Raw genomic sequence first — 110,861 nt, forward strand, 5'->3', positions numbered from 1 at the left:
TGTTGGTGGCACATTAGTCCCAAAGCAAGTTTCCTGGAGAGGAAGACCACAAAGCCCTGCATTCCCTTCAAATGAAGATTTAGGTTGCCCCGTAATCTGTGTTCCTTGAGGTATTTCGCCCTTGAGTTGGTTGTGAGACACATTTATGTACCCCAAAAATGAGAGGCTGGCTAATCCATTAGGAATAGTCCCTGAGAGTTGGTTGCTTGATAGGTCTAATGACTCGAGATTGCTCAAACTGTAGAAAGACATAGGAATATGACCTGTGAAGGCGTTGTTTGAGAAGTTGAGTGCAATCAATGCTTTCAGAAGACCAATGGATTCAGGAATCTGTCCTTCAATTTTATTCCCAGAAAAATCAATGGTGGCGTAGGAGGTAAGGACATTCTCTTGCTCCATAGATAGACCTTTGTATTTCAAATCTATAGTTTCTACGTTGAAATAGGATAGTCTCCCGGAAGTACTTTTAATGTATACCATATATAGACCACCATCTTCATTCATTGTAAGTGATGATGCTTTCCAATTGACAAAGTATGTTGGTGGCAAGCTTCCAGTAAATTCATTATCAGATATTTCAAATATACGCAGCTCCGGAAACCCGAGGGGACCTTGACCAGGAGGAGATATAGAGCCATAGAGTTTGTTAGAACTGAGGATAAGGACTTGCAAATTCGGTAAAGCCTTGAGCCAAAAAGGAAACTTGTCTTTGATTCTGTTGTGGTCCACAACTAGAAACTCTAGAGATGAGCAGTTTTGAAGAGATCTTGGAAGCTTCCCCGTGAGTTGATTGTGTCCAACATCAAGTGATCGTAGAGAAGAACTGAGATAAAAGGCGTCAGGAATACTTCCTTCCAAGTTGTTCTTCCGGAGATTCACAAGCGTCAAGTTACTCAAGCATTGAGGAATTGGACCCGTGAGGTTGTTGAAACCTATCCTCAAATCCGTGAGAGACCTATAGTTGCAAACTGAAAGAGGTATGCTCCCTGTGAATCTGTTGTGTGATGCAGAGAAGACGTTGATCGAGAGTGGTAGAACTGGAATTGCTCCTTCAAAACTGTTTTGATCCATAAATAAATTCTTCACCGATGAATTTACCAAAACATCCACTGGACCTTCGAAACCATCAAACAAATTATTTGAAACCAACACTGTGTTTAGACGAGGAAGGTTCCACAACCACTCAGGGACTTTTCCTTTGATTCTGTTGTCGGACAATCCTATAAACTCCAACCTCTCAAGGTTCTTTACCACATTTGGGAACTCGCTGATACTGCATCCAGTTAACCACAAATTCTCCAAGTTGGTTGGGATGTCTGAATTTGAACCTAGACTGTCCGGAGATATACTGTTACCAGAAAGATCAAGGAGCAACAAAGATTTGAGAGGGGAGAAGAGACTTATGTCTATTGGATAGCTTGTGTTAAGGAAAGAAAGTTCAAGAACCTTGAGGCTGATGAGCTTTGAGATAGGCTCTATGATTTTTCCTTCAAAATGGTTATTCCCAAGGTACATGGACTCGAGCCTAGATGAGTTAGGAAATTTAAGAGATCCGGTGAGATCGTTTCTACGCAGATCTATAATTGATAAGAAAGGCATATTGACTAGAGAAGGAATGGTTCCAGAGAAGTGATTATAACTGAAATCTACAAATGAGAGTTTGGTTAGATTTTGTACAAGTGGGAAACTACCGGTGAGCTGGTTGTGGTCAAGGTACAATTCCATTAACGAGGTTAGGTTACTAATAGTGAGAGGAGCTTGCCCGAAAAAGTCACTGGAGCAAAGAGACAAGACCTCTAGTCTGTTGAGATTTCCAAATTCAGAAGGCATTGATGAACTGAAGTTGTTGACACATAGATCAAGGTGACGAAGGTGGTGCAACTCAAATAGGCTACTGTTGGGATTTAAAGTTCCAGAGAAATGATTATAAGAAAGGTCTAAAACCGAGAGCTTTACTAGGTTTCGTACAGGTGGGAAACTACCGGTGAGTGTATTTTGGGAAAGGTCTAGAACGGAAAGAAGGCTTAGGCTATTAAATGAGGAAGGAACTTGTCCAACGAAGCCATTTTTCTTAAGAGATAAGACCTCTAACCTTTTGAGATTGCCAAATTCCGAAGGAAGTGAAGATGAGATGAAGTTGTTTTGACTGAGGACAAGGTAACGAAGATGGTGTAACCTGAAGAGACTACTATTGCGCTTTAGAGTTCCACTGAGGCAGGCCCTGAGTCGTAGCTTTGTGACCGCACTGGTCGAGTTATCGCACCAGACTCCATTATATGGATCGGTGAGGTTGCAGTGGCTGCTATCAAACTCATTCATGAACTCAGTGAGAGCTTGAGTCTGATGGGGACCACAAGCAACGTAACTACTATTGTCGATGTTTATAGTGAAGGAGCTTGAAGGGAGGACACAACAGAGCAAGATTAGCTTGAGAAAATACAAACGCACACGGGATTCAAGCATTGTCTTTATGAAAACTGTTGAAGAATATTTATTTTGGTATAAGAAAAATGAGAGAGAAGATTGGTGGTATAAATAAAAAAAATACATGGGCTTCAACTTGAGCGACGCACCTAGACAACTTGATATATTTTGGTATAAGAAAAATGAGAGAGATGGTTGGTGGCATACAAAATACGTGGGTTTCAACTTTAGCTAAGCACCCAGGAAACTTGATATATTTTTTTTATAAGAAAAATGAGAGAGAAGGTTGGTGGTTTAAAGAAAAATACGTGGGCTTCAACTTGAGCTATGTCTCCCAGGCAACTTGACCTAGAAGAAGTAGAGCTAAGCTAAGTGAAGTCTTTGTATTCTAGCTTGGAAAAAAAAAGTAGGCTAAGTGGAGCTAATTGCCACTCAAATCATGAAGTGAAATCAACGTTACTTGATTTTTCTAGCGTATAACTTTGACTGGTTTAGCTAACAGAAGACCTTACATGTATGATGTATCAAACACAAAAACCGGTCATCAGCTAATGGAATTAGAATCTTCAATTGGTCTGGTAAATTAGCGGAGGTGTTTTCTGAGAACAACCCGAATGGGGTCCTCATCAAATATTTCTTAATATATATATACTAGGTGATTTTTCCATATTCATGTACGGATATAAATATTTCTAAAGTAAATATACTTTAATAATTGATTGCTATTTACTCTAATTTTAAATTAATTTATACTCCCTCCATTCCATAATATAAGATGTTTTGAAAAAGTTTTGATGTTTTATGTTTTGATATTTTTAAAGTACTTTATTTATGATTGGTTAACTTATTTTCCTTTTATATTATTAATGACATTATCTTTTTAAAAAGTAAGTTTCTTAATTCTTGTGCATTCATGTAAAAAATTTTATATTATGGAACATAAGGAGAAATTTATATGCATCATTATTATTAATAATATTATATTACTTTAATTATTTATATGATTTTATATATGTTATATCTAATCAGTTTTATATGTCTTAGATATGTAATATATTTTATGAAAATTGTGTATAACTTAAGATATATTGTGCTTAAAATGAAATAAAAAAAATAAACTAAAGGGTCTGATTCCAAATTACATAAATTAATATAACAATAATATTTTGAAGTCTCATGCATATATAAATTTTACAAAAGAACTAAATTGTAACAATTGGTTTTATTTTATTTTTAATATATTTTGAGTTGTCTTATGATTTATATTTATAAAATAAATTACTATTCTTATAAAATTATATATTCTTATCGTAGTTAAATCTATGATTTTAGATATAAATTGGATAGTCGAGTCACTCATGTGTGTGACTATATTGAGTTACATATATTCTTCAAATTCAAAATGAAGTATAGTTAATTTTTATTATAATTAGGTCAAATCAAATCAATTTTGTTTATCATTGAAATGTTCATGTATTTTCATAATATTTATCAAATTATATGTTGATGTTTTTTTTTAAAAAATATTAGAAAGATAAACCAATGATCAGTAAGAAGTTACATGCATAAGTAGCTAATACATTTTTGAAAACTCATGAACACATATCAATATTACAATAATTAGAATATTTTATAAATTCTAAATAACTTTTATGTCTTTGATTTATTGAATTGAAACTGAAATATATTTTAAATAATCTAAAAAATGAGAATTCAGATTTATTAAGTTCCACAAACATAAAAACATAAAATTTTAAAGCAAATTTACTATTAAAAAAAACAAATTACTTAAATAATGATAAAATATAAATATCTACCTCATTAAACTATTTTGTAACTATTTGATCAAACGATGTTTAGTTTTAAAAAAAGTTAGTTTTTTAATATCTCTTAAAAATAAACAGTAAAGAAAAATGTGATTGTATTTGAAAATAATATTATATAAGCAAAATATAATTTATCGATATTTTTTGCTGTAATTGAAAGATATTATACTCAACTAAATATATAAAAAATAAATAAAACATTTCAATAATACTAATTATGAACTATTTTTAGTCAATTAAACATATATCAGTTTATGTTACATAATTATTTTACGCAATCATCTAAGAAAATAGATAGATATATAAAAATATTTCTATTACTTTGATTTTTTGGTATTTTTTAAAAGAAATTATATTTCTTTTTCTAGAATCATGATTATCTGTGTAAATTCTTTTTACTAAAATCACATTATATAAAAATTAGAATTTTTCATCTAAGAAAAATAATATATAAAAATATTATTTTATTACTTCAAAATAATATTTTATTCTATTTAAAAATATTTTAAATGTAATATTACTATTTTGTGAACTTTTGTTTATGAAATCATATAATATATACATATATTTTTCCTTTTTCAATTCGTTTTTTTTAACTTTATAAATATTCTCCTTTCTTATTATATGTATATGTTTTTTTGGAAAATTTTTAAAAGGAAGCTAAATTAAAAAAATAAATAATAGTATTTTAAATATAATATTTTTAATTCATTAAGGGTATCAGTGTAATCAACCATCATGAAAGTTAACGTGAGAGCGACACATATGAAGCTGACTTCTCAAATAATATTATATATATATATATATATATATATATATGCATGTATATATAAATATTAGTATTTAATTGCAGATTTCTAAAAACTATAGAAAATTCAACCGAAAATATCTATATGTGTATGTATATATAAATATTAGTATTGATTTACACATTTCTAAAAACTACGGAGAACCCAACTGAAAGTATTTAAATACTAATATTTACGTGTATACGTATATTAAAAAACTTTTGATTGAGAATCCCCCATTGGAGGGGAGGTGTTCTGAGATTTTTGGCGGTTTTGTGAGCTAAGTAGTATAGGCCTTAAATACAAGAAGACTAGGTATTTATTTGCACTACTAGTATTGACTACATGCTACGCATGGGAATTTGTTTTGTTAAAAAAAAAAACAAATTTCAGTAACCAAACTTGAGAAATTCCAAAATTAATTACAGAAAACAATTAGACAATTAATTTCTTTAAATTGTAAAGACTAAATAGTAAACAAAACTATTGTTTACCTGAATTTTGAATAGTCAAACGTTTTGCAGTTCTCTCTACTACATTCGTCATATCTTCTTTTCTTCTTGTACCTTTGATTTCTCATACACGTCTGCAGCAAATAAAATAGTTTCAAAAACTGAATAATACAAAGATGGATCTCTTAATGTTTTTCTTTACTCAGATTTTGCCATTTCGTAAAAACCTGTCGTACAAATGAATCTATGCAATGAATTATAAAAGTTTCACAGAAAACGAAAGATGATATGAAGAAACCATCAGAACGGAGTGTAAAAGAAAATATTTGTTGAAATGATTTTAAAGTTCCATGCACAAAAAAAAATAAATTATTTATGTGGAAACTATTGGGATCGTGGCTTTGATCAAGGAACGGTTTAGACTTTAACAATGCAACTTCATTCTTCATCGAAGAAATCTTAACTGTATTACTGATGCATTTATTTTTTATTTTAAAATTATATTGAAGCACAAGCCATGTGTCAGAATTTGATTATTGATCATGTGACTTGTGCTTTAGTATATAAGGGATGTGCATAAATAAAAAAAATTAATATTTAAATAAAAAATTATCTAAACTACCACATTTCTAATACAATTTTGCTTGTTTACTTTAACCAAATCTACCTTCATTTTTAAAGAGGTAAACTAGATTTTGACCCGCGCTTGAAAAGCGCGGGTATTTTTAGATTATATTATAATACAAAGTCCTATTATAACGAAAAATATAATTTTTTAACAATTATATAATCTACGAATTAGTTTATTTGAAATTTTATATGTACACTTTTACGTAAGTTTCTTTTAGGCATGAGAATTAGATCCGGATCAAAAAAAATAAACCAAACCGATCCGAAAATATAGGTTTAGTTCAGGCCCAGAGAAGATAACCTATTGGGTTTTTTTCGATCCGCATTTCTTTGTTTGAGTCTGGGTCCTACCCTAGACCTCTTAATAAATATGTTGTGTTTATTAGGTATATTTATATATTTCGAATATGTTTCCGGTATTATGGATATTTTTTTAAAAGTTTTTGGTTTACGATTATAGTTTTCGATTTCAGGTAAATTTTCAAAAAAAGAAATTGGGAATTTTTCAGTTCATCATGTCAGTCAGATTTTAATTTTTTTAGGTATTTGAATTTTTTGCGTATTTGTTTAGAGTTTCAAATAATTTTTAGATTTTTTAGATATTTCAAAATTTTTAAGATCCTAAATATCAGAACATAATTGGACCCATTACGTCCATATCAGCTCCAACAACCTTTTGATATAGAGTTTTAACGTTATTGTACAAAAACATGGTTGATGAAATATTTTTCTGAGTAAAAGTATCATAAGGAATAATATTAGGATCTGTTAAAAATATTTAAAATATTGTGTGGTTAGAATGATTAATGGTAATACCAAAAAAATAGTTATACATGACTCCAACAACTTTTTTATATTAGATTTTTTAAGACTCTTTCTCTTTTAATAGTGTTGATTCGTTTTTAAGTGAAAAGTATATAAAAGTATAATATCTAAACCAATAATTTTCAAAATCGTGAATAATCAATACTAATATCGTGAAGTCGGGTTAGCTTTAACAAAACCAATGAATTTCTACATTTTTGTAAAGGTAACATGAATATTCAGAAAACTCATTTTTAAATATGAAAATATCTATCAAACTATAGACGGTTGAAATTTTAGTATATGATATGAGATTTTAGTGAAAAAGTTTATATATGATATGATTACTTTATTATAAAGGAAAGATAAAGTTAAAATGTACACATATATGTCGCATAACTTCTATTGCTTTAAATCATATATTATATGATAAAAGTAATAATATAAAACATTAGTTTCAATGCTTTTACGATTAAAAATCAAAATGGTAAATATAGTAATAGTAATGATTATGATTTAGGAGTGAGAATTGAATAAATAAAAGAATTGAATAAATTATTGTTAGAGAAATATATGGTAACATATTGTTAGTCTAAATTTAAGGTAATACCAAAAAATAATGAATTAAATGAAAAGGTCCAAACAACTTTTATAGGTAGATTTTTTAAGACTTCTTCCCTTTTAATAGTATTGATAGAAACTTAACTTTAGGGTTAACTAATTTAAACTCACGGTTTAGAATTGAGGAGTGGGATTTCAGATTTTAGTAAATATATAAATAAATATCCAATTTTTTATAAAACTCTAAAAAATAGTTCAAAAAGCATTTTCGAACTTAAAAAGGAATATTTAAAAAAGTTTGAATATGAAAACTTTATCGATTTTTTTCTATTTTTATAAATTAATCATAATAATAAATACTATTATTATTTTGAATTTAATAAATGATTTCTATAATTTCACTTTTCGGTCTCCCAAAATAATACTAAATTTGGCCATCATTTGGAACTATTCTCAAGTCTCATTTTTATATATGCATATAAACTTATTTTAAAAAATGATTTTTATAATTTCACTTTTCAGTCTCCCAAAATAATAATAAAAATATTTTTTATGATTTATTATTACTTAGCGAGCGATTACCTAGAGGAAAAAAATGAGAATTTAATTTGATTTTAATAACATTGGTTGCCGTTTGATTTTATCATATCCGGAACTTAATTTTTATTATTATTTTGAGATAATTTAATAATAAATAATTGATTAAAAATACTTGGGAAATTAATATGCATTTCCCAAAATTAATGACTATTTTTAATAAAAACTAAATGATTTATTTTAAAATTACTGTAATATAATATAAAATATAATATTTGGAAAATGTGTGTATAAAATTTATAAAAGGTATCTAAGTTATTTTCATTTTTACTATCGATTCTATTATTAATTAGCGTATATTGAAAAACAAGAGAAGCAATTTAGCTTTGGAGTTGCCTTCTTGGCAACCCGACTGACCATTCATAACGCGCCACCTCACTAAAAGTACACGTGTAATATTATTATTTGCTACGCGAACGTAAGCGAGCGTGTGTGTCTCGTAAACGAACTTGTAGAAGACGTCCGAGACGCGCTCATAAACAGAGAATCCAACAGATTCAGCGACCTTCCCTTCCACTGTCTCCGGCGAGATCTCACTCTGATCCTTCACGGTGGCGTCAACGTCAGGGCAACAACAAGCTCTCTCAAGAAGGAAGCCTCCGCCCTCATCATCTCCTCCTCCTTCCTCCGATTCGCCTCTACGAACTCCCTCGGCGAGGAAACCGATCCCCGAATTTCCCTTTTATCAGCGGAACTGGTTCATCGCTCTCCTCTTCCTGATGGCTCTGGGATTCTTCTGCCTCGCTCTCTTCCTCTACCTGAGCCTTGATCCCGATTCAGGCTACACCTCCGCTTCCGCCGCAGCTTCCGGTAAAGAAGGCGTCGAGGTATTGCTTTTCGAATTCTCTAATCGAATACGAATTGAGTTTGATCAGATATAGAAGATGTGTAACTCCATGTTGTGATGTGGCAACAGATAACTTATGGGAGTGCGATTAAGCTGATGCACGAGAAGACTAAGTTTCGTCTGCATTCGCACGATGTGCCTTATGGATCCGGCAGTGGTCAACAGTCTGTTACTGGCTTCCCTGGCGTCACTGATTCCAACAGCTACTGGGTACACAGCATCATATAGTTTTATTCAGATTGGAGTAATGTTATCTTGTGATGGAGAGTAATAGAGCTTTTGGTTAGCGTATAGATTACTACTTTGTGAGAAGACGATGCTTTTTGTTACATCTAGACATTTCTTAACCATAGAATATGTTACACAATCTGTTTATTTTTAGCTCTGGTTTAAATAATGATTTCTTTAGGAACCCATTTGTGCACTCTGATTTATAAAAATGGTTTATGACTTATGGTGGAGCAATGGAGCTGATTGCATTATCTTGTAACAGATTGTTAAACCTGTGCCTGGGACAACATTCAAGCAAGGTGATACCATCAAGAATGGAGCAACTATTAGATTGCAGCACATGAAGACCCGAAAATGGCTCCACAGTCACTTGCATGCATCCCCTATTTCAGGCAACTTAGAGGTTTGTATTCCCTCATCTGCTGAGGATGGATGTAAAAGATCTGTCTTAAGAGTTTTTTTTAAGAACAATTGGACTCTAGAGAGAGCTACTACTTCCAGGATATTGATCTAGGGAGCTAGTAGTATGTGGATTCTGAAGTTCTGTGCCGGTTTCAATATGTAGTTGCATTCTCTTTATTGCTAACACATCTTATTTGTTCAGGTTAGCTGCTTTGGGGATGATTCAAATTCCGATACTGGGGATCACTGGAAGTAATAATCCTAATAGCTATTTCATATTTGATCTAATTTATTTAGTCTATCCGCATCCACTTAAAACTAACATAACTTACCGTTTGCTCATAGGCTTACAATCGAAGGTAGTGGAAAGATATGGAAACAAGACCAAAGAGTCCGTCTTCAACACATTGACACTAGTGGCTACCTCCATAGCCACGACAAGAAGTACCAACGCATAGCCGGTGGTCAGCAAGAGGTATAGCTAAATCCCGATGTTTTCTTGTTAAGTCTTCAAAGATTATGGCAATTGTCTTGGAAGTTTAAACTCATGCTTGGATATAATATTAAACAATATCTAACCCATGATATTTGTTTTTGGTTGGGTAAACAGGTCTGTGGAATCCGGGAGAAGCGGGCTGATAATGTTTGGTTGGCAGCAGAAGGAGTCTACCTTCCCGTTAATGAGAGTAGCAAGTAAGGTGAAGGAGTTGTGTTAACTTCTCTGGACGACTTTGAATCTCATCTTTTACTCTCAAAAACAAAAAAAGTAGAAATATATATATGTATGTTGCTAATCTGCGATTGATGATGATCTCTAGTCGCACGAATTTACATATTGTTTTGGTAGGTATTTCGCATTGATATTTTTTTTCCTTATTTAAGAGTTTAATTATTATGTGTTTGTGATTGGAAACTTCGATTTCTCTCATCAAAGAAACATCACCGAGAGTCGATTGACAAGTCCACAACTCAACAGTGACCATACAACTCATAATTTTGTTTTAAATACATGAAACTCAAATTAATCAAGCATCATAAAAGATTACACTAAAAACACAGGGAAATGCTTCAATACAAGAATTTTCGCAACTAGACAGACAATGAAGGGATCAAAATCAAAACCGAAACACTCATAAAGGTTTCTACGCTTATTTAAACAAATTTTCTTGGCCACCGTCTTCTGCTTGTATGAAGCAACTGACTTGTGCTATTACTCATAACTACATTCCAAGGCCTTGCATATTCTATCGCCCGTTCTTTCACATTCATCACTTGTCTGGTTCTTCTTTGTTTGCTTGTTTCTGGTGGTGTATTGAAGGTTTCTTTTCTTTTGAATGAATGTTAAATTTATTTGAATCAAAGAATTGTGAAACCAGTCATCTAGTAGCAAACCAAACCCCCCATAGCTTTATCATATTTTCCCGTCACACTTTCTCTAAGACTGTCAATGCGGTTGCGGATCTCTTATCAATATCGTTTCTGAGCTTGTTCCCCATGACGTCTATCGTTTCATTCTCTCCATATGGCGTGGATCGCAACTTGGAAAGCGTACGTCAGAAGAAACATAGTTGTTTTATTGAAGGTTTCACTAGCCTCAAATACAACTTTTTTGATAAAAAAACTGTTTGAACTATATTTTTGACAAAATGCAGAGGGTGATTGTTCCGGAAGCTGTTTGGGCTAAACTGGTGGTCTTCATGGCCAGACTAAAAACCCATTGTGCAAAAGATCTGTTGAAAACAAGAGATTACAGTGAGGGTGAAGATGATATATAACATAACGATGAAGCACCCAGGGGCGTCCCTGCAGTACATGAGATGATGAGACCATAGGCAAGAAAAAAAAATGGGGGCCTACACAATATTATAGAACATAAAAGAAAAAAGCTAAAGAGAATTCTCAAAAAAAAAAAACTTAAAAGTAATGGGGAAAGAGGAAGAGAGACGGAGTTAAAAGTCGATGGAAAAAGTTAAAAAACAAATACATTTTATTTTAATATTAATTGTAGGTCCCATTATAATTTTGTAATGTTGTTATCTTTTTGAGAAAATTGTCAAAACGTAACAAAAAAAACATAATTGTCCTTATGGTATAAAACATCACTAAGTTATAATATAATATTTTTTATAATCCCAAAACTAACATTTCCTTAATCAAATTAAACATAAATTAAAACCATTTTTAAAAAGTTTAATGGAAAAAGATAAAAAAATAAAGTAATCCCATAATGTTTTAGAAAGGAAAAAAAATGTAAAAACAATTTAAAAAAAGAACACACGACATAGATTAAAAATATCTCGTAACCTAATTGCATTTGGTTTCTAAAATCCTCCAAAACTATTCTTTTAAAATCCTCTAAGGTAAAATTTGATTCCAATAACAGTAGCCTACCTCCTTTATCATCAGCCAAGAAAACTCATCATGTGCTTACACTAAATTCCCAAACACCACATATTGTATAGATATGCATCATAGAACAAGAGTTTTTGAAAATCACAAGACAAACTATGGAGAAATCATAGATTGATGAAGAAGAAAAGCCAAAATTATATTTTTTTTGATATTTTGACAAAGAAAATCGACCAGGACACGTTTTAGGAAATTATAATATTTTTAGAATATTTTCTTAACTGAAACTTCCTTAATTTTTGGAAAAAACTGTTTTTTTTATCCGTAGAAGACACCTTCTACACTGTGTAGAACCATGACAAAAATTCTAAATACAATTTCTACTTTTTGTAGACGTTCGTGTTAAGTTTAGATTTTGCATACCCGGAATTTTAGAATACTTCATAAAAGTAGAAACTACATTCAAATGAAAAGTAGCGATCTTTACAATTAGTAGAATTCGCATTCTTCATATTTAGAATTTTAATCATTTTTAGGTTGTTTGTTCTAAAAAAAGTAGATGGACTTGTTTATTCTTGAATTCGTTTTCTACTAACCCATTTTCCGTAGAATACTTTTATAGAAGCATAATTTAAAATTTTTGTTTATCAAGCTTTTTAACCAAAAAAATATGTGTTTGTGTATATAGGTGTTTTATTAATTGTTTATATTTTTAATATTTTTAAGATTCATAAAACTATTTATTTCATTAAATTTCAGAAGTGGAAAAGGTAAAAGGAAGAATAAATGGACACATATGGTTTTATACCATAGGGACAACTATGTTATTTTTTGTTCCGTTTTGGTAACTTTCCCTTATCTTTTTTCTATTCTCCATTCGTACATTTCCCGTGTATATGAAACTGTAAATTGTGATAAAAAAACATTAACTACATATTTTTTTCAATGGGGCCTTTAGAAAATGGGGGCCCAAGACCTAGGTTTCATTTTACTCTGTCAAGGAACGCCCCTGGAAGCACCAGCGGACACGGTAGGCCAGTTGGTTTAAGGTAGGCATTGGTGTTGTTGTGATCCTCGTTTGAAACCCGGTGTGAAGAGTGATTTACACCATTAATTAATGATATCATCAAAGTTTTGTTCTGGATCATGTGGAAGACTGGGGTCCAAGGCTCAAACTCCTTGTAGTTAACAAAAAAACATATTGAAGAAAGAAATGTTAAAAGCATATGAAAATCTATATAAAACATCTACATCAAGATGTTTTTCAATTTACTTTCTGTATTAAATAAAAAAAATCATGTGAGTTGAAAGATTATGAGCAAATTTAGAGTAAAGATCCTACTATAAACTACATATTGCCTATTACGAATCTCTGTTTTTGGGGTTCTATTTTGTTTGATCCAAAGATGATAAACCTCGGTGTAGGTGCTCGGGAAAGTTTTGACAGGCAGTCGTCTATAATTCCTCGATGGCTTCTTTGGTGTTTCTGCACTACGGACCTCCTCTTCACGGACTTCTTTCCCCTTAGATTTAGTCTATGGTTCGCAGCGCTTACATGTCTCCGTTGACATACCGAGGTGGGTTCTTTCAGCTTAGTATTTCGCTCTTCGGCTCTTGAAGGCGACAAATACCGAGGCGGTACTCTGGTGTTGTCATTGATCATCTCAGTGTCAGCATTTTGTCATTGCTCACATACCGGCGCCACTTGATCTTATGTGGTGGTGTCTTTGACTTTGCAGGTTTAGAGACATACATGACAAGAAAAAACAGTGATTCAGCCCGATCTTTGCTTGATTCTTAGCGACGAAGGCGGTGTATAGTGTGGTTCGGGATACTCTTTTGGTAAGAGCGATTTTGGACCTTCCCACTTTTTGTTCACTTGGGCTTTCAAAGACAGTTAAGATTGCAAGCTTAGATAACACCATCAGACACCAACTACTCTGTAGGCAATATGGAAAGTCTCGACATCTGAAGAAACAATGTGAATCTCACTTTTGTGTGGCTATTGTCTATGGTTGAGTACGGCTACTGATACTCGATGATTAGGAATCCGATCTACTAAAACACATCGGAGTGATGGGCGAACGATGCTAGTTAGGATTTTTTAAATTGAGTAATTTTGTTCGAGTCGGCTTGTAATCAAAACCATATCCCTTTTCTCGGGTTGTTTTAATATAAATTTAATTATTAAAAAATATGATAAACCTTAAGTCACTTACATGATTATAATCTCCTTAATTTGCTACAACCAAACGAAAATTCAAAAACTGAAAGTGCATACTTTTGGCATGAGCAGAAGTTTTAATCAATTCCATGTTGATAGGTCTTTCCGTCTTGGCTTCTAAATCAAACATACTATGATAGTATGTGTAGATTTTACTGATTTAAATAAGAAGAATAATTCAATAAGTCAATTGGTGTGAGACTAGGTTAGCCCAGGACAATTCCAAAAGTCAATTGGTGTGAGAGACTAGGTTAGCCCACGGCGATCCCAAAAGTCACCCGGTGCTAAAACGATAGAATACATGTTAAATTTAATGCTTCTAACGCTGAAGCTGACTCTACGTCTTAAATTTCCTGAATACGATCAGCACAAGAAATGGGACCTAGAGAGGTAGATGCATTTTTCTTAGTGGTGAATATCGACAAAATGCACCTATTGTTGAAAATTGGTTCTTCAGCAAATTCTCCTATTAAAAACTCAATAAATATTGTTGAAAAAACAAAAAATAATTGTCCTATAAAAAAACTTTTTCCTGGGTCTAAAAATTCACATTCATCTAGATTAGGACCCACCCTAAGCAAAGCCAAGCTGCCATGCATGTAGTCCACATTTCTTTCATGCATTTTTTAAACATGGATTGAAATTCACTCCGTAATATATAGTTAAGGTTCTTTCTCACATAACCAAAATAGTTAAGGTTTTTCTTTCATGCATCTTTTAAAAATGGATTGAAATTCACTACGTAATATAGTTAAGGTTTTTCTTTCACATTCATATGGATTAGGACCCACCCCAAGCAAAGCCAAGCTGCGTGCATGTAGTCCACATTTCTTTCATGCATATTTTAAACATGGATTGAAATTACTCCGTTATATAGTTAAGGTTTTTCTTTCTCACATAACCAAAATGGAAGCAGGCTTCCATTTTGTTGTTTAGTTAATCAGAGTTTGACTATAATCTTTCCAAACTTTTCACTTTTATATACATTTCCCATTCATTTTTTAAGTTTACTTTTGGAAAATAAATGCGCTATCTTATAATCCTCATTACCAGTGACTAAAATGTAATCATTTAGGTGACATACTTCACCAAAAAAGTCGCCGGAAAGTTAGCATAACCCATTTTGTCAAAATTCAAGTTCCAACAAATCAACAATACGATGGTTTTTGTGATGGCCTATCGCTTTTTCCTTCTTCTCAAAATGTTAACAAAAAATGAAATAAAAAAGCAACCAAGTTTAAAATAGTTAGGCAAGTTAAAAAACCTAAAGTATCTTTTGAAAAAATTAAATGTTTACTTCAAGTAAGTGAAAATTATATTTTAATCAGCTAACATAATTTAAAATACATTGATTTATTTGTTTTGTTGTATAAGTCAATCAAACAATATAATTAGTAATCCTGATGATTGGGTTCATTTTAGTCAACTCTTTAAAAAAACTTTAATGTTAAACTGATCAAATACAGAAAAAACTGTGTACAGTTATGTGCATCTGAGTTTGAAATTGAATTTAAAACTTGAAAATTGAGAACACAAAATAGAGTCCTTTTGACCCCCTCCCAAAAGACAGAGCATGCCAGTTTCTTCTTTTAGCTTATGTATTTTTAACGCTTTTAGTTTATGTTTGAGCGTGTGCCAAACCACAAAATAAGTCATGTCGCTTCACCTCACGAAGAGATGCTATCAGGTTTCTAAGATTCTTGTTGATCATTTTAGCTTTTCTTGCCCAAAGGGGATGGTGTACATGTCTATAAATGGTAGATACTTACTTGGAAGGTGTGCCAAATTAAGAACAGTTGCAGTCGGTTGGCAGATTTTGATCGTGGAGAAGCAATAAGAGCTGATCTCAACCTGTCCAGCTGCTAAACTTATTACAATATCGTTTAAGTCAACTCTTCCTCTTTCGTCCATTATTTTCTTTGTTATCTTTTTTCCTCAAATGTTTTTAATATCATCGTAATACAGCTTTTACTACTACTAGGCAAAGGGATATTCTATTTTATTTAATTACGATTAGAGAAAACAACAGTTATTGCAAGACGTGATGGTGGGTCCTATTGATACAGAAAGCAGGCACATTTTCTTGAAAATCAAGGGATACAAGGTCAGAGATGGCATACCCAATATTAACACGTACTCTGCCTCTTATACAGAAACCTGCAGAGAAAAGAACAGTCCTGGAGAGAAAAGAACAGTCCTGAGAAAGAGAGAGAGAGAGAGAGAGAGAGAGAGAGAGAGAGAGAGAGAGAGAGAGAGGATCGGTCAAGAAAGAGAGAGATCGGTGAAGAAGAAAGAAAAGCATGGGGAGTCTCAGGAGTAGAGGGAGACACGAGATAGATGAGATCGAACAGCTTTCGAGAGAGAGTAGTCATTTCAGTCTTTCTACTGGAATCTTACCATCACTTGGAGCTAGAAGCAACCGACGAATTAAGCTAAAGAGATTCGTCGTGTCTCCTTACAATCATAAATACAGGTCTCTCTGTCTTTTTTCCACTTCTTGTTTGTTCTTCATAAGTACAGTTGACTTGATTCTTCTTTTATTCATTGATTTCCGAGGATCGGACATACCAAAGTTCAATTTTCTTCGCTAAGAACAATTTTTTTTGTTGGAGTTGTAATTCTTTTGATAATTAGATTAGATGGGAATAAAAGTAATATTAATTAAGAAAAGTAATCATACACCCACGTAATACTCTTTTTGGACGGCCGACCAAAAAGTATAAAATAACAACGATACAAAACAAATTTAGTATAAGATAACAACAATACAACCACATTAGAGCTATAATTACTAAAATAATCATAATAGTGGGATGGTTAGAATATAGTGTGTAATATATATTAACATTTGGTGATATACGGTTGAGCATCTGAAATCATTTTTACTTCTTTCTATATGTGTATTTTCTTTTTAAAATATATCTATTATTAAATTTATTCTCTCTTCATTTTAATTACTTTCCATCTCTTAAAATATGATAATTTAATCTGTAATTTCGTTGACAAATAAAAAATCTGTAATTTCATTTTAGAATTTAGACTTTTCTATATCTAACATGTTTAAAATTAAAAAAAAAACGAATATATTTTTTGTAAATATATTAACATTTTATGATGAAGTAAGAAATTTTCATTCTATTTAGAACATAAATTCCGTCTAATCTATATATTAATATACTAATTAGAATGACACATAGTTATTTTTATACATTTATATGATTTATAAAGTTATATGTATTTCATATTAGCTATGCTACGAAATTAATACATACTATTTAGTTGTTTCAAGTTAGTAATATATAATTTATAGTAACAAAAATATGTGATGTAAACATAAAAATAGTATACATAATAAATTTAATGATGTGTAATAATATACATGTATTTTCTTCCCAAAAGTACTGATTTGCTGAGTGAATTAAATTGTTAAATAATATGGCTATAGCCTATAAGCTTTATTCTAAAGCTTGATAGAACTAATTAAACCTAAATTCTATCAAGGGTAACTATTCTTTAAGTGGGAACTACGGCTGCTCCACTACAATATGATTACAAATAATTTTTTTTTGACAACAATAACTATAATTAGGTAACTAAACCACCCGATTCAGAGAGTCAAATCGGTGGGGTAGAATCAACATAAAAAATAGCTGAAGGAGAACTTATCGCACCACGTGCGTAGCTGATTACAAATAAATATATTTGAAAGATTTCAATAAATAACACAATAACATTTTACTTTTTCGTAAATTATAATATATCGTACAGATGTTACTTTATGTCAAAATATATCTATTTGCTTAACTTTGTCAAGTTGCACAGCTTTTTGGATTATTTTCTCCTTATTATTTTTTATTGTATCTCTTAGAAAAGAGATTATAGTATAATCATTTTTTGTTATTTGATTTACCAGACAATTGTAGCTCCTTTTTATTCAATATTTAGAATATTCAAATCCTAGTTCCCTATCGTTTTCATTTGACAGTCAACAAACAAGATCTTATAAATGCGAAGGCAAATGTAGAAAATTCAGAGCGTTCTTTATCACATTAGTTGGTTGGATAATTGGCTTAAAGCCCCTTTGCTTTTGACCATAACATGTAAATGAACACGTGAATGTGGGGAAAAATAATAAATGATATGTTGAATGTGCAGAATTCAATGCATTGATTTCAACAACGGATGCAAACTGAGCAAATAAGATACGTAATAAAAAGTAGAAATACTTCTAATTCATGTTTCATATTCATAGCATCATCAAACAATAACACTTTGAGGCTACCAAGTACCAAACAATAACAAAAACTATGGAATGATGATTATTGATTAATACTGAAAATGGACGTGTTGAATGCAGGATATGGGAGGCTTTCCTAGTGGTTCTTGTGGTTTATACTGCATGGGTTTCCCCTTTTGAGTTTGGGTTCTTGAGAAAGCCAAGGCCACCACTCTCTATCACCGATAACATTGTGAATGGATTCTTTGCGATAGATATCATCATGACGTTCTTTGTTGGTTACCTTGATAAATCAACTTACCTTCTTGTCGATGATCGTAAAATGATTGCCTTCAAGTACTTGCGTTCTTGGTTCGTCCTCGACCTCATATCAACTATCCCCTCAGAGGTGGCTATGAAAATCTCATCCCAGTCTTACGGATTATTTAACATGCTTCGGCTTTGGCGTGTTCGCAGAGTCGGTGCCTTGTTTGCAAGGTGACGTATCAATAACATTTTATTATTTCCTTCTATTATCAGAATCTTGACATTGTCTTTAAACAGGCTTGAAAAAGATCGCAACTTCAACTATTTTTGGGTCCGGTGTGCAAAACTCGTTTGTGTAAGATCATCAAAACATAACATGTTCATTTACTTAAACCACACTACTCTCGAGTAACTCATTAGTTGGAGAATCTTGCAGGTTACAATTTTTGCGGTTCATTGTGCTGCATGTTTCTATTACCTTATCGCCGCACGGCACCATGACCCAGCAAAGACCTGGATTGGAGCATCTAACGCGAACTTCCATGACGAAAGCTTGTGGATGCGATATGTGACTTCCATGTACTGGTCCATCACTACTCTAACCACTGTTGGCTATGGTGATTTACATCCAGTGAACACAAAGGAAATGATATTTGACATTTTCTATATGCTCTTCAACCTCGGGTTAACAGCATACTTGATTGGTAACATGACCAATTTGGTAGTCCATGGAACAAGTCGGACAAGAAACTTTGTAAGTTATCATTTATGTCACCTAACTATATGTATAATAATTACACGAGGCTATAATCACAAAATTGGTTCTCCTTTTGTGTAGAGAGATACAATACAAGCTGCTTCAAACTTCGCTCGTAGGAACCATTTACCACCTCGTTTGCAAGATCAGATGCTTGCACATTTATGTTTGAAGTATCGGACAGACTCTGAGGGGCTGCAACAGCAAGAGACTCTTGATGCACTCCCAAAAGCAATTAGATCGAGCATTTCACACTTCCTTTTCTACTCTCTTATGGATAAAGTCTACCTCTTTCGCGGAGTATCCAACGACTTGCTTTTCCAGCTGGTAAACTATTTAAAAAGCATATTCCTATCCCATTTACTGGATTCATTCATTCATTCATCTCATTTCTTACATGTAGGTCTCAGAAATGAAAGCAGAGTACTTCCCACCAAAAGAAGATGTAATCTTGCAGAACGAAGCGCCAACAGACTTCTACATCCTTGTGAACGGTACTGCGGTAATAATCTTTTACAAAACTCTCTACGGTTTGTTGAATACAAATATATATTATAAGAATGCAAGATGATTTTACCTCTTTGCACACTTTTGTTATGGTACAGGACTTGGTTGTTCAAGATGGTGGAACAGAAAATGTAAGTCAGCATTTTATGTTTATTACTTTTTTTTATTTATAAAGTGTGGAGTTGAGAATTCATATAGAGTGGTTATGTGGAGAATTTCAGGCTGTGAAAGAGGTTAAAGCTGGAGACATTATAGGGGAGATAGGTGTGTTGTGTTACAAACCACAACTGTTTACTGTGAGAACAAAACGGCTGTGCCAACTATTGCGTATGAACCGTACAACTTTCTTGAATATCATTCAGGCAAATGTTGGAGATGGTACCATAATCATGAATAACTTACTTCAAGTGAGAGCAAACATATATTTTACAACTGTTAAGTATTTTTCAAAAATTTTGCACAATTTTTTAACTCTTTTATTCTCTTTGAGAGTAGCATTTAAAAGAGATGAATGATCCCGTGATGGCGAGTGTTCTATTGGAGACAGAGAACATGCTTGCAAAGGGTAAACTGGATCTTCCTATCAACTTATTCTTCGCTGCTATGAGAGAAGATGATTTGCTTTTACATCAGTTACTAAAGAGAGGACAAGATCCAAATGAATCGGATAACAATGGCAGAACGCCTCTGGTCAGTGAACTTCATGACTTTTAATTTTTTTCCACATCTAAGCTTTCTAGAATCTATAACTTAGATTATTTTTCTTGTCTTGAAACAGCATATAGCAGCATCAAAAGGAAGTCTCAACTGTGTGCTTCATTTGTTGGAGTACCATGCAGACCCTAACTGTAGAGGTACTTGCTGAAAAATATTTTTCAAGATACTTGTATATTGATTATATTGCTGAAACCATAATGTAAATGCAGACGCGGAAGGGAATATACCACTATGGGAAGCAATGGTGGAAGGACATGAGAAAATTGTAAAAGTATTGTTGGAACATGGTGCTACCATAGAGGCAGGGGATGTGGGTCATTTTGCATGCACCGCGGCTGAACAAGGCAACTTGAAGCTACTAAAAGAAATAGTTCGACATGGTGGAGATGTTACCCGTCCAAGAGCCACAGGGACCTCTGCACTCCATGCTGCTGTATGTGAAGGGAATATCGAAATGGTTAAGTATCTCCTCGAGCAAGGTGCGGACGTTAACAAACAAGATATGCATAACTGGACGGCCAAGGATCTCGCTGACCAACAAGGGCATGAGGAGATTAAAACATTATTCAGAGAAAAGAACAATGAGAGGACGCATATTGAGTCGAGTGCCTCGGTTCCTATACTCAAAACCGCGAGACGATTCCTAGGAAGAGGTACTAGTGAACCCAACATCCGCCCTCCATCAAGAGAGGTGTCCTTTAGGATCACTGAAACAAGGCCAAGGCGGAAAACGAACAACTTCGACAACTCGTTGTTTGGGATATTAGCTAGTCAAAACGTGCAAAAGAATGGGCTAGCCACGGTGGATGAAAGCAGAGTCGTGAACCAGGTGCGGGTGACGATTAGTTGTAAGGAGAAAGATGAGGTAGCAGTGAAGCTGGTGCTGCTTCCAGGGAGTTTCAAGGAGTTGCTAGAATTGGGTTCCAGCAAGTTTGGTATTGTTGCTGCCAGAGTTATGAGCAAAGATCAGAACATGGCAGAGATTGATGATGTAGATGTTATAAGAGATGGAGATCATCTCATCTTTGCAACTGATTCTAGCCAGTCCTAGATGACATCCAAGTTCTGTATGGCTAGTAATGAGCAAATTGATAACGTTTGCCGTAAAAGCATTGTCAGAAAAAAAAAATATGAATGAGCCTTGAAAAAGATTGCGTAAATGTGGATCGACCATTGACCATTGACATCTTGTTTCTATGAATGTGAATGTGAATGTGAAGAGAGCCCTTTGTATTTTCCTCTTCCTGCAAAGCCTCGAGTTTGTCGGTGCATCTAAATCCCAAAACAAGAAGATAAATAAATAAATAAATTTCACATACATCAAACAAAATATATTACAGGAAAACAGCGGAGAGTAAACTAGTGTCAAGAGCATGTGACAAAAGAAGCTGCTGAGAGCACCAGCAGTGGCTCAATTGTGGAAGAGTCTCTACAGATAAATATTAAGAGCACCTCTAACAGGAAAAACTTAAAATATATGTTATATATATTATATATGTATAAGTATTTGTGGGGTTCCACAAAAATAGATAAAGATTTTTAAAATGGGATTTTAAAAATCTTTACATGTGTTAAAAAAAAAAACCTTTGTCACAGGAGTTCTACAAAAATTATGGACTCCAAAAATATTTATACATATATAATATATATACATAATACATATTTTTAAGGCTTCAATGGAAAAAAATTTCATTGGAGGTGGTCTAATATAATAGTTAAAAGTAAGAAAGAGAGTAACAAGAAGCAAAGAAACTATTCTTTAAGAGGAGATGTTCCTCCTTTTAATTCTACATTAGATTTTGATCCGCACGTCCGTGCGGGTGTATTTTAAAAAAAAATATAATGCTATTTGTTTTTTATCTCACTATTTAGGGTTGGGCAAAAAAACTTGAACTCAAAGAATTGAACCGATCCCAATCCGAATAATTAGTACTAAATCCGAATAAGTAGCAAAAAAACTCGAACTCGAAGAATTACTGCTATACATGTTTTCAAACAGCACTATTTTCTTAATTATTATTCATATTGCCAAACAATCTCAATGTGTACTTCAACTTTAATAATATAGATGTGTTTGTCTGCAAAATTTTAACAGTTTAAAAAAAAATTAACAGTTTTAATTTTAATTATAAATCTGTTTTTACGTTGAAATATTAATAAATTAATGGTGAGAGACATAATAGGAAAAACTTATCACTAATGATGCTCTGAATTTATTTCTGTTGATCAGTTACGAAGAAAAGGAGAAAACCAATGATGTAAAGACAAATGGCAGAAGATGAGTTCAGTTCGTCATGTTAAACAATATAAATTTCCAGAGAGAGATTCAACCAAGAAAACAGTTAACTAAAATTTGTATTTCTTTTTCTTTTCCATGTTGTTTCACTGAGAAAATAAAAAGAACATACAAACTCAAGTTAACTGTTTTCTTTCGGCCAAAAAAAGAAAATAGTTAACGTGTGTCTGTAACTTCTTTTTCTTTTCTCTGTTATTTCACTAAGATTTTTCTGAGAATTTTTCTTCACCAATGTCTTAGAGCAAATTTAAGGGGTAATATCTTCAAATAGGTATTTCAAATACAAAATAATATTATCTTAATACATTTGTAGAATATAATTTTTTACTTTATTTAAAAGGATGAATTTAATTATATGTTGACATATGACTCAAAATTTTTAGAAAATATCTCAAAAGTTCTTCTTTGATATATTCTACAAAAAAATCATTCCTTTTATATACCTTTTCATTTTTATTATTTATTTTTAGATATTCTATTGAAAACTTTATCACTAGAATTATTAAATTTATAAAAAAATAGCAACAATTTTTATAATAAAATTTTAATTAACATAAATTTATAATAATATTATTTACTAATTAATAAATTAATTAATGCATTATTTAATAATAAAAAATCCAACATTTTAGTTTGATATTGTTAAATGTTTTCTCAACAAATTTTTTTATAACTAAAAATAAAATTCAAATTTATAGTTAAAATTTATTTATTGTTAATATTTTTATTGATTATAAAGATTTTATAGAAACATTATATGTGTAATTAATTAATATAAATAATCAAATATGTCATATTAAGAGATAAAAAAAATTTGTAACAATTAAGAGATTAATTAAATGATCGTATTAACCGTAGATAAAAATGTAACTCTATTTTAATAGAATGTATAAACTCTAATATAATATATGGATTATAACAAAAAAGATTTACAAAAAAAACTAGCAATAGTTTTTTATATAATAAAATTTTAATTAACATAAATTTATAATAATAATAATAATATATTATTAGTTACAAAATTAATTAATATATTATCTTGTTGCAAATATATTTAAAATTTTAGTAGGATTTTAGCAGATTTTCTCCGCAAATTTTGTTATAACTAAAATAAAGTTAAAATTTATTTATTTATTTTTAGTATTTTATTGATTATTGAAATTTTCTATAAATATTAAATATTAAATATTTTATTAATTAGTGTAAATACTTAAATATGTCATATTAAGTAATTAATAGATAAAATAATAATTATTCTATTTAATATAATGTAGATTCTGAAACGTTTCTTTAACTTTATTATGAGCTCTGTTGACCAACTTCACAGTTAAAATTTATGTTAATGGAAAACTCATTACATGATACAAATTACTTGCATAGTATGAAATAACTTTAAGATATATATATATATATATAAAAAAATATATAACACCATAATAATTTATTTGTAACTACCGCAAAGACATAAGGTAAATAAATAATTAAATTTGTGTATTATGTTGAAGCTTTTCTGTTGAAAAGACAACATATGCTCATCTTATACTAGACGTTGTTAATTCTAATTTTCCATTTGGATCTTTACCTTTTAATTGGTTTTATATAATTGAAGGATTTACAGAAGAAGAAATGGCAACAAACAAGTTTTCATCTCATTTGTTATTTTCATTGATGGTATCTACGCTTATCCTTTTACCAATGGCTTCAGGTAATTTTCTTTTTTCAAATTTAAATTTTCTTAAATAAATAAACTGTGTACTAGAGTAGCTATTGTTGGAGAAAAAACTGTGTAGTAGTATTTTTCTACATAAGAAATTAATTGATCCTTTCAATTTTTTGCTTTTCCAATTAGGAAAAATCCGTGTATGTCCGGAAAGAAGACCACCTTGTAAGGCCAGCAAAGCATGTATACAAAACTGTAAAAAATTTGGGTACAGAACAGGAGGCTGTGAAGAAATATATGCCGATGTATATTGTTGTTGTGTAGACAAATTGAAATCTCAGGATAATCCTCATTCACCTAGTGCAGTCTCAACTAATTAACCTCTCATTTATACACATTTATATGACTAAAAATATTTTTATATGAATAAAAATATATTTATATGTGATTGATCTACATTATTATTACATATGCCATGGCTACATTGTAAAACTAGTTCTATCAAGTCTCCAACACACATATATGACCAAAGATCCCAAGTTCTAGTTTCTGGATTAAAGAATATTTTAACTTAAAAAAAGACTAACATCCACCCATGTTATGAAAATAAAATATGACGTCAAAAATCAGTTCCCATGATTATCGGCCCAGGCCTACCATAATCTAAATCATTATGATTGTATTCTTTGGGCCTTAAAGGATTAGCTAACCCAATCAACTAGAAACACAATTTGTATTCACGATATTTTATGATTCCCACATCCTACCTCAGTCAATCAGTAGGCGAAATGGGTATACAGTGGCTACAAATGCTTTCTAAGCTTTTCTGACTTTGGCTTCTGATTTCGATTCCAGAGCAAAAGTCGAGCCTCCACTAAACTTCACAGGTTTATTTTTCTCTCTAGGTTTGGTTCCGTTCTAGCTTTCAACATTCTAGGTTTTGTCTCGTTCATCTGTGTGGCTATGTTACTAAACCCTTCTTGTTTTTTATTTGGTCATGGCCGTTGGATTGTAAAAGCTATATGGACAGAATCAGTGGACTATCCGATGAGTTACTGGTCAGGATACTAACGTTCGTTCCGACAAAAGTTGCTGTATCCACCAGCATTTTGTCTAAACGATGGGAGTTTCTTTGGACGTGGGTGCCTAAACTCGAGTTCGTGGATAACAAGTATGTATCAGACCTTGCTAGGATGTTCCTCGCACGGTTTCTCTCCCTAAATTGAAAACTCTGCATCTCGGACGCGTGACTTACCTACACAACGACTGTTTTCGGCTGCTTATATCCTACTGCCCAGTTCTTGACGATCTGGTTATCGAACGAAATGGTCAGGACAACATGAAAACCGTAGCTGTGATTAGTCCGTCTTTGCAGAGGCTAACCTTACCGATAGGTCACGGGTTGTCTCCTTTCGTTGATGAGTATGTGATAGTGACTCCTTCTCTGAAGTATTTCAAAGTTGAGGAATATATGTTGAACTACTCTTATTTGGTTAGACATATGCCTGAGGTTGAAGAGGCAGACATCAATGTCCAGTATTATTTGTTTAATATCTTCGATTCCTTCACATCTGTCAAACGCCTCTCCTTGTGCGTATCATTCAACATCATTTCAGATGAGGTAACAAAAAATATATTTTGTTTTTTTCAGAAATATATACGTTTCAAGAAGTATGAACCAATTAACTGGAACAGCAGCGAGATCTCCGTTCCTAGCTGTTTGTTGGAGAGCCTTGAAACGTTCGAGTTTGCAGAGTACAGGGGAAGTCGAGAAGAGAGAGACTTCGTGAGTTTTATCATCAGACACGCTTGTCACTTGAAGTCCTCGACGATCACGCCTTGTACCGGGATAGAATCTGATTCCGTTTCAGAAAGTTCTGATGAGTGCTAAGGAGGAGTCTCATATTCGATTCTGGATTTTTTTAGGTTCTTGTTTTGTTTTTAATGTCTAAGAAACAGTTTGGTGTTTAAATGATTCTTAAACTTTGGTACCTTTAACTTCTTTGTCATGTGTTGATATCTGATACCATCTGGTTATTTGGTGATATCTTATTATTCAAACCACATTTGAGAACAGAGTTTCTGTATCTTATATTATTCCATGGTGATTGGAGTTTCTGTATGTGTGTTTTACTCTTATTGTGGACATTACTTAGATGATGCAAGAAAAATGTAGCACCACTTTTGTATCTGTTGCTTCTAGGCTATAGCTTTCTGTACCAATTTTGAAATTCAGTATAACCTTTTTATTAAGAGTCATTAATTTTGAAGTGTTTCGGTGCATTCCTGTTGTTAAAGTCTGATTATTTTTTGCTTCGTTTTCTGTGTTGCCAGTCACTTTTTACAGAACTAGAGGAAGATAATCTAAGCGAAACTTGTAGAAGATCTCTTCGATTCCGAGTTGCTCATATTTGTTTAACTCTCAGTATCTTTGGTGTTTTGGCCTGACAGGTGAAACTTGTAGATCATTAACTTATTCTGTTATAGACTTATTATTCCTTTTGTATGACTCTCGGGTCCCAACTCCTAAGCTCTACTTTCTCTTCATACAATATTTGGGAACATTTAGGCTAGCTTTGTGATATTTTTATTATGTTGCTATTCTTAGAAAGTTATTTTGTTCTACCAAAGCAAACACTTCACCATCGAACAAACACATTCCATTAATGAACTATCAAAAATACACTTTTAAACTATCTCTAGCTCGTGGCAGTGGAAGGATACAAGGCAACTAAAGCCTATAAACACTGTCACTGTATCAATTCCTTCCATTAAAACTTTTGTAATCTATTTATCATTAAAAAAATAGAACAACTTCAAAATATAACTAAGTTTTACTCTAATCTTGCTACTCTACTTTTTATTTTAAAATAGAGAAATGAATACAAAACTTAGAAAACAGAGTATGGCTTGGATATGTTCTTAAGTCATGTTTATATTTTTTGTTATTTTTAATACTTTCTGGTTTTGCTAACTACAAAATTTTACATTTTCTTGATAGTTATAAATTTTCTTTTTTTTAACTGTGTTTTGGTATATTAATTAACTAAATGACTTATTTTGGTTTAAACAAGAATTTTAGTTATTATTTTGCTTTATAATTTATTTTCTTGATAACTACCAAACTTTCATATTTTTATAATTTGATCAATTTAACCATTGGAAAAACTGTTTCTTCATAATATTGTTTAGTAGAGTTTTGTTTTAAACCAATATTATAAAACAGCCTTTTTAATCATAAGTTGATTAAATTATAAGAAAAATATAAACAGGTTGGAGATCTCAATCTTCAAAACAGAAATATATGAACAATGTACATACGAAATGCCAACTTGGTTTGACTTTAAAATATTAGCTCGAGTGGAGTGCTGAGTACAATGGAATCTCTGCTACTTTTTATTCGTCATCATCACTTTGTTTGGGACAATAATTTACTCTCTTTTTCTGTATTCTCTGCTTTCTAGATATTTTCATAATTCGTTGTAGGCTTAGGCACTCAGATGGTTACTGGTAGGAACTAATCGAGATCAGGTGAATTAGTAAAGATTTGAATCTATTGAGTTCCGCAAGTGTTTCAGTTTGGTTTCGGTTTTGAAAACTGTTTTTTTTTTCAATCTTGTCATTGTTCTAATTTCCCCACAGGATTAGAAATATTAATATAATTTTCTTTTTTTTTTAAACATAAAACTAATTGTTTCCGTCTAATTTTTAATGATTGATTATTTTAATCCTAATTTTGTGCAGCAAATGCTTGTTAGAGGATAAATATATGCATACAATATTTGAATACTGAATATGCCAATTGCAAATACTTGAGAAATAACAAACTAATTTTCTTGTTATGATTTTTAATGTCAAAATTCATGTCATTGATTAAACTGAATTTACATAATCATAATACAAAGGATAAGTTATGTACTTATGTTCAACTTGAGAAGTTTTCTTCCTTAACTTGGATTTTTAGGGAATATATTAGTGTTCTTGAATTCAAAACTTATATGGATAATAATGACAAAAAAAATTTTTTGTTATTCCTGAAGTATTTATAATCTTTATATTTAATATTCAAATATTGTATACGCATATTTATTTCTCAATTAACCGTTGACCGCACAAAATCAATAGTCAACTGCTACAAAAAAAATAGACAGAAACTGTTAGTTTTTATTCATTGACGTTTTGACTATTTCGTTCATAATTTTATATAGTCAACAATTAATTAAAGAATAAATCTGCACAAACAATTCGTAGATATAAAGATACTGATTGCCAATAGTGTTTAGAAATTAAAGATGGTGATTGCACTAGTTGATGAATCAAAAGCTCATCGTCCTGCTCTCTGCGGCTTGTGTCTTCGTAGACTAGTGATGTTATGTCATACAGTTACTTTTAGAGACTCGTGAATTTCGGTCATCTTTATATAAACTTGCAAGACAAAAAAAAGTAACTACTAAAAAAAAGTACAAAAAAATATTTATGAATTCGTTCTTATTATTTATTGGGAGTCCTAAATTGCTATAAGGAGTGGAAAGTAAAAAAAAAAAAAAAAGATAGTTTACAGTTTCATTACAAAGAAAATATGAGAAAGAAAGAGACCAAAGCAAATCACAAAAGATGGTTCTGAGTTGTCTAAATGTTCTCTCTCATAGTCATATGCATGTTCTAAGTGAGCTAAAGCCTCCATATCCCAAATCACCTTCCGACAAGTCTCCTTGGCTCTGTTCCTAGTCACATTCACATTAAATGCAAACGTGTCAGAGATCATTATAATAATCTTTTATATCAGATGCTGAATCATCTCACACCTGTTTCATAGTGGAGTTGACTATATCATCTAAAGAACCTGCTTCTCCTCCCATGAATCCACTCTGTAACTTCTGCTGCCCCACGGTGAACCCTTCCTTGGGGTTATTACTACTCAGCATAGCATCCGTGGTTGGACCGTAGTTGCCTGATTTTCTCATCTGCAATGAATCATAATAGACTCCAGGCTGCACATTTGCACTTGAATCCATGTCCGTGGCTCTGTAGAAAGCTCGGGGATTTGTATGATCCAACGCTGGATTCAATGGAATTGTAGAGTCACAGAATGGGATGGAATAGCTTGATGAGGAGGCATCGAACTGATGACTGATGAGGCTATTACTGTTCTGACCAGGAGGAGGAAGAGTGGATGATGATGATGATACAGCGTTTGACCAATGTTCCAAACGTTTATTGATCTGGTGACCAGGGAAGGCTGAAGGAGGTGCTTGTGGGTGACCTTCTAGAACCAAGTGATTGTTATTAGGAAGGGAGCTATGTTGTTGTGCAGGGAAGGTAGGAAATGCCATTGAGTTCCCGGCGATGATGCTCTTGTTGTTGTTTGTCTGAAGCTGGTCGAACTCTAAAGGCATTGGTAAACCTTGAAGTATGTTTCCTCCGTCAATGTGGTTAAGAGGAAGTGATGAGACATGGTGAAACTTTCCAAGATCGGTTGGGTTTTGCAAGAACATTCCTGAAGAAGGAGAAGAAGAAAGGTTACGGACACCACTCATTCCAGAAGGAGTGTTGAGTCGGCCAAGAATCCCATTTGGAGGGAAGGGTCTCATCCCCGCAGCGGCGGCTCCACCATGGAACTGACCGGTTCCAACGGGAATTGGTCGGTGGTGAAAACCGTCAAGTCCATTGCTCATTTGCAAGAAATGTAAGTCAGAGTTGGCCATAATAGCTTGTTGATTCCCACTGATCCTCTTCAAGTACAGGCGAAACTTCTGCAGCCACAAAGAAAAAAATAAAAATCTTAAAAGATGTATAAAAAAAAAAAGAAAGCTTCATTTGTGTAACAGAAAACATGAAAAATTGTTTAAAACCTGAAGATGACTAGCCACATTCTCTCTAGTCAGCTTCTCAACATTCATCAGATCAAGAATCTTTTTAGGCATTGCCTCTGCAATCAGAAACAAACAAAATTAAAATTAAATCCCTCTGAATCCCAAAACAACATTATGTAATATTAGTTTCGTCCCAGCAGGCTCATTCGATCTAGCCTGCTGACCACTAGACTTTATCGTAGCTACTTTTCAAGTTGAGCTAACAACAATTCATGTAACATTTAAACAAAACTTACTCTCAAACCCCAATTGGTTAACAGCTGCTACAAATTTCTTGTGAAGCTCAACCGTCCAAACAACACGAGGCTTCTTTTGAGATGACGGATCATCGTTATCATCTCTTTCCTCGTCTTCATCTTCATTGTACTGATCTTTACGTTTTCTATTTGCTCTCCCGTTGTTCTGATCGGAGTTTGCAACACCTTCATTACCCGATCCATCTTTCTTGTCACCGTTATTACTCCCACGGTTCTTTCTCACCACATGTTGCCATATGTTTTTCAGCTCCTCGATACGAACCGGTTTCAGTAGATAGTCACAAGCCCCGTGAGTAACTCCTTTCATCACATACTTTGGATCGCTATGCGCGGACAACACTGCAGAGTTTAGTTAAAAAAACAAGAAAACCATCATAAAACTAAACCAAGAATCAAGAAAAATATGAAACATTATTTGATTAAAAATAAGGAAAAAAATTAGTTGACTTACTAATGACAGGTAGGTCCATTTCAAGACCAACAAGCTCAAGCAGTTTGAAACCATCCATGTCAGGCATGTCAACATCGCTAATAACCAGATCAAACTTGTTCTTGTTCTCTCTCAATAACTCTAGAGCCTTTTGGGCCTGGTTCGTCGTTGTAACTGCAGCCATATAAAGTTTATGTTTTTATTAATTTAAATTGAATTCAACAATAAGCTCTTGTGACACATGTAATCATTACAGTTGTGTGGATCCAAAGCAAATAAAATGTGATTTTTTGATGGTATATGAAAAAATTGTCAATCTTCAAAATCGATCTATGATGTTGGAAAGATCCAATCAGAAACTAGGATTTCTACATGAAGTTAGGTAGGTAGGTATTTGAATCCTTTTGTCTTAAAAGATTCCATTAGTGATTAAAAAAAACTCTCAGATCAAGAAAATAAATAGAACTGAATCTAAAAGCCCATTTGGAGAAACTCATCAACAGATCCAAAAACACGAAATGGTCGATGCAAGAAAGGAGAGAAGAGATAGAGAAAGGAACCATGATATTGGCAACGATGAAGCAAGGATTCGAGGATACGAAGACAAGTCTGGTCATCGTCAACAGCAAGAACTCTCATTCCGACAGGAAACTGGTCCAAGGCTACACAATCTTGTTGTTCAACAGTCATCTTCTTGGATAGACCAAGAAATCAAAAGTTGAGATTTCTTTTTTTCTTCTTTTGCTTGTTCTTGCAAGTGTCTCGAAAAAAAGCTAAGAGAGAGAAAGTGTGCAGGGAACGTCGACAGAAAATGAGATTTATTGGATTAAATATGAATGGGTTTCGAGAGAGAGTGATTTAGAGAGTATATAATATTAAGATTTAGAGAGAGATAAAAGATTGCAGAGTTAAAACAAAAGTTTCTTCTCTGGCGAGGGAAAAAGGAATCTCAGTTATCTATCTATATATGGATACTCTAAGCTGTGATGTAATGATCGTCAAGACTCGCAATCTACTTTATTCTGCAAATTTTTAATTTAATTTTTTTACTATTTTAGGTTTTTACTTTCATTTTTTTAATCTTTAAGTTTCTCTTATTGTTTTTGCGTTGATTTTATTTTTATATAATCGTCAAAATTGAACTTTTAAATTCGTAATTAATCTTTAAAAATAAAAAAAAAATAATAATATTTCAATATCAATTGAGATTTGAACCGGAACAAAAACTTAATAAAATTTAACATTCATACAAAATTTAACCATAGCTGTTATTTGAAATTAGCAAATTGCTGTTAAAAACATGGTTAAAATAGCTATTTAAAAAAAAACATGCCAAAACAGCTGTTATTTGAAAGAATCAATTAAATTATAAATCTCTAGAGATGGGAAAGTCTTTTAAGTAGAAGATTTGGTTTACTATATAATGTTTATCTCATCATTATATTTGAAGATACATTTTGATTCTGGTTCAAGCTAGGATTGTCTAACTGTTACATTTGACAAACAAACTTTAATTGTTTCCATAACTTCAATCATTATTATAGACTTTTAGCATTTTGTTTTGAATGTAAATAAAATGTACTAAAACGTGTCGTATGTCGTCTAGAGTAGAACTACCTCCCATACTTTTCACTTACAAACAAAGTCATTTCGGGTTTGTAGATAGTTTTTTCCAGTACTGTCTTCTTCTCTTGATCTTCTCTCTCTTTCTCTCGGCTCACATCTCTTCTTGTCGCTACACTTTCTTGTGTCGAACATCTCTTTCTTCTTCTTCTTCTTTTCTTTTCTTGATAAAAGATTTTCTATTGAAAAACAAAATTTACAGAACATATTATAAATACTGCTAAATCGTTTCTTCCTTATTTAAGCCAATGAACATGTTTCTTAATTTCCTTCTTCTATAATCACTTCACCTTTATTGGCTTGTCGTTATTGTTGCTGTATTTTCTTTTTCCTTATAAACCCCCAGAAAAGAAACCAATATAACATCAAATGTGAATGGGGGCAGCATACATAACTCAAAACCTTACCGGCTATAATGCTAAGTTTTGGAAGTTTTTTTTTAACTTAAGATTTGGAAGTTAATTTGACATATATTATGTATTATCATTAAATAAATTTATTATGTTTAAATTAGATGATATTCTAAATAGATTTACTTCAAGTATTATTTACATATATATTTCAAAAGAACATATTGTGAATTGTTTTGGATAAGTTGACCAAAAAAAGTTTTGGTTAAAAATGGCAGGCTTTAGAGAGGGCATGCTCGACTTTGGGAAGTGCGTTACAACTTACAAGTGTGAGCGTGCATCAAAAACTCTCTTTCGTGCAGTTTTAGCCTGAAATCTATATGTCTAGTTTAAGAAAAGGATCTGAAAAGCAAGGTAACTTTATTTTATTTTAGTTTTTCCCTTGTCTTGTTTTTTTTTTACGGAATTACCTTCAAAATTTGAAATTTCCAGGTTTCCTCGCTTTTAGGAGAGTAAAATTTTATATTGCCTAAAGAAACATACTAAAAACATCGTCATTAATAATATCTCACATAAAATGTTAATATTAAAAAAGATAAAATAAATAACTAAAAAGAATCGTCTTCAAAAACAAAATTCCACAAATTCAATTATTTTTTTAAAAATACTTGTCTTTTTAGGTTATGTCTTGTTTGTAAATAATTAAATTACTTGAATATTAATATTTGCGTATGAAAAAATTCAGTCTATAATAGTTCTCTAAATATCTAACTCCAGTTCAACTTTTGAACTATTTAATATTTATAAAACTGTTGACAGAATCAAATTTTGATTAAAAAATTGTGCATATACAGATTGAAAGGAAATTTTTAAAAATGACATATAACTTACATCAATTTTCCACATCATATTTTGTCATTTCCCCATAAAATGATCTACGATTTCAATTATTTATGAAAATGATATTTTCAGTAATTAAGAAAATATCACAAACATCTTTACCACCTTCATTTATTTACGAAAATACCAACATCATCAATTTCATAAACCACCATAAACAATCAAAACCAAAGTTCTAAATACTTAAATAGCATTTCCATCTCTTCTTCCTTCGTTCTTTCCATACAAAACTTTGTTATTTTTTATTTCCTCTTCACTCCATCCAACAAACTAACAAATTTTTGCTATCTTAATAAAAAAATCATTGATTTTCAAGTTTTGGTCTTTCTTAACCAATGCAGAGTCTCTATAACATTGCTGAAATCCAAAGGTCTCGGCTGTGGACAAACGAGACTAAAATGAGATTTCAGCGGATTTAGATAATTATTCACTTGATTTTTCCTTTTTCAAATTTGTTGCGACAACATGATGAAATCTATTCCACCAGGTAGACTTAAAATGAACTTCTAATCAATACATATATTAGTTTGGCAATTGACCAACTTGTTAGTTTTAATGATTTCGAATAAAACAGTTCATTATCCTTTAAGATCGGTAGATTTCAATCGAAGTATATGTAAAAAAGATCAGTATTATGTTTGACGAGAAATTTGACTAGAACCTTGAATTTTGATAGAAGACTTTAAGTTTGGCTTTTAGAAAAATGCTTCATGTAAAATATACGAGCATCATTAGAATTAATGTCAATTTTGAAGTAACCAAAACTTAGGCTTTTTGAGTAGATTTTCTACTTGCAAAATATAACTTAGTTTTGTTCAATGCTCTAAGCATCTGTCCGGGCGGCGCCTAGGTGGACCCTTTGACGGTAAATCGGTTATAACCAAAATGATTTTTAAAAATTTGATTAAAGTTGCTTACATCGGTTTAAATCCGTTTAAAACATTTCAAATCGTTCTACATCGATCTAAATATGTTAAAACAAAAGTAGACTAGAGTAGAGTAGGACTTTTCCTGATACTACAGAAGTAGAGTATTAAACCAGAAGAATAGTTCAAATATAGTGTTTTAGTGATCAATATAGTAGGTGTACAACGAATTGGTTCGTAAACCCTAGTTCTAGCTGCATGTTTTTATAGTTGAACGTGAATAGTCAATCTCTATCTTCTAGGTTTTAAGAGTTTTCAACTTTTCTTTATAGATCGTTGTCGTCAAAATATATGTTAAGATCTTCTTATATTCTAAAGTTTGGAAAGATATTTTTATACTAGAAATTTTCTATTTTATGTAGAGCCAGAAGAGAGGTTCAAAAAAAAAATCTAGACCCAGAAGAAAAATGACCTAGGCCATAAGACGTTTAAAATTTTGAATATTTACATAAAAATACTAACATGTTACAGAAAATAAACACACTTTTCACAATAATCAAGAGCATGACTGGTTCAAACGCATCAGTTGCGGTTGCGGAAATTTACGGATTCAGGTGGTTACGGTTTCTAGCGGTTTTAAGAGATTCGTTCGACTGGCTCTGCGGTTAGAATTTTGTGCGTTTGCGGGATACTTATGACTGGTTAACTACCAAATGCAACAACGATTAAATAATAAATTAACAATATTTATGTTTTATATAATTATAAAAATATCAAAAATATAATATTATAATAAATATAAAAATTATATTTAGAAAGTTATAGTTTTAAATTTTTAAAAAGTATAGAAAATATTTTTATTTTAAAATTTTATAATATTAATTAAAATACAATAAATATATTTTGATATTTTTATAATTCCAATTTAAATTTTTTATTGAATATTTTTATTTTTGTATTTATATTGTTTAAAAAAAAGAAAAAAATAATTATTCTCGCAACCGCAAACGCTTGTTGGAACCAACTTTTGAATTTATGAAGTTTAGAGCGGTTTGAAACGGTTTGAGCGGTTTGAACGATTTGAAACGGTTTGGAACGGTTTGAGCGATTGTTGCAAAACGCCAACAACCGTAAAAGCTGCATTTGCGGATGGTAGCAGGGAAACCAGTCATACTTAAGTGATAATAGTAAAACTGTCAACAATATCTTAAAAATAAATAAAAATTGTCAATGATGTATTTTAGCAAACAATTTTTAGTAGATTTTCTATAAAAGCATACACAATCTTTGGTAATTTTAGATTTATTACCCGAAAATAAATGCAAATGGTCACAGAACATAAATAAATAAATAATATGTTGTGAAAAAAAAAAAAATCTTACCGTATATAAAACCAATTAACAGAAACGGATGGGTAAAGTAAAGTAAAGGGTGGAAGAACATCTATCCGTCGACACAAGACAAGGGAAGCGCAATAGAGACAGAACATAACACGCTTTTGCTTTCGCAATAGAAACACCCACTTTCCTCGAAACTTCAGAAACAGTTCAGAATATGAAACGACGAAGCGCCCTTTAAAAAGTTCCCATCTTTGAATCCCGGATCTACCCTTCTCTGGTTTCCACTTCGTTTACCCTCTCCTCCGAAAATCTCTGGTCCCCCCCCCCGATCGGTGATGTATTGAAAAGCGGGAGAGAGATGTTGTGCTGGAAGGGCTCTTCGGTTAGGAGGAAGGAGAAAACCGGTTTGCTTCCGGTTTACCTGAATGTCTACGATCTAACTCCTATGAATGCTTATGGTTACTGGCTCGGACTCGGTGTTTTTCATTCCGGTGTTGAAGGTCAGTTTCTCTTTATTTGAATCTAGTTGTAGTGATGGTGACCGATGATAAAGTTTGGTTCTTTGAAACTAGATTTGCTGAGGTTTTAAAAAGAAATTGACTTGAATTGACCAGAGTGATTTGGTGTGTTGGTTCAATTGAGAGAAACTAGTTAGTATAAATGTTTTTTTTTGTAGTTCATGGAGTTGAATATGCATTTGGAGCACATGAGGCTCCAAGCACAGGCATCTTTGAAGTGGAGCCAAAGAAGTGTCCTGGTTTCACTTTTAGGAAATCGATTCTTGTTGGTAAAACAGACATGGCTGCGAAAGAGGTCCGAGTCTTTATGGAGAAGCTAGCTGAAGAGTATCGAGGGAACAAGTACAATCTCATCTCAAGGAACTGCAACCATTTTTGTAATGAAGTTTGTGTTAAACTTACTCAGAAACCAATCCCTAGATGGGTTAACCGACTCGCTCGCTTAGGTAAACCACAACCAAGTTTGATATTATTTGGTTGTGAGAAAGATCATAATGTATTAAAGATTGTTTGAATTGTGTAGGGGTTCTTTGTAACTGTGTGTTACCACCGCGCTTCAACGAGACAAAAGTGAGGCGGGTAGTTAAAGGAGAGCTTTCAGAGGAAGAGAGGAAGAAAAGGAGAAACCGATCTCGATCAGGTCCTTTACTCTCTACTTCTTCATCTTCTTCGACACCTGATAGTCATGGTTCGCATATTCGAGCAAAATCAACTGGTAATAATCCTACTTCTTCAACTTCTTCGTCCACTTCGGGTTCTAAGAAAAGTAAAAAACAATGTGCGCCACCTACTGCACCTAGAGCTCCAGACCAGAAGTCGCCGAGCGTGAGCGTCAAGACTTGATTCTTAGCATCATTATTTCAACATTTAATTATTGTCTATGAAAAAAGGACAAAAGAACAGAGGAAAATGCCAAGCAAAGTATCAATCATACATGGGCATGCTTCGTGCTTTGTTCTCGATTACTTATAGAGGAGAGAGATGTTATGAGAATGTACAAAAAGAAAAAATGAATTATGTATTTGTATTTTTTTTATCTCTCATTTTCAATACTAAAGCTCCTAAGCACATTGTCTTTTGTGTAATGTTTTTGTATCCCAGTGGATGAATGAAATGATAATGGAATGTTTAAGGTAATGTATCTTCTGCTACGAGGGATCTAGGCATCTAGCCATAGCTTGTTTTGCCTCTAATGCAAATTATACTATGGTTATGGAAAATTAGGAACATGTTTCACTGGCCTCTCTCTCATATTTGAATGAATTGAGAGAAGACATACTCCAAATCTTTTCTAGTCAACTTTGGAACCACAAAAACTTCACAGAGTCTCACTTTGAAAAATTAGAATTTGAGGATTTTGTCGTTTAAATTTTTCTTTAAATACGGTGTTTTAGTTTTACGGTAGCTGTCCATATTTTCTACACAATGGATGTAAAATACACTAAAAAGAATTAAAATGAAGAACTATTTGTTGAAGACACACTTGATAAGCTTTTTTTTTATGGTTCATCATGTTAGAAACAAAGAAACTGAGGTTGAGGCCAAAGATGATGAAGAAAATTTTGTTACATTTTTGTTCATCTCATCTTAACCAACGTAATTAACATTTGGGAACTATATATAGTAATTACCTATCGGTTTATAATACATAACCGGTATCCCTCAATATCATGTGATTTGAGGCTTACTGCTTGATACTAATAACTAGGCCCGAGCATATTAAGATCCGAACCGGTACCGATCCAAAAAATCGGATTTTGGGTCGGATCCGGATATGGTGAAATACCCGATTGAGTATGCTTTCAACTATCTGAAAGTATCTAATTCTGATGTCAACAAGGCATTAAACATAAATTTACATGTATTCTCTTTATCAGTGTTTGAAGTTTCTCTGATTGTGCTATTGTTACAAAAAGTAGATGAATTGCAGTCAGCAACATGGAAGAGGAGATAGACATTAGAGACCAGATGTTGTTGATCTCCATTTTATGCATTTTCTTATGGGTTTTATTTCAAACTTTCTTTGCTTGTTCGAATGATAGATTTTTGTGTTTGTTTGTTGAATTTGTTGTTTGTTTGGAGTTTGTTTAAGATTTATTTTAACTGGTTTTATAGTTCTCTTATTTGTGTTTTATTCTAAATGATTGGGTAATTTGGGTTAGAAACAAGTATTTTCGGTTATGATCGGGTAAAATCAAGACAATCCAAACCAACACTAATTTTTTTCAGTTCATTCAGATATACCCGATAATATCCGGATCCAATAAGTACCATACCAAATCCGAACCGATATTTATAATTACCCGAATGGTACTAATTTTGGAACGACTCACTAACTACAGGGAGCACCTCTCGCCTATCTAAATTTCAGGCTATGGAATTTCAGAACAGTAAATTTTATATCCAAAATATCTGAAATTCGAAATACCCAATCCTAGTCCGATCCGGTAGATGATAACCCAAGAAAATACTAAAAAGATACCGACTATATGTAGAAAGGCCTGATTAAGGAAAGGTCTGAACAATGGGCCTTTTTCCAGCCCAACTGAAAACCTCTGCAACCCTAAAATCCTGTCGCCATATAAAAACCACCGTCGTCGCTTACTACAGTTTTCTTTCTCAGATTTAGGGTTTCTCTCAGTTTCGGCTCGGTCCCAGAACCAAGATCGCAGGGCTTCAAGATGGTACATCCTCTCTCTCCTCTCTTTCGATTGTGGTTATTATGAAATGTGACTTTGAAATGATTTTTGATATGATGCAGCCGTCGCACAAGTCATTCATGATCAAGAAGAAGCTTGCCAAGAAAATGAGGCAGAACAGGCCAATCCCTCACTGGATTCGTCTTCGCACTGACAACACCATCAGGTTTTCATCTACTTTTGTTTCTTGTTCTGTGGTTGATCCATTAGGGTGTAGTCAAGTGAATCTTATGTGTGGTTTGTGTTTGGTTGTCAGGTACAACGCAAAGCGTAGACACTGGCGCAGAACCAAGCTTGGATTCTAAGCTGTCTTACTTTTGCCTATTTGTGAAAGCTCTGTTCTTTCCAAGACATTGTTTTCCTTTGTTCGGTTCTTTAGCGTTTTGTTCTTTCAGTTTTGATTTGTGGCAGTTACGTTGTTCACAGTTGTGTAAGACGATCTTTAATCTATTATGTTTCCAGATTATCCATCCAAGAGTAATTGTGTTATTTCCTCGAGTTCTCTCGACATTCCTAAAGCAATTTATATTTTAGTCTCATGTTGGGTTGATGAATTTGATAGAAAGTGTTTAACAACACAATGGAAATGGATATTTGGCTTTGATTGTTCTTATTAAAACATAAAAGTTGTTTGAAATAAATTTTTCTTCTGGTAGATAGTGTATGCAAACATGATTAAGCAACATAAGACTTTGCACTTCAGTTGATAAAATGGATTTAATTTTGTAAACTGTAAACTAACTCTCTGCAAACAAGATTTAGAGGTTGATTGTTTGCAGATTCTAAACTAGTTTTTGGTTTTTGTTTTTCAAAAACTACTTTATTAACCAATCAAGATTTTGAGAAAATAGATTCCCTAAAATTTAGGGAAACTAGTTTTTGGAAAAACTACCCATTTGTACACAAAAACCAAAATCTATCATTTTTCAGTTTTGTAAAGATGTTGTACGATGACTTTTTTTATTTTTATTTTTGCTTTATTACAGTTTTATTTAATAGATAGTGATATAACTGAAACTAATTAATAGCAAAAAATAAATGAATAATAGTCCAAGTTATTAATCAACACTTTAGACATGTACTTTGAAAATTCAGTTATTACTATTTATGTTGTAATATTTAAGTTGCATAAATTCTATTAAGTTTGACCATATTTTTTTAAACACAACTTAAATTTAGTAGTTTGTTTTAAAGATTAACTAATTGTATATTTTTTCAAGATATAAAATTAAATGTATTTTAAAATTTAGCTATTAGTTTTTGTTTTATAATATATTTTTGAAATAAAAGTTTAATATAAGTTTGTTTATTTTTAGTGATAATAATAACATTTGTATGTTCATGGTTTTCAAAATAAATATTTTTAATAATCTATTTTACTTTGAAAAACAAAAACTAAAATCTAATGTTACCATTCAAGTTTTTAGAAAATCTAAAATCTACAGCAAAATAAAAAACCAAAAACTAAAAGCTAAAATCTAAAAACTAAAAACCAAAATCTAAAAACCAAAAACTAAAATCCAAAAACCATGTAAACAATCATCACCTTAGCATCATAGCTTTTGCACGTTAACTGACAAATGGATTTGTTTGAGGATTCCCGAGTGTAGTAATGTCTTTTGTTCAACTTATGTATACAGTTAAGAAGCGTTTTGTATGCAACTATAAGAAGCGTTTATACAAGGGTGGGTTGGTTGATCTTTTCCGTATTTGTCAAAAGATAAAAGAAATCATTTGAAGTTGAGAAACATACCAATTTAACATCATTCAAAAATCTAACCACTCATACGTGTATACAGAGAGAGGATCCTTTCGTTGTTGGAGTTCCATGGACGCTTTCTTCTTCCATTATGTACATATGCAATCCTAAGTATTACTCTTACGAGAGTTAATATATTACACTTTCAAACACAAACTCTCATCAATCTCTACATTTCGAATATACAAAAATACACACTAGTCATAAAACGTGATGTGGGAATTTATAAAACAATTTATATACTCAACAACCCTAATAGACTTCTATTCTCACATTCTTACACCACCAAACTTTTTAGATGTTCGGATGATAATACTATACAAAGATAAAACGAGGCAAACTATTAATATGTATTTGGAAGTTGCCCATCATCAATCATCGGGTTAACCGGAGAGTCCCTCCTAGCTCTACCGGAACCAATGGAACAAGTGAATGAAGAACATCGGTTATCAGCGGCCGGTAACTCGGTTCTGGCTGTACGCACAGCACAGCCATGGCTGCTACCTGAGAAAGGAATTAACAGTTTCGGTTCAGCAATTGTACAAGTATCTGAAATCTCACCGGTTTACATCGGTTAGATTCAAAACCATCAATTCAAACCTAATGGATTGTCACATCCAACATTCAAGTTTAGTCAAAAACTACAAAATGGACTTAAACTGGTTCGATCTTGAAAACTAACTTGGTATAAGTGCTTAAGATCCATTGTATCTTTTATAACCGGATCCACGATGTTTGGGAGTTTAGATCTATCGGTAAGTTGTGGCATTGCCTGCAACATCATCATTGACACACATCTATAAATTATTAACTGATTCAAAACCAACACATATTGTGGACCTTCTTAAACCGGATTAATACATACCCAAGTCACTAGAGATTGACACTGAGATGGACTCAATTTCTCAACCGGCCGCCTCCCCAACAAAAGTTCAAGAAGAACCACCCCAAATGCATAGACATCACTCTTATCCGTCAACTTTCCTGCATAACACACACACAAAAACAGTATCATCAACAAAACCAACGATACTAGTCTAGTGACCCTGATTTAACCAGTTTCTGTAGTCAGGATATATATGTAATGCATAACAAAATGATTGGATTGTTCAATACAATCCCAAGATGTGAGAACAGACTCAGAGCAAAAGTGAGAATATTACCGTCTAGAAGATATTCCGGGGCAACATAACCAAGTGTCCCAGAGAGTTTAATGTTGTTACTCCCATGCACTCCAACCGATACAGCCAGACCAAAATCTGAAATCTGCATTGTTGCAAAGAGATGTAACGCAATAAACTAGTACAACTTCCAGGAACCAGTTCTAATCAGCAACATTTCAAAGCAGAATTTACCTTGGCATTGAAGGAAGAATCAAGAAGAATATTAGACGATTTCAGGTCCCTGTGGATAACTGGAGGACGACAATGTTCATGGAGATACTCTAGTCCTCTGCAGACAGCCAGAGCAAAAAACCGGTTTACATGTTTATAGAGGTTTAAAAAAAACAAGATTAACCAATGAGAAAACCGGTAAACGAGCTGAAAAGTGTCGGCTATTTAATTATACCTAGCTGTATCTAGAGCAATCTTCATACGCATATGCCATGTTAGAGCGGATCCACACGAAGGTCCTAAGACATTAATTATAAAGATAAAATCAATAAATTAAAATTATTTAATCATTCATGTGGCCACATGACCTATTTAATTCATATCCTTTCTATTTATATAATATTATCTCTTTGGGTTAAACAAAATCATTATTAAAGTTTCAGAACATGTTTTTTTTTACCATGTAACTGATCATCTAAGGATCCTTTCTCCATCAACTCATAAACGACGAAACTCGAGTTGATTTCACTTGCAGAGCCCAACAATGATATGATATTCGAGTGCTGGATCTTGCTCAACAGCTCAACTTCATTCTGTTTAGATCTCCATGAAATCAAAAATAAAGATCCAAGAATCATATAAACTTAGAGAGTTATTCTGTCTGTTACCTGAAATTCTCGTTTTGCTTCTTGGGTAACGTTTTCGATCTTTTTAACCGCTGCTTTAGTGTTGCTGTCCAAAGAAGCCTTGTAAACGCATCCGAAACCGCCCTGTCCGATTACATTACTGTCTTTGAAACCGCCTGTCGCTTTCTCTAGCGTCTTGGAATCGAAACGCTGCACATAACCCTGATTGCTAGATGTTCTGTGAGTTTTAATTGAGCTTAGCCGCCTCATAAACATTGAAAATGATGAAGTCCCACTCTCGGCATCTTCATTTGGAAACATTTTATAAAGATCATTACAAAAAAGAAAATAATCATAAACAAAACTTGAAAAAGATGAGAAACAATCAAGAAACATAAAAAAATGACCAAATTCAATGAATCAACTTATAAGATGATGAAATTACCCGGAATCTTGATGGGTTTGGGAGCTTTCTTGCGACAGTACATCCAGAAGCCAAAGCAAATCAAGATTATGATACCAAGAGAAGAGGAACTGATTATAAGACCAATCAGAAGTTTCTTATGTGCATCTAATCTGTGTTCTTCACCACTTCCCATTTGAATTCCTGACACAAGAAAGCAAAATAAAAACACAAAGAAAATTTCTCTAGTTCGTCAATTCATTGAGTAGATTTTATCTGTGGAATATGTTAAGTTTAATCAAACTCACATAAGAAGGGAAATATTAATTTTTCTTACAAATTTTTATTTAAAAAGACAAGGAGTGAGTAGCTAATAAATACTGTAGCATTTAATTATCGAATACAAAAACAATTTTCGTTTTGATTTTCGAAATTCGAGGAGGGGAGATAAAATCCAGATACCCAGAAATTAAATAAAATTAAAGACAATGAAGTCAACCAAATGGTATTAACAAGAACACAAACTCCCAAATAATCTTCATTCAAGCTACAATCAATATTAATAATTGAAATATAATCAAAAAAATGAAACAAGAAAAAAAAAATACCTGGAGAAAAACTAGTCATTGAGGTGTAAACAGGAGCTATAGAAGGATTTGAAGCAGCAAAAGATGATGAAGAAGGAGTGAGGAATTGAGTAGCAAAGATCTTGACAAGAAACAGAAACTGAAGATGAACAAGTTTCTTCATTTTTGTTTTGTTTTTTTGCTAAGAAAAGAAGAGTTGTGAGTGTATTCACTCTCAAGACGTTTTGGGGTTTTGAGATTCTTTCAGAAAGCGAAGAGTGAACGAACTATCGCTTTCTCTCTAAGCTGTCTCTTTCTCACTCGCTGTCTTCTTGAAACCTCTTTTTATGATTGCATAAAGGAGGGAAAGAGAAAGGGATTTCCTTTTTAAAAGAAGTTGGAGTTCTCGTTTATTGAACCGTTATTATTATTATACTAAAGGTGATGAAGTAACGAGGAAAGATTCGGGACAAATTCACACTTTCTTTACTACTGAATTTTTAAACGGGGAAACTATTTAGAAAATGTGTTAACAAACGAGTTTGTGTAAAGAGAGAGAGCACTCGTATGATTAACAATGTTGCGTCCTATAATTCCTATCATCAGATAAAAAAACAAGCAAACAACCAAAACAAATCAGAAATAGATACCATGTCAAACTGTGATCTGGTAAAAGAAAAAAAAACTGATGCCTAGCAACATCCGATGATGAATGAGAAGCCAAACTTGCAACTTCCTTCTTTGATCCACAGTGTGAAAAAACAACACACAAAACAAAGAAAAAGTCAGATGGTTGTGGTTAATGGCAATGTCTTGTTCATCATTTGTTTTATCATCTGGCTCAAGCAGTGTAACCTGCAGATATAAGCAAGCCTGTCAAGTAAATCCCATAGATCTATCACTTTATCAAGTTTAAAACCATAGTGATTTTCAGAGTCTGAGAATGGCATTTGAACAGAAATATTTTACATTTAGGATAGTTTTGCTTACATTGCAATCGAAAGCGTATTTTCGAGAAAGGGTTATGACTGTATTATGTTCTTGTTCTGACTCAAAGGTTAGTATGAATGTTAGACTTTTTCTTGGTTGCCAGAACAATGCCTCGGCAGGAGCCTTAATATTGCCTCTAACTCCACAGAGCTGAATAATTAGTATACCAAAAAATATATACACTTGTAGGAAATTTTTATAGAATGTCAAAAGGAGTTATCTCTTGTGAAACAGAATGAATAAATATATCAGGTTACAATCTCTAAATACCTGCCTGGATGTCGAGTATATTTCTCTCGCCTTTGTGATCCATCCCCGGGACAACTTTATCCTCGTTGGTCTTTCCAACGGTAAAGACATGAATTTGAGATGCATAGTCTTGTCCATTTATCTGTGATATAACCACCGGAAGAAGAGTTTGGAGTGTTCAGCTTATTGGAAAATGATCAGAATTTTGCACTTGGATATTTGATTGATTCAACCAGTGTCAATGTAATGAATGTGTTTCGAATCTTCGTTATGAAAACGTGTTTCGAATCTCTCTTATTTTTTCAAGGGGAAAGATAAACATGTCTTTAGTTTTGCTTTTATATGGTTTTAGTGTTTATTTTAGGAGTATAATATGTAATGCGTTTCTTAATATTATTATTACCTGGTTATTGTGTAAGTGGTATCGATGTAATCTTCTTTTTTAAGTATTTCTTCTATCCTTGTACTTTTCTATCTAATTTCGAAATAACTCTTTAAAACCCCAATTTGTTCAAGATTTTCTCTTGTTCAATTGATTCTTAGGGAGATGTTTGTGGGTAATTTAGAAAACAGAGGTTGCTTGTGAGGATTGATTGAGTATTTGTAGAGAACACCGGATGCTTGTGAGAATTATGAGGAGATTTTGATTGCAATATACAATCACCACAAGTTGCATATAGCTAAGGGTTTCTTTAGATGTCATTTTGGACAGGCCCAGTTCAATGTTATACTTATATGAATAACGTTATTAGTTTTTTTTTTAAAACGAGTTATACTTTATTTTAAAAGAGCCTTAAATCTATATATATATAAAGATGTTGGTGACCCTCCTGTGATGCCACGTGGAAAGTCTTTCAATATAGGGGCGACGCGTGTCCACTAAGACTACGCGCTGCGTTTCATTAACTTTCTTCCGTGATTTATGTGGGCTTCGCTGTGTGTTGTTTGGGCCCAATAATGTCCTCGAGGACCCATGTCGCTATCGTGAAAAGCAAGACCCTTCATCCGCACCGTTCTGGAGTTTAGGGTTCATCACAATCTTCGATCTCCGCCATTAGAGAGGCTGAGATGCAGACAGAGGTCAGCGTGACAATTCCGTTCATTGGGGTTCCAATCGTGTACATCTCTTCTATACTCACTGTTTCATTTAATCGATGGTGTCATGGGCTTTGTTCGGTTAATCTTCTTTTCTAATTGACCAAAACGTTTCGAGTTATAGATTCATTGCCTTTATGGCCTTCTTAACTCCATCCACCAAGATCTGACATTGAATGCAAGTTTCTCTTCTGTAAGGCGGTGTACCCGCAACTATAAAAGGTTAGCCTTCCTCCCTTGAAAACCATCCTCTCAATCCATGAAAACAACAATCGTTTATTGATTCATCGTATAGTTTCTATGTAGTTAGATGAGTTCCAACGAGCGGTTGCATATAGCTACGACAATGGTTTGAAAGATAGACTTGAGACAGGCATCATGAGTTTGGTTTCGCTATTGTTCTACCTCCCCTGAAAAGTTCCTAGCTTCTCTGGCTTCTTGAACTATATGTCTGGTTCTAAAAACTCTGTTAGAAAGTGGAAAGTCTTAGATCACGTAGACTCTGATGATGTGTTGTTCGCTTTTGCTCCAAAAAGGTCAGTCTCAATCCCTGAACATCATACTCCCCCTCTTACTAATCTTACAAGAGAAACCTCTTCTCAGTATTATGGTTAACTCATGTTCATTATAGTTTCGTTTTTTTTTCTGTTTTCAGGCAACACTCATGCTCAGGCCTGCTCATGCTAACCACCGTCAACGTCCACCGTCTCACCACTTATGTGACTCGGCGCAATCAGAATTTTATACTGCCCGAGTCTCCTCTATTGATTCGTTTCAACGATTCAACCACTTTGGATGAGATAACCGACTTACCTTACTAAGTTGAGTGCACTCCGCCATATCAGTTAGGTGAAAGGCTTACTCTTCCACCATATATTGTTCATCATGTAAGCATAATCATTCTCATTCTGTGATTTTAGCTCTCTTTGCATTGATCAACAACAACATTTAGTAATCCACAAATCTAAAGTTGTCCTCTTTATGTAACATAGGAGAGTTGTTTAGATTTGTAGATTTTTAGAATCGTAGAATTCTTTTTGTGTCACTTGAAATAATCTTGGGTTGACTTTTGTATGGTAGCAGAGTTGTACGTCATGAAGTATCACTTTTCATGAATGTTCATTATGCCAATGTAACCCAAGTAAAATGGTCTGTGCAGGTGTGTTTCTTGCAGCAATATTCATATGGTCCTAGGCCCCAGCCTTCGAGCAAGATCGTAGAGCTAGCTGAGCGTATAGCGGCATTGTCTCCAGAAGAGCGGAAACAAATTGGTCATGCACTCAGTAAACACCTGCGGCTTCAGGAACAACAAATGATTTCGTTCTAAGGCATGAGGGAGAGAGCAAAACAAGAGGCTGGAACCAAAAAAGCATAGGAAAAGGAAAAGCCTGTGTTCTTAAAATACCAGTTTATCTGGTTACAAGGCACTTTGGTGATCAATGATTCTCTCACAAAAAGTTAGTTTAAAATGCTCTGAAACACTGGTGGGATTCTACAGAATCAGCATCGTACGTTTGTTTGTGAGAAATGCAGGGTTTTACAAAGCTTATGGAGGGTGGCTTTGAGATAAGGTTGGTTGATGATGATTGGTGATTGTACATTTGTACTCATATGAACAACGTAGTATAGCTTTCCACTAGCCATTTCAAATTATTTGCTTATTTCCTTTTCACCTGTAAATATCTTTTAAAATATTATGTTGTAACTTTGGAAACCCACTTTGAGTATGATCGATTGCTCATCTACATATTTACGGCGGGTGAATAAATACTAAAAAAAAAAACCTTTGTATAAAATACATGTTTAATTTCATCAAATAATTGAAAGCTAAAATGTTATTCTTAAATAAAAGTTATGGTGTAGAGCGGAAAACGATTTTATTTACTTACAAATTATATTGTAAATTTTGATTAACATTTCAAATAATAGGTTAGTTTGAGTTAAAAGTAACATTAATATTCATCATTATTTTTTGTTAGAAATTAGGAGCCCAGTCAAAATTCAAAAATGTAACGCTTATAATTTTTGTCGACGTTATTCTTTTGTTAGAAATAATAATATACACTCGAAAGTATGTACAACATAAACTATTACAAGGTTTTTATTTTATTTGAAATAGTTTAAAGTATTAATCCAAAATTAAGATAATTAATATTATATTTTTGAAGGAGTTTCAAATATAAACATTTGTACGCTTATATTTAGTAAACAAATATTGTTGTGTTCTTCGTCTTACGAATACGTCATAAAACAGTTCTTATGATATTGTTGATATTCATTCCCATCATTCCGATATGAAAAATTAATATAAATCACCAGAACCGAGTACGATGATTTTAATTGCATTTATATGTATCGAAAATACAATACAATATTTTTTATTTTATTTTAATATGTAAAATAGCCCGTAAAAACCAAAAAAATAGATGAACCAATAGGTTTATATTATATTAGTGAACATACATATAAAAGTATAATATTATATAGTGAATGAAAAATTGAATTTAGTAATTTGATATACATATACTGAGCATTTAACATATGAATAATGTTTTAACAAAAAATAAAAAACATTGGAACCATTATTTTCTTTACCCATTTACATCGATTTATTTTTTAAGGTCCATGATTTTTTGATAAATAGTGCTCCTAACTTTTTTTTTTCATACAATAGCGCACATGACATATTATTATATATTACTCCTAATTAGCTATTTGAATAAATGAACACTTTGATATTTGAAAATTTTGAACGATTTCTTTTGTACGGTAAAAGGTTTTATTTCAAAGTATTAATACACCAATGCAAAAATATATTTTGCAAGATAATTACATGCATTGCAACATAAGATCTTTATTACATACAATCATGGATTCTATAAAACATCCATACAATATTATCATTTAGTTTAAATATATTGTTAATTCATACCGCAAGTTTCCATAGTATTAATAACTTCTATATTAATAGTAAAACCTATCTAATAAATTTTAAACTTATTTAATAACGACAGACTGTTTTCAATTGAGTGGCAGTCAAGTTGAAGTATGACTTTCATTAGGAGAAAACTATCATATTTTACTTAAAATATACATAGACCAAGCTATTCATACACTAACAAAATGTTGTTTTGGCTTAGATAATATAAGCTTTTCCTTAACATATTTTTTCTCGCATGATCATTGCATAATTATATGCACATGAAGGACATCATTAATCCTATTATATTAGATTGTCCTTCATAGAATAATGAAAGTTATTGTCATTTTAATTCAGTCCAAGAATATTTATTAAAAATAATAACATAATCTCTTAATTCTATTTTTTTTTTGTTTACAATATTGTTTCAATCTACAATTTTTTTTTTTAAATGCTTCATAAAATTAATGTAAATTCATATAAATAGTTTTTTTCCAACTCCCCGCCCGCAGGGCGGGCCGACCCTAGTTTCTAACTAAAGTTTTGTAAAAACAAATGGTTCAATGGTACACAAGGATTATCACAGCTGCTCTTAGACCATTTCTAATGGTACACAATAAATTTCTCTATATTTCACACTAAAATAAAGTAATTCTATTATAGAGTTGGATTTGCTCCAATTGTTCGATATTGGAATATAGAGTAATGTTATTTTTTAACTATAAGGGTATCTTTGATTACACTCTATTTTTCACTCGAAAATACAGTTTAGAGTAAAAATGCTCCAATGATACCCTATTTTTCACTCTATAATAGAGTCAAAAATAGTTTTACTTCAAATAGAGTAACTTATTTTTTTTTGTTCATCACTCTATTTTTTATTCTAAAATAGAATACTATTGAAGCAAACTCAAACTATATTATAGAGTTACTCTATTTAAAGTGAAAAATAGAATACACCAGTGAAGATGGTCTTAATATAGAGTAAGACCATCTTCAATGAAACACAAAATTCTCCTCTATATTTCACACTAAAATAGAGTAACTATATTATAGAGTTGGATTTGCTCCAATGATTCACTATATAATAGAGTTAATTTATTTTAGAATGAAATATATAAAAAATTATTGGTTGTACTATTAGAGATACCTTTTAGGACATCTCCAACTCCACTCCATTTTCGATTCTGAAATAGAATTTATAGTAAAAATAGGTTTACTCTATATACAAAAAATTGTTTATTTACATCATTCTATTTTTCACTATAAAATAGAGTATTATTGGATTATATGACAACTTTATTATAGAGTTATTTTAGAGCAAAAACAGGGTAACCATTTAGAAAAAGTTTTATTGCTGTAGTTTAATGGGCAAAGAGTGTCTTTGAACCTAAACAAATATGACGTACTTTGGTTTTCTATTTTTTTTTTTTGTAAAACCCTAAAACAAAATCCAATTAGAAGCGATTTGAATTTTGTTCAGGTTTAAATCCAAAAAACCAAAAACCCGAAATCCGGGTTAAATCCAAAAACTAAAAAAATATTTGGGCAATTCAGGTTTTTGAAATTATTTTGTATAAATTATACTTTTAGATGTATATAATTATTTTAAAACTAAATATAATTAATATTTTAAGTAAATTAATTATATTTCAGATACTATGGTATATATTTAGTTTTAGGTTAGGTTCCACTTTAGTTTTTCGGATTTAGAAAATAGGAACCATTTAAATTTTTATAAAATTTTGTTCAGGTTTTGGCTTCCATTTTTGTGTTTGGTATTCGGATAATACGCCGATGACTCGTCTATTTATTGGGCCGTTAATGGGCTGGGAATGGGGAAAACACCGAAGAAGATTCCTCACCATCTCGACCTTAGCTCCAAGAGAGTAAAAGGTGGGTCCCATAGCCATGGACCCAATCTAAAACCTTTTTCATCATCGTCGACAACAAAACAGAAAAAGCGAATCTCATTGAAACAAAAGAAATGAAAAAATTCATTTTATAATTTTCATAAATGAAGAAGAAAAGAAAAAAAATGAAAGAGAGGAATAATAATAAGGAAGGCTCATATAATAGTCCCATCAATCTCATCTCTTTTCCATTTCTCTCCAACTTCCCCTCTCTTCTTCTCTCTCTTCTTCTCTCGCTCCTTTATCGCCGTTTCTGTATCTGTGAGTTTTATCAGTATCCATTTCGATGAAGAAACCAACGCCAACGGCAGTTACGCAAGACGAGTGGGTGACGGCGGCTCTGACGGAAGACGCGGTGGTGGTGGAGCTTCTTCTGCGCCTCAAGCACGCCGGAACGGTAGAGTCCGCCGCGAATATTCCTCTGTTACGGTGGGGTTCTCGTAAACCGAGGTCGAGATTAGGCGTTGGAGGCGTTTTAAAGAAGGAAACGGATTCGGCTAGAGCCAGTCCGATGACTCCTCTATGCTGGAGCGGCGGATCTGGCAGCGGCGGCTCTTCTTGTCCCTCCGCCGATGGATTTGAAGACGCTAGTCGTCAGTCTACATGCTCTACGTCTACCGGATACGGATCTAAGGTATGTCAACGTTCCTCTTCTTCTTCTTCTTCTTCTCCTCTGGAATCTTCGTTTCCTCTTACTTTTGGTTTCGATCTGGTCGATAATTGGAGGATCTCCTCGTGAAATTGCGAATTCGGTTTTGTTAGCGGTTTACCGTTTTCGATTTCCGGTTTATTTTGCTGACGTCATCGTACGTAAACGGTACATCGTCGAGCTTTTTTAGCTAGATTGGGTTTTGTCAGTTTTAGTCCGGAAAAGTTTTGATTATTCCGCCAGAAAATTAAAGCTCCAGTTGTTTTTTTTTTACCTTTTTACCCCTCAACGTAGGTGGATTTCTTGTTTACGGATCCAGCCATTGAGTCAAACGTTTTAACTTTTTTGGGGATTAATTATTTTATTTTTTGTTCAGATTTGTTTTTTTTCTCTTTCGTTTTGGGAAAGTTGCACGATTCGTGGGCGTGACTTTAATATTGCTAATCTCCCCCACTTTAAATCTAAGATTTTTTTACTGTGAATTTAATCTGAATAACGAACCGGTAATTTCGTAAACCGGTATTTAGCGTTGGTTAAAACCGGTCGGGTTTTGTTAGTATTGGTCCCATAAAAGATGGGGCATTGTTGATGTGCAGAGTCAAAACTTGAGTTTTCTTGGGTTTACAAACGCTGTCGTTTTTAAACAAGTGGTGTAAATCTTGTCGGATATATTGTCGTCACGTGATGATGATGTGGTTTGATGGTGTCATGTGAACCAAGCCACGGGATTACCATGATGTGGCGTGCGTGCATGATCCATGTTCTATGAAAATAAAAAATGTTTTATAATTTCGAATTAAAGAGTCCTCTTTAGCATCTAATACCTCTCTTTAATCTCTTTTATATAATCGTTAACCAATGCGTGTATATGTGGCAGGCGTTACACGTAACAAATGAAATCAGCAGCTACAAGAGATCAAAGAAACAAAAGGTGTAACCATTTGACACTAAACTTCTCTCCCTCTTTCTTTATCTCGCACGATCTCTATCTAATGCTCTTGGGGAATTATTCTGCAGATCTTCTTGGACCTTAAAGATGCAGAGAACTTTCAGTTGAAGGAAAGACTTAACCTTCAAAAGGTTTTTTTCTCTCTTTTCTTGAACTTTTGCTTATACCAAAACCGTATTCTTATAGATCTGTTATCTTTTCATCAGAATATTGCAAATGTGCAAGCGACATACAAGAAACGAAGTGCCAAGAACCAAAGCTTGAAGAGGATGAAGGTGTGTGTGTGTGTGACTTTAATGCATTTCCGTTCTCTCTCTTTTTTTTAATTCCGCTGATCTTGAAACCTGAATCAGAATCGTTTACTGTTTTGTAGCTTGAGTACTCAGATCGAATCAAGAATATTTCAGTTAACAGATCTAATCTCGACGAGACCCGGAGAAAGAGGCGGTTACCTTTCTCCAGCTCTGGAAAAGTGGTGAAAAAGGAACATTCATACAGAACAACAAGTGAAACTAAGAGATCTGAAGAAAAGGGTTTCTTCTTCCTCCCTGATCTGAACATGACACCCATAGAGGAAGAAGAGACCTTGTACGGGACGCGCTAAAGAAAGCTTGAAACTGCAATGCCGTCAGGTAATTACTAGAGAGATCAGTGGTTTAGCTTTTTGTCCGTGGTCAGAGAAGATGGGAGGAGTAAGCGATGAGTTCGCCGACAAGAATTCACACTACTCAACAAGGATTCGAGAAGATTTTATGTAAGAAGAGAAAAAGGGAATGAAACAATGTAATAAGAGGATTACCAAATATTATTCTCGATTTTATCTTCTCTGCTTATGAAATTAATTTCTTGGGTATAACGATATTTTGCTTCTTGTTTTTTTTTTTTGCGAAGTGTGCGCAATTCAAGAAAAAATGTAAGCCACCAAATAGGCTGTTCTTGTAAAAATCTTCTTGTTTCAGCGAAACACTAGTTATGTATCACTAAAAGCACACTAGATTCTGAAGCCTACTGTGCATATCACAAACGTCACAAATGGTTCATGCATTGAATGGTACCTAAATACAATGAGAAATGGCTCATGTCACTATTACCTTAAGAATCTGAAACACAGCCATATCTTGAATCAGATACAGTGATGATGGGAAATGGGAATTTCTTACCTATCACTCACGCGCATGCTCTGTAGTAATTGGCTCTTCATCAGATACTTTACCTTTGAATGATGTCATTGTTTGCCCTCAGATTACCAAGTCTCTATTATCTGTATCTAAGATTACACAAGATTACACTTGCTCTTTGAAATTTGATCTTATTGGGATATGTGTTAAAGACAAGAGAATAAAGAAAGTTCGCGTACGTGAGGCAAGTGTTATAGTTGTATATTGATTGATTAGTCGTGTTACACAACTTGTATTGCTTGTGCATGTGTTTATTGATTTTTTTAGTGTCTGTTAGCGTTCTTTTCTATATTAATAATGACATTAATTTGGGCTTAAATATTCAAGCGGACTGTTCGAACTTCGAATCATGATCTATTATTAAACTAGAAAATGAATGACAAAATATCTCAAGGGAGAAGAAGAAACTTGCATAGCCAAAACACAGTTGCACACTAACAAGTCTAACATAGATTGAGTTTGAAACACAGACAAGTATTCGAGCACATGTTTTGTTTTGCCTGATATTGATCTGTTTACTTCACCATATTTTTGTTTTGCTTAATCAACAAGGCGATATTAAGTAATGTATGGTTGATTGTCAACAATGACTCGCATATTGTCAAGGCCGTCTTTAGTTTTCTACAGCTACGGTTTTCTCTTTTCTTCCAACCCACAAATGGATTTAAATTTGAAATATTGGAGTAATGAAAACTATTAAAGGAATGCAATCTTGCTTACAGGAAGAAAAAAACAAAATTATTTTAGGATTCCCAGTTAGGAATATTAGCCGTAGCTTCGTTCACCATACTTACCAATGTCACCTGCGTTGTGTTATGTCCAATTAGTGATCAGGACTGTGCAAGAAAAAAAAAAGGAACTATTGAAGCCATACGTACCACGCTCTCAGGAACACCTTGGGGAGGCAATGTGAGTTTTCTTGGGGGCGGTTTATCACCGTAAGACCGTTTATCGAATCTCCATTCTCCAATCTTCCCAACCATCATCTTTCCCTGTAAGTTGGGAAACCCATAAAACACAGTACATAACCCAAACTTATTTCTGTTGATTGATTTTTGTTTCATCATTTTACGTACCTTCATGTCGAAATCGCAACCGTAAGTGTAATGTATGATGTACGTCTTCTTTGATTCAGTGTCCCAAGGAGGCTACACAAGAAGAAAAAGGTACATGATTTGTTATGCTCCAAAAAGTCTGAAACTTATCAGTATATACTATATATAAAGTTTTATTGATCAAAACCTGAATCATGAAGTCTTTGTGTAGAATGTTGCTCACACCATGTAACGCAGACGAAACAGCATATGCATACCTTATAACAAAAATAAAGCATATCATGTTTAATATAACATTGTAATTTGTAAGTCTAGAACTTGACGACAAAGAAGAGTAGAGAGACGTATATACATTTCAAGGACCCATCCAAAAGCTTTATCTGTTTGTGGGTCATTCTTCATAGCTAAAGAAACGTTCATCCATGTTGGAGCAATTTTCATCAATGCATTCTAACAAACAAACATTAGATTATTTATGAATATAACCAGATATATTTACACCACAACGACTTGGATTAAGGGTGAGATTACTATACTTTAGAAACGATCACCGGAGAGTTGCCAATGGGGTCGATTTTTGATATCAGGCCATTGTCCTTAGGGAAGAATTTGCGGAGAACCGCTTCGTATTTCTTTGGTTCAATATAGGAAAAGGGAAATGCAGCCCCGAGATTGCCTCTGGCTAGGTTCGGTATTGGTTTAACTATGATATGATCAGGTTCCGCCATAAGAATGTAACTGAAATGGTGATCAAGAAAAGAAGAAAAAAATATGAACATCAAAAGTGGCATTCTCCTACCTATATATGGGGTTGAAAATCAACAATCTTAACTATGGTGTATTAAGAGAATAGGTAGTTAAAAGAATATTTTGAAAATAGGGGCTAAGAATGTAAAATTGTACATACTCTTCCTCTATGTGTGCTTGTTGAAGCCATTGCACAAACGCCCAAGGCCTATTCAGAACTACATATCCCTGCACATTATACACAACTCATCATGATATCACCATATGAATTTTTGTTTATTTTTTTTTTTTTAAAGAATGTTCACCATGAAAAGGTTTTAAACATATTACGATTTTATTAATTTAGAATAATGATGATTTTGCCCAGGGTTATTTAAACATCTCAATTCTCTATGTTTTCTGTACACCGGCTTTTGTATCGTTTGCGATGCCCTTTTTAGGGATAACTTGTTAAAAAATGAAGATGACTATGCTTATTGCAAAAAGTTTTATTTACAACTTGAACATCACTTCTTTTGTCGAACATTACCTATTTATTTTGAACATTACTTATTTTAATAAATCATATCAATATCATACAAGATTTGAGATTATTTTCGTTAATGTGATGGCTATTTTCAGTTATAAACTTCAGAATAAAATATTAATAGCATGATCATTCTCAAATATAGGTAGTGTATGATAAGTTTTGAGCTATATATATATGTAAATTTGTGTTTCTGTCTTATACCCATCATCAATAGAAAAAAACTAATTATAAAATAATAAACCTGATCAACACCAGAGGGAAGAGGGTTTGCAACAAAGGTAGGGATCTCATTCATGAGCCCATCCGGTCGACCCGAATGCAAGATTCGGGTATACCCGCCCATCTCCGAACCAGGTTCGTCCCTGAACCTGTTGTACCAATAGTACATGATCCGACACTGCCATGTACTATACACAGAGTCAGTGGCTGTCACAGCCGTGTGAAAAAGTCTCTTAGTCTTCTTTGGCGGAGTCTTGACGGAAGATATGACGTCATCTCTGGAAGAAAATGACCGACGTCCAGGGAGATCTTGCTGGAGAGGAGGATCACCGGAGACTATGTAGTTGTACCTGATTATTAAAAATAACGATAGAGTCATGAGCATTGGGAAGAAGAATTTCCCACGAAACCCCATTTTTTGTTTTTTTTTTCTATGTAAAATTTTATTTTATGTGCTTATGCGTTTGATTTGTATGTATGTTTGTGAGTAATAAGGAAGAAGAAGACACAAAACAGTTTCAATTTTTATAAAAAGTCGTCGCTAATTGTGTTATTGTGAAATGAGTAGTAGTTGCGAGAAAGTGGTTGGTCCCACAATGTTCTGGTCTTCGCTTCGTTTTTTTCTTCTACTTCTTTTGTAATGAAATATGATTTGTTGTTTTATGATTGTATTTTCTTGTTATTATTAATATATAATTCTCTTTTTTTTCTCTTAGATCAGCTTTATTAATAGAAAAATAATCTACTCTACCAGCTTGTTGTACAATATTGTTATAGTTGGACCAGTTGATTAATAATTTAACAAATAAAACTAAATATATCTAGACATATATTTGACTACACCTAATATATCTCAATAATGAGGCTGCGAGTTCTTAGCATTTTGATTTGTTCTTATTACAGAATTGGATGTGTTCTGCTATAGTCGGGTCAGCTCAGGCCTACCAGTCACTGAGAATACCACTAATAAGCCAATGATATAAGAAATTTCCTCAGTTAGTTTTTATTCTTGAAAAGGAATGTGTAATGATCATTGTTGTTATTGCAGGATGGTGGCGCTTAGTAGTTTCAATGCATATTTTGACATCTCTTAGTCTCGGTACTCTTTGTATAAATCCTGGGAGCTCATCATCTTTCACTACATGTTTATCAAATATCAACTAATGTATTATTAACTCTAGTGATCTTGTCTGATTATCTTCTCTTGCAGTTTCTTCAATTTTCAAGCTTTGCCAGAACATTCAGAAAGTAAGAGTTAACTTATGATCTATCTCTTGTTTCTTCTCTGCCTCCGTAGATTTTGAGCCAAGTGTTAACTTTAAATGAATGTAATTGTGAGAGAAATAAAAAAGGATTAGACATCAGCCAATGGAAGAGGTTCTTGTGTTTTTTCTTATTACAGATATTAGTAAAAACGTTCTTAGCAATTAAAACCAAAAGACCTTAAAACCAAATGAGAATTTTTGCACACCAAGTTTTCAATTTTCTTCAGTTCAACATTCCAACTTAGCTGCAGCAGATGCATAGCTGACACTGCTGTCTCGCTTTGTCTGGCACTGGCTTGACTGCTCGTACCGCAGGAAATTAATCTTAATCTTGCTTGAGCAATGTTTTAGCATCTGAAATTAAAATAACAACCATTAAACATAAACAACAAATTTTAAGAATGTCAGCAGAGACCATAGCAAAAGAAAATGCTTACATGGAGAAAAACACTAATAGGGTGGCGTCCACAAATGGTGTTGTCAAACTCCAAAAGATACTTCTTGAAGGCATCTGGATCTCCCGTCTCTATTATATCCATACCCATCTTGTCCAGCGCCTCAATCGATTTGTGTATCGGACCATGACTCTTGTCATAACGCACGTAATTAAACCTTGAGCCCCAGTGGCAAAAGTCAGAGGACACTGAGAAAAAGTTCTTGGGATCGTCCACATATTTAGCTAGCAATTCACCGTACATGGCTTCGCTTTCAGTACTCACTGATCCAACCAAGATCGGTACAACTTTCACATCGTGCCTGATACCAAGTTATTAGACATTATTTATCAAGTTTTTTCACAAGAATCTAAAGACTGAGAGATGTGATGTGATGTGATTACCCTTGAAATACTTTAGCCAAATAGGGCAAGTGCATTTCCATGCTATGCTCAGCTTCGTCGACTCGGAGATCCATCATTTCGAATTTCCCCATAGCTCTTATCTCCTTAATCACTGGTGGTGGAGAATACATATATAAGAACAAAAGCAAAAAAAAAAAGAACATCTTTCCTCTTAGAGAAGCTACTTACTCTCCACATCAACTGGTAGATCTCCTATAGGGGTTTTGTAAACTGTTGCGGTGGAAAGAGCGCACCTTGGAGTATAGTAATGATGAGATGGACCCAGAAGAAATATCCTGGAACTGAAAACAAGACATAATGATACACTCTTGAATACATCAACAGTCTTCCAAGTAAAGATGTAATGAAAACAATGTAAGCGAGATTGGGTTACATGTTTGTGGGATCAATGTTTCCAAAGGCGTAAGCAGCTGCACGACCAGAGTAGGAATAACCTGCGTGTCTGAATCCCTTGGAGAAGTTAGGACAAGTAATAATCACACTTGGAGGAGGAAATGAGAGAGAGAGAGAACTTATTACGGGGCAATAACGCCTCGGACATGAGGAGATTTGGTCAAACCAGCTGCTCTTAGCCATTCTTCAAGATCCGATGACAACTTTGTAGCTGGGGCCGCAAGAACAAGCAGAGACAATTCAAGAAAGAAAGAAAAACAGTCAAAGCTTAAAACTTTTGTATCCCAAACAACTTCATTAATTATCTAGAGATATCAAATCCTAAGCCCAGATACAAAAACATCAGATTAGTGTTTGCCTGAGATTCATTAACAATTTTTTTAAAAAAAAATCAAAACCTTCGCTTTCAGATAGTAAAAACAAAAAGATCAACACAAAACCTTTAACCCTAATTCTCTGTCCTAAAATTAAGATGATAACTTAGAGGAAAGACAGAACTCACGATTGTCGGTATACCAAGAGCCTGCGTGCGATGCTTGTCTCACTTTCTCCATTCTCGCCAAGTGATTGAAGGATCGTAAGAAGATTCTTCTCTGCTTTTGTTTTTCTACTTTCTTTTCGCTCGCTCGCTCACTCTGGGAATAAGGAAACTCAGGACCATAAAACGTCGTGCCGTTTTATCGCAGCCGTAAACTTCCTGCTGTTTTAATTGCTGCCCGGTAAGTTTCATGACGCCTTCAAAATAGGTACTGTATATGTTTTATTTTTTGTAAATTTTTTAGCTTATTGACCCTTGTAAAATATATTAATTATAAGGTTGACCCTCCTCAAAATAGGTAAATGTTCCATTACTAGATTGTGTTAAGCTGATCCAACTCGATTCCGCCAGAGACAGAACTGTATAAAAATTTGCTCCTATTATATATAGGATACATATATACAAAATATCAACTAGTAGTTGACAAAAAAAAAATATCAACTAGTATTAGGGAAATGCGTAAACACTATTACGTCTTTTTAACAGTGTTTATAGTATACTAGGGCCGGCGTCCGCGCTGCGCGCGGATTACATGTTTAATAAAAATCAGGTGAATTAAAATTGTTTTGTTTTTGGTTTCTGAAAGGATAAGTTAAGTTTTGTTTTTTTAGACAGGGTAGAAGTTCAGTGCTATTTTTTTTTATTAAAAAAAACAACTGTAAGAATGAATAATAAATAGTTTTGAGGAATTCGATACTTGAATGAGAAAATAATCTTTGTGTGTGACAATTTAATTAATGAAGGAAGTTGTAACGTAAATGTTTTAAAAGTAGACTGGTGGCGTTTGCTATGAGGCTTAGGATAGCAGTTTATTCCTCTTTTGGAAGCGCTGGATGATTTCAATTTCGTTGTTAAAGTAGAAGCGCGTTCCAGGTGTTGCTGTGAGTGATAGTTTTCCTGAAAAAGGTGAAATATTTGTTAGCATTTTGTTTTTTGTGAAGTTTATGTTTAGTTTATTACCTTCATGTATCCGTGGAATGATACTTGTGATGATTGCGACATGGTTTTTCCTTGTTGATATGCCATTTAACTCCCTAAAATTAGACGCCTCCTTGTCCCATAAAGTTAGACGTACCAAATTTGATCTACAAATAATTATTGTATTAGATTTTGTTTAGTTGTAAACCAATTATTACTTTATTAAAAGTTTGTACCTGTCTAAACGCAATCCAATGATGATTTTTGAATCTGTGTAGTGGTTATATAAATCACTACCTTGGATGAGGCAAATGCGGCCGACAACATCTGTAGGAATAATTTGGTTGTTTTTAAAAAAGTAGGATTTATTTTTAATGTGAGAGAGTTTTTGTGGTTTTTTTTTACCTGGTAGGAAGCCGGTTTCACTTGCTGAGCTGAACAACTGGGTGTAGCGTTGGGGGTGGAATATGTATGAAGGGATCGGTGGAATGTTTTCTTGAATCAGTGTAATAGTTGTTGTTTCTTTGATATTGATTATGTATGGTTGATCGGTAAGCCTGTAACGTTGGTTATTGGGGAGGAGATTAAAATAACTAATGTGATAAATTTTCCCTTCCTCGAAGCGTTGGTACATTGTGTCAGACGTAGAAGTAGGCACCCTCCCCTCCATTTTTTGTTCCTGTTGAGTGGTTAGAAGCAATTATTTGAAATATAGTTGGAATAATTGAAAATATGAAATTTAGACAAACCTGGATGTCAAGACAGATGAAAGTTGTTCCTAGGAAAGCATCTTTATTTTTGTGATTTGTGATGGGCCAGACCCTAAGGATCCTAACGATTATTGGATGAGGTCTGAGGGTGTTGCTCCAGTTGCTTTGATCTTGTGCTGGATGTGCTGCATAGATAAGGATGAGAATTATTTTTTTTTGATCAATTTTTTTTAAATTTTTTTGAAGTGAACATAGTTAGGGTGTGTTTTTTTTTTTAAGTATTGTCATGGTTTTTAAAAAATTTTAAGTAGGCCGGGCAATAATTATAGGTGGTAGTAGTAAATTAGTTTGGTGTGTTTGAAAGTGTAATTTAGTTATTTTTAGTAATTTACAGGGACTATGTGAAATGAGGAGGTTTTGTTATCTTGGACGTACTAATTTAGTTCGCACATTGTTATAGAAAACAATTTAAATTAAAATTGTCTGAAATAATAGAAAATGCAAAAGAAAATAGTTCGACAGTTGAAATAAGTAATTCTCTGAAGGAAATAGTAATTGGTAGGTAACGAAAAAGAAATAAAATAAGATAAGCCGTAGACGATGGCTTGTAGGGTTATTGTGGATGGTCTTGTAGGGCGGCCACTTTCTATTGCGGGCGGACCTATAGATTAAAACAATTTTGTTAGCACAGGTTCATTATTGGGTTTGAAGAGTTTCAGACCGGAAGACTTACTGGTAGCTTGCATCTTATGGTAAAGGAAGTTGTTGAAGATTCTGGGAATCCTGCTCTGGGTGATCATCGGATCGTGATTCTGGAGTAGAGAGAGAAATGAGGTGAGTATTTATGGATGATGTTGTGAACTGGGTTGCAAATAATATTTGATTACCTGGTAAACAGTTGTATATTTCTTTGTAGACAATGTTTTTGACCCTTCCTATCTTTTGATCCTTTCCTTGTATAATTTTGAGGCCTGACTTGGTAGTAACTCGGGAAAGACCAACATAGAGCTGCCCATGGGTGAAAACGGGCTTGGGCAAATACAGTACGACACCTTTCAAACTCTGACCCTGACTTTTGTTAATTGTCATTGCGTAACATAGCCTGATCGGAAATTGCCGCCTTTCTAGAGTGAACGGATGTTTAGTTACTGATTCCGATAGTATGATTCTTGGAAGGTCCACTTTATGTCCAATATGGGAGCCTGTAACTATTTCACCTCTAATAACACGCTCACCTAGGTAAGTGACAATCAGACGTGTTCCGTTGCATAACCCCTTCTTCTGATTTAAATTCCTTAGGAGCATGAAAGGGGCACCCACTTTCAATGTAAGCTTATGTGCAGGCAGGCCTGGAAAGCTCAGTGAGTTTAAATACTCTACTGGGTACAATGTCTCGTTGTTCGCAGAGTCGGTGTCTATTATACCGAAGCTATCGGAACTGAGATATTCCTTTGAAACACCGTCAGCTTCAGATATCATGTATTCATTGATCTCATCCACCGTTTCGTTCCTTGGTGTGAGGATAGCCCTTTCTGTATAGTCTTGTTTGGTTCCTTTCCACTGGTCAGTTCTCCCGTAAGTAGCTTCTAGAATTTGTTTGAGAGGATCTGAGCTGACCTCCTCGACCAACGTTCGGTCAATAGAAATGAGCTGATCTTCTTCATCTTCATCAAATTCATTGACCTCAGTAGGTAGGGGGTTCCCATCGCCAACTCTTAGGACGTAGTTGGAGAATTCTTTCTCATCTTCGCTGAGGCGCATATTCTTCTGGAGGGTGAATTTGTGGCATGATTCCCATAAATATGAATGACTTATGGAGGCAGAGACAATTTCAGCTCTGGTGCCTTGTGGGATGACTGGTAAGATCTGTCTGAAATCACCTCCTAGAAGAACAGTTTTTCCGCCGAATGGGAGAGTTTTGGCTTTGGGATCATGTAAAGAAAGAATATCTCTTAAGGATTTATCGAGGGCTTCGAAAGCATGCCTGTGTGTCATAGGTGCCTCATCCCATATGATTAGAGCTGCCTTTTCTATTAACTCTGCGAGCATAGTTCCAGGTGTAATGTGGCAGGTGGATGTGGCCTTTAGATCGATTGGGATATTGAAACGGGAGTGGGCAGTCCTGCCGCCTGGTAGTAGTAGGGCTGTTATTCCAGATGAAGCAACGGGAAGGACTATCTTTTTCTCTGACCGTAGTCTCGAAATGATTGTCTGGTATAAAAATGTTTTGCCTGTGCCCCCAGCCCCATAGACAAAAAATAGCTTCCCGTAGTCTTCTTGAGTCGACTCGATAATAGCCTGATAGACGTCCAATTGTTCACGGTTGAGCAACGTGTACTGGGTGTCATGTCTACTCTTCTCCTCGGCGACATTATACTGTAGCTCTTGCTGCCACAAAGTATTACCTAGCTCTTTAAGTAGGAGAGGATCAGGAGTAGGCATTCCTGGAAAATCCGTAAGGGTGTGTTCTTGGTTCCGCAAAGCCTTCTCGAGTTCAAGTAATGTATACAGCTCGAGCTTAGCATCATCTATTTCTAGCTGCGGGTGTTTGAATTCCTTACGTTTCTTGTAGAGGATGTCCTCACTCAGGGTTTTCCAGCACTTATCCCACAATTCCTTAGGGTTAGCAACATGACAGTAGATAAGCAACGTGACAAACATTTCTCTTAACTGAGAAGGTGTACCCCATGTGTTGAGTTCGGCCATACTTTCGTGCCATTCAGCATCGTTAGCGAGAAGACCTCGTGCGCAGCAGGTGCTTTTGAAATCGGGGTATGTGACACCGTTGAAAGTTCTAAGCTCTGTGTAACTTCTCGGGCCCTTCACTTTGTTTATTAGTATCCTCAAATAGTATCGATCCCCTGAAGCGGGATGTACAGTAACAACCCGACCAATTGAAGTTCCTCTCTTTCTCTCTGACCAGACTTTTGAGCTATTGTTCCATGTGAAGAACTCAGGAATCTGGACATACGTTAAGGTGCGGGCGAATGCGGATGTTCTGCATAGAACCATCCACTCGGTGAACATAGTCTTTTCGATGCCTGGCTTCTGTATAACTCTTCCTAGGTTATCCGTATCTTTGATAGTGATATTATGTTCACCTTCCAGATGGACAACCAACTTCATGACGGATGGTTGGCGTTTATGTATAGAATAAGCGAAAGTCCTCCACATGGATTCGCAAGCGGATAAGTATCGACAGTCCTGATACTCTTTTATCTCATTCCTTGCCTTCTTGACCTTTTCCTTGCCTTTCTCGGATGTCTGGGGGTCGCTTCCATTCTCGGATGGCGGTGGGTCGGGGCCTTTCTCAACCAGAACTGTCGCCCTGTCGACTCCTTTTGTGATGTATTTGAAAAGGTATTTGATAGCGGATGTCCGATTGCACCATTCCACGTTTATATGAGCTGCATACTTCTTCAGGATTTCTATGTTATAAGGGATGACAGAAGCATTGTCTAGAAGAATTCCATCCTTTAAAACATTCGCATTTTCGTTCTTCCGGCGACGATATATTATGTACCCAGACTTATCAATTGATGTAGACTCAGTAAAGGGGCGGGGAAATTTCTTCGCACATACATGATTCTCCATACATGGTGATTGAGGTCTATCGAGTCCACATGGCCCATGGATCATGTGCTTTGCAACCAATTCATAGGCTTCGGGGTCTTTCTGCTTGTCCGGAAGCTCCGCCGAAATAATCTTGTCGATTTCTTCTGGGCTGGGTGTCCTAGAGTGGTCTCCAAACCACAACAAAATATGTGCGTGGGGAAGACCTCTTTTTTGGAACTCAATCCTATGAAGAGCTGGTATAAAAAGAGTTTAATTATTTATATGAAGATTAATGTGAATTAAATTTTCCAATTAAAGAGAATACCTGCTGTGTATGGGGCGAAGAATGTACCCTTCTTAAAATCATCTAGCAGCTGGTCTAGTTTCATTTTGAAAACTCGACACGCAATGTCTGGTCTGTCATTCGGGCTATCACCACCGTATGCTGCTAGATGGTCTTTTATCTCCTTCCAATTTGGGTTTGCCGTCATTGTGATGAATAAATCTGGATTCCCAAACTGTCTGCATATCGCCATTGCGTCATGATATTTCTCAATCAGATAACGGGGCCCACCAGTAAAACTCGGTGGTAGAATAAACCTCTTACCAACCGTCCTTGCATCGGTGTCACCTTTTCCGACTGCATCACAAACATTACTGTATAATTCAGCCCTTAGAACGTCTTGATTGAGCCTATGCCATCGAAGACGATCTTCCTCGATTGAAGAATATACATCGACCACATATTGGTGGAGGAGGCGCCCAGACTTAATGAGTGTCATTCCTTCTTTTAACCGAGTTTGTATTTGAGAGGCATAAAATTGCCGTATACTGACAAATTTTCTTGTCCTCGAGCTTCCTTCCTCTAAATGCAACGGAATTTCGGTATTGAAACCATACTCACCATAAGGAAACAGAAGTGGGTACTGGAGGCTCATGTAGAGTGGATGATCATCTCGTATCTCTGTCAAATTAGTTGACTGAAACTTGACGACTATATCTCTCTCACATATAGTGTATGACATTTCGCCGACAATTAGTCCAACAACCTCAGATGATTGGGGTAAGTCATATTGTTTGCCTTTCCCTTTATCAGATATGAGACTGATTGTAAAATCTTCTTCAGAGTTTGCCTCGTAACGATCTCGAACCCTCCTAAAAACTTTTGCAAGGCAATTGTTGGTATCCACCATTTCGATTAGGACTTTTAATGTTGCTTCGGTTGCTTTTCCTTCAGAGGTTGTTTGGCCCAAAGCTTCCAACCGATTCTTAACTTCGTTTGCCGTATCAAAAATATAGAGCTGCAGGTACTTGGGTGGTAAACCTGGCTTAGGAATGAGGGATCCGATACGGTGGTAAGTTTGCCCTTGAATACGGAATGTAAATGGCCCCCTCCCGAAAACAACACTGTAATCTATATTCGCCCCAATAGATGTAAAAGCTAGGAGGGCATTGTAGACTCGGATGGTCTCGCGAAATTGTTTACATTGCAGTAGCTTTTCTAACACGGGTGGAGGTTGTCTCATAGGCGGAAGCTTTATCTGTCCTTGGTTGCAACAAATGGTGAAGCGTAACTCCTTCGTTCTAGGGTCTCTTCCGGTGCTCTCGGATTGCCAGACCAAAGCACCACACGATGGACATTCTAAAATTGGGTTGTTTGTTGCTTCAGAGGAGGATGACGCATCTGAAGGGGCTGTAAAATTTAAATAGTCGAGACACGACTATTAGATGATTAATAATTATTGGGAATAAGTGGCAACTCCCTTATCAGGTAAGTGGTTAGTTGACCCATGAATTTTTTTTTTTTTTTTTTGTGTTCAACAGATTTCTCTAAACGATTCCTTAATTAAAAAGAATTTGTACCTATCTTCATATTTAAATCACAGGAAAAATGTTTCATTAGAAAATAGGCATGTAAATATATTCATTGGGTAACCTAATTTGAAACTTATTGGTAAGAATCAAGAGGTCAGTATTGGGGATCGAAGTTTAAAATTATGTAAATTAATTGATAAATATCAATAGGTGGGAAATCAATATTTAAAATAATTTGTTAAACTATTGTCAAAGCGTCACAATTTACAATATATATATATATATTTTTTTTTTTGTAACTTCAAATATGAGAACATGTTATTGTAAAATAATGGTTTAAGATAATTTGTTTGATTTTTTTAAATAAATATTAAGGGTATTAGACAAAGTATGTAAGAGACATGAGAGACATAGGAGACTCCATGACTCTTGATGATATTTTGGTGATTTTCCTTGTGGGGTCAATTTTTGTGACCAAAAGTCGAAAATATTCTATATATGAGAATTGTCCACTTTAATTTACTTTAGTTGTGCTGGAGGTTTAATAGGTAAACATATAATGTATCTAAAGTAGGAAAATATGTACCTTTTCCTTTAGCTCTGCCGATTCGATGATTTCGTGCGGGCGTAGCTGCGCTGGGTCCTATTAAAAAAACTTGTTGTTGGTTACTCCACATAATTTATTTATTTTATTGTGAAGTTGTAGTTGTATTATTTTATGGTTACCTTCTATCCTTCTTGATGTACGTTTCGATAGTAATATTGCCCTTCGCATGGCACGGGCATTTGTTCTTGCCACTGCATGTATTCACATTTAAATTATGTGTTAATAATGAGATGGTATATTTAACAAAAAGGCAAATGTTATCATTTTGAATCTTGTACCGTATAACGCGCAAATGTCGCAGCCACCTATAGAGGGTAAAATGTTTACCCATAAAAGCATTGTTAGTAAAATATTTGTGTCAACTTAGCATAATCACAAACCATCATAAATATATTAATATAGAATTTGTTTTTTTGTGTGATATAGCTGGATAACTCACAGTCAAAGTATTGTGGGGCAAAATGTTGTGGCATCATTCCTGCAGCTGGAGCTGTTCGGGAAGAATAACAATAAATAGATGAAATCATAAAAGTTGGACCAAGTAGTCGAGACATGTCGCTATTATGTTTGGGGTTTTAATAAGTAAATTATATAGAACATTGATGAATTGAGTGTTTAAATTTTGTACAAACCTTTTACTTTGTTTCGTACTCCTAGCGGCCGTCCACGTTTACGCTTCGTTGTGTTTGAACTTGATGACTCTTATATTGGTGAGAAGATTATATTAAAATATTAAGTTATGATTATAAAGAGTACACAATATATTAAATAATTGTATTACGTACAGAACTTGATAAATTAATAGGATGTAAATTAGAATTATAAAACTAAAAACATCTTCTACGTAATAGGAAAATCTACATTTGCAAACACTTATAAACATCTTCTAGGAATTATAATACTAATAATTTTAGGAGTAATGTCAACATGTGTTAAAATAGTTATTTATTATTCATTAAAATTTAGTATTGTTCGAATAATAAGTTCTGATGATGTGTTATTTTGAAAATTAAAAAAATAAATAAAATTTTTTGTTGTAGGATTTCTGTTGTCAGTCTGAAAATATTTAGTTATTTACTTTTTAAATATTTCACTTCAAGACATCACCTTCATTATTGTTTATTTTTAAAGACTACGAAATTAGCAAAATAACTCTGCTATATTTTGTTCTGTAAGACAATATTTTTTTGCTCGAACAACACGTTTTTATAATAATACATCTACCAAAAATCAATACACTAAAACAACTTCGAGCTGATTAAAGCATTCGAAGATTATTTGGGAATATTTACTGACCTATATTCAAAGAGAGTAAATATTAACATCTTAGATCTAAATTCAAAGATTATTTGGTGAAAAAGTTTATTGACGTTTGGGCAAAAGGTGATAACCATTCGCATTTATATCATGATACACTCAATTATATATAAAAATACAAAGCCTTTATTTTGAGGTACACCGTAACATCATTTCATGGAGACTTGTAAAAATATCATTATAAAGAAAAAATTTAAAAACAATTCTTGTCAATTTGAAAACAGACAGACTATCTTGAAGCTTAAGTAGGAATTAATAACGTTTGTTAATGTTTAAAAGGTAAAAATGATATAGCAACAGTAACAATAATATACACCATTTGTTTCAACCTCTATATTATATCTTAACAATAATACATTTTATTTGACAAAATCTAGCTAGCCTCGAGACCTATATGCTGTAAAGAAAATCCTTTGGTTATTATTAGAGATTTGGATTAAAGTATTAATTAAATATATCAATAATAATAAGGTCTTAATTCAAAAATGAATTTATAAATTCAAAATACCTCCTAGAAGTGGAGGATCTTTGGAGGTTGTTTTGCCCATGGTGTTGAGGGAACTGTTCCTTTAACAAAAAGAAGAATATCAAAACAAATAATCTTTGCACTTTCTAATCATCTCCTCATAAAAAAAAAATCACTTACGCGGATTACTTTTTGAAGATGAAGAACTTCCACGGTTTGATAGAAATGAATCTGCTTAGTGGGTCGTGAATTTTTGCAAAGTAAGGGGAGATGGACTTGTGTTTTTGAGATTAGAATAGTTGATGTTATTTTGACTAAGCGCCTAAACGAATCAAATAATTAAGCGCTTAAACGAATATCTCATATGTTAAATGTCGACATTGATTTAACTTAATGGCAGAATATATGAAATTAAATTCTTAATAAATGCAATAGATACTATTTGACTCATAACTGACATTCAAAATATGACCATACGTATATGAAATGTCAGCTAAAATTACAGTTGTCCTAATTTGATTAAAATGTAGACCACGTAGAAGAATAATATAACAATTGAGTATGGGCATTAAACAATCCATGATCCATGCATGCATTTGGTTCTTACGAACGTGTACGTATGAAAAATGCATGCTGACCAAACAACTCAAAAAAGTTAGGAATGAAAATCAAACCACTTTAATATGATAATGTTGATCATTCTTAAACTTCATAACGAAGTTGTGAATAAAATCCAAACAACTCAAATAAGAAAACCAAACCAACTCCAATACTAAACTGTCTCAGCAAGAAGCAAAAACAAACTGTTTAAAGAGAGATAAGTAGACTGTTATTAGAGAATCATCCTGACTGGGCAGTCTGTACCAGCCACTGATGGAGTACCAGTTCTGCATGTGATCTAGCCACTACGCTTGGTACGCTTTGCTTCCTTCTGGTCGTCAATAGCTGAAGGACCACCACCACTACTCTCAGCCAACTCTGTGTTTGCCACTTCAGTTACTGGTGGCGTCTGGAGTGGGGGATTCTTTGGTGGTAACTCTGCTGCTGAGATGATCTTGGTAGCTGTGAAAGACAGTTTGGTAGAAGTGAAGTTGTAGTCAGTCACCTTGATCCTGAATTTCTTTGTCTGGCCTATTGTATCAATGAAACACTGTGGAACGGGAACTTCAAGCTCAGCCGCAACTCCACCATTTTCCTAATATAACAGAACACAATCATCAACTTCGAAGACGTTATGATTAAAATAAGTGTCAAGACTATAGAAATTAACATTAATCATTAGAACAACCATTACCTGAACATAAGCGTCGATCAACTCTGTTGCTTTCCTGCCTGTGAGATCCTTCCCAGCATCTCCGAGAATGATGAACGTGCATTGCTCATCATTATCATAGACAGACAGCTCCACCCGATAGCTGGTTAAAACCAAATGCTTAGTATACACATTGTCGCTTGAAAACATATTTGAGGAGAGTAACTTACTTGGCTACTGCAGTAGCATCTTCATTCCTGCATTTTGGACAAACCAACGTTGTAGGCCCACGGTTTAACTTGGTCTGGCAATCTTTGCAAGCAATGTAGTACCACTCAGTGCCAAGCTTGACATCATCAATTGTGGCAATGCAGTCAAAGTAGGCAACCTGAAATCACATCCTAAGGATTGTTAGCAACTATATTGAGAAAAGCGTGTGATTGTAATGACCTAATGGGATTACCTGAGCAGGCTGATGCTTGAGGAAGGCGGCAATCTCACCTATGGTGAGAGTCTCAGCTTTGACAACCTCAACAGGGTTGACCAAAGAAGTTATAGAAGGGTTCGTGGCCAACCTTGCAAAGAATTCCAAAACAGGAGATTATCAAAGCTGTTAAACACTTAATAGTCTAAGGTATAGAGTGTTTATAAAAAAAAAAAATAACTAACCACGCCAAGTATTCCTTCGTGTGGTCAACCTCTTCATCCAAAAACACTCTTGAAGAGGACATTGAACTTAGGCACAATTTCCCTGTCCATATAGAAACAGTTAGTGGTAGGTTTATCAAAATGGGTGTGAGTCATGAGGAATTCGTATTTTGAGTGTGAGAGATTACCACCGAGCCTCTTAGGATTCACCGTTGTGACCAATAGAACAGTTGGAGTGACTGCACTTCCGTCAAACTTGAGGCGGAAACTTTCAGCGGCCTCATCCCATAGATAGACGTTCATCACTGGACCGCTGCATTTAACAAATAATTGATTTTTAATTTATGAAAGAGCATAAATTAGGAAATGAAATTTCTATATTGGTAGAACTACAATAGCTTACTCTTTAAGCTGCAGATGGACCATCACTTTCCGAGAAGCTGAGTCATCATTGGTGCACAAAACAGGACGCTCATGGAGAGCCTGGCCATCAACCAGCTTAAGGTGGCCAACCACATCTACAACAAACAGTTACACGTCAATCAAAGTTAATCGATAGTAATGGTTGAACATGTTAACAAAATATTTAAACCGTACCGTGAAGATCGCCTCTGAGATCGCAGTTGGCTTCAAATTCTGTGAAGGAACGGACCCTGAACCGCTGTCTCAAGATGCCTTCAATGTCTTTTTCATCCTTCGACAGGGCAGAAGCGTGTGAGATGCAAATGACCAGCCTCTGATCAGCAACATGGTACATCACCTTGTTGTTGGATGCATAGTAGTTTGTCAGCGTGTAGATGCTCCCACGCTGGAGCTCTTTCTCATACTGGTTGCGACGGTTCTGACCGATGAACCCCTGAGCCAAAGTACCCTACAGAAAATAGATACAATATCAAGTCAGAGTGATTAAGATTTAAAGCGTCTAAAGCAACAGAGCAAATCTCCAGTTCAAACGAATCAATCAATTTTTTTCCCAAAAAAAAAGATCTAAGTTTTTATTTCTTCAACCAACTTGTTTTACGTATAAGCTAAACATAGTATTTTTCAGAGTGATTAAGATTTAAAGCGTCTAAAGCAACAGAGCAAATCTCCAGTTCAAACGAATCAATCAATTTTTTTCCCAAAAAAAAAGATCTAAGTTTTTATTTCTTCAACCAACTTGTTTTACGTATAAGCTAAACATAGTATTTTTCAGAGTGATTAAGATTTTAAGCGTCTAAAGCAACAGAGCAAATCTCCAGTTCAAACGAATCAATCAATTTTTTTCCAAAAAAAAAAATCTAAGTTTTTATTTCTTCAACCAAGTTGTTTTACGTATCAATGAAGTTGTTATTTTAATCTAGCACTCTAATGAATCGAAGATACGCTAATACAGTTCAAACGAATCAAGCAATTTTTTTTCCCACAAAAAAAAACTCAAAGTTTCTATTTGTTCAACCAAGTTGTTTTACGTATCAATGAAGTTGTTATTTTAATCTATCCCTCTAATGAATCGAAGAAACCCTAATACAGTTCAAACGAAGCAATCAAATTTTTTTCCCAAAAAAAAAAGATCAAAGTTTTTATTTCTTCAACCAATTTGTTTTACGTATCAATGAAGTTGTTATTTTAAAAAGATTGAAGATTTTAATTTTAATCAGTCAAGTTTCTTACGAATAAATTAATTTTTTATAAACAACCTAGTAAAACGATTCAATAATTTTTTCACCAAAAATAGATCAAGTTTTTTTTTTTAACAAACGTGTGTTCAACGAATCAATCAAGTTTATATTTTAATCAATCAACGTTTTGTTTAACATCTCAACCAAATGGACGCTAATCTAATTAAAAAAGAAGCCTTACCTCCGCATCGATCATCAGCATCTCGATCCCAAGAATGATCCCTGGTCCTCCTTTGACATTCTTCCGAGCATCCCAGAAATGAAGAAGACGAAACTGCAGGGTCGAATCGCCGGGTCCGGGTGAAACTTGTCGGAAGAGGAGGGGAGGAGAAGATTCGCCCGTGCGGATTGCGGTCTCTTTCGACATGATTAGGGTATTTTGCTAACGATCTGAGGTAAGAGATTTGAAGGGATGATATGAGGTAAGGGAGATCAGTATAAATAGGAAGATAGATTTAAGGCAGAGGGGATGTGGAAAGCCCGTCATGATATTGATTGGAGGCTTTAATGGAGAACATTGAAGTTCAAGCCTTTTCATCGGAGGCGTTTTGCGGGGAGATTTGGGGGAGATGAAGAGAATCGCCATGCGCGTAAGAGAAATGGGGGAGACGGGGTTAGGGTTAACTGCGAGGATGAGAGTGCTTAAGCCTTCGTAAACGGGTAATGGAATGGGCTTGGGAATTTTTTTAATCTGGCCCAACAGCAAAAAGACGGACACACTGCCTACAAAATGGAACAACAGAGAACTTTTAGATCCAAAGCTAATATGATGATAACAATCGTTTCTAACAACTAAAGGACACCAAACACATAACTAAGGGATAGGCAAAGACCCAGATTCAAAGCATCCAACTTTCTAGAGCTATATCAATAACTAACATTAGGCATGAAGAAACCAAGCAAATTACAGTATAATTCGAGCAGATTGATCCACGAAAGTGGGCTTTTCATGAATCAAAAGAGATAAGCTATACTTACTCAGATCACGAGCAGATGCAACGAACTGGAGATCTACGGAATCTGTATAGAATCAGCGAAAGATTGACACCGGAAGCAAAAAGTCGAGAGAAAGGTCGCGTGAGAATCTGATTTGGGAATTTAGGGTTTATGAGAGAGGATTAGATTATAACCGGTTGAATTTGTTCGGCCCGGTTTAACTCAAATTGAATCTCAATTATGTTTCGGTTTACAAAGATAGATACGCGTATATGCCAAAGCAAGTTGCAAGGCACGTGCTGGTAAACGGCGAGGATAATATTGTAGGATAAAAGCCTGTTAACGGGCTGGACTGAATTAACGATTTTCGCAAACGAAACCGGTTAACGGGCTGGGCTGCATAAACGATTTCCTGGTATGGGTTGCCAGTGACGTGGCCAAACGATTGGTCTGGAATTTTTTGCCTATGTGGCACTTTTTAAAAGCTCCAAAATTAGTCCCTATTATATAGTGGGATATATATATATATATATGAGTTTCGATTGCAACATTATTGTATATATAAGTAGGGCAATTGTCAATAATAGCACTTTTTGAAGTTTATGTCTTAAAAATAGCATTAGAAGGAGAAAGTCACAAAAATGACATTCATTAAAGGGTAAAATATCCCTAATACCCTTGGTTTAAAATTAAATAAACAAAAAAAAAAAAAAAAAAATAAAAAAAAAAAATTTATAGTTTCAGATTATATGTTTTCAGTTTTGAAATTTTTATAATTTTTTTTTTGAAATTTTTTTTATTTTTTTTCAAATTTTCTTTTTATAATTTAAAAATACTTTTTGAAACTGTTTTTAAAATTTTTATTTTTTATTTTAGTATTTATTTTTTATAAAATTTTAAACCCTAATTCCTAAACCCCACCCCTTAACTCTAAACCTTAAGGTTTGAATTAATTAACCCAAGGGGTATAAGTGTATATTTATCTCTTTAATGAAACCTATTTTTGTGACTTTGAGCCTTGAGTGCTACTTTGGGAACAAAAACTTGGTTTGGTGCTATCCTAGTCTTTTTCTCATATAAGTATTCATAAAATTATTATCTTTTTTCAAAAAAAAAACATTATACAGTACAAATAGTAACAGAAAATCAGATAATTAGTAAAATATATTTAATTAAATAAAAGTCAGTTAAAATAACTTATTGAAAATGTATGCATGTAAAACGGTCTCTAAAAGATAATATTATGTATATAATTATATAATTTAGAAGGTAGGCCACCAACCAATTTGAAAACTTTAATAAGTAAGTATATGCCAAGCGATAACCAAAATTATTTTAATAAAAGATTCAGATTTTAGGAAAATAAAATGGCAATTCATATTTGCTGGATACACAGTGATGGTGATTGGTTGGGTTGTAATTGCATAAAGTTTTATATAAAATTTAGTATGTAGGATATATTGATTTATTTGTATATGATGTAGATTATAAATTTATTGCTACAGCTAAAAAATATTGTTTTAGAAAATAAAACTTTACAGACATTTTTTTTTATTTTGGCTGTTTAGAAACCAAAAACATAATTGATAATTTTAAAGCCAGTAGATAAAAATTAAAGATAAATATAGCTCTTACATCCCACCTAGAACTGATCACCTCCAATGTTAATAACTCAGATATGTTGATAGATATCTTAAAGGATAATTATTATAGACTAAAAATTCAACAAAATAATCTGACACATATATTAACTAAAATCTAGATAATTATATGGCATTTTTATATTTTTTTTTTTTTGTCGTCAACTTTACAGACTCATATAGACTCTGTAAACCAAGCCGGAAGATATTGATCCATGTGAACGACGAAAGACGGCTGAATCCTAACACTGCGTGCTAGGCTATCCGCCTTTGTATTCTGTGCTCTTGGTACATGGACGATCTCTGATTGTAGGAAACTTGCTCTCAGACTTTTGATGTCTTCCAAATAACTTGCAAACGCTGGCCACTCTTCTGGTTCCGAAACCATCTTCACCAATTGAAAACAATTCGTTGCAAACGTAACCTGAGATTGACGTAAATTCCTCATACATTCCATAGCCCATAGTAGTGCTTCCATCTCCGCATGTAGAGGAGAAAGGCTAGCCCGAACATTCCTCGCCCCCAGCAACCCAGCGAAGCCTTCTAAAGTGCTGTGCCAACCCTGGCCGGAGAAAGTATCTTTCTCTTTCCAGGAACCATCTGTGAAACACCATCGTCCTGGATTTAACAGTGAAGACCTAATCTCTTCCTGTGGGACCATTCTCTGTTCATTCACTAGTTGGGCTTCAGCCCAAAGGGTTGATTCTGTTTCCGCCAATTTGAGCGTATCCCTAGGATCAATATCCAGATTACTAAAAACCTTACTATTCCTTCCTTTCCAGATATACCATAGTATCCATGCGAACTGATGATCATCTAACTGCGGAAAGACTCTCCAGAAAAGATGATCCATATTTGCAAAAAGGGATTGTGTGGGAAATGTAGTTGGATTTGATGGTATCTTTGAGAGAGCCCAAACCTGAAGTGCTGGAGGACATTCGAAAAACACATGATTTATCGATTCCTCCTCAGCTCCGCATCTTGTACAACATATATCGCCAGTTATCCCTCTCGCTTGTAAATTTTTCTTAACCGCTATACACCCTGTCACCAACTGCCAGAGAAAATGTTTAAGCTTTGGTGGACACCTGACTTTCCAGCAGAATGATTTCAAACCATCGACCGTAGGTCCAAAAAATGCTGGTGGTTTTGCTCTATCCGGGTAAACTCGTTCTACCTGATATCCCGATTTAACCGTGTATTTCCCATTTGTTGTGAAATGCCATCCATCTTTGTCCTCCAACTGATATCTACTCAGTCGTATACTCTCGATAATTTTCACATCCTGTGGATCCACTAGAGCCTGAAGTGCCTGCGAGTTCCAAATTCCCAAAGTGGGGTCTATAAGAGAAGCCACTGTGAGGTCAGGGTAAAGATTGTGTTGGTTTTTATTTGCTGGTCTCGGGCGAGTGGTTGGGAGCCAAGGATCATTCCATACAGAGATAGAAGATCCTGATCCCACCCGTTTGATTAGTCCTTTGCTAACCAGAGATCTAGCTGATGTAATACTCCGCCATCCATATGACGGAGAGTATGAGCGAATCGGTTCCAGGGGTGAGGCATTCCTGAAATATCGACCTTTAAAAACTCGAGAAAATAAAGTATTTGGCTTCTCGATCAATCGCCAAAACTGTTTACCAAGCATCGCTGTATTGAAATCAGTGATGTCTTTAAAACCCAGTCCTCCTTCCTCCTTGCTAACACATACTTTATCCCAAGATTTCCAATGCATACCTCTCGTACTTCCCCCGGGGCTCCACCAAAATTGGGCTACCGCACCTGTCAGTTTCTTTACGGTTGCCTTAGGCAATCGATAGCAAGACATCACATGATTTGGTAATGCCGTAATCACCGATTTAATAATCACCTCTTTTCCTCCTTTTGTAAAGAACTTAAAAGTCCAACCATTAACCCGTTTGTTTAGTCTATCCTGCACAAAACTAAAAACCTGAACCTTTGAACCCCCAAGATTTTCTGGTAATCCTAGATAAGTTCCCATTCCTCCATGATTCTGAATGCCCAGGATGTCTCTCATTTCCTGTCTGTTGGACTCTTCAATTTTATGTCCAAATTGGATCGAAGACTTCTCAAAATTAATGAGTTGACCTGACACCATCTCATATTCCTTTAAGATTCTGAGAATAGTTTGACATTCCTCTCTGGGCTTTGCAAAAGAAAAGACTATCATCCGCAAACAGTAGATGTGAAATGGAAGGACATGCTCGAGCTACCTTCATTCCTGTCAATTGTTTCCCATCCTCCGCCTTTTTAATATTTGCAATCAAAGCCTCAGTGCACAAAATAAATAAATAAGGAGATAACGGATCTCCTTGCCGTAACCCTCTATTCGGAATAATAAGGCCTCTTGGTTGTCCATTTAGTAAAACCCGATATTGAACCGATGATATGCATTCCATCATTAATTTAATCCAATGAAGATCAAAACCCATCTTCTCTAGTAAAGCTTTAATAAAGTCCCATTCCACTCTATCATACGCTTTGCTCATATCCGTTTTAATTGCCATATATTTTCCTTGACATGATTTGTTAGTCCGTAATCCATGAAACATCTCCTGAGCTATAAGAATATTATCAGTTATCAACCTCCCTGCCACGAATGCCGATTGCGTTTCCGAAATAAGAGACGGCAGACAAAGTTTCAGCCGCTGGCACAGAACCTTCGAGATAATTTTATACCCGACATTACATAGACTAATGGGTCTCAATTCCGTCATCCTAGTAGGCCTCTCCGTCTTTGGGATCATACATATATTAGTAATATTTAACCGTGGATCCAAGTCCCCAGACACCAAAAAATTATTTACCATTGTTACCAAATCATTCTTAATGATATGCCAGGAATGCTGGAAAAAAAGAGCCGTCATACCATCCGGTCCTGGCGCCTTCTCTGGATGCATCATAAACAAAGCCTCTTTTACCTCACTCTCAGTCGCCACTCTCAACAATCGTTGATTCATCTGAGGAGTGATACCCGTTGTTACCTCTGAGAGAAAACTATCAAATCCTGTCGGCGAAGTGGTACTAAACAGCTCTTCAAAATAGTCAACAGCCACCTTTTCCACTCCAATATCTTCTGTAATCCAGTTCCCCGCAGCATCATGTAAGCCAACAATCCTATTCCGAACTCGTCGTTGCTTAGTTAAGGCATGATAGAACTTGGTATTTAGATCCCCCGAAGAGTACCACATATTCCTACTTTTCTGGTGCCAATAATCTTCTTCATCCTTATAAGCTTCTTGTAACTTTCTGGAGACCTCCACAATATCCTCCTGTGACCTAGCATTATCTGTCTGAACCTCCTCGAGGGCCTTTTGTAAATCGCTTATTTTCTCCTTGCCATAAGGTGGATTATTTTTCCGCCATTTTGCAATTTCATGTCGACAATTGCTAATTTTTGCTACTATATCATCCTCGCTACGAATCCTATCATCTGACCAACTCGTCGTAATGGATTCCAGAAGCCCCTCTTGCCCTACCCACCTCTTATCAAACCGAAATTGCCCTTTCCTTCTGTGAACTTTATCGTCTAGATACGCCACCACTGGTCGATGATCGGATGCCACCAAACCTAGATATTCTGTGTAAGAACAGGGAAATAGAGTATGCCACTCCTCATTTGCTAGAGCGCGATCTAACCGACACCTTACAGTCACAGCCCCTTTTCCTTTTCCTCTTCTCCCCTGCCACGACATTTTGTTCCCTCTAGCCGGAAATTCCAGAAGTCCAGTATTTCTTATCATGTTATTAAAAGGGATAAAAGAATCCGCACTTCTCAAAGCTCCTCCATCTTTTTCATGATTTCCCGTAATCTCGTTTAAATCACCAATAATAAACCAGGGCTCAGATCTTGCAATGCCATACCTAGTTAATCTTTCCCACACTTGTTCCCTCATTTGTTGAACCGGATCTCCATAAACAAATGTGAGAAACACCTTTTTCCCCAAAGCCACCGCCTCCACATCTATCATTCGATTACTTGAATAGAGTATATTAACTTGATACTCATTATTATAGAAAAGTGCTAGACCACCACTCCTTCCATTTGGTTCCACTGTAACCAGATTATCAAAACCCGAATGTAATTGAAATCTGTGTACAAAGTCATACTCCTGTTTGGTCTCTGATAAAAAAAGAAAATCTGGTTTATGTTTGTGCCATATCTCTCGCAGATAACTCATTGTCCATTTACTTCCCATTCTTCTACAGTTCCAACTTAGTGCTCTCATTAAAAAATATAAAAATACTCCCAAGAGTTAGCAAAATTGGGTTTAATGATACCCTGAAATCCCAACCACCAAAACACCATAACCCCATAAAACACCAAACTTTCACTCCACCCGTCACAATAAAACGGCTTCAATATAATAATGGTACGCCCTGTCCCTATTCCAATGATATACATTATTTCCAAATCCACCTCATCATCTAGTTTGAAACCAATAAACACCATGATAGAAAAAACAAACATATGAGACTTGTTCTTCACGTAAAGCAGAGAAGAATAATCTGTATACATTTCTAAATCATCTTCAATATCTATACCAAGTATCAATTCCTTTATTTCCAAAGTAACCACTCTAATCTTCACCAAATAAACCATCTGCGACTGGTTTAAAGAGACCAGCCACAGGTCTCGAGTCGATACAACAAGAACGTTATGTTCTGTCGTGAGCCACTTCCCAAAACCAACAAAACACACAAGTGCCAAATCATTTATTTGTCTTTTAAGAACAATAACCAGCATAAATAATACCGCTTCGAGAATACCAACCCTCCTGTTATGATCACATACGCTCAACAAAATAAACCAAATCCAAAAACCAATACCAAAAATATTATTCCATACGTTCCAAAGACCAAACAAACCACATTTTAATAAGTGCCCATTTAAAACCCAGACATACCAAATAAAACTTGAACTGCTCGTAGAGCTTATTGAACCAACAAAAAAACTGAAAGTAAAAAAAAACAAACAAACCCGTAACATAGCTGTCTTCAAAACACCCACAATCCATAAACAGTTAAGGCTTGGGTAGCTGTTTCGGGTGTGAGGTACCCTTTTCTTCCACTTGCTTAGCACCACCACCCCTGTGGAGGCTCTGTTTAGCTTGTACCCGTTTGCGAGGCGACATAAGCACTTGAGCAAACTTGGAGTTGTGTCCACCAGTAACTGAAAACAAAGGCTTGCGCAGCCCCGTTTTCTTCTCCGCCGCCGTTTCCCCCTTACCCTCAACAATGCCTCCAGTTCTATCTTCTTCGACAACTTCTGTTGTCCCCACCTGATCCATATCTGTTCCTTCTCCATCTGTAAGATATTTCCAGTTCGACCCCTTAATGATTGTGCTTGATCTTCTGGATTCCGCATCCACTCTAAGGATCTGAATGATAACCATATCCTAAAAAGCCCAATCGTATCTCCATTCCCAACCCCTTTCGATTGAAACTCTATCGAACTCGTTATTAGGTAATTGATTCGCAGATCTCCGCTGAGTTCCCCTAATTTCCCATCTCCATATGATTCTCCTCGAATCGTGAAATTCCTATGAGCACCCGGATCCCAATCTCGATCGAACATCCAAACCCTAATTTGAACTCGCAGCTCTATTTTTATGTTAGAGCTCTTAACTAATAATTTTATGGGCATTTTTATATTTCATTTAAGAAACATTTGAAGTCGCCAATATACATTATTATTTGTTACTTGGATTGTACTAGTTACTTGTCTTGTACTTGCTTTGAAAAATTGATTATTTAACATTGTCAAATCAAGTACTAAATCATTAAATTTTACTACTTGTAAGTCCGGGTCAAGTATCAAGTATTCTAATTTTTCTAATACTTACCTTGATACTTGCCAAATTACTTATTACTTGTTAATTACTTGTTCTAGAAAATCTTTGTTATCTACTACAAAATACTTATTACTCGTTGTAAAGTAGTTAGTACTCATTAAAAGTCACTTATTACTCAATAAAAATATTTATTTTATGTATTTTTGTTTCAAGTAATTGCAAGTAATCAAGTATTCTAAAGATAAATATTTGATTTTGTTAAGTAACAAAGTCGAGTCAAATAACTTACAAGTACTAATGTTTTTCCGCGAGCACTTGATATAATGAGTACTTGATTCAAACAAGCCAAATACAAGTACCAAATCAAACCGAGTCAAGCCAAGTAGCAAGTGCTTTAGTTTAAAAGTAATTTATGACAAAATTACTTAGTTTTGTGATTCAATTTAAGTGATTTGAATAAACTCTTTTTGTCGTGAAAGGATGTTAAATTGAAAACTACTACATAACAAAAAGAGTAGAAGATTTTCTAACAAAGTGTGCTCGGTTAGAAGTTTGAGGTATGTCTTGGATTCTCACAGATAATTAAAACCTCATCTTGATTAGAAAAAATCGACAACAACAATAGAAACTAGACGAGCAATTTTAATGCAATGTAGAAAGTATACTATTTATCTCTCCGAGAGCATATAAGGTTTCATAATAGTTAGTTTTAAATTTGATTTCATTTGCATCTCTCACACCCACCAACCAAGACTTTCCTTTCTCGCTTTTTCATTCATCTCCGCCAACGCTTAATTACATGTCCGTTCATTTGGCCACGTCTCGCTGATATTCTCCCGATAAACTCAGCCGCAGCCTCGTCATATGCACGCGCCGCCATCTCCGCCGTTGGAAACATTCCAAGCCATCTCCTTAATTACTTTCAAACTTGGATCCCATATCTCCGCCGACCATTTACCTGATGGCTTTTGCCTTACTCCTTTGTATTTCTTGTCCTTTTTTGTCTCTTCGTCCCTCTGTTGGAAAGCGCAGCCGCAGCAACCAGTGATGCCGCAGAGAGGACAGGGACCAGCATCCGGAAGGGGAAGATCAGCTCCGCTGGTGATCTCGTTTGGTGATGACGTGTCCCTCCCGACGTTAGATATCACTTGTCGCAGTGCAGAGACCATGATCTGATGCTCTTGATCTCTTGTCAAATACGAAGAGGAAGAAGAAGGAGCTCGTAGTGCAACAGGGTTTTGATCATCAGAGGAAACGTTGTATGAATAATCCATTTTTTGTAAAGAGTTGGAGAAAGATCGAGACCGAGTAGGGTTTATATAGGGGATGCATGGAGACGTACGTTGCCTTTTTAGCATTATTTTTTGACCAAACATATTTGCATGATTTTGTGACTTACAGTTAGAATAGTTACGATGATCTCATATTTGCTTATGAGTAATTCTTGGGTTCACCCAATAGTGTTTGAGTATTTGATATTTGATATCTTTTAAAAAAGGAAACAACATTAAATTTCCAAATAAGATTATCTTTTTAAAATAAAACAATAAAAATACATAAAAATAGTTACAAAAAATAAATAAATAAATATTTTTAAGTCTTTAACAAAATACTAAACCCTATACCCTAAATCTTAAACCCTAAACCCTAAACTTTAAACTTTGGATAAACTCTAAACGTTTGAAAATCTTAAACCCTAAATCATACATTAAAATCTAAATTTTAATAACACTAAACCCTAAATCCTAATCACTAAACCCTAAACCCTTGGATAAACCCTGAACCCTTGGATAAATCATAAACTGTAAATCAAAAATATTTAAAATTAAACTCTAGAGTTTATGATTTATCCAAGGGTTCAGAGTTTACCCAAGGGTTTAGGGTTTAGTGATTAGGATTTAGGATTTAGTGTTATTAAAATTTAGTTTTTAATGTATGATTTAGGGTTTAAGATTTTCAAACGTTTAGAGTTTATCCAAAGTTTAAGGTTTAGGGTTTAAGATTTAGGGTATATGGTTTAGTATTTTGCTAAAGACTTAAAAATATTTATTTATTTATTTTTTGTAACTATTTTTATGTATTTTTATTGTTTTATTTTAAAAAGATAATCTTATTTGGAAATTCAATGTTGTTTCCTTTTTTAAAAGATATCAAATATCAAATAATCAAACACTATTGGTTGGTGAACCTAGATGTTCACCCTAGGGAGTGAACCCAATAATTACTCTTTGCTTATTCAATCCGGCTTTTACTATACGCTGATTATGTGCCGCAAAAGCCAAAACTACACGAATCATGATTGTTCCACTTTCCACATTAGGCGGCCGTTTCTCTTTACAACAGAAACTTCGTATTCATATTATAGGACCCAAAAGCTACGTGGTCGCCGCGTCATTCTTGTAAAGGTGCACGTTGTCAATATGTGTTAAACACGCAGTGCGTAAAATTACTATTATTATTTTCTGGTTATACTTTTGACATTATACTCCGGATCCGGTATGTAAAGAGAGGAAAAAAAATCTATTTCAACCAGCACTTTACCCGTTTTTCCGTCACAAATTTTGTAGTGTTTCATATTTCATAATTAACTAAATAAAATTTTAAAAATACTACATAAATTTTATGTGTCGTGCCTTTTCTTTTTTGAATTTTATAGTAGTGCATATTTCATACTAAACTAAACAAACATACTATACAAACTCTCAGAATCGTGCTTATATATATTGACTCTCAAAGCTATTGGTCATCTAAAATTACGTCATTTTGGATAAATTCTGTAAAACTAAAAAATTTAAATACTGCTTGAACTTTCAGAAATATATGTATATATATATGAACCGTCAAATGTGTTAGTCATCCATTAATTTATTAAAAAATATTTATGTAAAATTAACAATTAATTATTTGGGATGCTCGAACTCTCGCACATATAGACAAGTAAAAGCATATTAGCTTTTAGATCAAAGTAACTTTCTTGTATAAATAATATAAACATTAACTTATATATAAGTTTTGGTTTAATCAAATTATTATTGTTTTAGTTTTATCAAATAAATCTATTTTTTAAAAAAATTACATTAAAATGTTGTTTTATACATTTAAATTAATTATTATTAACTTTATAGTATTACTAAAAATTGAAATATATTGTAACATTTAGAATTTTGTGTTGTTTATGTATATAAAGCTACATTTAAAATACAATTAAATTTTTGAAATGATATTTCAATTTTTAATAATATTAATAAAGTAATAATTTAAGGATAATTTTCATGTTTACCACTTTCTTGATACATGTTTACTACCACTAAAGAGACATTTTCAAAATATCTTCTTCATTAAGTGGCAGTTCGAACATGAAGAAATGAGCGGTTGGGTCTTCTCAGTTCGATCGATGCAAGCTCAGGCAGCTGAGGATCCATCTTTTTTTATTTTACAAAACTGGTCCCTGATAAAGTTTGCATTGTTATAGTCTGATTTATCTGGATACTTTACATTATAGCTTGTCTTTAATTTATATTTACCAGCTTTTTTGGTCAGTTGATGGTTGTTATTTTGTATCAATTCGGATAAACAAAAAATTAACTCTCTAATAAATCATAAAACATATGATTAGATTTATATGTTCGGCTAAACATAAATTATCTCATTAACAAATCACAAATCCCCTATATATTAATTGAAGATCATTTAAAAAGTTGTAACCTTAAGTTTGTACTAATTAAAAAGAGATCATGCCTATTTGCCACTTAATTAAGATGTCAATTTAGCTTACGTGGCAGCTTAAGAATCAATTGAAAAAAATATTGGTCCAAAATCTAATTATTAGAGAACATTGTATTAAACCAAAATATAAGAAGCGTGTATTCATTCCTTAAATAAAAGCTACGAAATTACCTAATACTAGGGGGTTGTCCGCGCTTCGCGCGGATTTATTAGTTAGTTGTTGTGTGTATGTTTGATCTGGTTGTTCCGACTACGTGTATAATGATGTATAAGGTTGTGTTAATTGTGGGGGTGGTATGGATAATGCATAGTTGGGAGTTTGAAATCTTGTTAGTGGTCAAGCTTTTGAGTTTTGTTCTTTTCTTGTTTTTGTGATTTGAAATGGGCCTTGTGTTATAAAAAAATAATTTATTATTGCTGTAATAATATTTGGTTGAAGACATTTTTTACTATATTCTGTTAGACTCTAGTATAAGTTTCATTATTAGATTTAGTTTTATTTTTAGTCGGCCATGTTGTTTGCCTTTAAATTTTTTATATTGAACGTGTATAAATTCTAAAAAATTTAAAAATTAAAGGGGTATTATTGAGAAGTCATCAATATGATTTAATGTATGTATACGTGAACACAAATCATAAATGCAGAATCATTAGCCAGTATATCTGTGTTTACAGACTATTGTAAATTTGAATGATGATACTAAATTTTGTATTTGATTTTTCCATAACTTTTTTTGCCAAGTTTTTTAAATTTGCGAAATGATTTATGTAGAGTAAGATTGGACCAAGTTTTTCTCTTAAGAATCAATACCTCTACCAAGAAATGTAACCGGTAAGGATAGTTCCAATAATTTAAAGTAAATGAGAGGAGTCTTAAATGAAACCAAGATTGAAAAAAAAAATCCGTATCTATGAGTTTTGTATTGTTGATGAACTCAATTGCAGGAAGGTAAATGTTGTGATCAAAATGAAGAAACTGGGTGAGGGGAGTGTGTGGTGGGGATGGAGTAGCCATTCCTATCTGTTAGTTCCTTCTTCATACGCACCTGCAGTGTGTTTTTTTGGTTAATCTTTTTGACCTTTTTGGCTGCGAGATTATATAACCCATATATTTCAAGTAAACATAAGTCAGAACGTCTTCTGTTCTGTTTTGAATAATGTTCAAGCATTTTATTTTGTTTTCCAGGGCAGTTGCTACACGTTGTTACATTTTAATGTTAAAACGTTGAAGTCTTTATTTGCCTATATTTATTACGAATGGGAACTTTGTTAACGGATGAGTAAATAAACGACGTATAGTCAGTTCTTTCTATGATCGCCGGGTTAAAGGGTTGAGTAATTAAGGCATGCGACCTATTGCTGGCGTCGTTATGTGAAGCTCATATGTTTGTAAAATAAAATGGATTCTCCGTTAATTTGATTGGCATAGCAGTTTAAGCTAAGTATTAAAAATTTTGATTAGGATTATGAAAGTAAATAACTTTTTTTTAGAGTTTTGGATTAAAATAAAAGAGGAATTTTGAGTCACATCACATTTGTTCAGCCTATTAGAAATGAAACATGATCCATGTCATCACCGGGGCTGGCGTAATGCCATCATGACCAAAAACTAAGCGCAAATGAATTATATGTTTCATTCACGTAATGAGTATGTCTTCCATGAGAGTGGGTGCATTGTAAAAAGTAAAAAAGTCATATTAAAAACTTCAAATGTTTACCAAATGGAAAGAACCAAAAAGCGACAGAATATTAAATTAGATAACTATCTGTCCTAACCGTGATTTGAAAACATAAAGTGAGTGAAAAAAAGACAAAGCGTAGGTGTAGACGTTGGCTTAGTCCCTCATAGGTGCTCGATGCAGGAATACTTAAGGAAGACGGGTGACAACGGTTCAAGTTCAACGCCTGGCTTCAACTCGGACAGAGATCTGCGAAGCGGCCATCTTTTTTGAAGGAATGTTTCTGTATTTTGAGTAGAAAGCAATGAATCTGTGAAAACCATCAAGCCGGCGATGCCTATTTATAGGTTCGAAAGCGTGAAGAAGCTGAAGAGGAGGGAGTTGGTGAAATAATGAGATGTAGTGGGGGTCGACTTAAATGAGCTTCAATGCAAGGGTTAATGGTATCAATTTCAATTGCCGTGCAGCCTTAACGCAGATCTACGTGACGACGAAGAGAAAGTAAAGAGAAGGTGATAAGGTTTTATCACAGTCGATGGTCCGAGTCAGCATTAAATTAGGCTGATATAACAAAATGCAAAAAAAAGCCCAATTTGATGTCTACACTGTCGATTTACGCAATCAGTTTTAGAGGCCCACATTTGTATTTTCTTTAACACCGAAAGTGATTCTAAAAGAGAAGAGTTTGACGTGTCAATCCGACGAAAGTGGAGTAGAGGTGTTAATATTTACTTTCTCGCCACATGAGTTTCTGGAAGACTAACCCACAAAATTAATTGAACTCAGATATATGTTGCAATAGTTTACTTTTGTGCTGGAGGATATGCTAGATGACATGTCACATTGATTGGTCCTGAATATTTTAGGTGAAGTGGACACTCTTAAAAACCATAAAATTTGTTCCTTTTATATAGTAGTGATGATTAAAATATATATGAAAATTAATGATTATGAATAATAAAGATTTGATAACAATTTTTTCATCCTTTCTCATTTTTTTAAATTTTATATTATTAAAAAAATTAAACAATCGAATTGAACAGATCTGAACTGAACATGAAATCCCAAACAGACCCGAAAACAAACCCGAACGTCCACCCCTAATCCTACTAGGTTAAGATCCCCGCTTTGTGCGGGACGAATATTATATATACTATTTTTATGTAATATATGTTCTTTTACATATTTATAAAATAATAAATATATATTAAATAATTAAAAAGTCAGTAATTATTACATATATAATTAAATTGGTGTGAACACATAAATAAATTTCATTAATCCAAACAATTACTTTTTCTATTTTATATTTTATATAATTAAATTTAAATGACGTTAACATATATATAGTATGTATTTTTAGTATTGATATATATTAAATGATGCTTTCTACTCATATGGTTATTTTATCATTTGTATTTTTTATAACAAAAACTTTAAATAATTGATAACAAAATTTCATTGTGTGATTGATAGTTTTAGTAATTTTTAAAATATTCAAACCTAAGTTTAAAATTTAAATATTAAGTTGTCAATATTTGTTCAAAGCAAATTTCAAAATTAAAATATCTATATATTTTAGATGGTAGATAGTTTAATTTTAATATATATATATATATCTTTTACACTTAATATTTATTAAATGAGACTTCTTACTTATATAATTTTGTAATCATTTATATTTTATCATAACAAAAACCTTTGAACCATGGATCGCAAAAATTTGAATGTGAGATTTTTAACAGTTTTAGTAATTTATATTCGTTTAAAAAATCAAAATATAGCATATACAGAAAAATTTAAATATTTATTATATGGTTAATGTAGTTGTTTAATTGATTTTATTAATTTAAAGTAAACAACTATGATAGAAAATACACTAATTTTTATCAAACCAGTATTATTCAAAATCATTAATTTTTATATATACTTTAGCCACATTAAGCAGTTCTGTAATTTTTATTTAAGGAAATAATGAAAAACATTAATCACGAATTTATAATTAGTTTAATAAAAATCTTATTATATATTTAGATGAACCAACATATTTTTTTAAGGATTCTAAGACTCACTATGGTGATGATACATGGCTACCTCAAATGTTGTAATGTTTCTCTTTTAATATATATGGGATATGTGTCATTATAGGTTACAAAAATATGTGTTATCATATAATTAATCGTAAGTTGACAAAAAAATATATATAATTAATCGTATTTTATACATGCCATCAAATAAGTAATTTTATAATTAATAATATTTTGTATGTACAATCATATTAATAAGGGCAATTGTCTCATATAGCCCAAAAAAGAAAATGACCAAAATAGCCCCTTTTTATATTGAAAATTTTAATATATATATTTTAAAAAAAATTGAAACCCTATCCCCAAAACTCTACTCCTTAACTCTAAACCCTAAGTCTAGATTAGTTAACCCTAACCCTTTAATAAAACTTATTTTGGTCATTTTCTTCATTGAAAACTATTTTTGTGACAAGAAGTTAAAAAGGGATATCCTAGGGAATTTCTCTATAAATAATCACATAAATTATATTTTTAAATTTGAATGTGAAATATAAAAACCATAATTTAAGTTTGTGTTTGAATTTGGGCTTTGTATTGTATTTTTCTTATATATATTGAAAACATTTTTATAATGGTTATTGGAAAATATGTTAGTAAAAATCAATTTTTGAATATATGTATATTTTTGAATTAATTTTTGATATAGATAAATTTTAGATTATTATTTTGATTTGAATATGTATATATAACATAAGCCAATTACTTTTTAAAATAATGTAATGGACTTCCAATTTTTTAATAGCATAAGCCCATTACTTTTTTTCCGAACTTACTATTATTCATGTTTCCAAATGACACTATTTTTTTAACTGCTATCTATATTGCCAAACAAAAGCTTAAAATACTTTTACTTTAATAAGATAGATATTTTGAAATATTTCTTACATTTTTAAACTTATTCCTTAAACAATATAAATAAGAAAAACAAATTAATATTGTCATATGAATAAATTTTGACTTTTCTAATATCATTTTCTTCACTTTTTCGAATAGTAAAAAAATACATGAAAGTACAAAAAATATAAATCTAATAGATTTTTCAGTTTTATGTACAATTTAAAAGTATATAAAATTAATTTTATAAATATTATCAGTTTTTCTGGGTTTTTAATAGGCAACCATGGTTAGGTCACAGGTTAATGATGTTTTTTTTTAGATTTTATAGGGTTTTATCAAATTTTTAATTAATGAAATTTTAATTAAATTTGAATCAGATTATATACCGATCACCGGATTTACCAGTTTAACCGCGGATCCAGGTCGGATATGAAAACAATGAATATCTATTTTTTATGCAAATCAAAATTTTAAAAGCATACTTAATACCAACTAGCATTTTTATCCATAAATCAAACCCGCGCTTTTGAAAGCACGGTCAAAATCTAGTTGTCATTAAAAAAAAATCTCCTCCACTTTATGGTGAAAAAGAAAAGTTGGGTTTGGTGTATAAGACCAACTCATTCTCTTCTTTCTTGCATACATGCTAACAAAAACAAAACTATCTTTTGTATTTTTTTTTCCGAGTCTGAGACTATATATAAAACTTATTTTGTCAGGTTTATGATAGATTGATGTAAATCAGAAGACTTTTTACAGTTGTATTCTTGGATTCATTTGTTATAGAATCGTTACATTACGAAACATACTTTGAATTAAGAAAAGAGATAATATCTCAACTCTTCGATTATATCATCCTTTCCTTACTCTCTGGTTTAATATTTTCATTTTTATTCTTTACAGTATTCAATTATGTTTAGTTTATATATTGCAGTTCTATCAGTAATCAATACCTTAAGACGGGTGTTTGCAGCCTTAGATTCACTTAATTTTTTCTTGATTCCAGATTTCTCTTTTGTTAAAAGTTTGAATCTCAGTCTTCTTTTCTTCCTTCAACCTAACAAGCTCTTCCTTGTTGGCACGCAGTTGGTGTCACAGAGCGGCCCTGTCAATGTTCGCATGTTCTACAGCCTTCTTCAGAATGGCTAAAACACTCACTCCTGAAAAGTCAGAATATCAAGAATCCGCATCTCTAAGTCTAACTCTCGGTTGCTACTCGTAAGCTGGTGAATATATCTACAGGTCTCCTCAGTATTTGAACCCTAAAGGTTTGGTGTCAGAGAGAGTTGAACCCAAGTTTTAGGGTGTCAAAGTGCAATTTAAACCAAAAATGATAGAGATTTTTCAATGTTTCTACATACAATTTATTATCCCTTATATATTAAAAAAGAAGCATTGTAATAAATACATTCACACTATAATAGATATGTGTCAGTCTCACAATGATATCATTGATAATAAGTATGTTAACGGGTTCACACTATATCCATAAATGTGCTCACACTATGTACTTTGCATTTTTTAATATAAAACTCACGTACATGGTTCCAATAAAATTCTGGATTTTTCGGTTCGAATAAAAATAGATAACGAATCAAAAGCCAAACTATATATATATATATTTTTTTGTTTACGGGTAAAGTTGAGCAAAATATTCTTAAATTTTTATTTGATTTGTTATCCGTTTTGATTTGAACCAAAAAATCTGGATATCCGTAACTGTACGAAACAAATCAAATACTAAAATACAATATTCAAAAAAGAAGCAAATAACAAATACCAATATTTTTAGGAACATATATCTATTTCGATCTGTTATATGCATATATATATACATATATGTAAAAAATTGTATATATATATGTTATATATATTATACTTTATATTAGTCTTACAATATTTTTATGAATTAAATTAATTATATTAGGTACTAAAATTAAAAATGTTAAATAGTATTTTATTTTTGTAATAAAATGTTATTGTTAAAATTTTATATTATTTTTAATATTTTATTTTATTTACGGATCAAATAGGATATTCTTTAAAATTCTAAAACATTTCGGATATCCGAATCACCAAATATATAGGTGGCTAAAGATCGAATCGACACGAATGCTTCCAAATACCCATATATTCGATATGTGCCCACCCCTATTTACAAATACAATTTTATTTTCTTTATATGAAAAATGACTAATGTCAAGGCCTTTTTATTTTAAATTAATTTTAATTTTATATTTCATGTATTATTTTGAACATACACATACATGTGCACCTTAATGTGAGCACTTTGTAACTAAGTATTCATCACAACTGGAGTATCTAATTATTTTGAAATTTGAAATATTTTTTTTTAATGCTTCTTTCACTACCGACCAAATTGTAGTGAAATGATTTGTTTTAATAATTTTTTTTTCCTTAAACTATTATCTGTTTAGAAACTATAATATGAAACTATTGGTTCGACATGACGACTATCTAAAATTCATAATATGAAAATAAACAAATAATATTAATTTTTGGGTTTTACCGGAAAAAAAATCAAACATTTTAACCGAATAAACTAAAATGAATATTAATTTAAAATAATAGTTATATTTTAGAAGATTAAAAACCAAAAAAAATTTTTTGACCAAACAAATATCCAGATTAAACAGATTTAATGTCTTTCTATTAAAAATAATGAAACTAATAATCACATATCACACAAAGCGCGAATTATTACCTAGTTTATTATATTTAAGGTGTGTCATATAACACCCTATTGGTCTGAGTAGGTCCGCCTTTGGGGGCAGATCCGGAAGAAGATTTCACTAGGGTCATAATTTTGTATCTTAGGCTCAAAAAACCCAAATTATAACAAATACATAATCAAAAAGATAAATAGGGCTACATCAAAATTTTCTATATAACAGGTGTCAGTTGACCCATCTTTTCTATCTGTAGATCCGTCCCTGGCTGCAAGTGTAACACGAGATAGGCGTCATCAGTCATACATTGCACATAATACACCGGTTTGGCTACACCATTTGCTATCCTTGGAAGCTAAATCCAAATAGGGGAAGGGTTGATGTCTCATCCTACACTATCATGTGATTTCCCCTTCGTCATTTGTTGTCTCAGTGCTTTACGGTGTCTACTGACGTCTTTTCTTCCCTTTTTTTTCTTTATTTTTCAATGTTTTCAATTTTTCAATGATACATTAGCGAGCATCTCAGCTCGTGTTGTAAGGTTTCTTTCAGTGTTATTAAAAAAAAAACATAACAAAAAGTCGAGAAACGCTCTAACAAAAAGAGTGAAGATTTCCTACTCACAGAGAATTAAAACCCTCATCTTGATTTTAAAAAAAACGACAACAACAATACAAACTAGACTAGCAATTTTATGCAATGTAGAAAGTATACTATTTATCCTCTCCCAGAGCATATATGGTTTTATTATAGTTAGTTTTAAATTTGATTTCATTTGTAAATATAGCATTTCCATCTTTGGCACCGACCAAAAGTTGCTTTCTCAGGAAAAATTACATTCATAGAACACTACTCTCTCCTCTCTTGTTTTTTTTTGTGTTGCTATTCTCTCTCCTCTCTCCTCTCTCCTTACTTTCTTTTTTTGTCAAAATCTCTCATTACTTCTTATTCTAACTAATCATGCTTTTAATTAAGGGTTAATTTGCCAAATAGCCAATCTTGGAAGCATAATTAAGAATATGACAATGATTTTGACATTATTAAGTCAATAACATTTAGCTCAAGTTTAGTCGGTTATACCCTCTTCTGCTACAAGTAACCGGTGAATAAGTCACGTAGATGACGTTGAAGAAAATAAGGTATGGTCAATATTTACTGCGCACTGTTGAAAATGAAGACACCACATCCATCCACGTCATTTACATAACTACTTCATATGTTTCTGTGCTCAGTAAATCTGTTCATAAAAATAAATTACTCTTACAATAAATAGTATATTCCATTTATTTCTCACAATTAAATCGGACTGTTATATTTCATATCATCCAAATAGTATAAAAAATTTAACTATATCATAATCCCTAAATAATAAATTTGATCTCAAATCCACAAACATCTAAATAATAAATCCTAAACAATAATCACTAAACCCTAAACCCTAATCAGTAAACCCTAAAACCAAATATAATCCATAAACTCATATATAAACTCTAAATCTAAATCTAAATTTTGAATACTAAAATTTAAACTATTATCACTAAATCAAAAACTCAACCCCCACTTTCCAAATACTAAACCCTAAATCATAATCACTAAACCTTAAATCCAATTATAGATCAAAAACCCAAGTATATACCCCAAACCCAAATAGAATGTAACAAAATACATAGTATAGTATATATTGGTGAACAAAATAGAACACTTTTTATTAATCGTCAAATGAAACGATACATGATAGGGTCACTAAACCCAAACCTTAACCACCACCTTTCAAATACTAAATCCTAAATCCTACTCATTAAACCCTAAATCCAAGTAGATCCCAAACCTAAATAGAATAGAACAAAATATATAGTATAGTACATATCGAGAACGAAATAGTATATTATTTATTAATCGTCAAATGGATACATGATAGAGTCACTAAACCCAAACCTCAACCCCCACCTTCCAAATACTAAACTCTAAATTTTAATCATTAAACCCTAAATCCAAGTATAAACCCTAAACCCAAATAGAATGGTTAGTACAGATTGGAGAACAAAATAATACATTCTTTATGAATGCTCAAATAAAAAGATACATGGTAAAAAAAAATAGCAACAGACTAATTCACATTATATAACATGAACATAACACTTATAATACATATTGGTTTATATTTCTATTCCTTATGCATATAAATAGAATAGAACATAATGTTAGAAAAAATGTTTATCTTCTCCGACCAACTAAAGCAGTATAACTACCAGCTCCAAAATCGAAATTTACAAGCGTTTAAGTATGGTCTTCACGAACTGTTGAATCTCGAAGTGAGAAATTACTCACAGAGACGTTACGATTGTTGCGACTTTCAAGTTCAGAAGCCGTGAATCCTTTGTCTCCCATCTCCAACAAAGGCGTCACAATCGGGCTGGTACTCCACAAACGTCGCCGGTAATATACTCGGTGATTTCAGTGGCGGAAAAAATGGAGAAGAAAGCATTAAGCTTTCACAATTATTATCATTTACAATTTGTGTCAAAAGAAAAAACACGTTTACTTCTCTAGAATAAATAAAAAATAATTTATATTTATTTTCTTTCAGCAGGTTACACCGGTTGTATACAAGGGTAAAAATGTATTATTACATAATAGACATAAAGTATATTGGTATAATAGGGCAATTGGTCACTGAGTTAATTATAATTTTTTTGGACGTCATACAGTGCAATTTTCCTTTAATTAATGTTTTAAATTTTAAAAATTAAATTGAAAAAGCCCACTTTCCCAATTGTGTTCCCAAATCACTAACCCTAATTCCATTATCTCTTGTTTCTATTCTACCTGATGAAGAACAAGAACCCTTATCACTAACCTTAATCCTACGCTAAAATATCTTCTGTCTCCTCTCTCGATCGATTTTCCGTGTCAACTCCACTCTCTCTTAAATATCCACCAACAAGAGTTTCTTTGACGGCGGCAGCGGATTAAGCGACGAGTTCTTGATCTTTCATGAAATCGTGAAGCATGTGATTTCATCGGGAAGTAAGCTTTAATCTTTGCCAAAGTTTTAATCTTTTTGTGTTACTAAGTTTTGGTGGACACTAACTTCATCGGCTTTTCAATTTTACATGTCTATTGTCTTCGTGGACATGATTCTAATTGATATCCTTTTGTTGTGTCCACAAGACCTCGTCCACAAGATCTTATCCATAGTATGTCGAATCTTCATCCACAAAACCACTTTTAAGATAAAAACGAAGAAAATTGATTGTAAGAAAGTTGGTTTAAATAAAAACAAGCAGAAAAATACATGATTGTAAGAAAGTTGTATACACAAGTTTGATTGCATATAATCAAATATGTTTAGCCATCCACATTGCTCTGTCCACAGTTTGTTTGTTAAAGCTTATCCACAAGTGCTAATAAAATACATATCCACAATTCATATATTATGTTATTCATTTTGATGTGGTCATAAACTAAAAATAAATAAATTATCAAAATATATTAATATGGATTTCAAAATAAAAAGAAACACACATATATTTTATTTTATATACATACATATATATGTATTTATATATTAGATATATGAAATAAAGAAGAATAAAAGATGTTGAAAATAGAGTAAAATAAAAAAACTCACTTTTCTATAATAACTCGTATAAACTAAATTGTCTACTAACTAAACATTATTTCAACCAGAACACAAAATACCCATCAACAAAGAAGAAGGATATTTTGGTCCAGAATACACCTCGGCTTGTGGAAAAGTGCTCTTCCATCAACTTGTGTCTTTTAGTGTAAGGAAACACAAGAAAATGTCTAATGGTGTAATGCACTCCTTTCTCAGTCATCTCCGCCAACGCTTAATTACATGTCCGTTCATTTGGCCACGTCTCGCTGATATTCTCCCGATAAACTCAGCCGCAGCCTCGTCATATGCACGCGCCGCCATCTCCGCCGTTGGAAACATTCCAAGCCATCTCCTTACTTTCAAACTTGGATCCCATATCTCCGCCGACCATTTACCTGATGGCTTTTGCCTTACTCCTTTGTATTTCTTGTCCTTTTTTGTCTCTTCGTCCCTCTGTTGGAAAGCGCAGCCGCAGCAACCAGTGATGCCGCAGAGAGGACAGGGACCAGCATCCGGAAGGGGAAGATCAGCTCCGCTGGTGATCCCGTTTGGTGATGACGTGTCACTCCCAACGCTAGATATCACTTGTCGCAGGGCAGAGACCATGATCTGATGCTCTTGATCTCTTGTCAAATACGAAAAAGAAGAAGAAGCAGGAGGTCCTAGTGCAACAGGGTTTTGATCATCAGAGGGAACGTTGTATGAATTATCCATTTTTGTAAAGAGTTGGAGAAAGATCGAGACAGGGTTGCGTTTATATATAGGAGATGCATATGCCAAACATATTTACATGACTTTCGTGACTTGAAGTTACCATGATCTCATAATTGCTTCTTCAATCCGGCTTTTACTATACACTATTTATGTGCCCTAAAAGCCAACAATTACACTAACTAATCATGATTGTTCCACATTTAGACCGTTTCGCCTTACAACAGAAACCTCGTATTCATACTATAAGACGGAAAAACTACGTGGTCCGCCGCGTCATTCTCGTAAAGGTGCACGTTGTGATTAGTGAATACATGTGTTAAACACACAGCGCGTAAAATCATTATTGTTTCAAACTATTTAACTCAGATTCTCCACTTTTATGTTTTTAATCTATTTAGGATGGGCCCGCGGAGGTTTGTCTTCTTTATATTTCTTTAGTATTTATTTTAGTTTAAAATCCTGGTTTATATTATATACAAATCATTATTTATTTGGTTGTTCTTTTTATTTTGTTGTCCAAATTTTATACTAAACTTGTTTTTTATAACCATGGGATCTCAAAGGTTTTTTAAGTCCAAAAATTAATCCCACAAGGTCTTGTATTCAGATACATAACTAATCCATCTAACTAGTACGATTAGGTGACTTAGAGCATGATTAGTGAGAGGTTCTTAGAGGGCTCTAAGCGGAATATAAGAAACCGTCTCTATGGAAATGGGAACAGAAGTTCGAAAGCTTGCAACACACTTGGACAAACCGAGAATCAAATTCATGTGCTGACTTACTGGCCAAACAACAACTACAAGACAATGACGAATACATATATCATCCTTGTATCCCAAATGTAATAAGAGATGCTATATCTGTTGACTATTTTGATCATTAATAAGATAAAACTTTTGTAAAAAAAAAAAAACCGTCTCTTAATTTTTAACTAGAAAAACTAAAAACTGGTACTTAAATATCTAAGAGCTGGTTCTTAATTTTTTCAGTTAAAAGTTAAGAAACAGTTTCTTATATTTCGCTAAGAATCTCACCTAAAAACTCCCATTAATCATGATCTTAGACTTTTAGATATATATATATATATATATTCATTAGCCTTTATTCTTTCTAATATTTTTGTGGAATTTGGATTACCAATTTTTCTAACATAGTTATCAACCATTCCACAACAAACGAATCCACCCTTGTTTCAAACGTCGAGAAACGCAGCCTTCTGCCCACTGCTGAGCAAAACTTTGATATTTGAGAACGCTGATGTGTGACCAATCGTGTTACAAAATAACTTGTAGATCTGTTCCACGGAGATTTAATGTATCATGGACTCTTATAAATACGAATCAGAACAAAATCATAATTCAGAAAGTCAAAACATATGACTTAGAATTCTTATGCTTTTTACTTCAGTCACAGTCCTACTAAATGATGACATTCTACATGTTACTTCTTGGAACTTTGAGGTAAAGTAAGAAAACATTCAAAACAGTTCATATTAATTGATTCTCAAACCATCATCACCAAGGAGCTTGGCATAATCTATATAAACACTTAAGAAGTCGACATACTTTATATGAACTCTTATGTTGAAATTTCTGTGGAAGTTTCATGTAAACCTCCTCCTTATGATCCCCATCACATTATATCTCACAAAGGATACCTTACCACTTCGAGTCTAATAGGATAGTTTGGTGGATATGTTCCTCTTGGCATCTTTAGGTATAGACATTCACTATTCACTTGAGCTTAGTGGAATGTTGTGGAGTGTTTTACATTGTAGATTGTCTCTTTGAAGAAAACCTATGGAAAAGAGAATTTGGTACAGTGCATCAACCCAAGTATTCTTATGTGATACACAAATATGTTTTGAATAAGAAATGCAAATTTTCATAAAGAAACTTTGATCCCGAAATGGTTGTTTTCAGAAGCTTACAAAATGGATCAACTGGGGAAATGGATGCAAGTTAAGTCCTTGGGAGACAACACCATTAGTGATAGCTACCGGTACTTGTTACTCGTTTAGTCTCATGAGTTCTAAATATGCCTTGAAAACTTCATATACTTCTCCAACACGGAATAATATGAGATTAGGCTGTTCAAGCTAAAAACAATGGTAGTATCACGAAGATGTCCTCCCAGACTTGTCTTCAAATGTTTTTTCCTAGCTTTCACTGAATATCAATTATATGAAGAGTACCAATCTTCTAACTGAAAACCGTACCCTTCTATCTCATTTTTTTTTTTTGTGTATTGAACAGGAAATGTAACATGTTTATTAGCTTGTATCATGATGAAGCATTAAGATAGATGTTTTAGGCAGGTCATCAGATTAATGATGAGCAAAGTATTTGTGCCCCACAAGGACAAGAAAAATATCTAACCCAATCTTGTTTTTCAAAGCTACATCTTATATCCAACTTGGGGGAATGGATCCAGGACCCGAAATATGAGAGAATCAGACAAATAGAAGAAGCATAAGACACTCTTGCAACTGTTACTACAAAATATCTAAACCCAATCATGTTTTCTTTTGTAATATAGCATTTCCATCTCTCACACCGACCAAAACATTTCTTCTCGCTTTCTCATTCATCTCCGCCTTCGCTTAATTCCATGTCCGTTCATTTGGCCACGTCTCGCTGATATTCTCTCGATAAACTCAGCCGCAGCCTCGTCGTATGCACGCGCCGCCATCTCCGCCGTTGGAAACACTCCAAGCGATCTCCTTACTTTCGAACTTGGATCCCATATCTCCGCCGACCATTTACCCGATGGCTTTTTCCTTACTCCTTTGTGTTTCTTCTCCTTTTTTATCTCTTCATCCCTCTGTTGGAAAGCGCAGCCGTAGCAGCCAGTGATGCCGCAGAGAGGACAGGGACCAGCATCCGGAAGGGGAAGATCAGCTCCGCTGGTGATCCCGTTTGGTGATGACGTGTCACTCCCGACGTTAGATATCACTTGTCGCAGTGCAGAGACCATGATCTGATGCTCTTGATCTCTTGTCAAATACGAAGAAGAAGAAGAAGGAGGTCGTAGTGCAACAGGGTTTTGATCATCAGAGGGAACGTTGTATGAATAATCCATTTTTTTTGTAAAGAGTTGGAGAAAGATCGAGAGTGGTATGAAGATCTGAAAACAAATGGACCGAGTAGGGTTTATATAGGCGATGCATGGAGATTGGAGACGTACGTACCTTTTTTTAGCATTTGATTTTTGACCAAACATATTTGTGGAATTGAGAACTTGATGTGCAAGTTTACAAGTCTTCAAATGGGTTAAGCAAAGAAGAACTATAGTTAAAGAGAAATTGACTACGGTTAGAACCTCGCTTTAGTTTCTTAATTCAAAAATATTAATATTTAATTAGAATTGTATTAATGAATTAAGTTTTAGCTTGGACCACTAGAAAACAAACAGCTAGCGTTAAAGATTAGGAAGGCTATCTAAAACCTTCTTCTGCAAAATACTTTTGACTCTCTCTTAATATTTTTTTCTTTTATTGTTAAGATACTTGGTGAATATGAACCATTGAAAATGCGCTTTAGATGCTGCTTTTGGGACCACAAGAGGAGCTTTTGTTGTTTGTCTCCTTGTAAGCTAGGTTAGAGGATGTCTCCTCTATATAAGCTGCATTATGGAGGTGAGAGAGAATTGGAGTAGCCACACTAAGGCTAATTAGATGGTAGAGATACATAGAGAGATATACAAAAGAGTGAATTCATAAGTGTAAACAAGATTGAAACACATTTAGCTCTTGTAATATGTATACCTTCTAGTGGATTCCAAGCTGTAGTCTGGGGAGATGTAGCGACCCTCGTTAATGGGCGTGAACTCCTTAAATCTTGTGTGTGTTCCCATCTTCTCCTTCTCTCTCTAATCTCTTCTTCAAACTCTCGAGACTCTGTTTTCTACAATTCTGTTTTTTGCAGTATTCGTTCTGTTTTTTGGACTTCAAGCAACGTCTCTCTTAGTTTGTTGTGAGTTCATGCTGAGACAAGTGACGACTTTTAAGCTTCTGAATCCTAACAATATTTACATGATTTTGTGACTTTCAGATGCGTTTACAATACTAAAGTTACAATATTTACGTGATCTCAAATTGCTTACTCAGTCTGGCATTAGCTATATAGCCTAATTAGGTGCCCAAAAAGCCAAAAACTACACTAATCACGTTTGTTTCACATAAGACCGTTTCGCTTCACAATCACAACATATAAACTGCGTATTCAATATTGTAGGACGGAAAAAGCTACCTGATCGCCGCGTCATTCTGGTAAATGTGCACGTTGGTAATGTGAACGTTGCTAAAACATTCAGGACGTCGAATTATTTTATTATTTTTTGGGTAAATAGTTTGAGAATAACTACCGTTTTCCATCACTTTCCTTCTTTTTTTAATCAGGAGCTGTTTGGAACCTATTCAAAAGTCCAAACTAATCCCTTAAATAATGATGTTGACCATATATTGACTATTTTCCACATATTTAAATGAGATCCAACTATATACGCATTGGCTTATGGCAGTTACACCGCTTTAAATAAAACAACCGTTTTATTTCATAACTTTTATTCTCAGTTATGTTTTTACAAATGACAAAGACTATATAATCTAAATGTCTTTATAGTATTATCTGGTAGTTTTGACTAATACTATAACAAGATCAATTATATATACCTAATGAATTCAATATTAACTTAACAATTTTTTTTATATATTACGATTTTAAGACAAATATACAAATTATAAATATAAATGAATTTTATAAAAACTGATTATTTTCTTTTCAAATAACTGAGACTTTAAAAATAATTAATCTTTTAAAATAAATTATTAAGGTATTCCTATAATCAATACTCTATCTATTACTCTTATTTTGTTGAGTTTCTTTCAAAAATGATCTAAAATTTATGGTCAAACATAAAATTAACTATTTGTTTTTGAATTTTTTTTATCATATACAATGTAAAAGTTCAAATAATTAATGAATATCTTTCGTTAGCTATTTCTTTTACATTTCTTTTTTGGCTTTACTAGTTCCGGCCTAGGTGTTTTCTTAGGTATGAGCTTGTTCATATCATGAATTATGTTTCATATAAATTTTTTTCCACTATAAGATATCTTGTAAACGTTTGTTTTAATTTAAATTTGAAAGTCTTTTTTCAAAAAAAAAATTAATGAAACATCATTACTTTATTTATTTATTTTTCAAAATAGATTGTTTTTACCCAGACATCCTTATTTTCGTTACTTATGTATGAAATTATCATTTTCGTCAATATCACTAACCATAACCAAAAACCATGCTCTAAATTTACTAGAAATCTACATCTACATTTTTCATCTCACTTTTTATACACAAAAATCATTTATCTTGTATATCCTCTCACATTTAATCTGATTAACTCAAAATTTTGAATTTTAAGATTATATTTTCATTAAAATTACTCAAGTTTTGGGTGTCAATGAAAAGAGATCAACCATTTTTGCTAGGAATTCCTTAACAAAATCAACACATTATTTAAGTTGGTCATTTTAGGGGTGTCAACTGAACCCACAATGCTTTTAGTGGGTTCTGATAACATTTGAGAAACCTAGAAAGATTATAGCTTTACTAAGTTTTATTGTAGTGAAGATAGCTCATAGAGCTTTATTGAAATGCAAAGAACAATAAAGGGAGAAGCTTTGTGTTTGTGTTCAAGAACTAAAACAAACGTTTGATTTCATAAAGTCTTTAATGGAGGCTGCTTCTATGAGCAGCAAGGTTACAAAACACATTCTCATAACAGTTATATTTATATGAAACTCTAGAACCTTAAACTCTTGAACTTATTGTCACTTTGTTGAACTTCTGAAAATTGCATTGAACTTAATAGGTTCGTCTCTGGTTGTACCGCTTTAGCATTACACAGCGACTTAGGTACATCACATAAATACTTATTCGGTTTCAGCTCGTGATTTTTTTTTCTGATAAACCCTATCGGCTGATTCGAGTTTGGAATAACTTCCGACTAATGCAAGGGGGTAAACCGATCATCTGTTATGATTCACCATGTAAATCATTTGAAGCCAAAACTAACAATGATAATTTAGTTCCTAAAGAGAATTGAATCCATAAATAATGTGTGTACATACCAAACTCTACGAGATTACTATGCTACAATCACTCGAGCTCATGATTTTTACATGTGCTTGCAAAACTCTTTATACTTCTCTGGGAAGAATACAAGATCGAATTGTTATTATTATTGGTAGTGCAGTTTCAACTCAAATTATTATTTTTTATTCAAAAAATATTAACAGTATATTTTTAAAAATAGTAATAGTTTTGAAGTTACTGACATTTATACATGTTTAAGCTCTAAATTTAGAAAACTTTTAAATATCAGATCATAATTTATATAGTTAACTAAAAAGTGTAAGATTTTTTTTTTTAATTATATTTCTATTAAACCGTTTTACTTCCACATGCTAAAAGATGGTCTTGATGCCTTGATGGTAGTATCACGACGATGTCTCAGAGACTTGTCTCCAAATGACTGTTCCCACCTTTCATTAAATATCTTGTTTAGAGTCCTAATTTCTTCATATTAAGAGTACAAATCATCTAACTGAAAGGGGGTACCCTTCATCTCATTGTTGGTATATTGAACAAAAATGCAACATGTTTATTGGCTTGTATCATGATGAAGCATTAAGTTAGATGTTTTAGGCAGTTCATCAGATGAATGATGAGCAAAGTATTTGTGCCCCATCCTAAGGACAAGAAATTATCTAACCCAATCTTGTTTTCCAAAGTTACATCTTATACCAACTTGGGGGGTTAGAATCTAACCGTTAGATCCACGACCCTAGATATGAGAGAACAGACAAACAGAAGAAGCATAAGAGACTCTTGCAACTGTTAGTACCATTGGCGTACTTTTACAACATCTTTCTTTCACAAACATATTTGCGCATCTGTATATCCCTCTATATTTTTTTTATTCATCTTCTACTTTGCTTCACCCAATGGTTGTAGCAGCCGAAAAAGCCCCACCGAATATCTCAGACAAAATTAAATATATATGGAAAATTAAACACTGATGGTGTTGATTGATTGATTGATTTACCTCTCAAAAACAAAATGGAGAGGCCATTCTCTTGTTGTAGTCTTCCTATGAAAAATGATGTATTCTTTTAGGTGTGGTGGCTAAACCAAGGCCTGACAGAACCGTTGACATGTCCGTTTGTGTGAACCCCTGAGCCATTAGGAAGTAGCTGAGGTGGTGTACTCGGGTAAAGTGTGTGGCCGTGAGAAAGACCATGTGATAAACCATTTCCTTTTCGTTGTTGATGGGCATGGATCTGTCTCAACCCTTCCTCATGGATCCGAGCTATTGTGTCCAGTTCCTTCATCGATAGAGAGTCTAAATTGGCACCGTATAGAGGCGTATGTCTTGAAATCTCTTCTCTAAGTGAGGATTCTAGTGTGTTGATGTATTGCTGTCGAAATAAATTGGAAAAGAAGAGTTTAATGAGCACTAAACAGATTAAGAAAGTATAAATCTGATGTCTCATCTTCTATCAAACCTGGCAAGCTTGGAGTTTGGATTCCATTCCATCAATGTAAGCTTCACAGCGAGCAATCTGATTTTCTTTCTCTCGTTTCTCTCCTTTTGTTTGCCCTAGTGTTTGTGTCAGTCGCCTAATTTCATCCTCAAGTGACTTGCGGACTTCTTCCCGAGTTGCATTCTCTGTTGCATACCGTTTCAGCTCTTCTTCAAATCTTTTCCGGGCTGCCTCTGTTACCTTTAGCTTCTCCGTTAGAGCAGTTTTCTCTTTCCCTGTCTTCTGTATTATTCACAAAGAAAACGGCGTCTTATTAAGTGAACAATACACCTTGGAGGAGTCTTGGACAAATTACAATAGAGTAAATGATATAAACAAAGATGGCTGTAATATATCATTATTCATTTTCTGCGTGTGCATAAGCTCCATACCTTAAGTTCATCACGCTTTCGTGTCTTTAGCAAAGAAAGTTGTGTCTCTGCCTCGTGAAGGCGATCCAGAAGAGTTTTCTTCTCAGACGAGAGTTTATCTATCTCATCTTGACGTTCTGACCGAACCCACTCCAGCTGACTCTCCACATCCCGAAACTGTTCTACCAGTTCCTTCTTTTCCCGACCAAACCGGTCCGTCTCAGCTTTCATTTCACACTGCAATTTGATACACTGTATTAATAACTCGTATGACCACAGAACGCCCAAAAACTCTAGCATAGTCACACTCTTGCAGCAGAAAAAATGTAGTCACGTACCTTAAGACGGGTCTTTGCAGCCTCAGATTCACTCAATTTTTTCGTGATGCCAGATTTCTCCTTTGTCAGAGTTTGAATCTCTGTCTTCTTTTCTTCCTTCAATCTAACAAGCTCTTCCTTGTTTGTACGCAGTTGGTGCCACAGAGCGGCCCTGTCAATGTTAGCGTGTTCTACTACCTTTTTCAACATGGCTAAAATAGGTCTCGCAACCTCTCGCTCCTGAAAAATCAGAATATCAAGAATCCGCAGCTCTAAGTCTAACTCTCCGTCGCTACTCGCAGGGCTGGTAAATCTATCTACAAGTCTCCTCAGTATTTGAACCCTAAATGGCTGATCAGGAAACCATTTGAATAATACTGCGTATAGCCTTTTCACAAATCCCCTCACTTGAGGATCTTTGGAATGAGCTAATGTCTCCGCAAGACTAAGGAGTGCCCTGAACTCAATCTCTCCAGCGGCTTCTTGCTCACTGACTTCTCCCTCCAATACAGGATCCCCATTCGTAACACTCAGGTTTGCCCCTTGTGCACGTCGTTTTTCAAGGACCATGGCAACGCACTGAACAACAATGGCTCCACGAGTAACAGCTCTTTCGAACGTTTGAGATGCCTCCACAGCTAGGGACGATATGGACAACATTTCCAGCAATATGTAGACATCAAAAAACTGTCTGTTTGCATAGAATTCATGCTTATCCATCAGATCTTCCATTTCGGAGATGGAATCGTTTTCACCAATCAGAAAAGGGCCAAAAGGTAATGTCCCAAAATTGCCATCTAGACTGTCGTCACAGTTGAAGTCCCTAAGTATCATTTCGGCAATCTCAGGCCAACTGTGTACAGTTTTGCTCAGATATTCAAGGACGCAAACAGATACATCAGCACCCAGACTTTTAAGCCGCTCTCGGACTGACCTTACCTGTATAATGAAAATTTTAGGTTAGCCAAGACCAGGAAAATATTTAATCCCAGCAAAAGAGAATAATTAGACACAGAATGCTTACGGCTCCAGGTAGGTGTTGGCACTGTGAGGCAGTTTTAAATATGAAATGAATGGCCGCCACAAGACTTTCCTCATCCGAGTCATTCAGAAGCTCAACTGACCGAAATAGAATTTGCTCCCATACTTCAGTGTCACAATCTAACTGGCTAAGAGCATTGTATACCTGTGCCACAGAAAAACTTCAGATAATGGAGATGTATAAGCTTCTAGCTCACTAAATGAACTGACACTTTTTTTTAGAGATTCTATGCCTCGAACTCAAAAGAAAAGTCTTCAACAGTGGGCGAAAAGGCTAAGAGACGACTTACTGGTTCACGCAATGCTGGTTCAGCTTCGGGCTTTTGAAGCCGTTCAATAAGTGCATAAGCAGCTAGTGGGTGTTCCGAATGCTCAACCAATTTAGGAACCAGACTAACTAAATCTGGTTGCAAATGTTTAGGCGCTCTGTCTAAAACAAGAGCAATCTTTTGAGCAGAATGTGGTCGTCGTCTAGGCTCTTGACAACCTTGTGGAACAGCCGAATCAAGAGTTTTCAGTGAGTTAACAATCAGTCCTAATAGCTCCTCAGATTGTTCTGGCCACTTTGTCTGAAGACCAAAATTTTTACAGATGGTCAGAAAAAACAAAGTTGCAAAAAGTCTGCAAAATAGGTTTCAGTAGTAAGAGAACCCACCTTTGATTGAACTGAAGTATCAGAAGACTGCTCCGCATATGTTTCAGGGGGAGAAACAGGCTCTATTGCAAGGGCTTTCTCAAGCATATCGATCCCATTCATCTCAGAGCTTTGTACAGCTGAGGTACTGAGGGTAGTAGCATCTGCATCAGATTGAAATCTCTCGTCAACAAGATGTTGTGAAGCTTCTGCTACTCCATTTTCCCTAGTTGCCTCCAATGAAGTTGAAGCCACGCAGCCATCTGTCTTTGCATCCAGCAAAGAAGGCTCAGAATAAGACCCTTCCTCCGAAGGTTGGCAACACTCAACCATTATATCTAGAAGTAAATCGAGAATTGCTTGCTGTAGAACTTTAACACCCATCAGCAAATTCATCAGGCTGGGTGAAGATTCATCACTCTTCGTTAGCTTGCTTCTATCATCACAAGACATTTTGGTGGGAAGAAGTAAACGCTTTACTTTAGTAGGATCGTCAAGATAAACACGTAAGCCAGTAAGAAACCCAGCAATTGCACCTGCATCCATTATAAGCTTCTCTCGAAGTGTCACCTGTGGTTGAGAAGGATTTTCCCCAAACGTGAGATGGAATCCAGCTTGGGAAAGAAAATCTCGGAATGTGTCTTCCTCATCTCCGCTTATGCCCTCACTTTCTTCAGAATCAATAATGTCATCAGGATCAGTGGTTAAGGCATCTTGGTCATCATCTGACGCCAAGACCTGGCAAAAGAATGGACAAAACATAAAGTCCATGATGTAGTAACACGAACAGATCTCCAACTGTGCATGGAAGAAGGGAATAACTCCATGATGCGGAAGATATATCTACATGAAAGAACTAACCTCCAAATCTGAAAACTCGAACCAAGGACAACAATCCAATATTTCACATACAAAAACAACAGTGTCACGCGCGAGAAACCCAGCATCAGCCTCAAGCATGTCAGACACCTTCATAAACTGTAGGACGGAGCTATTCCATGTCTTGGTGCATATAGATGACTCCTTCCACACACTTTTCGCAGGATTCTTTTGGTTTAAAATACCCATCCTGTACTTGACCCAGAAGTTATTGTCCACATCTGTACCCGTAGATTGATCACTCTCTAAATATATGCATATGGTGTCAAACGACTCGTAGACACCTGCACACATGAAGCAACTGGAGTTGATAAACATCAATAATTGAAGATAGGAGATGAGTAATAAAATCAAAACCACTCACCAATCCGGAGTTCACAACCACCAGCCTGAAAGAACTTGCTAAAGATCTTTCTTGTTTCCATTATTTCCTTAAAGGCCAGAAAATTCTCCACTTTCCACGTAAATGAACTTCTTTTTACGCTGTTATCAATCTGTGAAGCTGATTCTGCCTCCACATAGTCTTTTGTTACAGATGTCTCTTTCAAGATCAGAACCTCTGCGGAGAACACAACAGTGTCTTGAACGAGAAATCCAGAGTCCTGATCAAACAAACTCGTAAGTGTCACAAACTCACGCCAACCCCAATCCTTTGCAGCTTTCGAGTAGCGATTCTGAGATTCCTTTGTCACCGACTTCTCCTCCAGTCTCTGGTTCACAACTGACAGTCTGTGGCTAACAAAACAGCTCCAATCACTAGAACTTCGTGAATCTGTCACTTCAAGAAATACTGAAAGATGGCATGGTGGCTGGGACTGCCCTGAGGAGGCCATTAAGAGTAAGACAATCAGTTAACTCTACAAATGCAGCAACCAGAGAGCTCAAATAGGAAGGAGATATATAATTTTTAAACGGTGCAACACATCATATGGTGTGAATCTAGTCCACTTACATACCTCGGGGATAAACAATAAGTCGACAGTCCCTGTTCCCAATTTGAAACCTTTTACTTTTGATGCAAAGACCTGTTACCTTCCGCTTCTTGAGAAGATCCTTCAACCTCGTGAAATTTTCAATCCTCCAAGTGAATTTACCCATGTGCGCATCTGATTTCCTAGCTCCACTCCCGTTTCTCCCCGCAACCAACCCTCCATTCTTAGCAAAGCTACTGAACTCTTTAATAACATGAAACGCGGTGCTAAAGACAGCAGTGTCATTAACTAAAAAGCCTGATTCAGGATTCACAAAGTCAGACATCTTCATGTAATCATTCCACCCCAAGCTCGTGTTATCACCGCTCTTATTATCAGCAGCAAACCTCCCATACGAATCTCTATGCATGTGAGCGCACCCAGGCTTCTGATTCAAAGCCGACATCCTAAACAAACACCAACAGCTCCTATCCGATACCATAGTCTTCTCCGTCTCCTTACTCTCCAAACACATCGATACATACTCCTGCGAGTTAACCACGCTCTGGTACACACTAATCCTTAAATTACACTCCCCAGCTGGGAACACAGGGCTCATTATCTTCTGCGTCTTTATCATTTCCTTAAACAAGGTAAAGTTATTTACTCTCCAAGTGAACTTCCCACTCAAAACATCCGGCATTGGTCCTCCAGCTAACGAATTCTCCTTGTACAGTGATCCCGAATAGCTGTTAGAGCTAACTGACTCATTGAGAATCAAGATATCAGCAGTTATAAGCAACGAATCATCATTAAACAAAAACCCCTTATTCCGATCCAACACACTCCCATTAAGCGTGAAATCGCACCATCCGTGCGATTTCTTCTTGCTAGAGAACCTATGCCAAGAGTCCTTATGTATAGTGAGGGACTCCTCCACTTGGTTGACGATCGAGAGACGGTAGCTAGCGAAACAGTCCCAGCGCGACGACGACGCGCCGCGAGGGTCCATTATCTGAAGATAGATGCTGATGTAGCCAGGGAGAGCCTGGGAGTCGCCTCTAGGGTAAACGAGGAGGCGGCAATCGTAGCCTCCCACATCGAAGTACTTGCTCCACAGTGCCTTGGCTTTGACGCGCGTGAAGTTTTCGACCGTCCATCGGCACACGGCTGTGTACTCTCCTCGGCGATCGACGGCTACGATCTCTTGAGCGCCTCCGCTTCCGTCTCGAGATGATCCGAGGTGGTGGTCTTCGGCCGGGGAGATCGAGGACGAGCAGAGAGGCTTCGATGATGAAGAAGGGACGGAGGGGTGGGATAGGTCGATGGTTGATGACGACGAAGACACCGCCTCCGATGAGCTCTGCTTCATCGTTGCTATGGCGGTTTTTTCTTGTTTATTCTGTCTATTTTTATCTAGGTTGATAAATTTTTTTTTTTGCTAGAGAAGGGCGAAGACAGGGTTTAACGTACGACTTGTACGTTAACATGCGCATCCTCGACTCCTCCCAATGGCATTTTGTTTACTTTTTCCTAAATTAATTTCATTAGTGTTGTCCAAAATACTTTTGTTTCATTTTCATTCCTTTTTTGGTATTTATTCCTTTGTGGTATATTTTTCATGCTTTTGAGGTTGATTAGAAAGAGCTATAAATTGTAGACAGCCATTTTTTCTTTCTAAAGCCTTTTTTATAAATCAATCATGCTTTTAGTTTAAAAAAAAAAAATCTAAAGTCCAAAAATTAGAAAGGAAAATATGTTAACTCTAATCAATTTTTCTAAATTTTTTATTTAATGCCTTAAGATAGCTTGAAAAAAAAATCACTGAAAAAAAATTTAAAATCACAGCCAAAATATATGCAAACTAAATTTTGAACAAAAAAATATACAACTACAGGCTACAGCACCAACTAATCAAAGTCCTTTGTTTCCTTTTCTTTAAACCCTCGAAATGTGTTGTTTTACTAGTGCATATTTTATATGGTAACTAATTATCCAAATTATAAAAAAGGTAATGATGTTTGATCATTCTTTTTATATTTATAAAATATACAATATAATGAATTAATTTTTTTAAATAATAGTAGTATAACAATTATAAATTTTACGTAAACAATTATATTTGTACACAAGTATATAATAACTACTAATGTCTTATAAAGTCCCTACATGCTCTATAAATCATTTATAAAGATTTTAAAATTTTATAAAATTAATTATGATGTTTTACAAAATAATTTTATCACAATTTTAAATTATTTATAAGAACATATAAATCATTTATAAAATAAAATAAAAAATTCTTCTATATATTAAAAGAGAAGTCACTTATGTGGTTTTTGCTTAGGTGACGATCATTGGTGAAGTCTTAAAAAAATTGTTATAATTTGATTAGTAAATAATTTTTATTTTTTTTATTTATTTTAAATAGATCTAAAAATAAAAAGTAAGCCTAGATCCAATTAATATCACTTACCAAATAATCTAAATAATATTACAAATAATGAGTTATGGTAAGTAATTATTTAAATTATAGAAAGTGTAATAATATTTTATCAATTTTTATATTTATAAAATATATAATATAATGAGATATTTTCTTATATAAATTCAGTATAATAATTATATATTTTACGTAAAGAATTATTTTGTATATAAGTATATAATAACTATTAATGACCCAGATAATTAAGTATATATCTATTCGGGTTTTAGATTTTCGGGGTTAAAGATTTCAGTCCCATTCGAGTATTTACTAATTTTGGTTCAGATTCGGTTCG

At 33.9% G+C, this 110,861-nt stretch overlaps 16 protein-coding genes, 2 long non-coding RNA genes and 1 pseudogene across 26 annotated transcripts in view; 7 read left to right on the plus strand and 12 right to left on the minus strand.

Annotated features, from left to right (window-relative positions):
• LOC106378023 (receptor like protein 24-like) overlaps positions 1 to 3,466 on the minus strand; it is a 4,530-nt gene extending 1,064 nt beyond the window's left edge. The window contains exon 1 of the mRNA XM_048777735.1: positions 1 to 3,466. This exon is cut by the window's left edge and continues 1,064 nt beyond it. Coding sequence (XP_048633692.1) covers positions 1 to 2,550 — 2,550 coding nt within the window. The 5' untranslated portion in view covers positions 2,551 to 3,466.
• Positions 3,467 to 8,519: 5,053 nt separating this feature from the next.
• Positions 8,520 to 10,457, plus strand: LOC125608029 (stromal cell-derived factor 2-like protein). Its single transcript, XM_048777736.1, has 6 exons — positions 8,520 to 8,909; positions 8,999 to 9,139; positions 9,423 to 9,563; positions 9,765 to 9,814; positions 9,908 to 10,037; positions 10,173 to 10,457. Exons 1-6 carry the CDS (start codon positions 8,802 to 8,804, stop codon positions 10,257 to 10,259), a joined length of 657 nt encoding a protein of 218 aa, XP_048633693.1. The 5' UTR covers positions 8,520 to 8,801; the 3' UTR covers positions 10,260 to 10,457.
• Positions 10,458 to 16,195: 5,738 nt separating this feature from the next.
• Positions 16,196 to 21,834, plus strand: LOC106446701 (potassium channel AKT1). 4 transcript variants are annotated; one of them, XM_048777737.1, is made up of 12 exons: positions 16,196 to 16,334; positions 16,377 to 16,608; positions 18,493 to 18,849; positions 18,916 to 18,973; positions 19,055 to 19,372; positions 19,457 to 19,702; positions 19,779 to 19,877; positions 19,981 to 20,013; positions 20,104 to 20,289; positions 20,378 to 20,572; positions 20,661 to 20,736; positions 20,809 to 21,834. In XM_048777737.1, the coding sequence occupies exons 2-12, from the start codon at positions 16,436 to 16,438 to the stop codon at positions 21,648 to 21,650; spliced, it is 2,583 nt and encodes an 860-aa protein (XP_048633694.1). In that variant the 5' UTR covers positions 16,196 to 16,334; positions 16,377 to 16,435; the 3' UTR covers positions 21,651 to 21,834. The 4 variants fall into 4 exon arrangements, with proteins under 4 accessions (XP_048633694.1, XP_048633696.1, XP_048633695.1 ...); XM_048777739.1 differs by having other exon boundaries at positions 16,294 to 16,315; positions 16,378 to 16,608; XM_048777738.1 differs by having other exon boundaries at positions 16,300 to 16,315; positions 16,360 to 16,608.
• Positions 21,835 to 24,358: 2,524 nt separating this feature from the next.
• LOC111215066 lies at positions 24,359 to 25,011 on the plus strand. Its single transcript, XR_007339047.1, has 2 exons — positions 24,359 to 24,600; positions 24,745 to 25,011. It is a non-coding gene; the product is annotated as an uncharacterized LOC111215066 (long non-coding RNA).
• A 4,015-nt stretch (positions 25,012 to 29,026) lies between these two features.
• On the minus strand, positions 29,027 to 32,056 carry LOC106446700 (two-component response regulator ARR12-like). 2 transcript variants are annotated; one of them, XM_013888478.3, is made up of 6 exons: positions 31,676 to 32,056; positions 31,137 to 31,289; positions 30,665 to 31,024; positions 30,408 to 30,484; positions 29,361 to 30,308; positions 29,027 to 29,273 (listed from the first exon to the last, which is right to left on the minus strand). In XM_013888478.3, exons 1-6 carry the CDS (start codon positions 31,803 to 31,805, stop codon positions 29,205 to 29,207), a joined length of 1,737 nt encoding a protein of 578 aa, XP_013743932.2. In that variant the 5' UTR covers positions 31,806 to 32,056; the 3' UTR covers positions 29,027 to 29,204. The 2 variants fall into 2 exon arrangements, with proteins under 2 accessions (XP_013743932.2, XP_013743930.2); XM_013888476.3 differs by having other exon boundaries at positions 29,027 to 29,279; positions 31,676 to 32,053.
• Positions 32,057 to 36,273: 4,217 nt separating this feature from the next.
• Positions 36,274 to 37,849, plus strand: LOC106446699 (deSI-like protein At4g17486). The gene is made up of 3 exons (XM_013888475.3): positions 36,274 to 36,694; positions 36,871 to 37,158; positions 37,236 to 37,849. Exons 1-3 carry the CDS (start codon positions 36,553 to 36,555, stop codon positions 37,553 to 37,555), a joined length of 750 nt encoding a protein of 249 aa, XP_013743929.1. The 5' UTR covers positions 36,274 to 36,552; the 3' UTR covers positions 37,556 to 37,849.
• A 1,376-nt stretch (positions 37,850 to 39,225) lies between these two features.
• LOC106449944 (60S ribosomal protein L39-1) lies at positions 39,226 to 39,877 on the plus strand. Its single transcript, XM_013891603.3, has 3 exons — positions 39,226 to 39,396; positions 39,474 to 39,577; positions 39,668 to 39,877. Exons 1-3 carry the CDS (start codon positions 39,394 to 39,396, stop codon positions 39,714 to 39,716), a joined length of 156 nt encoding a protein of 51 aa, XP_013747057.1. The 5' UTR covers positions 39,226 to 39,393; the 3' UTR covers positions 39,717 to 39,877.
• Positions 39,878 to 41,282: 1,405 nt separating this feature from the next.
• On the minus strand, positions 41,283 to 44,427 carry LOC106446698 (probable receptor-like protein kinase At1g80640). Of its 2 annotated transcripts, none has more exons than XM_013888472.3 (10): positions 44,142 to 44,427; positions 43,576 to 43,737; positions 43,173 to 43,435; positions 42,965 to 43,097; positions 42,740 to 42,803; positions 42,526 to 42,622; positions 42,334 to 42,436; positions 42,036 to 42,154; positions 41,853 to 41,942; positions 41,283 to 41,674 (listed from the first exon to the last, which is right to left on the minus strand). In XM_013888472.3, the coding sequence occupies exons 1-10, from the start codon at positions 44,281 to 44,283 to the stop codon at positions 41,546 to 41,548; spliced, it is 1,302 nt and encodes a 433-aa protein (XP_013743926.1). In that variant the 5' UTR covers positions 44,284 to 44,427; the 3' UTR covers positions 41,283 to 41,545. The 2 variants fall into 2 exon arrangements, with proteins under 2 accessions (XP_013743926.1, XP_048633698.1); XM_048777741.1 differs by lacking the exon at positions 44,142 to 44,427 and adding an exon at positions 43,871 to 44,035.
• Positions 44,428 to 46,197: 1,770 nt separating this feature from the next.
• LOC106446697 lies at positions 46,198 to 48,100 on the plus strand. Of its 2 annotated transcripts, XR_007339049.1 has the most exons (5): positions 46,198 to 46,456; positions 46,558 to 46,655; positions 46,729 to 46,969; positions 47,089 to 47,320; positions 47,593 to 48,100. It is a non-coding gene; the product is annotated as an uncharacterized LOC106446697 (long non-coding RNA). The 2 variants fall into 2 exon arrangements; XR_007339048.1 differs by having other exon boundaries at positions 46,218 to 46,655.
• A 3,214-nt stretch (positions 48,101 to 51,314) lies between these two features.
• LOC106446693 lies at positions 51,315 to 53,717 on the plus strand. Of its 2 annotated transcripts, XM_013888469.3 has the most exons (5): positions 51,315 to 51,900; positions 52,793 to 52,846; positions 52,933 to 52,995; positions 53,071 to 53,139; positions 53,238 to 53,717. In XM_013888469.3, exons 1-5 carry the CDS (start codon positions 51,553 to 51,555, stop codon positions 53,466 to 53,468), a joined length of 765 nt encoding a protein of 254 aa, XP_013743923.2. In that variant the 5' UTR covers positions 51,315 to 51,552; the 3' UTR covers positions 53,469 to 53,717. The 2 variants fall into 2 exon arrangements, with proteins under 2 accessions (XP_013743923.2, XP_048633699.1); XM_048777742.1 differs by having other exon boundaries at positions 51,370 to 51,900; positions 52,933 to 53,139.
• Positions 53,718 to 54,600: 883 nt separating this feature from the next.
• LOC106449943 (hydroxyproline O-arabinosyltransferase 2) lies at positions 54,601 to 57,125 on the minus strand. The gene is made up of 8 exons (XM_013891602.3): positions 56,615 to 57,125; positions 56,005 to 56,072; positions 55,634 to 55,835; positions 55,450 to 55,547; positions 55,285 to 55,354; positions 55,119 to 55,190; positions 54,921 to 55,034; positions 54,601 to 54,845 (listed from the first exon to the last, which is right to left on the minus strand). The coding sequence occupies exons 1-8, from the start codon at positions 57,005 to 57,007 to the stop codon at positions 54,786 to 54,788; spliced, it is 1,077 nt and encodes a 358-aa protein (XP_013747056.2). The 5' UTR covers positions 57,008 to 57,125; the 3' UTR covers positions 54,601 to 54,785.
• Positions 57,126 to 57,961: 836 nt separating this feature from the next.
• LOC106448631 (protein MEMO1-like) lies at positions 57,962 to 59,798 on the minus strand. Its single transcript, XM_048777743.1, has 7 exons — positions 59,612 to 59,798; positions 59,236 to 59,320; positions 59,090 to 59,158; positions 58,885 to 58,997; positions 58,696 to 58,807; positions 58,295 to 58,613; positions 57,962 to 58,211 (listed from the first exon to the last, which is right to left on the minus strand). Exons 1-7 carry the CDS (start codon positions 59,661 to 59,663, stop codon positions 58,086 to 58,088), a joined length of 876 nt encoding a protein of 291 aa, XP_048633700.1. The 5' UTR covers positions 59,664 to 59,798; the 3' UTR covers positions 57,962 to 58,085.
• Positions 59,799 to 60,974: 1,176 nt separating this feature from the next.
• LOC125608030 (ATP-dependent DNA helicase PIF1-like) lies at positions 60,975 to 63,401 on the minus strand. The gene is made up of 2 exons (XM_048777744.1): positions 62,163 to 63,401; positions 60,975 to 62,087 (listed from the first exon to the last, which is right to left on the minus strand). The coding sequence occupies exons 1-2, from the start codon at positions 63,322 to 63,324 to the stop codon at positions 62,023 to 62,025; spliced, it is 1,227 nt and encodes a 408-aa protein (XP_048633701.1). The 5' UTR covers positions 63,325 to 63,401; the 3' UTR covers positions 60,975 to 62,022.
• On the minus strand, positions 63,360 to 65,612 carry LOC106420866. The gene is made up of 3 exons (XM_048778180.1): positions 65,156 to 65,612; positions 63,529 to 65,084; positions 63,360 to 63,419 (listed from the first exon to the last, which is right to left on the minus strand). Exons 1-3 carry the CDS (start codon positions 65,610 to 65,612, stop codon positions 63,360 to 63,362), a joined length of 2,073 nt encoding a protein of 690 aa, XP_048634137.1.
• A 3,345-nt stretch (positions 65,613 to 68,957) lies between these two features.
• LOC106362820 lies at positions 68,958 to 74,012 on the minus strand. The gene is made up of 9 exons (XM_013802661.3): positions 72,778 to 74,012; positions 71,533 to 71,806; positions 71,339 to 71,453; positions 71,124 to 71,248; positions 70,957 to 71,038; positions 70,751 to 70,862; positions 70,518 to 70,675; positions 70,330 to 70,450; positions 68,958 to 70,230 (listed from the first exon to the last, which is right to left on the minus strand). Exons 1-9 carry the CDS (start codon positions 72,961 to 72,963, stop codon positions 69,934 to 69,936), a joined length of 1,470 nt encoding a protein of 489 aa, XP_013658115.3. The 5' UTR covers positions 72,964 to 74,012; the 3' UTR covers positions 68,958 to 69,933.
• Positions 74,013 to 80,858: 6,846 nt separating this feature from the next.
• Positions 80,859 to 82,414, minus strand: LOC106395913 (annotated as a pseudogene).
• Positions 82,415 to 94,729: 12,315 nt separating this feature from the next.
• On the minus strand, positions 94,730 to 96,642 carry LOC106350439 (ethylene-responsive transcription factor ERF120-like). Its single transcript, XM_013790323.3, has one exon. The coding sequence runs from the start codon at positions 96,338 to 96,340 to the stop codon at positions 95,843 to 95,845; it is 498 nt and encodes a 165-aa protein (XP_013645777.3). The 5' UTR covers positions 96,341 to 96,642; the 3' UTR covers positions 94,730 to 95,842.
• Positions 96,643 to 98,677: 2,035 nt separating this feature from the next.
• Positions 98,678 to 99,565, minus strand: LOC106449940 (putative ethylene-responsive transcription factor ERF121). The gene has a single exon (XM_013891599.3). It carries the CDS (start codon positions 99,563 to 99,565, stop codon positions 98,930 to 98,932), a length of 636 nt encoding a protein of 211 aa, XP_013747053.2. The 3' UTR covers positions 98,678 to 98,929.
• A 3,649-nt stretch (positions 99,566 to 103,214) lies between these two features.
• On the minus strand, positions 103,215 to 109,554 carry LOC106446692. Of its 2 annotated transcripts, none has more exons than XM_013888468.3 (10): positions 108,127 to 109,554; positions 107,535 to 107,990; positions 107,153 to 107,454; positions 106,313 to 107,029; positions 105,948 to 106,226; positions 105,641 to 105,802; positions 104,638 to 105,555; positions 104,321 to 104,536; positions 103,911 to 104,168; positions 103,215 to 103,823 (listed from the first exon to the last, which is right to left on the minus strand). In XM_013888468.3, exons 1-10 carry the CDS (start codon positions 109,451 to 109,453, stop codon positions 103,518 to 103,520), a joined length of 4,941 nt encoding a protein of 1,646 aa, XP_013743922.2. In that variant the 5' UTR covers positions 109,454 to 109,554; the 3' UTR covers positions 103,215 to 103,517. The 2 variants fall into 2 exon arrangements, with proteins under 2 accessions (XP_013743922.2, XP_013743921.2); XM_013888467.3 differs by having other exon boundaries at positions 103,911 to 104,171; positions 108,127 to 109,548.
• Positions 109,555 to 110,861: the final 1,307 nt, after the last annotated feature.

Source organism: Brassica napus, chromosome A4 (assembly GCF_020379485.1).
Source record: "Brassica napus cultivar Da-Ae chromosome A4, Da-Ae, whole genome shotgun sequence".
Classification (NCBI taxonomy): domain Eukaryota; kingdom Viridiplantae; phylum Streptophyta; class Magnoliopsida; order Brassicales; family Brassicaceae; genus Brassica; species Brassica napus.

Excerpts from the sequence above, each read along its gene's own strand:
- LOC106449944 (XM_013891603.3), top strand. Across the intron at positions 39,578-39,667 it reads CGCACTGACAACACCATCAG|GTACAACGCAAAGCGTAGAC; the intron begins GTTTTCATCTAC and ends TTTGGTTGTCAG.
- LOC106446699 (XM_013888475.3), top strand. The coding sequence starts at position 36,553 with ATGTTGTGCTGGAAGGGCTCTTCGGTTAGGAGGAAGGAGAAAACCGGT. Across the intron at positions 36,695-36,870 it reads TTTTCATTCCGGTGTTGAAG|TTCATGGAGTTGAATATGCA; the intron begins GTCAGTTTCTCT and ends TTTTTTTTGTAG. Across the intron at positions 37,159-37,235 it reads TAACCGACTCGCTCGCTTAG|GGGTTCTTTGTAACTGTGTG; the intron begins GTAAACCACAAC and ends TGAATTGTGTAG.
- LOC106448631 (XM_048777743.1), bottom strand. The coding sequence starts at position 59,663 with ATGGAGAAAGTGAGACAAGCATCGCACGCAGGCTCTTGGTATACCGAC. Across the intron at positions 59,159-59,235 it reads GTCCGAGGCGTTATTGCCCC|ACACGCAGGTTATTCCTACT; the intron begins GTAATAAGTTCT and ends CAAGGGATTCAG. Across the intron at positions 58,808-58,884 it reads TCTACCAGTTGATGTGGAGA|TGATTAAGGAGATAAGAGCT; the intron begins GTAAGTAGCTTC and ends CTCCACCACCAG.
- LOC106449940 (XM_013891599.3), bottom strand. The coding sequence starts at position 99,565 with ATGTTTGGTCAAAAATCAAATGCTAAAAAAAGGTACGTACGTCTCCAA.
- LOC106446700 (XM_013888476.3), bottom strand. The coding sequence starts at position 31,805 with ATGACTGTTGAACAACAAGATTGTGTAGCCTTGGACCAGTTTCCTGTC. Across the intron at positions 31,025-31,136 it reads AATGGACCTACCTGTCATTA|TGTTGTCCGCGCATAGCGAT; the intron begins GTAAGTCAACTA and ends TAAACTCTGCAG. Across the intron at positions 30,485-30,664 it reads TAACCAATTGGGGTTTGAGA|AGGCAATGCCTAAAAAGATT; the intron begins GTAAGTTTTGTT and ends TTCTGATTGCAG.
- LOC106350439 (XM_013790323.3), bottom strand. The coding sequence starts at position 96,340 with ATGGATAATTCATACAACGTTCCCTCTGATGATCAAAACCCTGTTGCA.
- LOC125608029 (XM_048777736.1), top strand. The coding sequence starts at position 8,802 with ATGGCTCTGGGATTCTTCTGCCTCGCTCTCTTCCTCTACCTGAGCCTT. Across the intron at positions 8,910-8,998 it reads CCGGTAAAGAAGGCGTCGAG|ATAACTTATGGGAGTGCGAT; the intron begins GTATTGCTTTTC and ends ATGTGGCAACAG. Across the intron at positions 9,140-9,422 it reads CTGATTCCAACAGCTACTGG|ATTGTTAAACCTGTGCCTGG; the intron begins GTACACAGCATC and ends ATCTTGTAACAG.
- LOC106446698 (XM_013888472.3), bottom strand. The coding sequence starts at position 44,283 with ATGAAGAAACTTGTTCATCTTCAGTTTCTGTTTCTTGTCAAGATCTTT. Across the intron at positions 42,437-42,525 it reads ATTCTTCCTTCAATGCCAAG|ATTTCAGATTTTGGTCTGGC; the intron begins GTAAATTCTGCT and ends GCAACAATGCAG. Across the intron at positions 41,675-41,852 it reads ATCTTAAGCACTTATACCAA|GTAGCAGCCATGGCTGTGCT; the intron begins GTTAGTTTTCAA and ends TTCCTTTCTCAG.
- LOC106449943 (XM_013891602.3), bottom strand. The coding sequence starts at position 57,007 with ATGGGGTTTCGTGGGAAATTCTTCTTCCCAATGCTCATGACTCTATCG. Across the intron at positions 55,191-55,284 it reads ACAAAGACTTCATGATTCAG|CCTCCTTGGGACACTGAATC; the intron begins GTTTTGATCAAT and ends CTTCTTGTGTAG. Across the intron at positions 54,846-54,920 it reads AAGGTGTTCCTGAGAGCGTG|GTGACATTGGTAAGTATGGT; the intron begins GTACGTATGGCT and ends AACACAACGCAG.
- LOC106446701 (XM_048777737.1), top strand. The coding sequence starts at position 16,436 with ATGGGGAGTCTCAGGAGTAGAGGGAGACACGAGATAGATGAGATCGAA. Across the intron at positions 18,850-18,915 it reads GTCGGTGCCTTGTTTGCAAG|GCTTGAAAAAGATCGCAACT; the intron begins GTGACGTATCAA and ends GTCTTTAAACAG. Across the intron at positions 18,974-19,054 it reads GGTGTGCAAAACTCGTTTGT|GTTACAATTTTTGCGGTTCA; the intron begins GTAAGATCATCA and ends AGAATCTTGCAG.
- LOC125608030 (XM_048777744.1), bottom strand. The coding sequence starts at position 63,324 with ATGCTCGCAGAGTTAATAGAAAAGGCAGCTCTAATCATATGGGATGAG. Across the intron at positions 62,088-62,162 it reads AATATACAACTGTTTACCAG|AATCACGATCCGATGATCAC; the intron begins GTAATCAAATAT and ends TCTCTACTCCAG.
- LOC106362820 (XM_013802661.3), bottom strand. The coding sequence starts at position 72,963 with ATGTCGAAAGAGACCGCAATCCGCACGGGCGAATCTTCTCCTCCCCTC. Across the intron at positions 71,249-71,338 it reads GTCCATCTGCAGCTTAAAGA|CGGTCCAGTGATGAACGTCT; the intron begins GTAAGCTATTGT and ends TGTTAAATGCAG. Across the intron at positions 70,676-70,750 it reads TCAAGCATCAGCCTGCTCAG|GTTGCCTACTTTGACTGCAT; the intron begins GTAATCCCATTA and ends ATGTGATTTCAG.
- LOC106446693 (XM_048777742.1), top strand. The coding sequence starts at position 51,553 with ATGAAGAAACCAACGCCAACGGCAGTTACGCAAGACGAGTGGGTGACG. Across the intron at positions 51,901-52,792 it reads CTACCGGATACGGATCTAAG|GCGTTACACGTAACAAATGA; the intron begins GTATGTCAACGT and ends TATATGTGGCAG. Across the intron at positions 53,140-53,237 it reads AAAGCTTGAAGAGGATGAAG|CTTGAGTACTCAGATCGAAT; the intron begins GTGTGTGTGTGT and ends ACTGTTTTGTAG.
- LOC106446692 (XM_013888467.3), bottom strand. The coding sequence starts at position 109,453 with ATGAAGCAGAGCTCATCGGAGGCGGTGTCTTCGTCGTCATCAACCATC. Across the intron at positions 107,991-108,126 it reads ACTTATTGTTTATCCCCGAG|GGCAGTCCCAGCCACCATGC; the intron begins GTATGTAAGTGG and ends TGGCCTCCTCAG. Across the intron at positions 104,172-104,320 it reads GAAAGCGTGATGAACTTAAG|AAGACAGGGAAAGAGAAAAC; the intron begins GTATGGAGCTTA and ends TGAATAATACAG.
- LOC106420866 (XM_048778180.1), bottom strand. The coding sequence starts at position 65,612 with ATGACACTCATTAAGTCTGGGCGCCTCCTCCACCAATATGTGGTCGAT. Across the intron at positions 65,085-65,155 it reads CTTCGCCCCATACACAGCAG|CTCTTCATAGGATTGAGTTC; the intron begins GTATTCTCTTTA and ends TTTTTATACCAG. Across the intron at positions 63,420-63,528 it reads ACTACGGGAAGCTATTTTTT|CCCTACTACTACCAGGCGGC; the intron begins GTCTATGGGGCT and ends CTGGAATAACAG.